The 144,179-nt window shown below is 39.6% G+C and overlaps 2 protein-coding genes across 4 annotated transcripts; one reads left to right on the plus strand and one right to left on the minus strand.

The window, feature by feature from the left end:
* Window positions 1-37,343: 37,343 nt before the first annotated feature.
* LOC133633883 (uncharacterized) lies at window positions 37,344-118,286 on the plus strand. Of its 3 annotated transcripts, XM_062026664.1 has the most exons (6): window positions 37,344-37,440; window positions 47,292-47,346; window positions 61,040-61,144; window positions 63,429-67,507; window positions 67,962-68,180; window positions 68,485-69,548. In XM_062026664.1, the coding sequence occupies exons 4-6, from the start codon at window positions 67,242-67,244 to the stop codon at window positions 68,636-68,638; spliced, it is 639 nt and encodes a 212-aa protein (XP_061882648.1). In that variant the 5' UTR covers window positions 37,344-37,440; window positions 47,292-47,346; window positions 61,040-61,144; window positions 63,429-67,241; the 3' UTR covers window positions 68,639-69,548. The 3 variants fall into 3 exon arrangements, 1 of the variants encoding a protein (XP_061882648.1); XR_009821850.1 differs by lacking the exons at window positions 67,962-68,180; window positions 68,485-69,548 and adding an exon at window positions 117,457-118,286 and having other exon boundaries at window positions 63,429-63,560; XR_009821851.1 differs by lacking the exons at window positions 67,962-68,180; window positions 68,485-69,548 and adding an exon at window positions 70,941-72,131 and having other exon boundaries at window positions 63,429-63,560.
* LOC133633880 (uncharacterized) lies at window positions 68,696-73,942 on the minus strand. Its single transcript, XM_062026659.1, has 10 exons — window positions 73,633-73,942; window positions 72,466-72,576; window positions 72,231-72,345; window positions 71,204-72,054; window positions 70,847-71,033; window positions 70,483-70,731; window positions 70,193-70,317; window positions 69,779-69,825; window positions 69,546-69,694; window positions 68,696-69,418 (listed from the first exon to the last, which is right to left on the minus strand). The coding sequence occupies exons 1-10, from the start codon at window positions 73,792-73,794 to the stop codon at window positions 69,231-69,233; spliced, it is 2,184 nt and encodes a 727-aa protein (XP_061882643.1). The 5' UTR covers window positions 73,795-73,942; the 3' UTR covers window positions 68,696-69,230.
* Window positions 118,287-144,179: the final 25,893 nt, after the last annotated feature.

Below are 144,179 nucleotides of genomic sequence, written 5' to 3' on the forward strand. Positions count from 1 at the left end.
CTGGACAGGACAAAAAAAATAAATGTATTTTTATTTTTATTTTTTTTATTTTATTTGTGGCGGACGTAATTCTTTCGTGGCGGGCCGCCACAAATAAATGAATGTGTGGGAAACACTGGTGTCTATATTAGCTATAATAGCCTACTATCAAAATGACTATGTGTCACAGGCTGAAGCAAATCTTCGTTGACAGAAATGTTGAAATGTAATATTTATTCCACACATTTTTACAACATTAGAAACTATTAGTAAATCAGAGGCTACTCAGAAGGTGAGATAACTCCTGGAAATTACTGGCTTTTAATGGCCAAAGGAAAAAAGGAACATTTCAGTGGATGGCCAGAGGACAGGATTACAGTGGAACCCTTCTGAACAACTAGAAGACCTTGATTTTGCTGACGACCTGGCTCTGATCTCAGGAACACACACACACACATTCAACGCAAGACCACCAGATTCCATGAACACAGTAAACAGATAGGCCTCAGGATAAACACTGGGAAGACCAAGGTCATGAGGCTCAACACCAAATCCTATCAACCTATCACAATCGAGGAGCACCCCCTGGAAGATGTGGTCGAGTTTGTCTACCTGGGAAGCAACATCAGCACAGATGGAGGAGCTGATAAAGATGTTGAGCTGCGCATCAGCAAAGCAAGACATGCCTTTGGAACTCTCCGACCTGTATGGCTCTCTTCCCAGCTCTCCAGAAACACCAAAATCAGAATCTTCAATACAAATGTCCTTCTTTATGGCTGTGAAACCTGGAAAACCACCAAATCAATCATTCATAAACTACAACTGTTTATTCAAAACTGTCTCAGATACATACTGAGGATTTGGTGGCCCAACAAGATATCAAATGTAGACCTGTGGAGATGCATGAACCAAGAGCAAATTCAAAATGAAATCAAAAGCAGAAAGTGGGGATGGATCGGCCATACACTTAGGAAGGATCCGAGAAACCTAGCAAGACAAGCCCTGGACTATAACCCTCAAGGCAAGAGGAAGCCAGGGAGACCAAAACTCAACTGGAGGCGGTCCACTCTTGATAAACTGACCCAGATGGGGATCTCCTGGCAAGAAGCGAAGACCATCGCGCAGAAGAGAGTGAGGTGGAGATCCATGGTAGACGCCCTATGCTCCCAAAGAGGCCAAGAGGATTAAAGTAAGTAAGTAATGGCCAAAGGTATAGATGTGTGTGTCCAAGTTAAAGAAAACGGCAGGCCGTCTTCTTTTAATAGATTTATTACAATCTTTGCAAGCTGGGTAACGTTTGCTGTGGTCTGGAACAACAGGGCACACAAACAACTATCTGAAATGCAGCCAATATTACATACAGATAATGTGTCATTAGACATGCAAAAGTAAATAATATACAAAGAGGATAAAAGTAAAGGATATTAAATGAGCTCAAATATACCTACAAATGAGGCATAATGATGCAAAATGTACTTATAGCTAGCCTAAATAGCATGTTAGCATTGATTAGCTTGCAGTCATGCACTGACCAAATATGCCTGATTAGCATTCCAAAAGTCAATAACATCAACAAAGAGCACATTTGTGCATTCACGCACAGCATAAAACGTTTGGTGGACAAGATGAGACAGAGGAGTGGAAGATTTTACATGTAAACAAACTGTTGCGTCACAGTCCACACTTTGGTGAGTTCAAGGAGCGCCGAAATTAGTAGGACAAAGCGATGTTCACCAAATACTCTCATCAGTGAAGCATACACACAAACATATTAAAAACAGTGGGCTTTCTAACAATTGGGAAGGTTTGTGTCATGTTTGTCCTCAAACAAAAAACTTACTAATGTTATGGTTTAACAGAGGCAGATGACGGCTCAGACACCAGGGGGAAGTAATGTTCAATAATTTATTATATATATATATAGTCAATATACAGTACCGTTCAAAAGTTTGGGGTCACCCAAACAATTTTGTGGAATAGCCTTCATTTCTAAGAACAAGAATAGACTGTCGAGTTTCAGATGAAAGTTCTCTTTTTCTGGCCATTTTGAGCGTTTAATTGACCCCACAAATGTGATGCTCCAGAAACTCAATCTGCTCAAAGGAAGGTCAGTTTTGTAGCTTCTGTAACGAGCTAAACTGTTTTCAGATGTGTGAACATGATTGCACAAGGGTTTTCTAATCATCAATTAGCCTTCTGAGCCAATGAGCAAACACATTGTACCATTAGAACACTGGAGTGATAGTTGCTGGAAATGGGCCTCTATACACCTATGTAGATATTGCACCAAAAAGCAGACATTTGCAGCTAGAATAGTCATTTACCACATTAGCAATGTATAGAGTGTATTTCTTTAAAGTTAAGACTAGTTTAAAGTTATCTTCATTGAAAAGCACAGTGCTTTTCCTTCAAAAATAAGGACATTTCAATGTGACCCCAAACTTTTGAACGGTAGTGTATATACTAATAAACAATACTAACTAATAAACTAAACTAAGGAAATGGAGAGTGTCAAAACCCAAGAGTGTGTAGTTAGCTGAAGTGTGTGTTACCAAGTGTTGAGAGCGAAGGAACGAGGCAGTCCGTGGGGCAGGCAGGTGGTCCAGGGCAGGAGAGAAGTGACAAGGTCCGTGTCCGGGCAAGGGTCAAGGATCGAGGAAGGCAGTCCGAAGTCCACATGGGGAAATCAACGGAAGAATCACCAAGGGCAAAACTCGGGAGGGCAGGTACACCATTGAGAAACTAAGTACCCGCATGGATCCTTGGGTCCACTGGTCCTTTATACAGCTCCCTCTCATCAGGTCCAGGTGCGCTGATTGCTGATCGCCCACAGCCTTGCCGGCATGTGGGCGTGACAACTAGGGCGCAAAGATGAGATGGCCGTGACAAGTAAAACAAAAAATATATTTTTCCCCCCATCTTTTTCCATTCCTTTTTTAAAAATGCTCCAAGGAGCCACTAGGGCGGCACTAAAGAGCCGCGGGTTGCTGACCCCCGGCCTAAGCTCATGTTTACTTTTGGCAGTGGCTGAGTGTGAGTTTTTTTGAATTTCGGAAAATGTTGGCTTTTTTTTTTTTTTCAAATGCTGATGTTTTTGATCGATATAAATCGGTTGAGAAATGTAATCGGAATATCAAATGTGTGAATATCAGCATTCGCACAATTAAACCATGTCGATTTTTTTTACAGCTGCTACAACATTGGTTGTGTTCCTGCTGTGTACTCAACACGCATGTGGTCAGGGAGAGCTACGTGGATGACAAGGGATCCCAAATGAATTGTTAATGGGGGGGGTCAGTCTAAGGGCCGCCCCCACAAAGCCACACGCTGCAGTAAATGAAGTCTGCGCTGAGGTCGCCTCTATTTCTGGAGCAGACAGCCTGACTCCTGCAGGAACCGAGCGAAGGAAATGACAGACTAACGCACACAGAGAGACGCACGCTTGGCTGCCAGCCGCTGTGCACTCGTGCACTACACACACACACACACACACACACACACACACATTTGCAGGGACATGGAAAAAAGTGGAAGGGAAGCGAAGCGGCGCGCGAGTCAAGAGTTTACGCCAAGTTCAAACCAAAGGAACGTCATGGAGGTTCAATATTGTTTTTGCAAGCGCACACATCATCCAATCCAACCATTTATTCAAAGCAGTAATTCAAGCCTCCAACAAAATATATCGGTTTAAAGTTTCATATTCTACTTTTCTTGTTTGTTTTTTTCGATGCAGGAATTTAGACATTTTAGAAGCGCTACACTGCAAAAACTCAGTGTTCAAAAACAAGGGGAATAAAACACAAAAATGAGGGGTATTTTACTTGAACTAAGCAAAATTATCTGCTAATAGAACAAGAAAATTTGGCTTGTCAAGACTTTCCAAAAGTAGTAAAATTAGCTAACCTCAATGAACCTCCAAAACGGTCTTTTGGGCTGAGTGATTGTGTGTGTTGATCAGGTGTTTGAATTGTATTGGCGTGTTCTATGGAGCTAGGAGCTAGCAGAGGAGCTAGGAGCTAGCATAACATACACGCAGGTGTTATTATGCAGGATTAATTTGTGGCATATTAAATATAAGCCTGGTTGTGTTGTGGCTAATAGAGTATATATATGTCTTGTGTTTATTTACTGTTGTAGTCATTCCCAGCTGAATATCAGGTACCGTGAGTATGCAGCCTTGGCTGCTAAACATTTGATAGCTTGACCGTATGTGTGCGTCACGTATGTAACTTTTTAAAAATATATAAGCTTTATGAACCTTGGGTTAGGTAAACGGTCTTTTGGGCTGAGTGATTGTGTGTGTTGATCAGGTGTTTGAATTGTATTGGCGTGTTCTATGGAGCTAGGAGCTAGCAGAGGAGCTAGGAGCTAGCATAACAAACACGCAGGTGTTTTTATGCAGGATTAATTTGTGGCATATTAAATATAAGCCTGGTTGTGTTGTGGCTAATAGAGTATATATATGTCTTGTGTTTATTTACTGTTGTAGTCATTCCCAGCTGAATATCAGGTCACCCCCGGCTCTCACAGCATCTTCCCTATCTGAATAGCTTCAACTCCCCACTAGTCCTTCACTTGCACTTTACTCATCCACAAATCTTTCATCCTCGCTCAAATTAATGGGGAAATTGTCGCTTTCTCGGTCCGAATCTCTCTCACTTCATGCGGCCATCATTGTAAACAATAGGGAACTTTGCGTATATGTTCAACTGACTACGTCACGCTACTTCCGGTAGGGGCAAGCCTTTTTTTTATCAGATACCAAAAGTTGCAATCTTTATCGTCGTTGTTCTATACTAAATCCTTTCAGCAAAAATATGGCAATATCGCGAAATGATCAAGTATGACACATAGAATAGATCTGCTATCCCCGTTTAAATAAAAAAAATTCATTTCAGTAGGCCTTTAAAATAAGTATATTCTCACTAATAACAAATGCACTTTTCTTGATAGAAAAAAAAAATACCTTTTTTCTCAATATGTTGAAAAATATTCTTAAATTAAAGGCCTACTGACATGAATTTTTTTTATTTAAACGGGGATAGCAGATCCATTCTATGTGTCATACTTGATCATTTCGCGATATTGCCATATTTTTGCTGAAAGGATTTAGTAGAGAACATCGACGATAAAGTTGGCAACTTTTGGTGGCTTATAAAAAAAGCCTTGCCTGTACAGGAAGTAGCGTGACGTCACAGGTTGAAAGGCTCCTCACATTTCCCCATTGTTTACACCAGCACGGAGAGCGATGCGGACCGAGAAAGCGACGATTACCCCATTAATTTGAGCGAAGATGAAAGATTTGTGGATGAGGATCGTCAGAGTGAAGGACTAGAGTGCAGTGCAGGACGTATCTTTTTTCACTCTGACCGTAACTTAGGTACAAGGGCTCATTGGATTCCACACTTTCTCCTTTTTCTATTGTGGATCACAGATTTGTATTCTAAACCACCTCGGATACTATATCCTCTTGAAAATGAGAGTGGAGAACGCGAAATGGAAATTCACAGTGACTTTTATCTCCACGACAATACATCGGCGAAACACTTTAGCTACGGAGCTAATGTGATAGCATCGGGCTTAACTGCAGACAGAAACAAAAGAAATAAACCCCTGACTGGAAGGATAGACAGAAAATCTACAATACTATTAAACCATGGACATGTAACTACACGGTTAATGCTTTCCAGCCTGGCGAAGCTTAACAATGCTGTTGCTAACGACGCCATTGAAGCTAACTTAGCTACGGGACCTCACAGAGCTATGCTAAAAACATTAGCTATCCACCTACGCCAGCCAGCCCTCATCTGCTCATCAACACCCGTGCTCACCTGCGTTCCAGCGATCGACGGAGAGACGAAGGACTTCACCCGATCATCGATGCGGTCGGCGGCTAGCGTTGGATAGCGAGTCTGCTATCCATCTCAAAGTCCTCCTGGTTGTGTTGCTGCAGCCAGCCGCTAATACACCAATCCCACCTACAGCTTTCTTCTTTGCAGTCTCCATTGTTCATTAAACAAATTGCAAAATATTCACCAACACAGATGTCCAGAATACTGTGGAATTTTGCGATGAAAACAGAGCTTTTTGTATTGGATACAATGTGTCCCGATACTTCCGTTTCAACCATTGACGTCACGCGCAAACGTCATCATACATAGACGTTTTCAACCGGAAGTTTCCCGGGAAATTAAAAATTGCACTTTATAAGTTAACCCGGCCGTATTGGCATGTGTTGCAATGTTAAGATTTCATCATTGATATATAAACTATCAGACTGCGTGGTCGGTAGTAGTGGCTTTCAGTAGGCCTTTAAGTAAATGCTAGTGCCATTATCTTGACATAATGATATGCTCTCGGCATTACATTTCTTGAAACCAGCAAATTTATACTAAAAACTAAAGATGTCCGATAATATCGGACTGCCAATATTATCGGCCGATAAATGCTTTAAAATGTAATATCGTAAATTATCGGTATCGGTTTCAAAAAGTAATTTTTAAAAATTGATTTCTTTGTTGTCCTGTCCAGCTTCTCGGGAAAATCATATAGTTGATGTAGATGCCCATATCGGCTGTTCAGATTGAGCCCAGTTTATAATTCCCTGTTATACAGTATACCAGGCAGTCTTGCACTAAACGAGGACTATGTTATTGTTATTTTATCACTCTAGTATACTCTGGACTGAAGCTGTGTGCCTTCATTGTTTTTGTAGCTGTTGTTTTGAGGCATGTTTTAAGAAAATAAAAAATAATGCACTTTGTGAAAGTCAAAGTATGGTATTTCCCATAGTTGTAGTGGGTATCAGGATTATCTCAGGGAGAGCAATGTCCCAAATTCCAAGCTGCTGTTTTGAGGCATGTTAAAAAAAATAATGCACTTTGTGACTTCAATAATAAATATGGCAGTGCCATGTTGGCATTTTTTTCCATAACTTGAGTTGATTTATTTTGGAAAACCTTGTTACATTGTTTAATGCATCCAGCGGGGCATCACAACAAAATTAGGCATAATAATGTGTTAATTCCACGACTGTATGTATCGGTATCGGTTGATATCGGAATCGGTAATTAAGAGTTGGACAATATCGGAATATCGGATATCGGCAAAAATGCCAACATGGCACTGCCATATTTATTATTGAAGTCACAAAGTGCATTATTTTTTTTTAACATGCCTCAAAACAGCAGCTTGGAATTTGGGACATGCTCTCTCTGAAAGAGCATGAGGAGGTTGAGGTGGGCGGGGTTGGTGGGGGCGGGGTTGAGGTGTGGGAGGGGTGGTAGGGGGTAGCGGAGGGGGGGGGCGGTATATTGTAGTCCCGGAAGAGTTATTGCTGCAAGGGGTTCTGGGTATTAGTTCTGTTGTGTTTATGTTGTGTTACGGTGCGGATGTTCTCCCGAAATGTGTTTGTCATTCTTGTTTGGTGTGGGTTCACAGTGTGGCGCATATTTGTAACAGTGTTAAAGTTGTTTACACGGCTACCCTCAGTGTGACCTGTATGGCTGTTGACCAAGTATGCCTTGCATTCACTTGTGTGTGATAGATATTATGTGATTGGGCCGGCACGCAAAGGCAGTGCCTTTAAGGTTTATTGGCGCTCTGTACTTCTCCCTACGTCCGTGTACACAGCGGCGTTTTAAAAAGTCATAAATTTTACTTTTTGAAACTGATACTGATAATTTCCGATATTACATTTTAAAGCATTTATCGGACTGCCGATATTATCAGACATCTCTACTTGCTACCCAAGAATTTACAACAATTCTTCTCAACATAGGGGGGGGGGAATATAACTTAAAACACTTGTGTGCACGTACAACACTTAAAACCTTCAGCTTATCAGTATCCATCCATTTTCTACCGCTTGTCCCTTACGGGGCCGCGGGGGGTGCTGGAGCCTATCAGTGTGTGGAATTAAATTATGGAATGGATTTCAGAAGGAAATCAAACAAAGCACCAATATGATTCAGTTTAAGAGACTGTTCAAACTACAAATGTTCACAAAGTACACAGAAGAACAATTATGATGAACATCTTGAACCCTTTGAAAAAAATAGATAATGATTATTTATGTATTTAATATTTGTTTACATACTTATGGTGTATTTATATATTTATTCGCTGTTCTGTTACAAAAAGAGAACAATGAAATGGGATAAAATTGCTACGGTACGAAAAAGCGGTAGGATTAAATAAGCTCTGCTTCTTCCCACTCCTTTTCGGACGTGCTGTCATGAAACAACTGGATATATGTGATGCATTACATCGTATCGCGTGCATTTTCCAAATAAACTGAAACTGAAACTGAAAGACCGGATGGCGAGTGATACTCTTCAGCCGAAATGATTGCCCCTGACACGGAAACTTCTAAAGTAGCCGACTGCTCAGGGTCCCTCGGTGCAAATGTGCGCCTCAGTCGGAGAAACCTCGGGGTCACGTTTAACCACAGAATGCTTTTTGAGGAGCGCATCAAAAAGTACTCTGCTCCTGCTTTTTCCACCTCTCTTTTCCATCTCTCAACTCAGAACCGTATCATCTCATCCTTGGCTCTTGTCAGGAAGTCATAGATTCAGTCATTTCATCCCCGTCTTTTGCACTGGTTACCTGTTCCTTTCAGGATTCAGTAGAAAATGCTGTGCATTACCTACAGCAGAGCTATTCAACGACATCTTAAGAGGGCCGCAGTTTCAAGAGCCCCAGGGGCCGCATATCGAAATGTGGATGTCAGAAAGTGCCTCCGCAGTTTTTTATTCCTTATTACTTCATTGCAGAGAAAAAAACATCGGCTTTCACACTGCAGTGTCAATACATTCATTATTCTGCCCTCGCTGCTCGTTTCCGGGCCAAGTTAACGGCATGAAGAAACAGAAGCTCCAGTTATTGTTGAGGATTGATGTTCCTTCTTTTGAATTGTTTTCCTTCCTTAATTTCATTTCTTTACACTTCTTCCTTCATTTAGGTTTGTAAGTCTGAAAATGTAAACATAAACATAACAAAAGTAAAAAACGTAGATTGTGTATTTTACATAAATAGTGTCCATTGTGTATGTGGAAGTCGCTGCCGAGCGGTCACACTGTCAGACACATGTATGCTACATGTTAACATTAAATTTCAACACTGTTGTGCTAGGTTAGCATGCTCGCCGGAGAAAATATAAATGATCAACAACATAATTTTGAGAAGTGGGCCAAGAGGGTGCAAACGTTAGCATCACTAGCATAGCTATGTATGCTACATGCTAACGTTAAATTTCAACATCGATGTGCTAGGTTAGCAGGCTCGCCGGAGAAAATCACAATCATTTTGAGGAGTGGGACAAGAGGACGCAAACGTTTGCAACACTAGCATAGCTATGTATGCTACATGCTAACGTTAAATTTCAACACTGTTGTGCTAGGTTAGCATGCTCGCTGGAGAAAATATAAATAATCAACAACATAATTTTGAGGAGTGGGCCAAGAGGGCGCAAACGTTAGCATCACTAGCATAGATATGTATGCTACATGCTAACGTTAAATTTCAACTTCGTTGTGCTAGGTTAGCAGGCTCGCCGGAGAAAATAAAAATTATCAACAACATTTTAAGGAGTGGGACAAGATGACGCAAACGTTTGCAACACTAGCATAGCTATGTATGCTACATGCTAACGTTAAATTTAAACACTGTTGTGCTAGGTTAGCATGCTCATCGGAGAAAATATAAATGATCAACAACATAATTTTGAGGAGTGGGCCAAGAGGGTGCAAACGTTAGCATCACTAGCATAGCTATGTATGCTACATGCTAACGTTAAATTTCAACATCGATGTGCTAGGTTAGCAGGCTCGCCGGAGAAAATCACAATTATCAACATCATTTTAAGGAGTGGGACAAGAGGACGCAAACGTTTGCATCACTAGCATAGCTATGTATGCTACATGCTAACGTTAAATTTCAACATCGTTGTGCTAGGTTAGCAGGCTCGCCGGAGAAAATAAAAATTATCAACAACATTTTAAGGAGTGGGACAAGATGACGCAAACGTTTGCAACACTAGCATAGCTATGTATGCTACATGCTAACGTTAAATTTCAACACTGTTGTGCTAGGTTAGCATGCTCGCCGGAGAAAATATAAATGATCAACAACATAATTTTGAGGAGTGGACCAAGAGGGCGCAAACGTTAGCATCATTAGCATAGCTATGTATGCTACATGCTAACGTTAAATTTCAATATCGTTGTGCTAGGTTAGCAGGCTCGCCGGAGAAAATCAAAATTATCAACATCATTTTAAGGAGTGGGACAAGAGGACGCAAACGTTTGCAACACTAGCATAGCTATGTATGCTACATGCTGACGTTAAATTTCAACACTGTTGTGCTAGGTTAGCATGCTCGCTGGAGAAAATATAAATGATCAACAACATAATTTTGAGGAGTAGGCCAAGAGGGCGCAAACGTTAGCATCACTAGCATAGATATGTATGCTACATGCTAACGTTAAATTTCAACATCGTTGTGCTAGGTTAGCAGGCTCGCCGGAGAAAATCACAATTATCAACATCATTTTAAGGAGTGGGACAAGAGGACGCAAACGTTTGCATCACTAGCATAGCTATGTATGCTACATGCTAACGTTAAATTTCAACATCGTTGTGCTAGGTTAGCAGGCTCGCCGGAGAAAATAAAAATTATCAACAACATTTTAAGGAGTGGGACAAGATGACGCAAACGTTTGCAACACTAGCATAGCTATGTATGCTACATGCTAACGTTAAATTTCAACACTGTTGTGCTGGGTTAGCATGCTCATCGGAGAAAATATAAATGATCAACAACATCATTTTGAGGAGTGGGCCAAGAGGGTGCAAACGTTAGCTTCACTAGCATAGCTATGTGTGCTACATGCTAACGTTAAATTTCAACATCGATGTGCTAGGTTAGCAGGCTCGCCGGAGAAAATCTAAATTATCAACATCATTTTTTAAGGAGTGGGCCAAGAGGGCGCAAACGTTAGCATCACTAGCATAGCTATGTATGCTACATGCTAACGTTAAATTTCAATATCGATGTGCTAGGTTAGCAGGCTCGCCGGAGAAAACCAAAATTATCAACATCATTTTAAGGAGTGGGACAAGAGGGCGCAAACGTTTGCAACACTAGCATAGCTATGTATGCTACATGCTAACGTTAAATTTCAACACTGTTGTGCTAGGTTAGCATGCTCGCCGGAAAAAATCTAAATGATCAACAACATATTTTTAATGAGCTAGACAAGAGGGTGCGAACGTTAGAAACACTAGCATAGCTATGTATGCTACATGCTAACATTAAATTTCAACACTGTTGTGCTAGGTTAGCATGCTCGCCGGAGAAAATATAAATGATCAACAACATAATTTTGAGGAGTGGGCCAAGAGGGCGCAAACGTTAGCATCACTAGCATAGTGTATGCTACATGCTAACGTTAAATTTCAACATCGTTGTGCTAGGTTAGCAGGCTCGCCGGAGAAAATCTAAATTATCAACAACATTTTAAGGAGTGGGACAAGAGGATGCAAACGTTTGCAACACTAGCATAGCTATGTATGCTACATGCTAACGTTAAATTTCAACACTGTTGTGCTAGGTTAGCATGCTCACCGGAGAAAATATAAGTGATCAACAACATAATTTTGAGGAGTGGGCCAAGAGGGTGCAAACGTTAGCATCACTAGCATAGCTATGTATGCTACATGCTAACGTTAAATTTCAACATCGATGTGCTAGGTTAGCAGGCTCGCCGGAGAAAATCAAAATTATCAACATCATTTTAAGGAGTGGGACAAGAGGGCGCAAACGTTTGCAACACTAGCATAGCTATGTATGCTACATGCTAACGTTAAATTTCAACACTGTTGTGCTAGGTTAGCATGCTCGCCGGAGAAAATATAAATGATCAACAACATAATTTTGAGGAGTGGGCCAAGAGGGTGCAAACGTTAGCATCACTAGCATAGCTATGTATGCTACATGCTAACGTTAAATTTCAACATCGATGTGCTAGGTTAGCAGGCTCGCCGGAGAAAATCAAAATTATCAACATCATTTTAAGGAGTGGGACAAGAGGGCGCAAACGTTTGCAACAATAGCATAGCTATGTATGCTACATGCTAAGGTTAAATTTCAACACTGTTGTGCTAGGTTAGCATGCTCGCCGGAGAAAATATAAATGATCAACAACATAATTTTGAGGAGTGGGCCAAGAGGGTGCAAACGTTAGCATCACTAGCATAGCTATGTATGCTACATGCTAACGTTAAATTTCAACATCGATGTGCTAGGTTAGCAGGCTCGCCGGAGAAAATCAAAATTATCAACATCATTTTAAGGAGTGGGACAAGAGGGCGCAAACGTTTGCAACACTAGCATAGCTATGTATGCTACATGCTAACGTTAAATTTCAACACTGTTGTGCTAGGTTAGCATGCTCGCCGGAAAAAATCTAAATGATCAACAACATATTTTTAAGGAGCTAGACAAGAGGGTGCAAACGTTAGAAACACTAGCATAGCTATGTATGCTACATGCTAACATTAAATTTCAACATTGTTATGCTAGGTTAGCATGCTTGCTGGAGATAATATAAATGATCAACAACATAATTTTGAGGAGTGGGCCAAGAGGGTGCAAACATTAGCAACACCGCATAGCTATGTATGCTACATGCTAATGTTAAATTTCAACATCGTTGTGCTAGGTTAGCAGGCTCGCCGGAGAAAATCAAAATTATCAACATCATTTTAAGGAGTGGGACAAGAGGGCGCAAACGTTTGCAACACTAGCATAGCTATGTATGCTACATGCTAACGTTAAATTTCAACACTGTTGTGCTAGGTTAGCGTGCTCGCCGGAAAAAATCTAAATGATCAACAACATATTTTTAAGGAGCTAGACAAGAGGGTGCAAACGTTAGAAACACTAGCATAGCTATGTATGCTACATGCTAACATTAAATTTCAACATTGTTATGCTAGGTTAGCATGCTTGCTGGTGAAAATATAAATGATCAACAACATAATTTTGAGGAGTGGGCCAAGAGGGCGCAAACATTAGCAACACCGCATAGCTATGTATGCTACATGCTAATGTTAAATTTCGACATCGTTGTGCTAGGTTAGCAGGCTCGCCGGAGAAAATCAAAATTATCAACATCATTTTAAGGAGTGGGACAAGAGGACGCAAACGTTTGCAACAATAGCATAGCTATGTATGCTACATGCTAACGTTACATTTCAACACTGTTGTACTAGGTTAGCATGCTCCCCGGAGAAAATATAAATGATCAACAACATAATTTTGAGGAGTGGGCCAAGAGGGGGCAAACGTTAGCATCACTAGCATAGCTTTGTATGCTACATGCTAACGTTAAATTTCAACATCGATGTGCTAGGTTAGCAGGCTCGCGGGAGAAAATCAAAATTATCAACATCATTTTAAGGAGTGGGACAAGAGGGCGCAAACGTTTGCAACACTAGCATAGCTATGTATGCTACATGCTAACGTTAAATTTCAACACTGTTGTGCTAGGTTAGCATGCTCGCCGGAGAAAATATAAATGATCAACAACATAATTTTGAGGAGTGGGCCAAGAGGGCGCAAACATTAGCATCACTAGCATAGCTATGTATGCTACATGCTAATGTTAAATTTCAACATCGTTGTGCTAGGTTAGCATGCTCGCCGGAGAAAATCTAAATGATCAACAACATATTTTTAAGGAGCTAGACAAGAGGGTGCAAACGTTAGAAACACTAGCATAGCTATGTATGCTACATGCTAACATTAAATTTCAACATTGTTATGCTAGGTTGGCATGCTTGCTGGAGAAAATATAAATGATCAACAACATAATTTTGAGGAGTGGGCCAAGAGGGTGCAAACGTTAGCATCACTAGCATAGCTATGTATGCTACATGCTAACGTTAAATTTCAACATCGTTGTGCTAGGTTAGCAGGCTCGCCGGAGAAAATCAAAATTATCAACAACATTTTAAGGAGTGGGACAAGATGACGCAAACGTTTGCAACATTAGCATAGCTATGCATCCTACATGCTAACGTTAAATTTCAACACTGTTGTGCTAGGTTAGCATGCTCGCCGGAGAAAATATAAATGATCAACAACATAATTTTGAGGAGTGGGCCAAGAGGGTGCAAACGTTAGCATCACTAGCATAGCTATGTATGCTACATGCTAACGTTAAATTTCAACATCGTTGTGCTAGGTTAGCATGCTCGCCGGAGAAAATCTAAATGATTAACAACATATTTTTAAGGAGCTAGACAAGAGGGCGCAAACGTTAGAAACACTAGCATAGCTATGTATGCTACATGCTAATGTTACATTTCAACACTGTTGTGCTAGGTTAGCATGCTCGCCGGAGAAAATATAAATGATCAACAACATAATTTTGAGGAGTGGGCCAAGAGGGCGCAAACATTAGCATCACTAGCATAGCTATGTATGCTACATGCTAACGTTAAATTTCAACATCGTTGTGCTAGGTTAGCATGCTCGCAGAGAAAATCAAAATGATCAACAACATCATTTTAAGGAATGGGACTAGTGGGCACAAACATTAGCAACATTAGCATAGCTATTTATGTTACATGCTAATGTTAAATTTCAAAATCGTTGTGCTAGGTTAGCATGCTCGCCGAAGGAAATAAAAATGATCAACAACTTAATTTTAAGGAGTGGGACAAGAGGGTGCAAACGTTAGCAACACCCGCATAGCTATGTATGCCACATGCTAACGTTAAATTTCAACATTGTTGTGCTACGTTAGCATGCTTGCCGGAGAAAATATAAATGATCAACAACATAATTTTGAGGAGTGGGCCAAGAGGGTGCAAACGTTAGCATCACTAGCATAGCTATGTATGCTACATGCTAACGTTAAATTTCAACATCGTTGTGCTAGGTTAGCAGGCTCGCCGGAGAAAATCAAAATTATCAACAACATTTTAAGGAGTGGGACAAGATGACGCAAACGTTTGCAACATTAGCATAGCTATGCATCCTACATGCTAACGTTAAATTTCAACACTGTTGTGCTAGGTTAGTATGCTCGCCGGAGAAAATATAAATGATCAACAACATAATTTTGAGGAGTGGGCCAAGAGGGTGCAAACGTTAGCATCACTAGCATAGCTATGTATGCTACATGCTAACGTTAAATTTCAACATCGTTGTGCTAGGTTAGCAGGCTCGCCGGAGAAAATCAAAATTATCAACAACATTTTAAGGAGTGGGACAAGATGACGCAAACGTTTGCAACACTAGCATAGCTATGTATCCTACATGCTAACGTTAAATTTCAACACTGTTGTGCTAGGTTAGCATGCTCGCCGGAGAAAATATAAATGATCAACAACATAATTTTGAGGAGTGGGCCAAGAGGGCGCAAACGTTAGCATCACTAGCATAGCTATGTATGCTACATGCTAATGTTAAATTTCAACATCGTTTTGCTAGGTTAGCATGCTCGCCGGAGAAAATCTAAATGATTAACAACATATTTTTAAGGAGCTAGACAAGAGGGCGCAAACGTTAGAAACACTAGCATAGCTATGTATGCTACATGCTAATGTTACATTTCAACACTGTTGTGCTAGGTTAGCATGCTCGCCGGAGAAAATATAAATGATCAACAACATAATTTTGAGGAGTGGGCCAAGAGGGCGCAAACATTAGCATCACTAGCATAGCTATGTATGCTACATGCTAATGTTAAATTTCAACATCGTTGTGCTAGGTTAGCATGCTCGCAGAGAAAATCAAAATGATCAACAACATCATTTTAAGGAATGGGACTAGTGGGCACAAACATTAGCAACATTAGCATAGCTATTTATGTTACATGCTAATGTTAAATTTCAAAATCGTTGTGCTAGGTTAGCATGCTCGCCGAAGGAAATAAAAATGACCAACAACTTAATTTTAAGGAGTGGGACAAGAGGGTGCAAACGTTAGCAACACCCGCATAGCTATGTATGCTACATGCTAACGTTAAATTTCAACATTGTTGTGCTAGGTTAGCATGCTTGCCGGAGAAAATCAAAATGATCAATCTTACATCTCCTACGTCTGTAGCTGTTTGGTGGATACTTGGCTGCATTTCAAGATGTGTAGTGAAGCCTGCTGCCCTGCTTCTCAGAATGTTTCCGTGGTTTATTTTAGAATTGTAATCTATTCCAGATTGTTTGAGACTAACGGGACAGAAAAGAGCTTTATTAGTGACATATTCCAAATAGGACACTTTGAGAATGAAAAAAATGAATCCTTTTCAAAAAGTTTATTCCTCTAAATTCCAATGGGCAGTTTAGAATGTTTACATTCCTCGAGCCTGACTGTGGAAGTTGCCTCCTAGAAGCTCCACTGTAGACACGGCACAAGAGCCAAGCGTGCAGTTTTAACAAAGTTTTTAATGTGCATATATTTGAGTCCCACTCTTTCTCCAGCAGAACGTGACTTTTCAGTCACGTCCGTATCCTCTCTCCCCTCCTGCTCCCGGCCGCTTACTGTTAAAGACAACAGATGATTAGATTGCCACGTACCACCTGTGAAATCCAATCACCTGCCGGCTGTGTCTCGCCGCCAGCACTGCCACGCCCCCGTCTGATGGCGCTCTGTCCTCAGCACCACGGACAGAGGCGGTGACTAGGGATGTCCGATAATGGCTTTTTGCCGATATTCCGATATTGTCCAACTCTTTAATTACAGATACCGATATCAACCGATACCGATATCAACCGATATATACAGTCGTGGAATGAACACATTATTATGTCTAATTTGGACAACCAGGTATGGTGAAGATAAGGTGCTTTTAAAAAAAAATTATAAAATAAAATAAGATAAATCAATTCAAAACATTTTCTTGAATAAAAAAGAAAGTAAAACAATATAAAAACAGTTACATAGAAACTAGTAATTAATGAAAATGAGTAACATTAACTGTTAAAGGTTAGTACTATTAGTGGACCAGCAGCACGCACAATCATGTGTGCTTACGGACTGTATCCCTGCAGACTGTATTGATATATATTGATATATAATGTAGGAACCAGAATATTAATAACAGAAAGAAACAACCCTTTTGTGTGAATGAGGAGGGAGGTTTTTTGGGTTGGTGCATTAATTGTAAGTGTATCTTGTGTTTTTTATGTTGATTTAATTAAAAAAAAACAAAAAAAAAACGATACCGATAATAAAAAAAAACGATACCGATAATTTCCGATATTACATTTTAACGCATTTATCGGCCGATAATATCGGCCACTAGCGGTGACCTTTGCTCCTGCAGGCAGCGCTGGCCACATCTCCCTCCACACTGACATTAACATTTCCATCAAGCCGCGTGGGATGCAATAAACATAATGAGCTTGATTAGTAAAGTGTTCTGGAGCTCTTTGGCTGTTAACAAGAATAACTCATTTCCTTCGACTTTAGCACATCAGTAGTAATTCCCCTATGTAGCTGGCAAAGTGAAAAAAAAGGAAAGGAAAAAAAAAACACTTTTAATGCCTGAAGTTAGAATTCTTCCGACACTTCCACTTACGTAAACGCTGACAACCTGCAGCGAAAAACAGGAGCTGATTAAAGCGGAAGTGATTCCGGGACGGTGTTTATAGATAGAATTATTTCCATAAAAATATTCCACTCTCGCCGCCGTCGCCCGTTTTGCAATTTAAATAAGTGTTATGTTTGCTGGCCTTGTCTTTTAACTGTCTTATACTGCATTTTTTTATGTTTTCCTTTTCTTTTTTTTTCATCCGGTGCTTGACAGCATTGTAATTTATGGGCAATACTGCCAGCAAAATAATGATTACTGGCAGTTTGTCTGTTTGGTTTGACACGAACCTCAGGAGGAAACATTTCACTTGAAAATGCTCATAGAATAAAGTGTGAATGCTTTAAAGTATGCTAAGTCTCTAGTGGTCACATGAGGGTTTCTACTTAGCGTCGGGTTAAAAAAACATCAATGTTAACAGCTGTGGCTGTAGGCAACATCCTAATGTTTGTTATTAACGTCACACGTTGTATTTGAATTAGTGGTCAGCATGCGTGTTACACTTATTGTTTACATACGACCCGCCATTGCCATTTATGCTGACTCAGCAGTTTACTTCTCACCTGCTGTGTCGTTCATAAACGAGCGTGTGGTCGAGAGAGCTTTTCCTTTCTATTTTTTTCCATGAAAATCATTATTTCAAATTGTACTTGTTATATGTCCTTTTGAGAACAAGCGTCCACTGCAGTGGACATTTGTTTTTGATCGATCCATTTCTTTTGTCAGTGTTTTTTTTTTCCCTCAAAAAATGTGTGCAAAAAGAAGGACCCAAAACAAAATGTCCACTTTCTCAGGAAAATACAGTATATAACAAGTATGTATTTTAACAATAACTAGGATTGCATGAGCAAGTGGACAGCCAGTGTCCACTGCAGTGGACATTTGTTTTTGGTCTATTTCTTTTGTCAGCGTTTTTTCTAAAAAAAAAAAAAAAATGTGTGAAAAAGAAAGACCCAAAACAAAATGTCCACTACAGAGGACACGTGTTCTCAGGAGAATACAGTATATTTCGGGGGTTTTTTTACAATAATTTGCAGCCAGTGTCCACTGCAGTGGACATTTGTTTTTGGTCTATTTCTTTTTTCAACATTTTTTTCAACAAAAAAATAAATAAAAGAAAATAGACCAAAAACTGCAGAAGACGCTTGTTCTTAGGAGAATGCAGTGTATACTTTATTTTTTTTAATAACAATTTGGATTGCTTGAGCAAGTGGACAGCCAGTGTCCACTGCAGTGGACATTTGTTTTCGGTATATTTCGTTTGTCAGTGTTTTTTTCTAAAAATAAAAAATAAAAAAAATAGACCAAAAACAAATGTCCACTGCAGAGGACGCTTGTTCTTAGGGGAATACAGGGTATACTTTTTTTTTTTTTAAATAACAATCTGGATTGCATGAGCAAGTGGACACCTAGTGTCCACTGCAGTGGACATTTGTTTTTGGTCTATTTCTTTTGTCAGCGTTTTTTCTAAAAAAAAAAAAAAAATGTGTGAAAAAGAAAGACCCAACACAAAATGTCCACTACAGAGGACACGTGTTCTCAGGAGAATACAGTATAGAACAAGTTTTTTCGGGGTTTTTTTACAATAATTTGCAGCCCGTGTCCACTGCAGTGGACATTTGTTTTTGGTCTATTTCTTTTTTCAACATTTTTTTCAACAAAAAAATAAATAAAAGAAAATAGACCAAAAACTGCAGAGGACGCTAGTTCTTAGGAGAATACAGTGTATACTTTATTTTTTTTTAATAACAATTTGGATTGCATGAGCAAGTGGACAGCCAGTGTCCACTGCAGTGGACATTTGTTTGATCGATCCATTTCTTTTGTCAGTGTTTTTTTCCCTCAAAAAATGTGTGCAAAAAGAAGGACCCAGAACAAAATGTCCACTACAGAGGACACGTGTTCTCAGGAGATTTTTTTTTTTTTTTACAATAATTTGGATGGCATTAACAAGTGGACAGCCAGTGTCCACTGCAGTGGACATTTGTTTTCGGTATATTTCGTTTGTCAGCGTTTTTTTCTAAAAACAAAAAATAAAAATTTAAAATTAAAAAAATAGACCAAAAACAAATGTCCACTGCAGAGCACGCTTGTTCTTAGGGGAATACCGTGTATACTTTTTTTTTTTAAAAATAACAATCTGGATTGCATGAGCAAGTGGACACCTAGTGTCCACTGCAGTGGACATTTGTTTTTGGTCTATTTCTTTTGTCAGCGTTTTTTCTAAAAAAAAAAAAAAAAATGTGTGAAAAAGAAAGACCCAAAACAAAATGTCCACTACAGAGGACACATGTTCTCAGGAGAATACAGTATAGAACAAGTTTTTCCTGGGTTTTTTTACAATAATTTGCAGCCAGTGTCCACTGCAGTGGACATTTGTTTTTGGGCTATTTCTTTTTTCAACGTTTTTTTCAACAAAAAAATAAATAAAAGAAAATAGACCAAAAACTGCAGAGGACGCTTGTTCTTAGGAGAATACAGTGTATACTTTATTTTTTTTTAATAACAATTTGGATTGCATGAGCAAGTGGACAGCCAGTGTCCACTGCAGTGGACATTTGTTTTATCGATCCATTTCTTTTGTCAGTGTTTTTTTTCCTCAAAAAATGTATGCAAAAAGAAGGACCCAGAACAAAATGTCCGCTACAGAGGACACGTGTTCTCAGGAGAATACAGTATAGAACAAGTTTTTTCGGGTTTTTTTTACAATAATTTGCAGCCAGTGTCCACTGCAGTGGACATTTGTTTTTGGTCTATTTCTTTTTTCAACGTTTTTTTCAACAAAAAAATAAATAAAAGAAAATAGACCAAAAACTGCAGAGGACGCTTGTTCTTAGGAGAATACAGTGTATACTTTATTTTTTTTAAATAACAATTTGGATTGCATGAGCAAGTGGACAGCCAGTGTCCACTGCAGTGGACATTTGTTTTATCGATCCATTTCTTTTGTCAGTGTTTTTTTTCCTCAAAAAATGTGTGCAAAAAGAAGGACCCAGAACAAAATGTCCACTACAGAGGACACGTGTTCTCAGGAGATTTTTTTTTTTTTTTTTACAATAATTTGGATAGCATTAACAAGTGGACAGCCAGTGTCCACTGCAGTGGACATTTGTTTTCGGTATATTTCGTTTGTCAGCGTTTTTTTCTAAAAAATAAAAAATAAAAATACAAAATAAAAAAAATAGACCAAAAACAAATGTCCACTGCAGAGGACGCTTGTTCTTAGGGGAATACAGTGTATACTTTTTTTTTAAAAATAAAACAATCTGGATTGCATGAGCAAGTGGGCACCTAGTGTCCACTGCAGTGGACATTTGTTTTTGGTCTATTTCTTTTTTCGACGTTTTTTTCAACAAAAAAATAAAAAAATAAATAAAAGAAAATAGACCAAAACAAATGTCCACTGCAGAGGACGCTTGTCTTAGGAGAATACAGTGTATACTTTTTTTTTTTTTTTTAACAACAATTTGGATTGCATGAACAAGTGGACAGCCAGTGTCCACTGCAGTGGACATTTGTTTGATCGATCCATTTCTTTTGTCAGTGTTTTTTTTCCTCAAAAAATGTGTGCAAAAAGAAGGACCCAAAACAAAATGTCCACTACAGAGGACACGTGTTCTCAGGAGAATACAGTACATAACAATTTTTTTTATTTTTTTTTTACAATAATCTGGATTGCATGAGCAAGTGAACAGCCAGTGTCCACTGCAGTGGACATTTGTTTTTAGTCTATTTCTTTTGTCAGCGTTTTTTTCTAAAAAAAATTAATAAATAAAATAGACCAAAAACAAATGTTTCTCTTTTTTTTTCAGTTACATTTTTTTTGTATCGCTAACAAAATAAATAAACCACAAAGAAATGTCCACTGCAGTGGACGCTGGCTCTCAGGAGAATATATTACAAGTATATGTGATAATAATGATTTGTAGTGCATGAGAAAGTTAACAGCCAGCATCCACTGCAGTGGACATCTGTTTTCGGTCTGCTTTTTTTATTGTGTCAGTTAAATTTTTATGTATCGATACCAAAATAAATCAATCAAAAACAAATGTCCACTGCAGTGGACACTGGCTCTCAGGAAGATAAAATTAGTTTTCACATTGTGCAAACCTCTCTCCAAATATCCCCTGCTTCCAATTAAATCTCTGTACTCTTTGTGCTTAAGATAACTAATCTCCCCGCTGTAATTTAAAGCATTTACGGTAATAATTAATAGTATTGTATTGGTAATATCACTTGTGACACGGTGATGTCTTACAAAACTGACATAAGGTCATTCTCCTGGCATGAAAAAAGGTTTTAAAGCGTGTCGTTAAAAGAGTTTCAATGCATTCTTAGCAGATTTGCTTGAGTAAGATTATTCAGTCCACAATATATTTGCTCCTCATTGCACAATGACTTGACTTCTAGTCCCGTGGACCAATCAGCTTCTAGCTGGCGACCACCACAGCGTGAACAGCTTTGTCGTTTCAGCCCATAGTCTGTGCGGATTATCGCCGAGCACAGAATTATGCGTCTGCATGGACGGTGTGTGAGACTACGTGTGAGTGGAGTCCATCAGCCTCTCACATCTGAGACTGGAGCTGTGGAAATGAATGCGAGGACATGAAGTCTCGTCGCCGCGGCGCACTTGACAGTCTCCGTGGACTCTGAGTGGACACTAATCATGTCAGCCGGCACAACGTGAGACTTGGTCGATTGTGTGCTTACTTGTGTACTTAAAGAGCCCTCAATCTCCTAGCCATTAATCCATTTCAACTATTTAGTATTTACTCTAATTACTTAAAGGCCTACTGAAATGAATTTTTTTTAGTTAAACGGGGATAGCAGATCTATTCTATGTGTCATACTTGATCATTTCGCGATATTGCCATATTTTTGCTGAAAGGATTTAGTATAGAACAACGACGATAAAGATTGCAACTTTTGGTATCTGATAAAAAAAAAGGCTTGCCCCTACCGGAAGTAGCGTGACGTAGTCAGTTGAACATATACGCAAAGTTCCCTATTGTTTACAATGATGGCCGCATGAAGAGAGAGAGATTCGGACCGAGAAAGCGACAATTTCCCCATTAATTTGAGCGAGGATGAAAGATTTGTGGATGAGTAAAGTGCAAGTGAAGGACTAGTGGGGAGTTGAAGCTATTCAGATAGGGAAGATGCTGTGAGAGCCGGGGGTGACCTGATATTCAGCTGGGAATGACTACAACAGTAAATAAACACAAGACATATATATACTCTATTAGCCACAACATAACCAGGCTTATATTTAATATGCCACAAATTAATCCTGCATAAAAACACCTGCGTGTTTGTTATGCTAGCTCCTAGCTCCTCTGCTAGCTCCTAGCTCCATAGAACACGCCAATACAATTCAAACACCTGATCAACACACACAATCACTCAGCCCAAAAGACCGTTCACCTAACCCAAGGTTCATAAAGCTTATATATTTTTAAAAAGTTACGTATGTGACGCGCACGTACGGTACGGTACGTGTTATGCTAGCTCCTAGCTCCTCTGCTAGCTCCTAGCTCCATAGAACACGCCAATACAATTCAAACACCTGATCAACACACACAATCACTCAGCCCAAAAGACCGTTCACCCAACCCAAGGTTCATAAAGCTTATATATTTTAAAAAAGTTACGTACATACGCAAAAAAAAGCCAAAGCTGCATACTCACAGTAGCACGTCTGCGTCTTTGTCATCCAAATCAAAGTAATCCTGGTAAGAGTCTGTGTTGTCCCAGTTCTCTACAGGCGTCTGTGTATCCAAGTCAAATGTCCTCCTGGTTAGAGTCTCTGTTATCCGAGTTCTTCCATCTTGACTGCATCTTTCGGGAATGTAAACAAAGAAGCGCCGGCTGTGTACTGTTGTGGCTGACTACGTTCGAAAAATACGTCCATTTCGCACCGACAACTTTCTTCTTTGCTTGCTCAGCTTCCTTCTCCATAATGCAATGAACATGATTGAAACAGATTCACGAACACAGATGTCCAGAATACTGTGGAATTATGAAATGAAAACAGAGCTTTTTCGTATTGGCTTCAATGTGGAAGGCATACCCGTGTTCGCCGGGCTACGTCACGCGCATACGTCATCCTCAGAGGCGTTTCGAACCGGAAGTTTAGCGGCAAATTTAAAATGTCACTTTATAAGTTAACCCGGCCGTATTGGCATGTGTTATAATGTTAAGATTTCATCATTGATATATAAACTATCAGACTGCGTGGTCGGTAGTAGTGGGTTTCAGTAGGCCTTTAAATGTGCTTCATTTCCTTAGATAACGGACCCATGGAATCTTGTAAAATATTTGGAATATATTATCTATATAATTAATAGTTAGTGTTTCCTGCTTCTCCTACTTAAGGTCGGTTTTATCCCAGAGGAGACTGAGGGCAGAAAGAAAAAATACAGTGCAGCAAAGTGAAGACTGAAGTGTGCAGCTAATGTTAGTATGCGTGTGTTGATTTTTTTGTAATATCTAGACTTGTCTAACACAACACATTTTATCCAAGCAGAGACTGAGGGATGCTACGGCAAAATGGAGACTGTGGAATGTTATGCTGCAGCATCCAGAGCTAGGGCGTCAGCTGCAGGTAGCATTAGCATATGTGTTAATTTTGGTCATTTAGTAAGTCATTTAATAAAAATTTAAAAAAACATGTGTTATCTTAGAGGAGACTGAGGGCAGACAGAAAACAATACAGTGCAGCAAAGTGAAGACTGAAGTGTGCAGCCAATGTTAGTATGCGTGTGTTGATTTTTTGTCATTTCTAGACGTGTCTTAGACAACACATTTTATCCAAGCAGAGACTGAGGGATGCTACGGCAAAGTGGAGACTGTGGAATGTTATGCTGCAGCATCCAGAGCTAGGGCGTCAGCTGCAGGTAGCATTAGCATATGTGTTAATTTTGGTCATTTAGTAAGTCATTTAATAAAAATGTTAAAAAAAACAAGTGTTATCTTAGAGGAGACTGAGGGCAGAAAGAAAACAGTGCAGTGCAGCAAAGTGGTAACTTCAATGTAAAGAAATGAGACACAGCAACAGCAAATGTTAGCATTTCTGCCTAATTTTCTCGTTTCTATCTGTGTCTTAGAATTTTTCTTTTTTACTCCAAGCTGAGACTGAGGGCAGAAAGAAAAAAATACGGTGCTGAAATGTAAAGACCTCAGTGTGCGGCTAAAGTTGTGTATGTGTGTGTTGATTTTTGTCATTGCTAACGTGTCCTAGGAAAATGTATTTTATCCAAGCAGAGACTGAGGGATGCTACGGCAAAGTGCAGACTGTGGAATGTTATGCTGCAGCATCCAGAGCTAGGGCGTCAGCTGCAGTTAGCATTAGCATATGTGTTAATTTTGGTAATTTAGTAAGTCTTTTTTTTTTTTTTTTAACTCATTTTATCTTAGAGGAGACTGAGGGCAGAAAGAAAACAGTGCAGTGCAGCAAAGTGGAAACTTCAATGTAAAGAAATGGGACACAGCAAAATCAAATGTTAGCATGTCTGCCTAATTTTCTCGTTTCTAGCTGTGTCTTAGAATTTTTCTTTTTTACTCCAAGCTGAAACTGGGGGCAGAAAGAAAACAATACGGTGCTGAAAAGTAGAGACCTCAGTGTGCGGCTAAAGTTTTGTATGTGTGGGTTGATTTTTGTTGTGTCGTGTCTTAGAAAACTAATTTTATCCAAGCAGAGACTGAGGGCAGCAAAAAAAATGGAGCGCTGCAGTAAAGTGGAGACTGTGGAGTATAATACCGCAGCATTCAGACCTAAAACAACAGATTACAGGTAACATTAGCACGAGTGTTTATTTTTGTTATTTCCGGTGAGACTGAGGGCAGCAAGACAAGCCAACTGCACTTTTTTTTAAATTTTGCAGGCAAAAATAGGCAACGATTTGGTTTTCTAAAATCATTGAAAAACTGTTCAATAACAGATTAGAAAGTTTCATAAATAAAAATAGAATACTCCAAGAGAACCAATATGGATACAGAGCTAATGTTTCAACTTCAATGGCTTTAATTGAAATTACAGAAGAAATTACCAATGCAATAGATAGTAAAAAATGTGCAGCAGCGGTTTTTATGGATCTAACTAAAGCATTTGACACAATTAATCACAATATTTTAATCAAAAAACTAGAACGATATGGCATCAGAGGGTTAGTCTTAAAGGCCTACTGAAATGAATTTTTTTTATTTAAACGGGGATAGCAGATCTATTCTATGTGTCATACTTGATCATTTCGCGATATTGCCATATTTTTGCTGAAAGGATTTAGTATAGAACAACGACGATAAAGATTGCAACTTTTGGTATCTGATAAAAAAAAGGCTTGCACCTACCGGAAGTAGCGTGACGTAGTCAGTTGAACATATACGCAAAGTTCCCTATTGTTTACAATGATGGCCGCATGAAGTGAGAGAGATTCGGACCGAGAAAGCGACAATTTCCCCATTAATTTGAGCGAGGATGAAAGATTTGTGGATGAGTAAAGTGCAAGTGAAGGACTAGTGGGGAGTTGAAGCTATTCAGATAGGGAAGATGCTGTGAGAGCCGAGGGTGACCTGATATTCAGCTGGGAATGACTACAACAGTAAATAAACACAAGACATATATATACTCTATTAGCCACAACACAACCAGGCTTATATTTAATATGCCACAAATTAATCCTGCATAAAAACACCTGCGTGTTTGTTATGCTAGCTCCTAGCTCCTCTGCTAGCTCCTAGCTCCATAGAACACGCCAATACAATTCAAACACCTGATCAACACACACAATCACTCAGCCCAAAAGACCGTTTACCTAACCCAAGGTTCATAAAGCTTATATATTTTTAAAAAGTTACGTACGTGACGCGCACATACGGTCAAGTTATCGAATGTTTAGCAGCCAAGGCTGCATACTCACGGTACCTGATATTCAGCTGGGAATGACTACAACAGTAAATAAACACAAGACATATATATACTCTATTAGCCACAACACAACCAGTTTTATATTTAATATGCCACAAATTAATCCTGCATAATAACACCTGCGTGTTTGTTATGCTAGCTCCTAGCTCCTCTGCTAGCTCCTAGCTCCATAGAACACGCCAATACAATTCAAACACCTGATCAACACACACAATCACTCAGCCCAAAAGACCGTTCACCTAACCCAAGGTTCATAAAGCTTATATATTTTTAAAAAGTTAGTACGTGACGCGCACGTACGGTACGGTACGTGTTATGCTAGCTCCTAGCTCCTCTGCTAGCTCCTAGCTCCATAGAACACGCCAATACAATTCAAACACATGATCAACACACACAATCACTCAGCCCAAAAGACCGTTCACCTAACCCAAGGTTCATAAAGCTTATATATTTTAAAAAAGTTACGTACATACGCAAAAAAAAGCCAAAGCTGCATACTCACAGTAGCACGTCTGCGTCTTTGTCATCCAAATCAAAGTAATCCTGGTAAGAGTCTGTGTTGTCCCAGTTCTCTACAGGCGTCTGTGTATCCAAATCAAAAGTCCTCCTGGTTAGAGTCTCTGTTATCCGAGTTCTTCCATCTTGACTGCATCTTCCGGGAATGTAAACAAAGAAGCGCCGGCTGTGTACTGTTGTGGCTGACTACGTTCGAAAAATACGTCCATTTCGCACCGACAACTTTCTTCTTTGCTTGCTTGGCTTCCTTCTCCATAATGCAATGAACATGATTGAAACAGATTCACGAACACAGATGTCCAGAATACTGTGGAATTATGAAATGAAAAGAGAGCTTTTTCGTATCGGCTTCAATGTGGAAGGCATACCCGTGTTCGCCGGGCTACGTCACACGCATACGTCATCCGCAGAGGCGTTTCGAACCGGAAGTTTAGCGGCAAATTTAAAATGTCACTTTATAAGTTAACCCGGCCGTATTGGCATGTGTTATAATGTTAAGATTTCATCATTGATATATAAACTATCAGACTGCGTGGTCGGTAGTAGTGGGTTTCAGTAGGCCTTTAAACTGGATAAGAAGTTATCTAACAAACAGGAAACAATACGTGAAGCTAGGCGAACACACGTCTACAACGCTAAATATATCCTGTGGTGTACCTCAGGGATCAATACTAGGACCTAAATTATTCAATCTCTATATAAATGACATTTGTAAAGTTACAAAATATTTAAAGTTAGTATTATTTGCGGATGATACAACAGCGTTTTGTTCAGGAGAGAACACACAGGAGATAATACAAATAATAACAGAAGAAATTAACAAATTAAAAAGATGGTTTGACAAAAACAGACTATCGTTGAATCTCAGTAAAACTAAAATAATGCTATTTGGTAACAGTAGAAGAGAAAGTCAAACACAAATACAAATAGACGGAATAGAAATTGAAAGAGTAAACGAAACCAAATTTCTAGGTATAATGATTGATGATAAATTGAACTGGAAATCTCACGTAAAAAATATACAACATAAAGTTGCAAGAAACACGTCAATAATGAATAAAGCAAAACATGTTCTAGACCAAAAATCCCTTCATATTCTCTACTGCTCACTAGTGTTACCATATCTGAGCTACTGTGTAGAAATATGGGGAAATAATTACAAAAGTACACTTCATTCATTAACGGTGTTACAGAAAAGATCAGTTAGAATAATACATAATGTTGGATATAGAGAACATACAAACCCTTTATTTATTGAATCAAAAATACTGAAATTCCACGACATAGTGAATTTGCAAACAGCTAAAATTATGCACAAAGCAAACTATAACCTGCTACCCAAGAATATACAACAATTCTTCTCAAAAAAAGAGGAGAAATATAATCTTAGAGAAAAACGTAATTTAAAACATTTGTTTGCACGTACAACACTTAAGACCTTCAGTATATCAGTATGTGGAATTAAATTATGGAATGGATTAAGCAAAGCAATCAAACAATGTACTAATATGATACACTTCAAGAAACTCTTCAAACTTAAAGTGTTTACAAAGTACAAAGAAGAAGAACCATGACAAACATTCTCAATTTATTTCATCCATCCATTCATTCATTCTTAAAGTAATCTTACTTATCTCATCATATGAAATATGACTTACTTCACCAATTATTATTATTAAATTCTTACTATTATTTATTTATTTATTTTTATTGTAATTACTTATGGAGTTTATTGTGAAAAAATTGTGAACAGGAAGTGAACAAAAAGTTTTGCAACTGTTATGTAAAGAAAAGGGGTAGGATTAAATAAGCTCTGCTTCTTCCTACTCCTTTTCGAACATGTTGAAAAGAAACTGGAAATTGTGATGTATCATGTTGTATGCTTGCATGTTCGAAATAAACTCAAACTCAAACTCAAACTCAAACGATAGTCAAAAATTCCCCCTAAAAAAGTGCAGTTCCCCTTGAAGACAAGTCCTATGGTTGATGTTAGCATGTTTACTTGTGTCATTTCTAGCTGTGTATCAGCAGGCACATTTTAGTCAAGAGGAGACTAAGGGCCACCGCAGCAAAATTGAGACTGTGGAGTATAATACCGCAGCATTCAGAGCTAAAACATCAGATTACAGGTAACATTAGCACGAGTGTTTATTTTTGTTATTTCCGGTAAGACTGAGGGCAGCAAGACAATGGAGCGTTGCAGCAAAGTTGAGACTCTGGAGTCGAATACTGCAGCATCCAGAGATCAGGCGAGAGCAGACAGCATGCTATTTTGGTCATTACCAGCAGCAACAAGGAAGCAATCAGCAAGCCGTACTTTTCCTAGCACCTTTTTTTTTTTCAGTTACATTTTTTTTTGTATCGCATGTCTGCCTAATTTTCTCGTTTCTAGCTGTGTCTTAGAATTTTTCTTTTTTACTCCAAGCTGAAACTGATGCAAAGAAATGTTTGTTTTCAGCAGCACGAGACATCTTTGGCTCCGCCTCTCTTCTTGACATTTCCATGTGGAGTGCAAGGGAAACCACTCATGTGCTCGTATATTGCCCTTAATATATGTTTTCTATTTCTTTCATCAATTAAAATGTCAAGACGTCTTTCCCCCCTGAGTTAGGAGACAATTGCCAGCCTTGGCTTCCCTTCCAAATTCCCGACAGAGGCATAAAAAAAAAGGCGGGCCTACAATTTTTTTTTTTTTTTTTTTTTTTTACGACATCCCTTCCTCATTGTAATTCACAGTTGTCACGTATTCACCAAAGCCGTAAAGTCGTCATCGTGGCTCCCGTACGCTTCACTACCGCCGCCAGGCAGCGCTTGCAACGCTGCTCCCGTCTGCGCCTCTGCCACGGTGGAAGCGCACATTAGAGAGTGCGGTTAAGCGGAACACGGCAACGCTCGCCTGGAACGCAGCCTCACAGGATGCGGTCGCCAGACGACTTCTGGAAAAAACCCGCCCGCGCCAAAGAAAAGCGTCGACCTCCAATTAGGCTGCTAATTTGAGGCATGTCGTTGAAAGATATACGCAGTTGAAATACTGTACGGGCTGTTTATATGTAACAGTGGTCATTTTCCCTGCTCCACCACGACTCCCCGCTGAATGAACGCTAAGTCCGGCGACGCCAAGCAACACGCTCAAAACCCCGAGCTGGCAGCCTCATTGTTCGGCGCAGCTCTTAAGGTACATCCACACTTGCTGTAACATTAACAGATCTCCTGCAGCAAAGGGGAGACCTCAGTGTACAGAACTGAGACACAGCAACAGCTAATGTGAGCATGGCTGTGTGTTGCCTGTGCTATTATTGACCCCCAGAAGTCGTGTTGACTTGAAATTTCTCACACAGCTCATTCGGGTTTTTCATCGCATCGCCAAGAAATTTGGCGCATGCCTCCAGGGGACTGACGAGAACATGTGCGTCAAATGTCAGCAAGATTGGTAGAAAATCATCAATCAATCAATCAATGTTTATTTATATAGCCCTAAAACACAAGTGTCTCAAAGGGCTGCACAAGCCACTACGACATCCTCGGTTCAGATCCCACATCAGGGCAAGGAAAAACTAAACCCAGTGGGATGACAATGAGAAACCTTGGAGAGGACCGCCCTCTAGGGCGACCGGTGCAATGGAGGTCGAGTGGGTCTACCACAATAGTGTGAGAGTCCAGTCCATAGTGGATCTAACATAATAGTGTGAGAATCCAGTCCATAGTGGATCTAACATAATAGTGTGAGAGTCCAGTCCATAGTGGATCTAACATAATAGTGAGAGTCCAGTCCATAGTGGATCTAACATAATAGTGTGAGAATCCAGTCCATAGTGGATCTAACATAATATTGTGAGAGTCCAGTCCATAGTGGATCTAACATAATAGTGTGAGAGTCCAGTCCATAGTGGATCTAACATAATATTGTGAGAGTCCAGTCCATAGTGGATCTAACATAGTAGTGTGAGAATCCAGTCCATAGTGGATCTAACATAATAGTATGAGAGTCCAGTCCATAGTGGATCTAACATAATAGTGTGAGAGTCCAGTCCATAGTGGATCTAACATAATATTGTGAGAGTCCAGTCCATAGTGGATCTAACATAGTAGTGTGAGAATCCAGTCCATAGTGGATCTAACATAATAGTGTGAGAGTCCAGTCCATAGTGGATCTAACATAATATTGTAAGAGTCCAGTCCATAGTGGATCTAACATAGTAGTGTGAGAATCCAGTCCATAGTGGATCTAACATAATATTGTGAGAGTCCAGTCCATAGTGGATCTAACATAGTGTGAGAGTCCAGTCTATAGTGGATCCAACATAATATTGTGAAAGTCCAGTCCATAGTGGATCTAACATAATATTGTGAGAGTCCAGTCCATAGTGGATCTAACATAGTAGTGTGAGAATCCAGTCCATAGTGGATCTAACATAATAGTGTGAGAGTCCAGTCCATAGTGGATCTAACATAATATTGTAAGAGTCCAGTCCATAGTGGATCTAACATAGTAGTGTGAGAATCCAGTCCATAGTGGATCTAACATAATATTGTGAGAGTCCAGTCCATAGTGGATCTAACATAATAGTGTGAGAGTCCAGTCCATAGTGGATCTAACATAGTGTGAGAGTCCAGTCTATAGTGGATCCAACATAATATTGTGAAAGTCCAGTCCATAGTGGATCTAACATAATAGTGTGAGAATTCAGTCCATAGTGGATCTAACATAATAGTGTGAGAATTCAGTCCATAGTGGATCTAACATAATATTGTGATAGTCCAGTCCATAGTGGATCTAACATAATAGTGTGAGAGTCCAGTCCATAGTGGATCTAACATAATAGTGTGAGAGTCCAGTCCATAGTGGATCTAACATAATATTGTGAGAGTCCAGTCCATAGTGGATCTAACATAGTAGTGTGAGAATCCAGTCCATAGTGGATCTAACATAATATTGTGAGAGTCCAGTCCATAGTGGATCTAACATAGTGTGAGAGTCCAGTCTATAGTGGATCCAACATAATATTGTGAGAGTCCAGTCCATAGTGGATCTAACATAATAGTGTGAGAATCCAGTCCATAGTGGATCTAACATAATAGTGTGAGAGTCCAGTCCATAGTGGATCTAACATAATAGTGTGAGAGTCCAGTCCATAGTGGATCCAACATAATATTGTGAGAGTCCAGTCCATAGTGGATCTAACATAATATTGTGAGAGTCCAGTCCATAGTGGATCTAACATAATATTGTGAGAGTCCAGTCCATAGTGGATCTAACATAATATTGTGAGAGTCCAGTCCATAGTGGATCTAACATAATATTGTGAGAGTCCAGTCCATAGTGGATCTAACATAGTGTGAGAGTCCAGTCTATAGTGGATCCAACATAATATTGTGAGAGTCCAGTCCATAGTGGATCTAACATAATAGTGTGAGAGTCCAGTCCATAGTGGATCTAACATAATAGTGTGAGAGTCCAGTCCATAGTGGATCTAACATAATATTGTGAGAGTCCAGTCCATAGTGGATCTAACATAATAGTGTGAGAGTCCAGTCCATAGTGGATCTAACATAATAGTGTGAGAGTCCAGTCCATAGTGGATCTAACATAATATTGTGAGAGTCCAGTCCATAGTGGATCTAACATAGTAGTGTGAGAATCCAGTCCATAGTGGATCTAACATAATATTGTGAGAGTCCAGTCCATAGTGGATCTAACATAGTGTGAGAGTCCAGTCTATAGTGGATCCAACATAATATTGTGAGAGTCCAGTCCATAGTGGATCTAACATAATAGTGTGAGAATTCAGTCCATAGTGGATCTAACATAATATTGTGAGAGTCCAGTCCATAGTGGATCTAACATAATAGTGTGAGAGTCCAGTCCATAGTGGATCTAACATAATATTGTGAGAGTCCAGTCCATAGTGGATCTAACATAGTGTGAGAGTCCAGTCTATAGTGGATCCAACATAATATTGTGAGAGTCCAGTCCATAGTGGATCTAACATAATAGTGTGAGAATTCAGTCCATAGTGGATCTAACATAATATTGTGAGAGTCCAGTCCATAGTGGATCTAACATAATAGTGTGAGAGTCCAGTCCATAGTGGATCTAACATAATAGGGTGAGAGTCCAGTCCATAGTGGATCTAACATAATAGTGAGAGTCCAGTCCATAGTGGATCTAACATAATAGTGTGAGAGTCCAGTCCATAGTGGATCTAACATAATAGTGAGAGTCCAGTCCATAGTGGATCTAACATAATAGTGTGAGAGTCCAGTCCATAGTGGATCTAACATAATAGTGAGAGTCCAGTCCATAGTGGATCTAACATAATATTGTGAGAGTCCAGTCCATAGTGGATCTAACATAATAGTGTGAGAGTCCAGTCCATAGTGGATCTAACATAATAGTGAGAGTCCAGTCCATAGTGGATCTAACATAATAGTGAGAGTCCAGTCCATAGTGGATCTAACATAATAGTGTGAGAGTCCAGTCCATAGTGGATCTAACATAATAGTGAGAGTCCAGTCCATAGTGGATCTAACATAATATTGTGAGAGTCCAGTCCATAGTGGATCTAACATAATAGTGTGAGAGTCCAGTCCATAGTGGATCTAACATAATAGTGAGAGTCCAGTCCATAGTGGATCTAACATAATAGTGTGAGAATTCAGTCCATAGTGGATCTAACATAATATTGTGAGAGTCCAGTCCATAGTGGATCTAACATAATAGTGTGAGAGTCCAGTCCATAGTGGATCTAACATAATAGTGTGAGAGTCCAGTCCATAGTGGATCTAACATAATATTGTGAGAGTCCAGTCCATAGTGGATCTAACATAATATTGTGAGAGTCCAGTCCATAGTGGATCTAACATAATAGTGTGAGAATTCAGTCCATAGTGGATCTAACATAATATTGTGAGAGTCCAGTCCATAGTGGATCTAACATAATAGTGTGAGAGTCCAGTCCATAGTGGATCTAACATAATAGTGTGAGAGTCCAGTCCATAGTGGATCTAACATAATAGTGTGAGAGTCCAGTCCATAGTGGATCTAACATAATAGTGTGAGAGTCCAGTCCATAGTGGATCTAACATAATAGTGAGAGTCCAGTCCATAGTAGGGCCAGCAGGAGACCATCCCGAGCGGAGACAGGTCAGCAGCGCAGAGACGTCCCCAACCGATGCACAGGCAAGCGGTCCACCCCCGGTCCCGACTCTGGACAGCCAGCACTTCATCCATGGCCACTGAACTTGTGCCCCCCCCTCCACGAGGGAGAGGGGGGGAGCAGAAAAGAAAAGAAACGGCAGATCAACTGGTCTAAAAAGGGGGGTCTATTTAAAGGCTAGAGTATACAAATGAGTTTTAAGATGGGACTTAAATGCTTCTACTGAGGTAGCATCTCTATTTGTTACCGGGAGGGCATTTCATAGTACTGGAGCCCGACTAGAAAACGCTCTATAGCCCGCAGACATGGCCGCCATCAAGCAAAATGTCTTCAGAGAGGGGTTGTGCAATAGATTTAGCAACTGATCAGATTAGTCTGATGACTATAGAACTTGCTAGAATGTTTACAAAGCGTTTTGACCACAACCCATGGGGGGGCGCCACCAATGTTATTTACAGCCACAGGTATACAAAACAATAGAAAATGGCGAGCAGTGTAAAAAAAAAAAAATGGCTGCGGAGATCCCCCTCATGCAAGTTGGTGGCACATGGCATCTGTAAAGCCAGAGTTTACGGGGATTTCAAGGAGAAAGTGCAGCTACAAAAATTAGGGACTGGAAAATAAAATACATTAAAAAAAAAAACATTCCAGTTTTTATTTTATCCAAGAGGAAACTGAGGGCAGCAACAACACGTTGCAGCAAAGTGGAGACTGTGGAGTCAAAATACTGCGGCATTCCAAAAATAAAACAAAACAACAAATTAATTGAAAAATATTGATTTAATGGAACAAAAAGTGTGAGGAAAAAAAAGAGTAGTTGGCTCAATAGCGAGAATTAGCATGGCTGCTGCTCTCTGCAGTTGAGTAAATAAATGCTGTACAGTAATGAGGAAATATGCTAATCACCTTAGTTACATATATTTAGAGATGTCTGATAATATCGGACTGCTGATATTATCGGCCGATAAATGCTTTAAAATGTAATATCGGAAATTATCGGTATCGGTTTCAAAAAGTATTTATTTATTTTCCATCCATCCATCCATTTTTCTACCGCTTAATCCCTTCGGGGTCGCGGGGGGCGCTGGAGCCCATCTCAGCTACAATCGGCGGAAGGCGGGGTACACCCCGGACAAGTCGCCACCTCATCACAGAGCTAACACAGATAGACAGACAACACCCACACTCACATTCACACACTAAGGTCAATTTAGTGTTGCCAATCAACCTAATTTATTTATTTTATTTTATTTATTTATTTATTTATTTATTTATTTTTTTGTCCTGCCCAGCTTCTCAGGCAAATCATATAGTTGATGTAGATGCCCATATCGGCTGTTCAGATTGAGCCCAGTTTATAATTCCCTGTTATACAGTATGCCAGGCAGTCTTGCACTGAAGGAGGACTATGTTATTGTTGACTTTATTACTCCAGTATACTCTGGACTGAAGCTGTGTGCCTTCATTGTTTTTGTAGCTGTTGTTTTGAGACATGTTTAAAAACAATAATGCCCTTTGTGAAAGTCAAAGTATAGTACTTCCCATAGTTGTAGTGGGTATCAGGATTATCTCAGGGAGAGCATGTCCCAAATTCCAAGCTGCTGTTTTGAGGCATGTTAAAAAAAATAATGCACTTTGTGACTTCAATAATAAATATGGCAGTGCCATGTTGGCATTTTTTTCCAGAACTTGAGTTGATTTATTTTGGAAAACCTTGTTACATTGTTTAATGCATCCAGCGGGGCATCACAACAAAATTAGGCATAATAATGTGTTAATTCCACGACTGTATATATCGGTATCGGTTGATATCGGAATCTGTAATTAAGAGTTGGACAATATCACAATATTGGATATCGGCAAAAAAGCTATTATCGGACATCTCTACATATATTAGCTACTCACGCCAATGGACTATTTCCAAGGTCAAGATTTAGGTCTTTATGTAAGCGTTTAGGAACAGTGTGTGTGTGTGTGGGGGGGGGGGGGGGGGGGGTCCATATTGTTAGCCAGCCTCCCTTGAAAGATCAATTTACATTAGAATTGTAAAACGCTGTTGTGCTTGTGATTGATCATTCTGCCACCAAAGGCGTCAGTGTCGCAACTGCAGCAATAAATTGCTATTTTTTCCCCCATCAGTATTGTTATTCAACTAGCAACCCGCAAGTCTGAACTTGGCCCGGGAATAATGTGAGACCCGGCGAGTTCAGTTCCGAACTTGTGAGCCGCTAACATTTTTTTTTTACAGCATATTCCTAAAAACGGCTGTTTCCTAACCCTAGAGCCATTGTGAGGTCGTCTATATATCACAAGAGCACTCTGATATTTTTGGGGGACCAAATGCCAAACATGCTCGTCAAAGATCATCTATATCGGTGTTTATTAACCATTATCGGGCGGTGAGCGCCCCCTAGAGGGCCGCCCAAAAAAATGTTTCTCAGCTGTCGTCCGTATGGGCCGCAGCAGTACTCAGTTGTAATACACTTTTCCACCGCTTGTGGCAGTAAAGACAATCTCAAACCAGAGTCGTGCATAAAGGGAGCAAGGCCAACTAAGCAACAGGCACCATGATCGCTACCAAGGATGTGTGCGGGCTGCATGCAATTGCTGTCGTTTTGGCGTTGGATTTTATGACAAAATAAACCCAAATAACACGTTTTGTGTTGTCCTGAAGTCAATTGTTAATATTCTTTACATAATTATTTGATAATACTTTTATATTGTTTATACAATGTGCAAAGACATATATAGTGACTGCAATGCTTTAAATTGGAGCTAAAGTTGTTTTTATTTCCACCACTTGTGGCAGTAAAGACAAACTCAAACCAGAGTCGTGCATAAAGGGAGCAAGGCCAACTAAGCAACAGGCGCGATGATCGCTACCAAGGACGTGTGCGGCTGCATGCCATTGCTGTCGTTTTGGCGTTGGATTTTATGACAAAATAAACCCAAATAACACATCTTGTGTTGTCCTGAAGTCAATTGTTAATATTATTTACATAATTATTTGATAATACTTTTGCATTGTTTATACAATGTGCAAAGACAAATATAGTGACTGCAAAGCTTTATTTTGGAGCTAAAGTTGTTTTTATTTCTTGTATGCTATAATCGGTAAACAGCAGTTGCATGATGTCACTTCCGCTAAATTACTTCCTGTTGGTTGACTTCCGGTGTTCGTCCGAAAGCAAGTCGTACATGTTGCTGTCTTCTGTCATCAGCTCTGTTGCTATCCTACACAAAGCAGCGTAGAAGCAATGCCGTAAGTTGTCTTTAACAAGTTAAGAACATGTCAGACATGTTAAAAAAAAAAAAAGTTTAATAGTGCCGATATGTTGAATAGAATTGTCGAATTAGAGACGTGTTCAAGTCATTCAGGCAGACGGGGGGGTCTCCCTCTGCTGGACGTTTTGGGACATTACAGTTACATTTTCTATGTAATAGTAGACAAATATGTACAGAGGCAACAATTAGGGGTGTGGGAAAAAATCGATTCGAATTCAAATCGCGATTCTCACGTTGTACGATTCAGTATCGATTCTCATTTTTCAAAAATCGATTTTTATTTTTATTTTTTTATTAATCAATCCAACAAAAAAATACACAGCAATACCATAACAATGCAATCCAATTCCAAAACCAAACCCGACCCAGCAACACCCAGAACAGCAATAAACAGAGCAATTGAGAGGAGACACAAACATGACACAGAACAATCCAAAAGTAGTGAAACAAAAATGAATATTATCAACAACAGTATCAATATTAGTAACAATTTCAACATAGCAGTGATTAAAAATCCCTCATTGACATTATCATTAGACATTTATTTAAAAAAAACAATAGTGTCAGAGTGGCTTACACTTGCATCGCATCTCATAAGCTTGACAACACACTGTGTCCAATATTTTCACAAAGATAAAATAAGTCATATTTTTGGTTCATTTAATAGTTAAAACAAATTTACATTATTGCAATCAGTTGATAAAACATTGTCCTTTACAATTATAAAAGCTTTTTACAAAAATCTACTACTCTGCTTGCATGTCAGCAGACTGGGGTAGATCCTGCTGAAATCCTATGTATTGAATGAATAGAGAATCCTTTTGAATCAGAAAAATATCGTTTTTGAATCGAGAATCGCGTTGAATCGAAAAAAAATCTATTTATAATCGAATCGTGACCCCAAGAATCGATATTGAATCGAATCGTGGGACACCCAAAGATTTGCAGCCCTAATAAGTATGTTTGCATCTCTTTATTTTTTCAGTTTTTCACCGTCATGTCTATGAAGAAATGCCACACGCTTACAACAACGTTCTCTTCATTGACTCCGGTTTGGCTTGATATTGAGTCGGCGTTTCTACTACGTCCTATGAGAACGCTAAACGTCTATATATACTTCGACACATACTCCAGCTCACAAACGTACAATAAGACATGCTTTACTTGTGAAAGTACAATTTTGCGGCCGTGTTTGACGCATTCTGCTGCTATATTGCAAACGGTGCGATAAATGTTAAAATTGAGGAGATTTCCAGACTCTCCTTATCCACGACTCTGGTTTGATATTGTCATTACTGCCACAAGTGGTGGAAAAGTGTGTTACAACTGAGTACCGCTGTGGCCCCTATTTTTGGGCGGCCCTCTAGGGGGCGCTCTTGGAAAATAAACACCGATATAGATGATCTTTGACTAGCATGTTTGGCATTTGGTCCGCCAAACAACATCAGAGTGCTCCTGTGTTTTTCAACCTTTTTTGAGCCGAGGCACATTTTTTTCATTGAAAAAATCCAAAGGCACACCACCAGCAGAAATCATTGATATATTAAACTCGATATTGACAATAAAAAGTCGTCGGATATGACTTTAAACCATAACTAAGCATGCAACACTATAGCTCTTGTCTCAAAGTAGGTGTACTGTCACCACCTGCTACATCACCCCCTGACTTATTTAGAGTTTTTTGCTGTTTTCCTGTGTGTCGTGTTTTAGTTCTTGTCTTGCGCTCCTATTTTGGTGGCTTTTCCTGTTTTGTTGGTATTTTCCTGTAGCAGTTTCATGTCTTCCTTTAAGCGCTATCCCCCCCACCTGCTTTGTTTTAGCAAACAAGACTATTTAAGTTGTTTTTATCCTTCTTTGTGGGGACATTGTTGATCGTCATGTCATGTTCGGATGCACTTTGTGGACGCCGTCTGCTCCACACGCTGTAAGTCTTTGCTGTCGTCCAGCATTCTGTTTTTCTTCACTTTGTCACCAGTTCAGTTGTAGTTTCGTTCTGCATAGCCTTCCCTAAGCTTCAATGCCTTTTTTTTAGGGGCACTCACCTTTTGTTTATTTTTCAGTATAAGCATTAGATACCTTTTTACCTGCACACTGCCTGCCGCTGTCGTCTGCATGTTGTGATCACAACAAAGCAATTAGCTACCTGCTGCCACCTACTGATATGGAAGAGTATTACATAGGGGTGTAGCGGTACGTGTATTTGTATTGAACCGTTTCGGTACGGGGGTTTCGGTTCGGTTCGGAGGTGTACCGAACGAGTTTCCACACGGACATATAAAGTAGCGTACCGCACGTTGTGTAAACAATGCACACCGAGGCACAACACACGGCATGCTAGCAGCTAACGGGCTACGATAGACTGACCATACGTCCTCTTTTCACCGGACATGTCCTCTTTTGCGGAGCTGTCAGGGCGGAGTTTCTTAAATGCCTCAAATGTCCGGCATTTTGAGTTAGGGTTGTGTGTATTTTCAATGTACGTTCAGGGTTAAGAAGGGGTTAAAAACAAAACAAATTGTGCGCGCAGCAGCATTCGTGAGGGAGGGGCAGAGACAGAGAGAGCGAGAGAGTTATGATAAACGCGCATGCGTCGCCAGGCTCTGCTTTTTATCCATAGATTTATCAGATTTAATTTTTTATTATCTATATCAGGGTTGTCAAAAGTGTGCCCCGGAGGCCATTTGCGGCCCACAGCTAATGTTTTAAAGGCCCACGACACATTCTAAAAATACTATTAAAATAAACAAAAACATAACAAAAGTGAAATAAAAAAGCTTAAAGGTTAAATGTAACTTAGAAAAAGTTGCAATGTTGACTAATAAAACAAAGCTGTTTTTATTTCTTTCAAACTGTCATTGCTCAAAACATAATATTGAATCAAAATCAATGTTATTATGAATTATTGACCTATCCATGGTTCCGATTATTTCACATCAAATATTCCACTAAGAAAAATATTTTTGGTGGAAGATTTTGCAAATTTGGTAAATAAATAACCCAAAAATTTATATTTTGTTGTTTTCTTACTGTACCGAAAATGAACCAAACCGTGACCTCTAAACCGAGGTACGTACCGAACCGAAATTTTTGTGTACCGTTCCACCCCTAGTATTACATGGTTACTCTGCCGAGCACAGACACTCAACAACAACACATCATTTGCAGACTATAATTACTGGTTTGCTAAAAATATTTTTTACCCCAAATAGGTGGAATTAGATAATCTCCCACGGCACACCAGACTGTATCTCACGGCACACTAATGTGCCGCGGCACAGTGGTTGAAAAACACTGATATAGACGATCTCTGAGTAGCGTATGTTTTTCAAGTATATCACCTCCCAAAATGAAAATGTGTCCCAGTTGAATAACCAAGCACTTCAGTCTTAAAATTATCAAATATTGTTGCTTTAATTGCTGGATTGGGTCATTAATCATTCATTCTGTATTACTTTTATGCAATGTCAGCACTTTAGCGCCTTGTTTTTAATCTAAAATCCATCCAAACACTCTCGGGCTCCGCCGTACGCAGAAAAAAATCATGTGTAAAAGCGCAGTTCCTTTGTTTATTAATTTATATTCTCAGTAATTGTTTTCACGCCAGTCCCCTGCAGGCGTGGACAAGGACAGCGCTGTGCTAAATTCCCCCCACTTTTCCCTCAATAAGAGCAAAAGACAGATGGAGTGCTTTCATCCAGTCAGCAAATCATTTGGGCTCAGATTGATGTTCTCTCACTTTGCCTCACACACACATCAAACAGTGTGTGTGTGTTTGTGTGTGCGTGTGTGTGTGTGTGGTCCTCGAAGGCACCAAATTGACAATTCTCTTGGCGCCGGCGTCCAATCGTCCTCCTGAAATAAGTCTTTGCTCAGACACAAACCTCAATATTGACAGAATAAAAGAGGAGCGCGTGAGATGGTGTGTTCGAGGAAAAACGGAATCGTGAAACGCTTCACAAAAACGCAGCGTTGACATTGCAATTGAAAGAACAAGGAGGACAAAGAAAGGGAGACGTGCTTTACAAAGACAAGTAACTTCCCCCCCGAAGGAGCCTCGCTGAATATTATTAGCTCGTTGCTGGTAATTGCTGTAAAACTTTCACGCTCCCTTAGGGATCCTGCGACAGCTTGGCGGTGATCATCTGGGATATGTGAGGTCCCTCAGCGGCACGGGACATTAACGAGGTCCAAAATCTTCATCTGGCACTCCGACTAAACAGAAAAGTGTCCATAAAACATACAAACCCCGTTTCCATATGAGTTGGGAAATTGTGTTGGATGTAAATATAAACGGAATACAATGATTTGCAAATCCTTTTCAACCCATATTCAATTGAATGCACTACAAAGACAACATATTTGATGTTCAAACTCTTAAACTTTATTTATTTTTTTGCAAATAATAATTAACTTAGAATTTCATGGCTGCAACACGTGCCAAAGTAGTTGGGAAAGGGCATGTTCACCACTGTGTTACATCACCTTTTCTTTTAACAACACTCAATAAACGATTGGGAACTGAGGAAACTAATTGTTGAAGCTTTGAAAGTGGAATTCTTTCCCATTCTTGTTTTATGTAGAGCTTCAGTCGTTCAACAGTCCGAGGTCTCCGCTGTGGTATTTTACGCTTCATAACGCGCCACACATTTTCGATGGGAGACAAGTCTGGACTGCAGGCGGCCCAGGAAAGTACCCGCACTCTTTTTTTACGAAGCCACGCTGTTGTAACACGTGCTGAATGTGGCTTGGCATTGTCTTGCTGAAATAAGCAGGGGCGTCCATGAAAAAGACGGCGCTTAGATGGCAGCATATGTTGTTCCAAAACCTGTATGTACCTTTCAGCATTAATGGTGCCTTCACAGATGTGTAAGTTACACATGCCTTGGGCACTAATGCACCCCCATACCATCACAGATGCTGGCTTTTGAACTTTGCGTCGATAACAGTCTGGATGGTTCGCTTCCCCTTTGGTCCGGATGACACGATGTCGAATATTTCCAAAAACAATTTGAAATGTGGACTCGTCAGACCACAGAACACTTTTCCACTTTGCATGAGTTTATCTTAGATGATCTCGGGCCCTTAGAAGCCGGCGGTGTTTCTGGGTGTTGTTGATAAATGGCTTTCGCTTTGCATAGTAGAGCTTTAACTTGCACTTACAGATGTAGCGACCAACTGTATTTAGTGACAGTGGTTTTCTGAAGTGTTCCTGAGCCCATGTGGTGATATCCTTTAGAGATTGATGTCGGTTTTTGATACAGTGCCGTCTGAGGGATCGAAGGTCACGGTTATTCAATGTTGGTTTCCGGCCATGCCGCTTACGTGCAGCGATTTCTCCAGATTCTCTGAACCTTTTGATGATATTATGGACCGTAGATGTTGAAATCCCTAATTTTTTTGCAATTGCACTTTGAGAAACGTTGTTCTTAAACTGTTTGAGTATTTGCTCACGCATTTGTGGACAAAGGGGTGTACCTCGCCCCATCCTTTCTTGTGAAAGACTGAGCATTTTTTGGGAAGCTGTTTTTATACCCAATCATGGCACCCACCTGTTCCCAATTAGCCTGCACACCTGTGGGATGTTCCAAATAAGTGTTTGATGAGCATTCCTCAACTTTATCAGTATTTATTGCCACCTTTCCCAACTTCTTTGTCACGTGTTGCTGGCATCAAATTCTAAAGTTAATGATTATTATCAGTTTGAACATCAAATATGTTGTCTTTGTAGCATATTCAACCTAATATTGAGTTTGAGTTTCAGTTTATTTCGAACATGCAAGCACACAACATGATACATCACAATTTCCAGTTTCTCTTTTCAACATGTTCGAAAAGGAGTAGGAAGAAGCAGAGCTTATTTAATCCTACCCCTTTTCTTTACATAACAGTTGCAAAACTTTTTGTTCACTTCCTGTTCACAATTTTTTCACAATAAACTCCATAAGTAATCACAATAAAAATAAATAAATAAATAATAGTAAGAATTTAATAATAATAATTGGTGAAGTAAGTCATATTTTATATGATGAGATAAGTAAGATTACTTTAAGAATGAATGAATGGATGGATGAAATAAATTGAGAATGTTTGTCATGGTTTGTCATATGGGTTGAAAATGATTTGCAAATCATTGTATTCCATTTATATTTATATTTAACACAATTTCCCAACTCATATGGAAACGGGGTTTGTATAATGGAAGCTCTAAAGTCTAACACACTGGTTCCAACAGGAGGTAACACCAGGTGAAATGGTCTGTTCCAGGGTCAAACTGTGAAACCTGAAGTCTTTAAAGTCACATTTTAAGAATTGTAAAGCAAAGTTGACTGTTGTGTAGCTAAACTAAATTAAAGCAAAACTGAAAGACAAGAAAGATGTTTGCAGAGCGATAATGTCCCCAAGTGGCCTTTTTAAGTACAAACCCCAAAACCAGTGAAGTTGGCACGTTGTCTAAATCGTAAATAAAAACAAAATACAAGGATTTGCAAATCCTTTTCAACCTATATTCAATTGAATAGACTGCAAAACAAGATATTTAACGTTTGAACTGGAAAATTTTATTTTTTGCAAATATTAGCTCATTTGGAATTTGATGCCTGCAACATGTTTAAAAAAAGCTGGCACAAGTAGCAAAAAATTTGAGGAATGCTCATCAAACACTTATTCGGAACATCCCACAGCTGAACAGGCTAATTGGGAACAGGTGGGTGCCATGATTGGGTATAAAAGCAGCTTCCATGAAATGCTCAGTCATTCACAAACAAGGATGGGGCGAGGGTCACCACTTTGTGAACAAATGCCTGAGCAAATTGTCCAACAGTTTAAGATCAACATTTCTCAACAAGCTATTGCAAGGAATTTAGGAATTTCACCATCTACGGTCCGTAATATCATCAAAAGGTTTAGAGAATCTGGAGAAATCACTGCACCTAAGCGATGATATTACGCACCTTCGATCCCTCAGGCGGTACTGCATCAAAAAGCGACATCAGTGTGTAAAGGATATCACCACATGGGCTTAGGAAAACTTCAGAAAACCACTGTCAGTAACTAATGTTTGTCTGTAAGTGCAAGTTAAAACTCTACTATGCAACGTCAAAGCCATTTATCAACAACACCCAGAGACGCTGCCAGCATATATATATATATATATATATATATATATATATATATATATAAAACACTTAAACACTTGGTTAAAATATGTGATGAAGTGAAGTTGTTCAGTACTCCAATGGTCATCATTTCCAGTAATGCATTAACTGTTAAAGGAAAAGCTCAGCAATTCTCCTCCCGTGCTTATTTGCAGCGTCTGGCAGCCGCCAAGCACGTCCTCAGAAGAAGCATTTGACTAATGAAACATAAATCACATTATTACCTTGGAATAACGTTACCTTTTATTTAAATAATGGAGCAACATGAGAAGTACTTTGCTTAAAGCTTCTTCATCCTGATGAGTGTTCAGAAGTAGTCGTGTATTGTCCCCACCAAGCCTGCAAAAGTGCATCTCCATCTCACGCCACAAAGATTACTGCCAGGTCACCAGATGGCAGCCGGTCGAGCGTCCATTAACGTCTAAACCAGGGGTGTCAAATATTTTCCATTGAGTGGCATACAATAAATAAAAAAAACAACGCATGCAAGGGCCATTTTAACATTTCTAATTTTCAGAACCAGTACAATATATATATATTTATTTATTTATTAATTGTTTTAAAATTTTTAGGGTTTCCCTCAAGTTTAGTCCCAGGAAGGATCTCACTCATTAAAATGTTACAAATAAGTCATGTTGTTTGGATTTTTTTCTTTTTTAGCGCTTAAATCTATAGACCAACTTCAGGTATGTCGATATAAAGTTTTTTTGTTTAGGTTTTATGCCATTTTTGTCAATACCCTGTTTTCATGGCAAAAAAAACAATGCACTTTTTGTGTTTTTTGTCAAAGTGAAATATTTGATGTGAAGTAATTGGAGCCTTAAATAGTTAAATAATTCATAACAACTTTGATTCATTCATTATTATTTTTGAGCAATGACCGTTTAAAAAAAATGATCCCACAAAAATTCTCACTTAAAAGTGTTGATATAAGTCATACTTTTTTTTTACTTTCAATGCTTATGTTTTTATATTAATTTCTGATCTAGCCATTGGTAATAAGTTGTTGTTGTTATTTTATAGTTTGTATCATGCCCTTTTTGTCAATTAAAGTTTTTTTATATATGGCTTGTTTTATGCCACAATCCGAAGATATTACTTTTTTTTTTTTTAAAGCCAGGCATTAACTGTGGCTGTAGGAAACCTCCTGATTAATTAAAAAAAAAAAAAAAAAACTAAAATCTTCATCACCTTGGATAGTCGCCAGGTACCTGGTCTACAAAAAGCAAATAACCGTTGGGGTATCTAATTAGCTTGAGGCAATAACAACTGTGGCTGTAGGCAACTTCCTAAAGATGTTTCACAAAAATGCATGAATAAAAGAGTCTTCATTGCCCTTATAGTTGTCGTGTACGTGGTAAAAAAAAAAAGACAAATCATCGCCGGGGTCTCTAATTAGCACCAGGCATTAACAATTGTGGCTGTTGGCAACCTCCTAAATTTGTATATTTTTTAATGTATGAATAAAAAGGTCTATCACTTCAGGTCGTTTCTGGGTGCATAATCTAAAATAGCAAATAACTGCCAGGGTCTCTAATTAGCAGCAGGCATTAATTGTGGCTGTAGGCAACCTTCTGAATAAGTTTTTAAAAAAGTAAATAATACAAAAAACTTCATCACCTTCGATAGTCGCCAGGTACCTGGTCTACAAAAAGCAAATAACCGTTGGGGTCTCTAAGAGCAGCATGCCTTAACTGTGGCTGTAGGCAACCTCCTGATTAAGTTGAAAAAAAAGTAAATAATACAAAAATCTTCATCACCTTTGATAGTCGCCAGCTGCCTCGTCTACAAAAAGTCACGCTTGCTACAAACACACAAAATATGCAATATTTTCCCAAAAAACATTTCAAAGTGGAATATTTGATGTGAATTAATTGGAGCCTTAAATATGTCAATAATTCATAGTAACATTGATTTTGATTAATTGTTGTTTAAGCAATGACAGTTTTAAAGAAAAAAACAGCCTGCATGGCAGCTTTGTGTTTTCTCAACATTGCAACACTTTTTTTATGTTTAAACAAAAAAGTTTTGTGTTTTTAGAATGTGCCACGGGCCGTTAAAAACTGAGTTGCTGACCGCAAATGGCCCCCCGGCCACACTTTGGACACCACTGATCCAAACCTAGTATGTAAAATATTTTTATTAGCATCCGAATACATTTTGTTTAATGTTTGGCTTTAAAATGGTCAAAATATGTTGCTGTGATTGTTCCCTGTGGGAAGTAATTAGCAGGTGCACAGGCCTGCTTTTCATATGCGGAGACTTCTCGGGCTTGTTTTATGTCACAATCCGAAGATATTAAGACATTTTTTAAAAAGCCAGAGTTTCTTCAAGGTCACCTGTGGGTTTTAGAAGAGAAAGTCGCGATCACGCCGAGTGGAATCCCAGTGGGAGATGCAGCAGGGGGCCCGCTTTTAAAAAAACTAAACAAAAAGAAAAACTGACAGCACTCAGACAAAAGAGAATGAAGATGTAGATGTCGGAGAGCCTGAAAGCCTCGACTAATAACTCACATTTTACGCTACAGTTTGACTTTTTAACTGTCAAACTCCAAGCATTAGGCTTTGAAAGGACGATTGCAGGATATCTTACAATTACTGCAGTACTTTGCATTAAACACAAAAAAAAATGCTGCAATCCTTCAATCCTAATTAAAAAATCAACTTTGTTCTAGATCCTTCCTGAAACACGAGGCATTGAAGACCAGAGGAAAGATCATCTCCTAACTGGTAAGAGAAGTGCTTTTTTTTATGTCTTTTAAATGTCGAGCAAGTGGAAACATTTTTTTTTACAATCAACTCATAATGCTGGCTCAGCAGTTTATTTATTTATTTATTTTAAAAATAAGTATTTATTTTTTTAAATTTTCATATTTTTTTAATGTTACTCTTTTTATTGTTTTTATAATTGTAATATTTCTAAGGCTCTTAACATTAACCACTAAAGGGTGAAAACTCGATTTACCACTGTTGTTGCTGTTATTATTATTATTATTATTTATTATCCATCCATTTTCTAACCGCTTGTCCCGTTCGGGGTCGCGGGGGATGCTGGAGCCTATCTCAGTTGCATTCGGGCGATAGGCGGGGTACACCCTGGACAAGTCGCCACTTTATTTTTTTTTTTATTTTTTTTTAGTGTTGTGTTTGTGTGTCTTCTCACTTGCTCTGTGGATTGTTATCCAAAATAAAATAATTCTTAAAATGTGTCATTTAGGAAGTATCATTTTAATTAAATACATAACTGTGTCATTAATGTACTAATGTAAAATTACAATAAATTATTTCATGATTTATTTAATTATTGATTTCATTATTTCATGGTATACAGTATTTAATCATATAATTTCATTAATTAATGACACATGTAAGTAATTATTTGTTTATTTAATGTTGTCACATTTGGTCCTCCAGGAGTAGTCAGTGTGCAGCTTGGCTAACAGTGAAAATTTACCCCCCCACCCCCCCCCACCCTCCTCCCCTTAAAATAATTCAGAACACAACCAAGCATGTCTAAAACGGCCTAGCAACTAAAGTGAGTACTGATAGTGTTTCTTCACCTGGCTCCTCCGTACACAGCCATACTTTCTACTGTGTGTGCGTGTGTGTGATTGATGATGGGGGAGGTGGGTCATGGAGGCATTCTTTGTGTTGCCTTTCTGAAAAGTGCTTTATAAATAAAGTTTGATTTCATTCGACCTCTAAGTGAAAGCTGTACATGTATATTTTTTTATAAACAGCCGATATGTAACAGTACTTAGTAGAAAAATTACGTTTTGTCTAAAATTCTACATAATCTCTCAGCTGTGAACTTCACATGTTCTTTGTTATTCTTAATTTGTGTACGGGAAGAATTAATTAAGTCATTCAAGACAAAGTGCATTGGGAGCAAACACAAGCTAACTAGCTAAATAAACACTTTTTAGTGCGGACAAAGTTTTTCGACACAAGCCAACACCGAGCGAGCGTTTGGCGTGAACGCAGTGGGGAAAAAAAACTTCCCTCTGGCTGAAGGACCTCCGACTGAAGCCCGCTCTCGGTGGGTGGCCATCTGCCACGAGCGCCTGGGTGGAGAGTAGACGTAAACCTTGGCTTTTAAGTCATTACCCTTAGTTTGGACTTAGGAAAACAAAGCACTGACACACGCTGCGTTCGAGACCGCCAGCCAGTAGGAAATATCCCACTCTAAGCTAACCATGTCTGACCTCAAAGCGCCCCGTTGGAAGAAAAAAAAAAAAAAGTTACATTTCATTCAAAGCGGTTTGAAAGATGGCTTCCTTTAGCTAATAAATATAGTTATTATATTGCCATTATCTGATGTATAATGTGTATCATTTCAGTGTTTAACTGCTGCAGCAAAAATATTGTTTTATAGTAGTTATTTTACAATACTGTACTCTTTATTTACAGATAAAACCATATTTAGCACTGGAAATGTCAATCACCTCATACTGTATAGTCGCCGAATGCGTGGTCTACAAAAACAAATATAACTGTGGCTGTAGGCAACCTCCTGAATATTTGTTATGATTATATGAGAAAAAACATCTCCATCCTTTCTTATAGTCACCGGTTGCATTGTCTACAAAAACCAAGTAACCGCCAGTGTCTCGAATTGGCACCAGGTGTTAAAAAACTGTGGCTGTAGGTAACCTCCTAAAGATTTTTCACAAAAGTACATGACTAAAAGTCTTTATTGCCCTTATAGTTGTCGGGTAAGTGGTCTGAAAAAAACAAATAATCGCAGGGGTCTCTAATTAGCACTGGGCATTAACAACTATGGCTGTAGGCAACCTGCTAAATATGTATATTTTTAAATGAAATGTATGATTAAACATGTCTTACACCTCGGGTAGTTGCTGGGTGCAAAGGAGCAAATAACTGCCAGGGTCTCTAATTAGCAGCAGCCATTAACTGTGGCTGTAGGCAACCTCCTTATTAAGTTTTTAAAAAAGTAAATAATACAAAAATCTTCATCACCTTTGATAGTCGCCGGGTACCTGGTCTACAAAAAGCAAATAACCGTTGGGGTATCTAATTAGCTTGAGGCTATAAAAACTGTGGCTGTAGGCAACCTATTAAAGATTTTTCACAAAAATGTATGACTAAAAGAGTCTTCATTTCCCTCATAGTTGTCGTTTACGTGGTCTAAAAAAATAAATAGTCGCAAGGGTCTCTAATTAGCACTGGGCATTAACAACTGTGGCTGTAGGCAACCTTCTAAATATGTATATTTTTAAATGTATGAATAAAAATGTCTACCACCTCAGGTAGTTGCTGGGTGCATAATCTAAAAGAGCAAAACCCCGCTGGGGTCTCTAATTAGCAGCAGCATTAACTGTGGCTGTAGGCAACCTTCTGATTTTTTTATTTTTTTTTTAAAGTAAATAATACAAAAATCTCCATCACCTTCGATAGTCACCGGGTAGCTTGTCTACAAAAAGCAAATTACCGTTGGGGTATCTAATTAGCTTGAGGCATTAACAACTGGGGCTGTAGGAAACCTCCTAAAAAATGTTCACAAAAATGCATGAATAAAAGAGTCTTCATTGCCCTTATAGTTGTCGGGTACGTGGTCTAAAAAAACTATTTATCACTGGGGTCTCTAATTAGCACAGTTGGGTGCATAATCTAAAAGAGCAAATAACTGCAGGGGTCTCTAATTAGCAGCAGGCCTTAACTGTGGCTGTAGGCAACCTCCTGATTTAAGAAGTAAATAATACAAAAATATTCTCCACCATTGATAGTCGCCGTGGGCCTGGTCTACAAAAAGCAAAAAAACCTTGGGGTCTCTAATTAGCACCAACCATTAACACCTGTGGCTGTAGGCAACCTCCTGATTAAGTTTTTAAAAAGTAAATATTGCAAAAATCTTCATGACCTTCGCCTGGTCTAGAAAACGCAAATAATCCTTGGAGTATCCAATTAGCTTGGGGCATTAACAACTGTGGCCGTAGGCAACCTGAATTTTTAACCCCTCTTGATAATTTTTAGAAAAGGAATAAATACAAAATCTCCTATAGTTGACTGTTACATGGTCTAAAAAATCAACAAACCACTGGTGTCTCCAACTAGCACAGAGAATTAACAACTGTGGCTGTAGGCAACCTTCTGGTTATATATATTGTTTAGGATTTTTATGAAGAAAAATCTTAATCACTTCATGTAGTCGTCGGATGCATAGTCTACGAGTGGCTGTAGGCAACTTCATAGTATTTTAAAAAATTTTAATTGTCGTTGCTAGAAGCACAGTCTACAAAAACAAATAACTGTTATTGCCCAACATTACTAGTTGTGGCTGTAGGCAACCTCCTGGGGATTTTTATTTATTTTTTATTTAATTTTTTTTTTCCTCATTTTAATTACTGAATTGAAAAAATATTAATCACTTCATTTAGTCGCCGGGTGCATGGTCTACCAAAGCAAATAACTGTTATTATCTCCCAGCATTACCAGTCGTGGCTGTAGGCAACCTCCTGATGATTTGGGGGGGGGGGAAACATAAATAAAATTGTTGTCACTTCATGCAGTTGCCGGTTTACAAAGGCAAAACACCACCAGGGTCTCTAATTAGCAGCAGGTATTCACAACTGTGGCTGTAGGCAGCCTCCTGACATGTTGATTAAAAAATAATAAAAAACATATTTATCTCTTTCTGTAGTCATGTAGACATGGTCTACAAAATGTAAAAAAAAAAATAGCGCTCGACATTACCAATTGTGGCTGTAAGCAACCTCCTGGCTCCATCCAGCACATTTATCTAGCAATCTAACTAATTAACTCATCAGCACTTTTAATGCTGACTCAGCAGTTTGCTCCTTACCGCTATTGCAACATTGGTTCTGTTGCTGCTGAGCTAAGTTTTACTTAACACTTTCTCATGCACTCCACATTATTATCAGTCATAAGTTATAAAATATATAATGAGATTTCACATTTAGGAAATAACAGCTTCTAATGTAAAATAAACCTGCTCTAAGCCTTTCAAGGAAGATCTTTTGACTTTGTCGACAATTCCACCGAACATTCTGACAGCTTTGAGATGTCGTTTCGCCGACTGGGCGGAAACACGCTGGAGACTTTGCTGCTAAAGTTGGGGAATTTGAAAAAAAAAAAAGCTTTACTGGTGGCGGTCGAGTGTTTCTTCCCGTGGGCGAAAACGAGGCGCAACATCAGCACTAAGCTAGCTAGCCGGCTGTGCGCGCTCACATGATTTAACGAGCGCGGTCGTGGATTAATAGAGCTTGACACAAAGCCTTTTCACTGGCTTTATCTGCTGCTCCCAAGCTTGGAGGAGGCGGCGAGGGGATTGAACACACAGGCTTTTCCCAGCCTGGCACAATGTGTCTTATTTACGGTGTTTCACATTGCTTGTACATTCACACAACTTTTATGCTCCACAAACTGTCCACAAGAGTCGAATTCCAATTCCTTGTTATCAACATTTAGGGGCCTTCAATTAAAATGCATGAAAAAGTGAAACCATAACATAACATTCAGTTACATTTTCATTTTTATTTTTATTTTTTTTAATTTTCTATTGTTTTCATTTATTTTTCATTTTCAATTTTCATTTAAATTGTATTTGTATTATTTGTGTTTTTGGTTTCTTTTTTTTTTATTTTATTGTATTGTTTTTTTGGGGTTTTTTTTGTTTAATTTTTTTTTTTTTTTTCTATTCTTATTTCCATTTTTTTCCTTTTAATTTTCATATGTTTATTTTATGTTCCACAAATTGTCCATAAGAGCCAAATTCTAACTCCTTGTCATCAACATCAGGGGCCTTCCATTAAAATGCATGAAAAAGTGAAACCATACCTGTCAACATAGTTTCTTCAGTTACATTTTCATTTTGAATCAGAATCAGAATGGACTTTATTGTTATTATATTTGCATACAACGAGATTAAGGACTCAAGCTTAAGCTGCGGTAGTGGAAACAAATATGGAATAAAAATAAATCACACAAGTAGTGATAAAGATAAAAAATAAGAATTGAAATAAACAGATTACTATATTTTTATAATTTAAAAAAAAAAAGTTTTGTTTTGATTTATTTTTCATTTTCATTTTCACTTTGATTGTATTATTTGTGTTTTTGGTTTCATTTATTTTTTATTGGAATTGTATTGGTATTTTTGTTCAAATGTTTATTTGTTTATTTGTTTTTTGTTTGGTTTTATTTAATTTTATATTTTATATTTCTATTCTTATCTCCATTTTTTTCCATTTAATTTTCATATGTTTATTTTATGCTCCACAAATTATCCATAAGAGTCTAATTCTAAGCCTTCAATTAAAATGCATGAAAAAGTGAAACCATACCTGTCAACATAGTTTCTTCATTTACATTTTCATTTTTATTTTATTTTTTCAAATTTTCTATTGGTTTCATTTATTTTTTTATTTACATTTTATTGGTATTTGTATTCTTTTTTATTTTATTTTGTTTGTCTTAATTTGTTTTGTTTTATTTAATTTTAGTTTTTCTATTTATTTTCTTATTTCCATTTTTTTTCCCATTTAATTTTCATATGTTTATTTTATGCTCCACAAATTGAGTCAAATTCCAACTCCTTGTCATCAACATTTAGGGGCCTTCAATTAAAATGCATGAAAAAGTTAAACCATACCTGTCAACATAGTTTCTTCAGTTACATTTTAATTTTAATTTTTTAATTTTTTATTTTCTATCGCTTTCATTTATTTTTTATTTTCCATTTTCATTTATTTGTTTGTGTTATTTTTGTTTTTGGTTGCATTTATTTTATATTTGAATTGTATTGGTATTTTAATTTGTGTTTTTTTTTTCTTTTTTTTTTTAAAATTATTAAATTTTTTTAATTTTATTTTTATTTATGGCTTTATTTAAAATTTGTTTAATCTTAATTTGTTATTTTCATCCCCATCATGAATTTTATATTATTTTAATACTATTTATTTGTGAGCAAGTGCTGTATATTGCACAACACAGCAGCAACCGAACCAATGTTGTAATGGCGGTAAGGAGCAAACTGCTGAGTCAGCATTATGAGTTAACTGTAAACAACAGTACAACAAAATTTACACACATGACTTTCACACCAGCAGCAACATTTTAAAGCGCATACAGAGCTGGATAAGCTGCTGGGCACTGACACTGATACTTAGTTCATTAATAAAACACATCAGGAGGTTGCCTACAGCCACGGCTGTTAATGCCATTGTGTCTTGCCCTCTGCTAATTACAGACTTGGTGACTAAAGGAGCTATATACTGTATATAGCTGTATTTATTAGATGTATACGCTCCTAAAGAAAATATTTGTATGCAAAGCCAAAACACTTTCCACTCATTTTGTACCTTGGTAACAAACGCGCCCAAAAATCAACACAAAAAATCCTCTAAAAGTTGCCCTATGAATGTATTCATGTGCGAGTAAAAAAGCAAACTCACATTAGGAGATAAATGCGTGGGCATTCTAGTCGGTTGAGAATAGGAATTTTCCTTTCATGTATCGAATAAAAAGCCAAGATGAATAATTCATGGCTTCAACAATAAGAAATATGGGCCCGGTCCACAATGTGCTACCTCCAAGAATGCTACATTGTATGGAAAAGTAATATAATTCGATTAAAAGTAGTAAACATCGTGCGTCATCCTTATCACTGCGGAGCTGTCACAGGCGCGCGGATGCACAAAAGAAAACAGCTGCGAGTCGACTGATAATAAAGCATCACAATTTATGTTGGGGTTTTTTAAATTCTTTTGTGAAAGAGAAATGAGTGTAATTTTAGCTGAGTGGGAACTTGCGAGAAATACGAGTTAGTCCTTACACCCCGCCGCTTTCAGTCAGGCTGACCCAGCTGTCGGGTCATGCTTGTTGCTGGGAATCATCCCGCCTGCCACAGCCATGAAACATGTTTTCATTGCCAGATTAGCTACACTCTAATTATGCAAAAGAGGACTTTCTGATTAATTTCTAACAGTAATATGTGACCATACTAGGAAGGGGTCCAGAATTCAGTACTTTTATAGGCACCGACCGAATTCCCTCGGTATTATCAATCAATGCAATCAATCAATGTTTATTTATATAGCCCCAAATCACAAGTGTCTCAAAGGGCTGCACAAGCCACAACGACATCCTCGGTTCAGAGCCCACATCAGGGCAAGGAAAAACTCAACCCAGTGGGATGACAATGAGAAACCTTGGAGAGGACCGCAGATGTGGGTGACCCACCTCCCCTCTAGGGCAACCGGTGCAATGGACGTCGAGTGGATCTAGCATAATATTGTGAAAGTCCAATCCATAGTGGATCTAACATAATAGTGATAGTCCAGTCCATAGTGGGACCAGCAGGGCACCATCCCGAGCGGATACAGGTCAGCAGTGCAGAGATGTCCCCAACCGATACAAAGGCGAGCGGTCCACCCCATCGATACCCATTACTGGGTATCAATTCACGTAAAGTCAATTGGTGCCATATTTGTTGCAGGTGACGTTACGTCCGGCTGCAGACTAAACACCGGCTCACGTAAACAATCACTCTAAGTATTGTTGCCATTTTCAACACCCACAAAGCAAATATGCTTGGTAAAAAAAAAAAAATGCTTGAACGTAAAGTAAGGCTCCACTCTTCCAAAATGTGCTACCTTGATCCTAATTTACATTGGATTAGCCATAGAGGGACTACAGTGAGCATTAGCGATTTTACATGGCGATTTCAATGCTTCCAAATTTGGTAAAGAAGTCTACAAATCACCAAATGATTCCCGGGCGCGGCCACCACTGCTGCTCACTGCTCCCCTGCGGGGATAGTCAAAGGCAGACGGTAATTTCACCGCACCTGTGTGCGTAACAATCATTGGCACTTTTAACTAGAGATGTCCGATAATATCGGACTGCCGATATTATCGGCCGATAAATGCTTTAAAATGTAATATTGGAAATTATCGGTATTGGTTTCAAAAATTAAAATTTATGACTTTTTAAAATGCTGCTGTACGGAGTGGTACACGGACGTAGGGAGAAGTACAGAGCGCCAATAAACCTTAAAGGCACTGCCTTTGCGTGCCGGCCCAATCACATAATATCTACGGCTTTTCAGACACACAAGTGAATGCAACGCATACTTGGTCAACAGCTATACAGGTCACACTGAGGGTGACCGTATAAACAACTTTAACACTGTTACAAATATGCGCCACACTGTGAACCCAAACCAAACAAGAATGACAAACACATTTCGGGAGAACATCCGCACCGTAACACAACATAAACACAACAGAACAAATACCCAGAACCCCTTGCAGCACTAACTCTTCCGGGACGCTACAATATACACCCCCCGCTAGCCCCCCACCTCAACCCCGCCCACCTCAACCTCCTCATGCTCTCTCAGGGAGAGCATGTCCCAAATTCCAAGCTGCTGCTTTGAGGCATGTTAAAAAAATAATGCACTTTGTGACTTCAATAATAAATATGGCAGTGCCATGTTGGCATTTTTTTCCATAACTTGAGTTGATTTATTTTGGAAAACCTTGTTACATTGTTTAATGCATCCAGCGGGACATCACAACAAAATTAGGCATAATAATGTGTTAATTCCACGACTGTATATATCGGTATCGGTTGATATCGGAATCGGTAATTAAGAGTTGGGGAATATCGGATATCGGCAAAAAAGCCATTATCGGACATCTCTACTTTTAACTTTAACTTTACAACTAAGATGCATTTCATAGTCAAACAGCTGGTGGGTAATAAGCACAATACTTACAGTATAAACACTTTGTAAGCCGCAGGCGCAACACAACACATTCATCTTCATGGAAAAAAAAGCAACTTCCTAGTTAGGCAACATACCATAGATATCCTATACCAGGGGTCACCAACCTTTTTGAAACCAAGAGCTACTTCTTGGGTACTGATTAATGCGAAGGGCTACCAGTTTGATACACACTTAAATAAATTGCCAGAAATAGCCAATTTGCTCAATTTACCTTTAACTCTATGTTTATTATTAATTAATGATATTTACACTTAATTAAACGGTTTAAAAGAGGAGAAAACACGAAAAAAAAGACAATTAAATTTTGAAACATAGTTTATCTTCAATTTCGAGTCTTTAAAATTCAAAATTCAACCGAAAAAAAGAAGAGAAACACTAGCTAATTCGAATCTTTTTGAAAAAAAATTTAAAAAATAATTTATGGAACATCATTAGTAATTTTTCCTGATTAAGATTAATTTTAGAATTTTGATGACATGTTTTAAATAGGTTAAAATACAATCTGCACTTTGTTAGAATATATAACAAATTAGACCAAGCAATATTTCTAACAAAGACAAATCATTATTTCTTCTAGATTTTCCAGAACAACATTTTTAAAAGAAATTCAAAAGACTTTGAAATAAGATTTAAATTTGATTCTACAGATTTTCTATATTTGCCAGAATATTTTTTTTGAATTTTAATCATGATAAGTTTGAAGAAACATTGATTGATTGATTGATTGAAGAAATATTTCACAAATATTCTTCGTCGAAAAAACAGAAGCTAAAATGAAGAATTAAATTAAAATGTATTTATTATTCTTCACAATAAAAACAATTAAAAAATGTACTTGAACATTGATTTAAATTGTCAGGAAAGAAGAGGAAGGAATTTAAAAGGTAAAAAGGTATATGTGTTTAAAAATCCTAAAATCATTTTTAAGGTTGTATTTTTTTCTCTAAAATTGTCTTTCTGAAAGTTATAAGAAGCAAAGTAAAAAAATTCATGAATTTATTTAAACAAGTGAAGACCAAGTCTTTAAAATATTTTCTTGGATTTTCAAATTCTATTTGAGTTTTGTCTCTCTTAGAATTAAAAATGTCGAGCAAAGCGAGACCAGCTTGCTAGTAAATAAATACAATTAAAAAAATAGAGGCAGCTCACTGGTAAGTGCTGCTATTTGAGCTATTTTTAGAACAGGCCAGCGGGCTACTCATCTGGTCCTTACGGGCTACCTGGTGCCCGCGGGCACCGCGTTGGTGACCCCTGTCCTATACAGTACTGCCATCTAATGTCTTGGAAGTGAAACTGCATTGAATATAAAACAATACTATACTGCTTCTGAAAAATACCGGTTCCCTTTTTTTTCTTTTTTTTTTTGGGACATTGCTGGTTTTACGAACAGAGGAGCATGTTCGGCAACGCACATGCACAGATTACTTACAAGCAGACACGGTGTGTAGACAGAAAAGGGAGAATGGACGCATTCTGGCTTAGAAATCAACGATAAAGGTGAAGTTATAACACTGAAACGCCCTCAGGAAGAGGTGCTTTAAGACATGGCTATCTAGCTAGCGGCTAACGTCCATCCGCAGTGTTTTAGCTACTTCTAAATCACTAATCCTCATCTCCCTGATGACAAATAAAGTACGTTTCTTACAAGTATCATCCCTGCAGGACGAGGAATAGCTAAACATGCTTCACTACACACCGTAGCTCACCGGCGTCAAAATGTAAACAAACGCCATTGGTGGATCTACACCTGACATCCACTGTAATGATACCAAGTACAGTAGCATATCTAGTCGATACTACTATGATTACGTCAATATTTTTGGGCATCACAACAACATCTTTCTTTTTTTTTTAAATGTATATTATGTTTATAAACTCAGGAAATAGCACTCCCCAATGTAAACAAATGCCATGGGTGGATCTACACCTGACATCCACTGTAATGATACCAAGTACAAGAGCCGTATCTAGTCGATACTACAATGATTACATCGATATTTTTTATCATCACAAAATCATTTTCTTTTTGTTTTTTCCATTATGTTTATAAACTCAGGAAATACATTCTTGGACACATGAGGACTTTGAATATGACCAATGTATGATCCTGTAACGACTTGGTATCGGATTGATACCCAAATGTGTGGTATCATCCAAAACTAATGTAAAGTATCATAACAACAGAAGAATAAGTGATTGTTACATTTTAACAGGAGTGTAGATATATGTTGAAAAAGAAAATAAGCAGATATTAACAGTAAATGAACAAGTAGATTAATATTTAATTTTCTACCACTTGTCCTTAAAGGCCTACTGAAACCCACTACTACCGACCACGCAGTCCAATAGTTCATATATCAATGATGAAATCTTAACATTGCAACACATGCCAATACGGCCAGGTTAACTTATAAAGTGCAATTTTAAATTTCCCGGGAAACTTCCGCTTGAAAACGTCTATGTATGATGACGTATGCGCGTGACGTCACGACGGCAATGGAAGTATTCGGACCCAATGTGTCACCATACAAACTGCTCTGTTTTCATCGAAAAATTCCACAGTATTCTGGACATCTGTTTTGGTGAATCTTTTGCAATTTGTTAAATGGACAATGGAGACTGCAAAGAAGAAAGTTGTAGGTGCGATCGGTGTATTAGCAGCTGGCTGTAGCAACACCAACACCAGGATGTTGTGTTGTGTTTGAGCTGGATAGCAGACGTGCTACCGTGAGTACAGCTTTGGCTTCCAAACATTTGATCGCTTGCCCGTACGTGCGTGTCGCTATGTGCATGTCACGTACGTAACTTTGGGGAAATATATGTTTCTTGCCGACTCTGATGGCGGCCGGGGTGTCGTCGAAAGCTACAACGCCCGTAGCTAAGTTAGCTTCAATTGTTAAGCTTCGCCAAGCTGGAAATTATTAACCGTGTGTTTACATGTTCATGGTTTAATAGTATTGTTGATCTTTTGTCTATCCTTCCAGTCAGGGTTTTTTTAAATTTTGTTTCTATCTGCATTTGAGCCTGATGCTATCACGTTAGCTCTGTAGCTAAAGAGCTTCACCGATGTATTGTCGTGGAGATAAAAGTCACTGTGAATGTCCATTTCGCGTTCTTGACTCTCATTTTCAAGAGGATATAGTATCCGAGGTGGTTTAAAATACAAATCCGTGATCCACAATAGAAAAAGGAGAAAGTGTGGAATCCAATGAGACCTTGTACCTAAGTTACGGTCAGAGCGAAAAAAGATACACCCTGCACTACACTCTAGTCCTTCACTCTAACGTTCCTCATCCACGAAACTTTCATCCTCGCTCAAATTAATGGGGTAATCGTCGCTTTCTCGGTCCGAATCTCTCTCGCTCCATTGTAAACAACGGGGAATTGTGAGGAATCCTTCCTCCTGTGACGTCACGCTACTTCCGGTATAGGCAAGGCTTTTTTTTATCAGCGACCAAAAGTTGCGAACTTTATCGTCGTTGTTCTATACTAAATCCTTTCAGCAAAAATATGGCAATATCGCGAAATGATCAAGTATGACACATAGAATGGATCTGCTATTCCCGTTTATTTAAAAAAAAATTCATTTCAGTAGGCCTTTAATAATTTTGACAAAATAATAGAGTGATAAATGACACAATATGTTACTGCATACGTCAGCAGACTAAATTAGGAGCCTTTGTTTGCTTACTTACTACTAAAAGACAAGTTGTCTTGTATGTTCACTATTTTATTTAAGGCCAACATTGTTCTTCGATCACAATAAGAAACATATAATTAATGTACCGTAATATTTTTTGTTAAAATAAAGCCTTTTTTTTTGTGGTCCCTTTTATTTAGAAAAGTATCGAAATACATTTTGGTATTGGTACCAAAATATTGGTATCAGGATAACCCTAATTGCAAATTAGACTTAAATGTAATAATAAAACAAAATATTGAACAGCACAGTTATCATAATCAGCTCATTTTTTTAATGTTTCATTATAAATAATATTTTATTAGGAAACAACTAACATTTGTCAACACACACAAAAGTACCAAAATTGGGTACCGGTTACTGGGAATTGGTACTGTATAGGTCCAAATGGGGGAATCTTCCATCTCCCTCCACTTTAGGGAGACAAGGTGCCTCATGTTACAGCCACCACTTTTTTTTAATTTTTTTTTTTAAGTAGGCTTCACTACAAATAATTTGCGCCTTTTGAGACAATTTCAATCCAAACTGCACCACCACAGGGGCCAACTTCAGTGGCTCTACTAATAAAACAAGCAAAATGTAAATCATAAAGAAACGATCCCAAAGGACATCGACGGACTTCCTTGAACGTCCCACGGGAAACGTCATTAATGCATGACAATTTCACAAACCCCACCTGGCCCTCGAGCTGCAAATTGTTTTTGATCAAATTCCGGATGTTTGGCTTCCTCTCACTCATCCAGCCCGTGGCGATGTAATGGCTTATGAAAGCAGCAGATTCCACAGCCAAGAGCTCGTATCATTTATTTAATATACACTTCTGAGTACCTCCTTTTACATTTGAATCAAAGATAAACAAGCCAGGAGAGAGACGTGTTGATGGCAGCGGCGTGGACATACTTTCCCGTCGTATTTGACACTAATGGATTGTTTATGACTTTGCAATGCAGGAGAATGAGCTGCCAATCAAACAGGCCAGGAGGCGTCATTACTGCCAGTCTACAGATAAAGATGTTGACCTTGTTTTTGAGGATACACCGCTGGCACAGGTCCAGGTAGGTCAGGGGTGACAGACTCATTTCAGATCGGGGGCCACCCGGGCAAAAATCTACTCCCAATTGGTAAAATCACGGCACGATAACTTAAAAATAAAGACAACTTCAGATTGTTTGTCTTTGTTTAAAAATAGAGCAAGCACATTCTGAAAAATCAAATCATAATGTTGTTGGGGTTTTTTTATACTTCCATGTTGCGGTTAATAGTAGTCTATCTTTATTTGTCGTTATTTAAACTTTCTGGATAAATGATGTGATAATGTTCATCAGTCAACTCATTGGTGTTCATTTTCAATCTATCAAGATAAAAAAAATAATATCAAAATCAAATTACAGGATGTTATTTATGTAGCCCTTTGAGACTTTTGTGATTTAGGGCTATATAAATAAAGATTGATTGATTGATAGTTTGATAATTTTCCTCGACTGATGTACTAACATCATGTAGTTCATTTTTTGTACATATGTAGCATCATCTACAAAGATACAAACAAACACATTGTGTATGTGAAAGGATACAGATAAGGTTTTAAAAATTATCTTGAAATATTTTTTTTTTACAGATGTGCATTTTGTATGTGTGTGTGAACTGAAATATGTTGTATTATGTGAAAGAATCTACAAGTGTTAACATGATGTGTATGTGAAAGGATGCCGATGCATGCATTTTTATTTTTATTTTTAAATTCTATTGAATTATTTCTTGTATGTACAAACCCCAAAACCAGCAAAGTTGGCACGTTGTGTAAATCGTAAATAAAAACAGAATATAATGATTTGCAAATCCTTTTCAACCTATATTCAATGGAATAGACTGCAAAGACAAGATATTTAACCTTCGAACTGGAAAACTTTGGGTTTTTTTTGCAAATAATAGCTCATTTGGAATTTGATGCCTGCAACATGTTTCAAAAAAGCTGGCACAAGTGGCAAAAAACAATGAGAAAGTTAAGGAATGCTCATCAAACACTTATTTGGAACATCCCACAGGTGAACAGGCTAATTGGGAACAGGTGGGTGCCATGATTGGGTATAAAAGCAGCTTCCATGATGGGATGAGGGTCACCACTTTGTGAACAAATGCGTGAGCAAATTGTCCAACAGTTTAAGAACAACATTTCTCAATGAGGTATTTGTAAGGAATTTAGGGATTTCACCATCTACGGTCCGTAATGTCATCAAAAGGTTCAGAGAATCTGGAGAAATCCCTGCACGTAACATTGAATGCTCGTGACCTTGGATCCCTCAGGCGGTACTGCATCAAAAAGCGACATCAGTGTGTAAAGGATATCACCACATGGGCTCATGAACACTTCAGAAAACCACTGTCAGTAACTACAGTTTGTCGCTACATCTGTAAGTGCAAGTTACAGATGTAGTAAAAGAGTGCGGGTACTAGACTGGCTTGCCTGTGGTCCAGACCTGTCCCCCATTGAAAATGTGTGGCGCATTATGAAGCCTAAAATACCACAACGGAGACTCCGGACTGTTGAACAACTTAAGCTGTACATCAAGCAAGAATGGGAAAGAATTCCACCTGAAAAGCTTCAAAAATTGATCTCCTCAGTTTTCAAATGTTTACTGAGTGTTGTTAAAAGGAAAGGCCATGTAACACAGAGGTAAAAATGCCCCTGTGCCAACTTTTTTGCAATGTGTTGCTGCCATTAAATTCAAAGTTAATGATTGTTTTGAAGAAAAAAAAAAAGAAAAAAAAATTCTCAGTTTGAACATTAAATATCTTGTCTTTGCAGTGTATTCAATTCAATATAAGTTGAAAAGGATTTGCAAATCATTGTATTCTGTTTTTATTTACGAATTACACAACGTGCCAACTTCACTGGTTTTGGGTTTTATATATTGTTTAAATTATTTTGAAATACAATTTTAAAATCACATTGTATTTATTCAACCAATAGGGGCATTGTGTATGTGTGTGTGATTGGACTGACATATGTTTGTGTTTTAATTGAACAGACAGACAATACCAAGCGAGTGTGAAACTTAAGCCTCAATGCCAGTAAACTGCAACTGCGAGAAACGTAAAAAGTTTGTTGCATTTCCACTTTTATTCAGATTCTCCTCAGAACAATACATAGCAAGAATATTCATATGTTGTGGTGCTTCCTGGAAGTGTGAGGTGTCGCGTTAGTGTGATTGTGCTAACAGTCAACACGTCTGCGAGCGCAAGTATTAAAAATAGCAGCATCATTAGGCGACAGGAAGGCGACGCGATGTTCTCACTAGGCCTGCTGGAGAGATAACAGTCTTCTTGCCTCTCTCCCAGGAGTGAGAGCGGCAACCACCACCAGGAGATGAAGCCGGCTGATGGAGTGGGTGTGGGGGGGGAAGCAGCAGGAAGCCCCTCTACACCAATAATTCAAGTTTAATCTGAGCTCCGCAGGTGTGCACCGAACAAGTGAGCAGATTTACTCGCCCCAAGTCTAATGTTATCACACACGCACACACACACACCGATCTCTGGGAGTGAAGTCTGGTTACAACCGGAATTACACTGATTGCCCAAAGAGGTCACCCTTGATAAGAAGGGAATTGCTACAAAATTGTGTTTACGTGCCGCGGGTTGATGCGGGGATAGGAATCGTGCCGAGGCAGCCGCAGGCCTAAAGCCTCTAGACACGCCCCAGAAAAGTGTTGAATGGCGGCTTTCACGCTCAATGTGGAAACACATTAGACTGACATCTTGTGCCTGAGATTGACTTTACAAGATGATTATAACTTAGTGATAAAATGTATTCCAATATGAAGGATGTTTATGTGTGTATGTGAAGGGACTGACAGATGTTTAGACAACACTAAACAGCGCAGGAAATTGTGTGTACAATTAGTGGGCTTGTTGCGGGTGATCCACTAACACTGCGTATATAATTGATAACTGGTCCAGACCGCCCTGTTTATATGAGGATTATGCGTGTACTACGCGGCTTTCACCATGGAGACACTCATTTACTGGATTCAGGATTCAGGATGCTTTATTATTGTCCATTCTTTAACATGTACAAGACATATAAGAACTGAAATTACATTTTCGGCGCAGTCCCACTAGGACAGGGGTCGGCAACCCAAAATGTTGAAAGAGCCATATTGGACCAAAAATACAAAAACAAATCTGTCTGGAGCTGCAAAAAATTAAAAGCCATATTACATACAGATAGTGTGTCATGAGATATACATTTAATTAAGAGGACTTAAAGGAAACTAAATGACCTCAAATATACCTACAAATGAGGCATAATGATGCAATATGTACATACAGCTAGCCTAAATAGCATGTTAGCATCGATTAGCTTGCAGTCATGCAGTGACCAAATATGCCTGATTAGCACTCCACGCAAGTCAATAACATCAACAAAACTCACCTTTGTGCATTCATGCACAACGTTAAAAGTTTGGTGAACAAAATGAGACAGAAAAAGAAGTGGCATAAAACACGTCCTAGAAAGTCGGAGAAAGTTATACCTGTATATATGTAAACAAACTACGGTGAGTTCAAGGACTGCCAAAATTAGTAGGACAAAACTGCGCTCGCCAAATACTCGAATCAGTGAAGCATGTTTAATATAAACAGTGTGCTTTATAACAATTAGGGAGGTTTGTGTCATGTTTGTCCTCCTACAGAAACCATGTTAACACACAAAAAAAAAAATTCCCTCATCTTTTTCCATTTTTCATAAATTTTTGAAAAATCTCCAGAGAACCACTAGGGCGGCGCTAAAGAGGCTCTAGAGCCGCGGGTTGCCGACCCCCGCACTAGGAGCAGACATACGTTACAGGGAGACAAGAACAGGACCCTCAACGGATCAGCCACTTACGGCGCTCCTTAAAAAAGGTGGGGAAAAGGTGATATTGGGAAAGGGGGGAAGAGTAAAAAATATCAGTCAAAGGCTGGACCCTGGGAGGGGGTCCAGACTGAGTCCAAGGGAAAAAATCTAATTTGCCATAGCACACATAAACAAGTTGAAGTGAAGTGAAGTGAATTATATTTATATAGCGCTTTTTCTCTAGTGACTCAAAGCGCTTTACATAGTGAAAACCCAATATCTAAGTTACATTTAAACCAGTGTGGGTGGCACTGGGAGCAGGTGGGTAAAGTGTCTTGCCCAAGGACACAACGGCAGTGACTAGGATGGCGGAAGCGGGGATCGAACCTGCAACCCTCAGGTTGATGGCACGGCCACTCTACCAACCGAGCTATACCGCCCAGTTACATATAATCACAACAACTCGCAACTGCGAGGGGAGTTGGGGCCTTGGAGGCCGGCCTGCTGCTATAAAGCGCTACTCAGCCGTCCATCACCCCGAAGGGGAATCAAGCGGTGGTGAAGGCGTTGGGTGGGGGTGCGGTGTGCGTTTGTGTATATGCCCATTTTCTTTGGGTGTAGTGGTGTTGTGTCCATAGGCCCGGGGCCGTTCTGCATGCAATGCAAGCAAAGTTCGACTTCCACACTCATGTTATTATGCTCCTCCTATCAATCAATCAATCAATGAAAGTGTATTTATATAGCCCTTAATCACGAGTGTCTCAAAGGGCTGCACAAGCCACAACGAGATCCTCGGCTCAGATCCCACATCAGGGCAAGGAAAAAACTCAACCCAATGGGATAACAATGAGAAACTTTTGAGGGGACCGCAGATGTGGGGGACCCCCCCCCGACCCCCCACCTGGGCGACCAATGCAATGGACGTCGAGTGGATCTAGTTTATAGTGTGAGAGTCCAGTCCATAGTGGGGCCAGCAGGGGATCTTCTTGAGTGGAGACAAGTCAGCAGCGCAGAGACGTCCCCAACTGATGCACAGAGGAGTGGTCCACCCCGGGTCCCGACTTTGAACAGCTAGCGCGTCATCTGTGGTCACCTAATAACCTCTCCACGCAGGAGAGGGGGGTAGATCAGAAAAGAGACGGCAGATCAACTGGTCTAAAAGGGGGTCTATTTAAAGGCTAGCATATACAAATGAGCAGGAATTATGTGTGTATATAAATGGACAAACAGAAGTGTGCATTATGTAAATGGTCATACATACATACATGATGTGTGAATGGAAAAAATAGTGTGTACTGTATTAGAAATGAAAAACAAGTGTGTGTTATGTAAATAGACAGACACATTTTTATTTACGTGGGGGATGTGAATGAACAAACAGATGTGTGCATCGTGTCTATATGAACAGACTTGTGGATTATGTGAATGATGTGTGTATGTAAATGGAAAAAATGGTGAATTGTGTGTGTATACGAACTGACAAATAGAAGTGTGCATTATTTAAATGGACAAACATATTTACATGATACGTGAATGGACAAACAGATGTGTGCATCACGTGTATATATTTACGTGCGTGTATGTGAATGAACAAACAGATGTGTGCATCGTGTCTATATGAACAGACTTGTGGATTGTGTGAATGGACAGACACACATTTAAATGATGTGTGAATGTACACAAGTAAATGCAAAAACAGATGCAATGTGTGTGTATGTGTACAGTCTAAGGCTGCAGCTAACGATTATTTTTCTATCGATTAATCTATAGATTTATTTATTTTTTCGATTATTCGGTTAATCTATAGATTTTTTTCGATTAATCTATAGATTATTTTTCCTTTTACCGATTATTTTTTTATTCAAAATGAAGATGAAAAAATAAATGTAGGCCCGTTTTTTCAAAAGGCACGGCTTTTATTTACAAAAAAAAAGAAGTATGGCCACTCAGTCAACATTGACAACAACATGACTAAATATTCTGTAACAATGTAAACATTTAAAACTTTTAACATTTAACAAAATTAAAAGTAGTTTATTTGCTTTTTAATGTGCAAATATAAAAGTCAACATCCAGTGCAAATCTTAAAGGCCTACTGAAATGAAATTTTTTTATTTAAACGGGGATAGCAGATCTATTCTATGTGTCATACTTGATCATTTCGCGATATTGCCATATTTTTGCTGAAAGGATTTAGAATAGAAAAACGACGATAAAGATAGCAACTTTTGGTATCTGACAAAAAAAAGCCTTGCCCCTACCGGAAGTAGCGTGACGTGGACAATTGAACATATCCGCAAAGCTCCCTATTGTTTGCAATGATGGCCGCCAGATCTGAGAGCGATTCTGACCGAGATAGCGACGATTTCTCCATTAATTTGAGCGAGGATGAAAGATTTGTGGATGAGGAAAGTGCAAGTGAAGGACTAGTGGGGAGTGGAAGCGATTCAGATAGGGAAGAAGCTGTGAGAGGGATAGAGCCATATCGCTTTGAACCCGACGCTGATGAAGACGGTCAGGAGGACGCTGCTGCTATTGATGCTGGAGGAGCACACGACATAGATCGCCTTGAGAATACAGAATGGTAATATGTTATTTATTTATAGACTAGTTTTAGTTTGTGGCCTAGTCTTGCACTGTTACTGTTAGTGTTACAACTTACACCCCAGGCCTATCTATACACTAAGTATCTATCATTGACACAATGTGTTACTGTTAGTGTTACAACTTACACCCCAGGCCTATCTATACACTAAGTATCTATCATTGACACAATGTGTTACTGTTAGTGTTACAACTTACACCCCAGGCCTATCTATACACTAAGTATCTATCATTGACACAATGTCAAACCTAATTAATTACCCATTATTTCTATGGGCCACAGCTCCATATACCGGCAATACTAAAAATATGCATGCAGATTAATAAGATCCACAACAAGACAATGATAATATTAATTATTCCACATGTTTGCAGATTGCAGGTGTCAATAATATGAATTGATTTACAAATATTATGAACATTTCTATTTCCAGGTGTACATGTCAAAACTGTGTGAACATGGAGACAGTGGCTGAGTGTGTCTGCTGTAGTGAAATAGAGGCAGTGACCAGAACGATGGAGGAGGAGGGGGTGAAGACGTGCATCATAGACCACCATGGCTTTCCATCTGTGTGTCTGGATGAATGGGTGCTGCAGACAGCGTATAACGCCTACAAACAGCAATATGGCATGCTGCAGCAACAGCAAAATGAGTGAGGCACTAATAAGTTTAAATAATTCTTTATTCTATCAACCTTTGGAAGATAAGTCAGAATGAGCACTTTCTTATCTTATTCTTATTCTGTGAAATGTACTGTGCTACAATGCACATGACATTATATATCATAGAAGTATTACATAGATGGACCGTAGATGTCAACAATATTTACAATTTACTGCAACAGTAAATGAGAAATGAATAGAATGCATGACAATGTCTTTTGAATCTCAGAGAACAGTGAGTCACTGTGTATCCATGTCCGGATAATAACAGCTGCCATCATTTGCTACTTGCAGGCGGAGACGACACACAGCCTATCGACAGTTTGTCCGCTTCTGCTGGGGATATCTGGGAAAGGACATAAGGGTGGTACTACCAGCTTGTGTAGTACATAAGATTAGGACAACATTCCCATCGATGGACTACACGGGGTTCCAAGACGTGCAGTGACTGCAACAGAATCTACATGGCCACTGTACTTAATCAATAAAATCAATCAATCAATCAATCAGTCAATCAATCAATGTTTATTTATATAGCACTAAATCACAAATGTCTCAAAGGGCTGTACAAGCCACAACGACATCCTCGGTACAGAGCCCACACACGGGCAAGGAAAACTCACCCCAGTAGGACGTCGATGTGAATGACTATGAGAAACCTTGGAGAGGACCGCATATGTGGGTAACCCCCCCCCTCTAGGGGAGACCGAAAGCAATGGATGTCGAGTGGGTCTAACATATTAGTGAGGGTCCAGTGGAGCCAGCAGGAGGCCACCCCGAGCGGAGACGGGTCAGCAGCGCAGATGTCCCCAACCGATGCACAGGCGAGCGGTATACCCCGGGTCCCAACTCTGGACAGCCAGCACTTTATCCATGGTCACCGGAATAACCCCTCCACGTGGGGGGGGGGGGGCAGAGGAGAAAAGAAAAGAAACGGCAGATCAACTGGTCTAAAAAGGGGGTCTATTTAAAGGCTAGAGTATACAAATGAGTTTTAAGATGGGACTTAAATGCTTCTACTGAGGTAGCATCTCTAACTGTTACCGGGAGGGCATTTCACACTTACCGAAGCGACTCCTGTGCTTGGCGATGGCTTCCTCCTTGTCTGGCTTCTCCAGTTCATCGCAGAGGAAGGGAGGCACATCCACAGTGACGCTGAGTGGTGTTCTCTCGTCAGGGGTCTGTCTGCAGCCAGCAACAACCTCCCTGATCAAGTCATCTACGTAGCCTGCAAAATACAATTGTACATGTTCCTGCTCACAACATAATATACTCATGGAGAGTGAAACTTGACAGTATTATTATCATGATACAAAGTGTCAAGTGTTTACATGTTTTGTGTCCTCTACACTTACGGTATGTTGGCTCTGTCGCGATTTTCTTGACCACATGGCCCCCTGCTTTATACTTCGGGTAGCGTACTGCATAGCGCTCAGCACCCGCTTGTGTAGTGGCTATAGGGCGGCTCGAATTTTCGTTCCAGTGCAGCCCAGCAAGCAGGTTCCTAGGTGTGGTAACAGAATAATGTAATAATTAGTACTAAAGTATGGCACACACTAGTGACACTTAGATTAGTGTGGAAACATACCTGCACAGCATTCCGATGTATGAGAAGACATACATTTTCGGTGCGAACTGTATAAGATAAAAGACACTTTATTCAGTCATGCGTCCATACAATGTGTGTGTAAATTTATAAATTGTTTGTAAATTTGAATACAAATGTTTGTGTATTAAACTGTTAATAGTCAGCTATTAAAGCTTGATCTCCTGCAGTAATGAAGCTGTTTTGTTTTCAATGTTAACACCACGCCAGAATTGTTTGCAATCTTTCTCACCAAGATGCCAGCCACTATGTTGGACCTCCAACATTCTCTTGCTTACACTGACTGTATCAAGGCTTCATTTAGTATGCTCTAGTATTTTGCTCCCTGGCCACCAAAGTCCTAGTGGCAGGTGGTAACCACCGACACCACCTACAGGCGATCAGTCTAATTCTCACCTGTATGATAAGGCTATGGAACGCCTCCACCTTGGAAGTCTGGTGTTCACCCGACAGCATGGCGATATCTTTTAGCAGGGACTTGTTGTTGACCACCTCCTCCAGTTTCACTGCTGAGCGTGAACCTAAACATAAATTTAAAATAGAACAACGTTTCTACAAAAATGTTCCAGTCAACTTAAACTGGTTATTTACTTACAAGTTTATCTGAATTTTTTGACTTTCAAAAGATGTGCAGGAAAATACTGCTAGTCCCTCACTGCTTTCGGGCAACTTATTTGCCTACTCACTTTGTTTGAGCCATTTCTTTTGCCGTTGCAGTTGTCCATGAGTACAAATTGGGAAGAGGTCGCCATGGTCCTTGTGGATGTTCTGAATGTGTCGCTCCACAGACTTCCACTTGGCAACCAGAAGTTCCCCCTCTCCAGGCGGTGTAGACACTGCTGCCCAGTAGAGGTGGTTGATTATACTTTGCACCCAGGGCTTCAGGTCTTCACAGTCCTTATGCTTGGCGATGGCCTTCAGTTTCTTTCCGATGGCTACAAACAGAAAAAAACAGAAATTTGTGGATTAAATACAATATCGCATTCATCTGATCACTGATATGTACACACTACTTCACAACTTGTCATGCATACAAATAATCCAACTAACATTTTGCAACATGCCAGATGTCATAGCAGTGCCGTGTATTGGGCATGTTTTCACGAATCCATTTAGCGATCTGTCTGTGTCTGTCTGTCACCAGCACCCCGACATCCAGGTCCCAGCTGATCAGCAGTTCCACCATCCTCTTCAGTCCTTCCATCTCCATATGGTAGCTGCCAAGACATTCGTTGCTCTGAAATATATATAACAGAAAAGGAATGAGCAAAGAAAAAAATGAAAAAGGGGCTTAGTATACATTGAAATGGTTAATGTTATTAGACAAATTTACTAGGATAATTCTGGAAAATCCCTTATCTGCTTATTGTGTTTTACTAGTGTTTTAGTGAGATTATATGGTCGTACCTGTACAACCTGAAGGTCGAGAACCACATTGGCCACAAGCTCCATTGTGGTGTAGGTACCGAACTTGGCGCTGTGTCCCGGACTGTCTGCTCGCCCATCACCACCAAGGACGAGGGGTCGGCCTTCCACCTGCAGCATGGTGAGGTGCGTCCGTTGCTGTTCCTCCCACACCTTTTTGATGGCTGGCTGCAGGATGAGCTCCTGGTGGTTGAAAAATGTCCTCTTCACATACGTGACCACTCCGATGCTGTTCAGCACTTGCAACACCTTGCCAGAAGATGCCCCAGCGAAGAGGATGCCAGCAGACAGCAGGATGTTGCCCGCGGCATAAGGGCCAATGTTTGGCTGGCTGCTCCAACTACTCCTCTGGTCACATGATGCACATTGAAGAGTCATGGTCAGCTGTGTACCGTTCGAATCCCAAGAAGGGCTTATGTCCTGGCTGCCACAGACTGGACAGTGACACCACTTGACGAGACTCTGGAGGCACGACTCAAAGATGATGTACTTCGGTTCCTTGTGGCAGCCCTCTTCATGCATCTGGTGAGTACATGGGCGATCTGGCGACCCGTCAGATTGACACGGATCCGATGTCGTTGACTCACTCGGCACATAGCTGTCATCGGAAGAACCACCAACAAAAGGCGCAGTGGGACTTGATGCTGGTCCTTCATCAAACAATGCAGGAGGTGGTCGTAGCTTGGCTTGCATTCCAGACACACCTGGAGCTGCTATGTTAGTCTGCATCTCGGGGCTGTCAGATGGAGCTGCTACACTTGACAATGGGACTTCACTAACCCTGGCCGGCCGAGCTCTAACCCTCTCGAGGATATCTGGGGTCACCTGGTGTCCTAGCAATAAAATCAAGCACAAGTTGTTTTATATAATCTGTTAAAATTAAACTAGAATCACATAATAATTATTGTCTTTGAATCACCTAATTTATCTGTCTACTCTACTCTGCACAGGCAGCGTGCAATGTGTACTGTGATGTGCAGAATCATGTTCGTCACCGAAATAGACATACCCTTTGATCTATGATGTATTTTCCCTGTTTGGGTGCTCTTGCTACTGGTCATTGATGTTGGTGCTGTCCCAATCGGTACCCAGTCCGTCTGGCATCCTTGTTCTCTTGTATTTCCCTGGAAATGGAGAAACAGCTACATGTAATATGGATACCTCATTTACATTAATTATGAATACTTTTGGATTGGGCTTGAACTGTAATCCATTTGAACATTGATTAGGAAAACAAATCGAACCTGATCTTGATCGCCCTCCTCATCAGGCAAATCTAGTGCCATTGCCATTGGTTCATCCACCGCATCCGCCACTGATGCCGTAGTCGTACTGTCCATGATCTGATCTATTGTCTGTAAATGTACAAATGTACAATACTTTATATTATTGTCTATTGTAATCTATTGACAGTATTGACACTATTGACAGTAATGTCAGTAAATGTACGATACTTTATACTGCAGAAGAACTTGACTAGAACTTGAAGCAATAATTATATGTAGACTATTTTATTGTTAATTTATTTCATTGTTCATGGAGTAGTCCAGTGGTTCTCAAATGGGGGTACGCATACCCTTGGGGATACTTGAAGGTATGCCAAGGGGTACGAGAGATTTTTTTTTAAATATTATAAAAATAGCAACAATTCAAAAATCCTTTATAAATATATTTATTGAATAATACTTCAACAAAATAAATGTTTAGAATTAAGTTCATTAATCCAGATGGATCTCTATTACAATCCCCAAAGAGGGCACTTTAAGTTGATGATTACTTCTATGTGTACAAAATATTATTTATAATTGAATCACTTGTTTATTTTTCAACAAGTTTTTAGTTATTTTTATATCTTTTTTTCCAAATAGTTCAAGAAAGACCACTACAAATTAGCAATATCTTGCACTGTTATACAATTTAATAAATCAGAAACTGATGACATAGTGCTGTATTTTACTTCTTTTTTTCAACCAAAAATGCTTTGCTCTGATTAGGGGGTACTTGAATTAAAAAAATGTTCACAGGGGAAAATCACTGAAAAAAGGTTGAGAACCACTGGAGTAGTCTATGACTGTGTGTGTTAGTTTTGGTTGATTGATTGAGACTTTTATTAGTAGGTTGCACAGTGAAGTACATATTCCGTACAATTGACCACTAAATGGTACCACCCCAATAAGTTTTTCAACTTGTTTAAGTCGGGGTCCACTTAAATTGATTCATGATACAGATATATACTATCATATATATACTATCATCATAATACAGTCATCACACAAGATAATCACATTGAATTATTTACATTATTTACAATCCGGGGTGTGGAGGTGGGGGGGTTTCAACAATTGAGAACAAAGAAATGGATATTGGAACAGTGTAGTCTGACTATGAAAACTGGATATCAAGATTCTTACCCTCTTCCTTTCCCTTTTGGCAAATGCAGACCTCATGTGCCCAGTCTGTCCGCTTGTGGAGGGGGTCGGGTGCTCCGGACTTGTCCGTGGTCTATCGAAAATAGTTGGCTTCGCACCTTTCTTCAGCACGAGTCGACGAGTGCTGATTCCCATTTCTGCCATTCGCAAGGGACCCTCTTCGAAACATGATCTTTCGAAATGTTCGCTGCATAATACACTGTACTTCGTATGTGTCGTCCAATCCAACCGTGTTCGCTTGACTTCTTTGTTCCATAGTAAAGCTTGGCCGCCATCTTTTGGGAAAAGAAACAATGAAACACCGGTTGTGTTTTGGTTTGTGTTGCTACATCCAGCAGCAACACACCGCTTCCCTACAACTCTCTTTTTTGCAGTCTCCATTGTTAATTGAACAAATTTCCAAAAGATTCACCAACACAGATGTCCTGAATACTGTGGAAATTAGCGATTAAAACAGAGCTGTTTAAATTGGGAGGGACCTATTCCAAGATGACGCGTTCAACTGCCTTCGTCACGCGCATACGTCATCATACCGCGACGTTTCAGCCGGATATTTCCCGGGAAATTTTAAATGTCACTTTATAAGTTAACCCGGCCGTATTGGCATGTGTTGCAATGTTAAGATTTCATCATTGATATATAAACTATCAGACTGCGTGGTCGGTAGTAGTGGGTTTCAGTAGGCCTTTAATATTCTGCAATAGTATAAGCATTTCAAAAGTAAAAGTATTGCTTATTTTGCTTTAAAATGTGCAAAAATAAAGATAAACATCCAATACAAAAAAGTGCAAAACGAAATAATCTGTAACAACAGTGTAAACATTTCAACAAAAGTGAAAGTATTGCTTATTTGCTAAAATGTGCAAAAATAAAAATAAACATCCAATACAAAAAAGTGCCAATCTAAATATTCTGGAGCACTGTAAACAAGTATTGCTTTTAAAATGTGAAAAATAAACATCCAGTCCAACACAGTACACAATAACCAATTCTACTCATTCCAGTGAGTGACTAACAGTTGTAATGAAGAAAGGTTAGCATGTGTACATGTTTGGTTCTTTTCTTGTTTACAATATTCCCAGCAGCTGAAAATAGGCGCTCAGAAGGGGTCGATGTGGCTGGAACTGAGAGCTAATTAGCCTTCACCTCAAGCCAGGACTGCGAGTGAGCTGAGCTGCAGTTTATATTTCTAGAAGGTCAACGGGCTCATAGTGATGTTACTAGTAGTTGACTGGGAGGTGTTTATTATCATTTGGGGAGAGTCCGCTGCCTGATGCTCACCTGCTAAACACCTATCTGCTCCACGCTGAAGCGCTGACTACATGCGCTCTGAATACACACTGCTGATTGGCTGATAATGCTTTGTGTGTACCAATCAGATGGTTGTGTGGGTGGGACAATGCTGCGTGTGTACCAATCAGATGGTTGTGTGGGTGGGACAATGCTGCGTGTGTACCAATCAGATGGTTGTGTGGGTGGGACAATGCTGCGTGTGTACCAATCAGATGGTTGTGTGGGTGGGACAATGCTGCGTGCTGAGACAGAGACAGAGGAGCGAAGCAGCTTGTTAAGACTTTAGCAGCTAAAGTTAGCTTTAGCTTAGAAACTCGTTCGGTACACCCCCGTGCCGAACCGAAAGCCCCGTACCGAAACGGTTCAATACAAAACACGTACCGTTACACCCCTAGCAGATACAAATGACACATTCATGTTTTTGTGTAATGATGACAACGTATGCTCGCGCGGACGATTGACTAGTTGATGGTTTTCTTTTCAAATGTTTGTTCATAGCCGTTGTGCTGCTATGATAGGCCATTTCCGCTCGACACAGTGTGCATACAACAACATTATTAGGCCGCTTATGGAAATACTCCCACACTTTTGACCACTTTTGGCATGCTTTTCCCCCCTCGCTCGCACCGCTCGCATCGTCTGCTTTGCGGTCCGCCATGACGGTAGTGTGACGTAAATATGCGACGCGTCGACGCACAAAAACGGCGTCGACGTATTTACGTAACCGATGACGTCGACGACGTCGACTACGTCGACAACGTCGACGCGTCGTTTCAAACAGAAGTGTGCATTATGTGAATGGACAACATGATGTATGAATATAAATGGATAAACAGGTGCGTTGTGTGTGTATATAAACTGACAAATAGAAGTGTACATTATGTAAATGGCCGGACATATTTACATGATATGTAAAAGTGAACAGACAAACGGATGTGTGCATCGTGTGTATATATGAACAAACAAACAGAAGTGTGGATTATGTGAATGGACAGACACATATTTACATGATGTATGAATGTAAATGGAAAACAGGTGTGTGTATATGAACTGACAAGTGCATTATGGAAATGGACAGACATATTTACTTGATGTGTGAATGTGAATGGACAAACACATGTGTGCATTATGTGAATGAACTGAGACCTATTTACATGGTGTGTGAATGGACAATCAGGTGTGTGCATTGTGTGTATATGAACTAACAAACAGAAGTATGCATTATGTGAATGGACAGACATATTTACATGATGTATGAATGTAAAGGGAAAAACAGGTGCATTGTGTGTATATGAACTGACAAATAAACATGTGCATTATGTAAATTAATATTTACATGATGTGAGAATGTGAATGGACAAACGTGTGCATTACGCGAATGAACTGAGACCTATTCACATGGTGTGTGAATGGACAATCAGGTGTGTGCATTGTGTGTATATGAACTAAAACAGAAGTATGCATTATGTGAATGGACAGACACATATTTACATGATGTATGAATGGAAAAACAGGTGCATTGTGTGTATATGAACTGACAAATAAACATGTGCATTATGGAAATTAATATTTACATGATGTGTGAATGTGAATGGACAAACGTGTGCATTACGTGAATGAACTGAGACCTATTCACATGGTGTGTGAATGGACAATCAGGTGTGTGCATTGTGTGTATATGAACTAACAAACAGAAGTATGCATTATGTGAATGGACAGACATATTTACATGATGTATGAATGTAAAGGGAAAAACAGGTGCATTGTGTGTGTATATGAACTGACAAATAGACGTGTGCATTATGGAAATTAATATTTACATGATGCGTGAATGTGAATGGACAAACGTGTGCATTACGTGAATGAACTGAGACCTATTCACATGGTGTGTGAATGGACAATCAGGTGTGTGCATTGTGTGTATATGAACTAACAAACAGAAGTATGCATTATGTGAATGGACAGACACATATTTACATGATGTATGAATGTAAATGGAAAAACAGGTGCATTGTGTGTGTATGAACTGACAAATAGACGTGTGCATTATGGAAATTAATATTTACATGATGCGTGAATGTGAATGGACAAACGTGTGCATTAGGTGAATGAACTGAGACCTATTCACATGGTGTGTGAATGGACAATCAGGTGTGTGCATTGTGTGTATATGAACTAACAAACAGAAGTATGCATTATGTGAATGGACAGACACATATTTACATGATGTATGAATGTAAATGGAAAAACAGGTGCATTGTGTGTGTATATGAACTGACAAATAGACGTGTGCATTATGGAAATTAATATTTACATGTTGCGTGAATGTGAATGGACAAACGTGTGCATTACGTGAATGAACTGAGACCTATTCACATGGTGTGTGAATGGACAATCAGGTGTGTGCATTGTGTGTATATGAACTAACAAACAGAAGTATGCATTATGTGAATGGACAGACATATTTACATGATGTATGAATGTAAAGGGAAAAACAGGTGCATTGTGTGTATATGAACTGACAAATAAACATGTGCATTATGTAAATTAATATTTACATGATGTGTGAATGTGAATGGACAAACGTGTGCATTACGCGAATGAAGTGAGACCTATTCACATGGTGTGTGAATGGACAATCAGGTGTGTGCATTGTGTGTATATGAACTAAAACAGAAGTATGCATTATGTGAATGGACAGACACATATTTACATGATGTATGAATGGAAAAACAGGTGCATTGTGTGTATATGAACTGACAAATAAACATGTGCATTATGGAAATTAATATTTACATGATGTGTGAATGTGAATGGACAAACGTGTGCATTACGTGAATGAACTGAGACCTATTCACATGGTGTGTGAATGGACAATCAGGTGTGTGCATTGTGTGTATATGAACTAACAAACAGAAGTATGCATTATGTGAATGGACAGACATATTTACATGATGTATGAATGTAAAGGGAAAAACAGGTGCATTGTGTGTGTATATGAACTGACAAATAGACGTGTGCATTATGGAAATTAATATTTACATGATGCGTGAATGTGAATGGACAAACCTGTGCATTAGGTGAATGAACTGAGACCTATTCACATGGTGTGTGAATGGACAATCAGGTGTGTGCATTGTGTGTATATGAACTAACAAACAGAAGTATACATTATGTGAATGGACAGACACATATTTACATGATGTATGAATGTAAATGGAAAAACAGGTGCATTGTGTGTGTATATGAACTGACAAATAGACGTGTGCATTATGGAAATTAATATTTACATGATGCGTGAATGTGAATGGACAAACGTGTGCATTAGGTGAATGAACTGAGACCTATTCACATGGTGTGTGAATGGACAATCAGGTGTGTGCATTGTGTGTATATGAACTAACAAACAGAAGTATGCATTATGTGAATGGACAGACATATTTACATGATGTATGAATGTAAAGGGAAAAACAGGTGCATTGTGTGTGTATATGAACTGACAAATAGACGTGTGCATTATGGAAATTAATATTTACATGATGCGTGAATGTGAATGGACAAACCTGTGCATTAGGTGAATGAACTGAGACCTATTCACATGGTGTGTGAATGGACAATCAGGTGTGTGCATTGTGTGTATATGAACTAACAAACAGAAGTATGCATTATGTGAATGGACAGACATATTTACATGATGTATGAATGTAAATGGAAAAACAGGTGCATTGTGTGTGTATATGAACTGACAAATAGACGTGTGCATTATGGAAATTAATATTTACATGATGCGTGAATGTGAATGGACAAACCTGTGCATTAGGTGAATGAACTGAGACCTATTCACATGGTGTGTGAATGGACAAACAGGTGTGTGCATTGTGTGTATATGAACTAACTAATAGAAGTGTGCATTGTGTAAATAGACAAACCCTTACATAATGCATGAACCCTTTTGTATGGTGAGTTTACATTATGTTAATGTTACTAAACATGTTTACAGTCTGTGTGTACGTAAATGGACAGACACTTTAAAATGACGCGTGTCTGTGAGTGTCTTGTAACTGGCGCCGCACTAACGATCAGGTGCGTGTCGTTAAAATGAGATCCGATGCGATGAAAACTTCCATAATGAAGCTTTCTTACGTTTCTTCCCCGAGTAATGGAATTACTGGCAGAGACGAGTAATCACACGTCTCGCCGTCCCTCGGCTCCAAAGAGATTTTCTGCTCCTTTGAGCTCATTGTTTTCATTTTCCAGGGCCGCGACTTGGGTTGCCTCTCCGTGGTCTTCATCAGCGGGCTTTTTTCGGCGCGGTCGCTCAAGATTTCCCTGCGGACCCCGAGGGCAAAACACAAGCGCGAGGCGTATTTGCGTTTTTACAGGAGGACAGAAGGCCGACTCTGAATAAATGCCGGTCGCTGCTTTTCGCTAATGTGCCAGACTTGTGAAGGATACTTTTCTAACTCTGCCGCAGTGCCTTAGGGCAAGTCTGGCTAATATACATCAAAGCAGGACATACAAACCATACCACAAACAACAGAAACTCAACAAAATGTGCATATTGTATGTCGCAGTCTTCTACAAAACAATAAAACATGGTCATGGATTGGTTCATACGTGAACCGATACTGTACCAATTCCCGGTACCAGGGAATCCATACCGGTACTCAACAGTACCAATTTTCGGCATTAAATATTAATTGTTTTTGATAATAAAATCAATATTTTATTGCAACTAGGGATATCCGATAAATGCTTTAAAATGTAATATGGGAAATTATCGGTATCGGTTTCGAAATTATCGGTATCGGTTTCAAAAAGTAAAATTGATGACTTTTTAAAATGTCGCCGTGTACACGGACGTAGGGAGAAGTACAGAGCGCCAATAAACCTTAAAGGCACTTCCTTTGCTTGCCGGCCCAGTCACATAATACCTACGGCTTTTCACTTACACAAGTTAATGCAAGGCATACTTGGTCAACAGCCATACAGGTCACACTGAGGGTGTCCGTATAAACAACATTAACACTGTTACAAATATGCGCCACACTGTGAACCCACACCAAACAAGAACGACAAACACATTTCGGGAGAACATCCGCACCGTAACACAACATAAACACCACAGAACAAACACCCAGAACCCCTTGCAGCACTAACTCTTCCGGGACGCTACAATATACACCACCCGCAAGCCCCTGTCCCCCCAACCCCGCCCACCTCAACCTCCCATGTCCCAAATTCCAAGCTGCTGTTTTGAGGCATGTTAAAGAAAAAAAATGCACTTTGTGACTTCAATAATAAATATGGCAGTGCCATGTTGGCATTTTTTTCCATAACTTGAGTTGATTTATTTTGGAAAACTTTGTTGTATTGTTTAATGCATCCAGCGGGGCATCACAACAAAATTAGGCATAATAATGTGTTAATTCCACGACTATATATATATCGGTATCCGTTGATATCGAAATCGGTAATTAAGAGTTGGACAATATCGGAATATCGGATATCGGCAAAAAAGCCATTATCGGATATCTCTAATTGCAACATTTAAAAATGAACTGATTACGATAACTGCTGTCCAGTAGTGTATAGTTTATAGTGTGTTGGCGCGTCAGTTCAGTCCTTGCTAAAGCTAGTCTTTAGTTGCGCCCTAAAAAGTGTTTATACTGTAAGTATTTAACTTATTTTTATTTTTTATTTTTTGTCCTGTCCAGCTACTCAGGCAAATCATATAGTTGATGTAGATGCACTTTACAAAAGAGAAGTGTGGGATACTTCTCTTGTTGCCTTATTTGTATTTGACTTTATGGATTTATATTATCATTTGGTGCAGCCGGGCCGGAGAAGGAGGGGATAGAAAGAGAAAAAAAGGAAGACAGAGGGGGAAATTGCGGGGACAAGAGGGGGATCAGACAGAGAGACAACAACAACAACAACGGAACCACATCAGCAAATACAATATGTACAAATATGATGGTAAAAGTGATAGCAAAGAAGCAGTTAGTGAAATAAATATTAATAATACAGAAATGACTATGAGAATTATTGCACTACAAATGTAGCATTAAAAATAGTACTATTGTTAATGAATAATAACAATAATTACCTCTATTATCAACAATACAATTGTTTCAAATGCAACAATACATATATGTGATAATAACTTGAAATACAAAAGAAAGCAGATAAAGGGAGGGGAAGAAAGAGAAGCCAACTATATTAACCTTGTAGATTGTTATAGTAACAATAGGTTAAGCTTTGTCAGTGTGCCATGTGTTACCCAGTTTCCCCTAAGTATTGTACTTATTATGCACCAGCTGTTTGATTGTAACGTGCCTCTTGGTTGTAGGTTTCATTACAAATTTTGAAAATTAAAATTTTCATTAAAATTGCCATGTAAACTCGCTAATGCTACCCAGTAGCATGTCAATAGCAAACCTAATATACAATAGCATCAAACCAGCACATTTTTGGAAAAGTGGAGCCTTACTTTACTTACGTTGGAGTGTTTTTTTTTTTAGTCAATTTCTTTGTCGGCATTGAAAATTGCAACATTACCCAGAGGTAGTTTGGCTGAGTCTGCTCTCAGTGCTGCTGGAGTGTGGCGAAGTTAGCAACTGGATGTGATGTCACGCAAAATGTAGGTACGATAACATGGCACTGTTGGATTTTACGTTAATCGGTGTGCAGGGATGTAACAGTATCAAAATGTCACGGTACGATATTGTACAAAAAGAAACTACACTCACCAAGTTTTCGTTTGATACTGTCATTATTGTGAAGATTATATAACAGCAATATATCGGCGCATGTACAATACCGTTACATCCCTAGTGCCTGGTAGGACTGGCGAGGTTCGGTCGGTGCCAAAAAAGTACTGGATTCGGTACCTATCTCTAGTTGCATGTGCTATTATTTTTCTGACAAAACCCAAAGTTTCACCTCTTGCGGCTTGAAATTTCTCACACAGCTCAATGCTGTTTCCAGAATACACCCTCTGTGGCAGGGGTGTCCAAACTTTTTGACTTGAGATCCGCATTTGGCTAAAAAAAATTGTCCAGGGCCAAATGCATGTACGTATTATATTAATATAATGGGTATATAATTAATTATAATATTATAGTATGTGAAAGTTGGACTCCTGCCTTGTTTACTTCCGTGACAACCTTTTTAAAATTTTGTAATCAATCAGAAATATTAGCAGCTAAAATGCGCCAAACATGGATAAGTGTGGAGAGAGTGTTTTGCATTTTTCCCATCATGCACTGTAATGGATTTAAATTGGTGTAATTGTGATCTGTTGTTTGGACGTTTTTCATAATCTCCACAATGTTCAGTGAGCAGTTTGTGTTATGTGTGACCATGTGTGTTGACCTTTATGTTAGTTGCTTTTTTTCTTCTTTGCACCATGACTAGGGAAGGTTGTTTGAATTTTGTCATACAGTGTAAGTAAACGCTGTGCAATTGTTTCAAAGTACTTTCAAAGGTCATTGATCTGATTTACTCACATTGTCCACTAGATCAGTGGTCCCCAAACTTTTTGTAGCTTGAATTTTTTGTTTTTATATATACAGTATATATATATATATTTTGTTTTTTTCATTAAGAAATACAATCAGTTGTGCTTATGGACTGTATCCCTGCAGACTGTATTGATCTGTATTGATATATAATGTATATATTGTGTTTTTTATGTTGATTTAATAAAAAATAATATACTTTTTTTTTCTTTTTTTTTTTAATTTCTTGTGCGGCCCGGTACCAATCGGTCCGCGGACTGGTACCGGGCCACGGCCCGGTGGTTGGGGACCACTGCACTAGATGGCAGGATTTATGTAGCATCCGCAGACCGCCTAGTATTTAAGATTAGTTTCAAAGCTTTCTGCGGGACGATGCTTTGTTGAACTCATGACGTCTCGCGGGCCAAATTGATGACACTGGCGGGCCGGGCCGCCCATGGCCCACGGGCTGTAGTTTGGACACCCTTGATATAGAACAGGAGTCGGCAACCCAAAATGTTGGGCCAAAAATACAAAAAAAGCTGCAAAAAATGTAAAGCCTTATATAAGTGTTATAATGAAGGCAACACATGATGTAAGTGTCTATATTAGCCTACTATCAAAGGCTGACAAAAATCTTCATTGACAGAAATGTTGTATTTTAATTTTTATTCTACATATTTTTGCAACATTGGAAATCATTAGTAAAATGGAGGCTTCTCACAGGATGAGATAACTTCGGGAAATTACTGGGTCAGAATGGCCAAAGGAATAGATGTGTGGGTTCAAGTTTAAGGAAACAGCAGGCTGTCTTCTTTTAATGGATTCATTACAATCTTTGCAAGCTGGGTAACGTTTTGCTGTGGTCTGGAACAACATGGCACACAAACCACCATGAGAAATACAGCCAATATTACATACAGATAATGTGTCTTGAGACATGCAAATATCAATTAAATACACAGAGGACATAAGTAAAGGAAATTAAATTAGCTCAAATATAGCTACAAACGAGGCATAATGATGCAATATGTACATACAGATAGCCTAAATAGCATGTTAGCATCGATTAGCTTGCAATCATGGATTGACCAAATATGCCTGATAAGCACTCCAGCAAATCAATAAAATCAACAAAGCTCACCTTTGTGCATTCACGCACAGCATAAAACGTTTGGTGGACAAAATTAGACAAAAAAGGAGTGCTATAAAACACGTCTCTCTGTGGCAGCGTCGTACATGTAAACAAACTATGATGAGTTCATGAATCGCTGAAATTAGTAGGACAAAACGGTGCTTGCCAAATACTCTCATCAGTGAACACTGGGATTTCTAGCAATTAGGAAGGTTTGTGTCATGTGTCATTTTCTTCATCTTTTTCCATTTTCACACATCTCTGAAAGAGGTCCAGGGAGCCACTAGGGCGGCGCTGAAGAGCCGCGGGTTGCTGACTCCCGGTAGAGACATTTTGGGGACAGACAAGAACGTGTGTAACATTTGTGCATGACTGGTTAAAAAAAAATTGCATAAACATAACATAACCTAAAGCAAAACATCGTATTATTTAGCAACTAATTGTCAATACGTCATTGACTATTTGTCTAGTGATTGCTATATTTAAGGATATCTGTATTACATGTATGACAGCATGCCTTCCAAAGCATTTTGACTAGAGATGTCTGATAATGGCTTTTTTGCTGATATCCGATATTCCGATATTGTCCAACTCTTAATTACCGATACCGATATCAACCGATACCGATATATACAGTCGTGGAATTAACACATTATTATGCCTAATTTTGTTGTGATGCCCCGCTGAATGCATTAAACAATGTAACAAGGTTTTCCAAAATAAATCAACTCAAGTTATGGAAAAAAAAATGCCAACATGGCACTGCCATTTTTATTATTGAAGTCACAAAGTGCATTATTTTTTTTAACATGCCTCAAAACAGTTGGAATTTGGGACATGGTCTCCCTAAGAGAGCATGAGGAGGTTGAGGTGGAGGGGGGGCGGGGGGTGTACATTGTAGCGTCCCGGAAGAGTTAGTGCTGCAAGGGGTTCTGGGTATTTGTTCTGTTTTGTTTATGTTGTGTTACGGTTCGGATGTTCTCCCGAAATGTGTTTGTCATTCTTGTTTGGTGTGGGTTCACAGTGTGGCGCATATTTGTAACAGTGTTTAAGTTGTTTATACGGTCACCTGTATGGCTGTTGACCAAGTATGCATTGCATTCACTTGTGTGTGTGAAAAGCCGTAGATATTATGTGACTGGGCCGGCACGCAAAGGCAGTGCCTTTAAGGTTTATTGGCGCTCGGTACTTCTCCCTACGTCCGTGTACACAGCGGCGTTTTAAAAAGTCATACATTTTACTTTTTGAAACCGATACCGATAATTTTGAAATCAATACCGATAATTTCCGCCATTACATTTTAAATCGTATCGGCAGTCCGATATTATCTGACATCTCTTTATTTATTTATTTATTTATTTTTTTAATGTCCTGCCCAGCTTCTCGGGCAAATCATATAGCAGATGTAGATGCTCATATCGGCTGTTCAGATTTACTTTACAAAAGAGAAGTGTAGGATACTTCTCTTGTTGCCTTACTTGTATTTTGACTTTATTAAATGTATTTATATTATCATTTGGTGCAGCCGGGCCGGAGCAGGTGGGGATAGAAAGAGAGAAAAAGGAAGACAGAGGGGGGAATTGTGGGGACAAGAGGGGGATTAGACAGAAAGACAAAAACAACAACAGCAAACACAACAACAACAACAGAGCAACATCAGCAAATATGACATGTACAAATATGATGGTAAAAGTAATAGCAAATAAGCAGTTAGCGAAATTAAAAAAAAAAATACAGAAATGACAATGAGCATTATTACACTAAAAATGGAGCAATATGAATACCAATAGAAATAGTGCTATTGATAATAAACAATACCAATACTTTACCTTTATTATCAACAATACAATTGTTCAAATGCAACAATACATATACGTAATGATAACTTGAGATACGAAAGAATGCAGAAAAATGGAGGGGAAGAAAGAGAAGCAACCTACATTAACCTTGTAGATTGTTATAGTAACAATAGGTTAAGCTTTGTCAGTGTGCCATGTGTTATACCCAGTTTACCCTAGGGCAACAACGTTAATATATGTTTGATGAAACGTGATTATGTGCATGAGTGTATGTGTGCATATGTACTTGTATATGTACAGTATGTGTATATGTGTGCTTGTACAGTGAGTGTATATGTGCAGAATGTGTATATGTGTGTACAGTGAATGTATATGTACAGTATGTGTATACAGTATGTGTGTTTGAACAGTGAATGTATATGTACAGTATATGTATGTGTGTGTTTGTACAGTGAATGTATATGTGTAGTATGTGTATGTGTGTGTTTGTACAGTGAGTGTATATGTACAGTATGTGTATATGTGTGTTTGTACAGTGAATGTATATGTACAGTATATGTATGTGTGTGTTTGTACAGTGAATGTATATGTGTAGTATGTGTATGTGTGTGTTTGTACAGTGAGTGTATATGTACAGTATGTGTATATGTATGTTTTTACAGTGAATGTATATGTACAGTATGTGTATACAGTATGTTTGATGTACGAACTTTGAGTGTGTAAATATGTACTGTATTTATTTGTATATGTATGTGGGAGCGTAGGTACCTATGTATGTCTGTATGTATGTGTGTGAGTATATGTGAATTTGCATGTACAATACATTTGACTCCCAGTGTGTGCGGGAGCCAGAGTACGGCCCAGCCTCCCCGAGAGCCCATCCCACAAACAGTAGGTGTGGTGCCCAGGGAACCAGGGGCCACCGCCCCCACGCAGCCAAGCCGGACAGCGACAGGAACCCCAGAGCCTGGCCCACCGCGCCGCCCACAAGGGCCAGCAGCAGGCCGCAGACAGACGCACCCGGCAGAGGACAAGGCACGAGAAAAGCAGGGGGCAGCCAGACCCAAAGCCAGCGAGAGACCACACCCCACACGGACAGAAAGGCGAGACGCCCCGCCCGAGGGGCCCGGAGACCCCCGCAATCGGACGGGAAGACCGCCCCCGCCCCACCGGCAACAGGGCCCCCACGAGCCCCCCCCCCCACCCCCGGAGAGCGCGGCGAGGCCAGCCCACGGCCACCCCACCCAAGCCGGCCGCCACAGGACCACCCAGCACGGGCCACAGGAACCACCCACCCCACCCGCAGGGACCCCAACGATGGAGATGGAACAACCAGCAACCGCCCCGCCGAGTCCCCCCCCGAGGGGGATAAATAAATAAAATAAATAAATACATAATAATAATAATAATAATAATATTAATAAAATATATTTAAAAAAATAAGAATAAATAAATAATTAAATCTATTTATAAAAAAAAAAAGAATTAAAAGAAGATCACAGACATGCTGACACACAAGGTCGCTACCCCTACAACTGGCCGACTCACAGCACCTCGGAATACCCTGCAGCACCAAGCTACCACAGTAGACGCAGGGATCAGACCCAGCAGGCCCCAACCAAGACGGGCACCCGGAAGGGATGGACGGTGGGACCCAGGAGCTCCAGACACGCAGTCCGGATGCAGTAGCCTGAGGCGCCGACCCCCACCCGACAGGCAGGCCCAGAACGTACCCCCAGAAATATACATACATATATATATACATACACATAAACATACACATGTACACATACACATGCATACACATACACATATGTATACATACATACATACATACATACACACACACACACATACACATACATATACACAGTTTGTCAGCCCCGACAACCACCACGCGCGCACGCTGCCACCAGTCACAACATCAGCCACCCCCCTGCACCAGACCCAGCAGCCACGGGCGCCCACACCACAAACAAACGGCAGCAGAAACAGCAGCCACAACACCCCCAGACAGCCAGCACCACCCAATCAGATCAAAGCGATCAAAAAAAAAACGCGACCGGCAACCACACGCCAACAGGATCACAGAGACCAGCCAGAGCCAGCCCGCCAGCAAGCCCAAACGCCAAAACGCAAACAAGAGACACCAACACCCCCCCCCACCAAAAGACCCCACCACCCCAACCCAAACCCGCACAAACACACCACCGCCCAAACAACCGAGACACAGTATCCAGACCAGACACGGGCGCCGCGCCGCCACCACATCAAGTCGCCAACAGAGACCCCACAGCGCAAGGTCGGGCCACACGGGCACGGACCCCACCCAACAGGAAGCGAGACCCGCGCGACGCCACACACAAATAAATAATAAGATTAAACAAAAATAATAATAAATTTAAAAAAATATATAATAATAATAAAATGAAATACAAATTAAATTAAATTAAAAATAACAAATACAAATAATTAAATAAAATAAAGTAAGTAAATAATAAAAAAAATTTTTTTTTTAAAAATAATAAAATAATAAAAATAAACATATATATATATACATACACATACATACATACACACATATATATATATATATATATATATATATATATATATATATATATATATATATATATATATATATATATATATATACATACACATATATACATATAAAAAATAATAATAATAAATTAATAAAAGCCTGGGAGGCCACCAGAACGCAGTCCCCGGAATCCGCGCCGGCCGACGAGGCAATGAGGGGTGCGCCGAACCCCAACCCCCCCACATGCATGTGTACAAGGCCCCCAGAGTGTCTACTGTGTAGTTAAAATTAGGAGGTCAGCCATTACAGCCGACCTCCAGTCCCTATTGATGCGTGTACTGTAGCGTGAGTGAGATATGTATGCTTGTGGGAACTAATAATGCGATTAAAATTGGGGGACATCAAGGTCTTGGTGGGTCCCAACCAAGCCGAGCCCTCCAAATCCTAAGTGTCTAATATGCAGCTAAGATTGAGGGATGGACGAGCAGGGGACAAGACAGGAGGACTGGAGCCCCATAGGAGGCATCCTCAACCCCCCGCCATGCCTCCCCGCAGGACAATCCCCCAAAGTCCTATATTTGTGTGACTGTGTGTGCTATAAGTAGGAGGAGTAGAGGGCCCAGACATCCCCCCCAGTCCATGCGGCCGACAACCAGGAACTACGGCCAGGAAGCCGCCCCCCCCCCCCCCCCCCCCCACGGCCTGTGACCCACACCAGACCACTTTAGCGTGATGCCACGCGAGCCCACCCCCCCGCCAAACAAAGCCATCCCCCGTCCGCCCCAACCCAACCCCGCAGAGCCCATACCAGCAACCAAACGCAGAAAAACTGCACAGCCCCATGCCCAATGCAAACACCGCATCCCGGCCATCCACACAGCAACATACCCATACGAGTTCCAGCCAGGGGATGGCGCCCCCCAACTGGGGAAGAAGTCAATACACCCCGTCCGCACGCCAGCCCCCAAACCAGCCGGCAAGCCAACGCCAGCCAGCCCCCACAACCCCACAAGCGCACAGATACCAGCCACAGTCCCCCAACCACTCCAACCCAACACAGCGACGCCAACTGCCGGCAGTACCACAGCAACCATCACCACCACCGCCCGTCCGCAGTACAAACACCCGCGGCCACCGAAACCGAAACAAAAAAAAAGCGACCTACCCCGTAAACCATAACAACGCACACCCCCAGCTACCACAGAGGCCACCAACCCACCTACCCCAACTCATCCACATACAGGCCGATCGATCCACCGGACATCCACACCCATACACACACCTACACATTCATACACACATACATACACACATATACATATATGTATATACACATACATACACTTACACACATGCATGCATATACATATACACATATACACACACACACACATATATATACACCTACATACATATACATATGCACACATATACACACACATACATACACTAAAACAAAACAAAAACAAAACAAAAAAAATAAAAATAATAATAACAATAAATAAAATAAAATAAACCCTTTAAATAAAAAAATATTATATCTGACATCTCTAATTTTGACTACACCCATGGAGGGCTACGTAAATATTTGTAAAAAAAATAAAAAAAATTAGAAGTGTCATGTTTTTTCATGTCAATATATATATTACAGTAATGCAATGTTAGTTCATGTAAAATGTTTTCACAAACCTTGCTTTAACATCCGCTAAAATCCTAGTCTAATGGCCAATTTAGCCAACTGTGTTAAGGCTGGTGTTGACGGTTGCCATCTGGCTAATGAAGGTGTGAACCCAAACATAAATTATTTTGACGTTTCCCTTCTAGAGGAACCCCTCAGAGGGCCGCTTTCAGCTCGCCGTCACGTCTTAATGGGCTGACGTGTTAAGAAGCTCCAGGAGTGGATGCTTGTCTGTTTGCCCTTCGTTAATGTCCGTCCCCTTGGTCAACAGCCAGTGATGCACTTTGAATGCACGAGCGTCACATTCCTTCAGATGAACGGTCGAGGCGATTGTCGTCCTCTTCTTGGTCATCCGTCTTGTCCAGTGAGACAAGAGTGTCAGCGAGAGAAGAAAAAAAAACATTCCAATCAATAGGTTGTATAACAATATGGGGACTATTTTACCTTACTTTACCTGGACACTCGCCAGCCACTTCATTAGGGACACATGCTCAAATAAAGAGATCTAATATTTGTGAATGGACAGACAGATACCATATTTATATTGTGTGTGTTTGAAGAGACCAAAATATGTTTATGTGCAAACTCCAAAAGCAGTGAAGTTGGCACGCTGTGTAATTCGTAAATAAAAACAGAATACAATGATTTGCCAATCCTTTTCAATTTATATTCAATTGAATAGACTGCAAAGACAAGATATTTGATATTTTTTTGCAAATAATCATTAACTTAGAATTGAATGGCTGCAACACATTGCAAACAAGTTGGCACAGGGCCATTTTTACTACTGTGTTACATGGCCTTTCCTTTTAACAACACTCAGTAAACATGTGAGAACTGAGGAGATCAATATTTGAAGCTTTTCAGGTGGAATTATTTCCCCTTTCTTGCTAGATGTACAGCTTAAGTTGTTCAACAGTCCGGGGTCTTTGTGGTCGTATTTTGCGCTTCATAATGTGTCACACATTTTCAATGGGAGACAAGTCTGGACCACTGGCAGGCCAGTCTAGTACCCGCACCCTTTTACCATGAAGCCACGCTGTTGTAACACGTGGCTTGGCATTGTCTTGCTGAAATAAGCAGGGGCGTCCATGATAACGTTGCTTGGATGGCAACATATGTTGCTCCAAAACCTGTATGTACCTTTCAGCATTAATGGTGCCTTCACAGATGTGTAAGTTACCCATGCCTTGGGCACTAATACACCCCCATACCATCACAGATGCTGGCTTTTGAATTTGCGCCTAGAACAATCCGGATGGTTCTTTTCCTCTTTGTTCCGGAGGACATGACGTCCACAGTTTCCAAAAACAATTTGAAATGTGGACTCGTCAGACCACAGAACACTTTTCCACTTTGCATCAGTCCATCTTAGATGAGCTTGGGCCTAGCAAAGCCGGTGGCGTTTCTGGGTGTTGTTGATAAATGGCTTTCGCTTTGCCTAGTAGAGTTTTAACTTGCACTTACAGATGTAGCGACGAACTGTAGTTACTGACAGTGGGTTTCTGAAGTGTTCCTGAGCCCCTTTAGTGATATCCTTTACACACTGATGTCGCTTTTTGATGCAGTACCGCCTGAGGGATCCAAGGTCACAGGCATTCAATGTTACGTGCAGGGATTTCTCCAGATTCTCTGAACCTTTTGATGATATTACAGACCTCAGATGGTGAAATCCCTAAATTCCTTGCAATAGCTCATTGAGAAATGTTGTTCTTAAACTGTTGGACAATTTGCTCACGCATTTGTTCACAAAGTGGTGACCCTCGCCCCATCCTTGTTTGTTAATGACTGAGCATTTCATGGAAGCTGCTTTTATACCCAATCATGGCACCCACCTGTTCCCAATTAGCCTGTTCACCTGTGGGATGTTCCAAATAAGTGTTTGATGAGCATTCCTCAAATTTCTCAGGAAAATAGTTAACAAGTGGTCCTAATGGAGACATATGGAGGTAATGAGTGGTTATTATATCTATATCCCAAAACGTATGGGCGAAGGAGAGCGAGTCAACATGGAGTACTGTTGATGCGGAAGGAAAAGCCGCTCCACTGCAATTTCAACCGTTTACTCAATGTGTGTATGTGAATGGACGGACGGAGGTTTGTGTGGATGCATGCGAATTCACAGACGGATGTTTTTGCGTGGGTGCATGTGAACGGACAGCCAGGTGTGCATTATGTTATCCATCTGAATGTTTGCTTTGCCTGTGTATCTGATGTGCGAATGGACAAATGATTACATAATGTGTGTGTGTGTGTGAATAGACGAACATATTACCACCTTATGTGTATGTCAATGGACGAATATTTGTGTTCATGTGAATGGACAGACACATGATGATGACATAATTTTGTGATAACTAGGGCAGTCCGATAATATCGGACTGCCGATATTAACGGCAGATAAATGCTTTAAAATGTGATATCGGAAATTATCGGTATCGGTTTCAAAATTATCGGTATCGGTTTCAAAAAGTTACATTTATGACTTTTTAAAATGCCGCTGTGTACACAGACGTAGGGAGAGGTACAGAGCGCCAATAAACCTTAAAGGCACTTCCTTTGCGTGCCGGCCCAGTCACATAATATCTACGGCTTTTCACACACACAAGTGAACGCAAGGCATACTTGGTCAACAGCCATACAGGTCACACTGAGGGTGACCGTATAAACAACTTTAACACTGTTACAAATATGCGCCACACTGTGAACCCACACCAAACAAGAATGACAAACACATTTCGGGAGAACATCCGCACCGTAACACAACAGAACAAATACCCAGAACCCCTTGCAGCATTAACTCTTCCGGGACGCTACAATATACACCCCCCATAACCCATTACCCCCCCCCCCCCACCTCAACCCCGCCCCCCCAACCCCGCCCACCTCAACCTCCTCATGCTCTCTCCGGGAGAGCATGTCCCAAATTCCAAGCTGCTGTTTTGAGGCATGTTAAAAAAAATTATGCACATTGTGACTTCAATAATAAATATGGCAGTGCCATGTTGGCATTTTTTTCCATAACTTGAGTTGATTTATTTTGGAAAACCTTGTTACATTGTTTAATGCATCCAGCGGGGCATCACAACAAAATTAGGCATAATTATGTGTTAATTCCACGACTGTATATATCGGTGTCGGTTGATATCAGAATCGGTAATTAAGAGTTGGACAATATCGGGATATAGGCAAAAACGCCATTATCGGACATCTCTAGTGATAACTCAATATGAATAAACAGACATTAAGATTACATTGTTCGTGTGTGAATGGACAAACTCGATTTGTGCAGGAAAACAGTTAATAAGTGGTCCTCATGGAGACATATGGAGGTAATGAGTGGTTATTATATCTATATCCCAAAACGTATGGGCGAAGGAGAGCGAGTCAACATGGAGTACTGTTGATGCGGAAGAAAAAGCCGCTCCACTGCAATTTCAACCGCGATGGCGCCTGATCTCGCTTCATGAGCGCCAGGAAAAGGACGACTTGTAGTGTCTGATCCGCCTCATTTGTGTCCCCTATTAAACTCACTTCATGCAGAATTGGATGTCCCTCCTCCGCCTCCCTGCTTTGTGGAACTCGTAGAACAAATTCCTTGACTTGCTGCCTTCTGTAGCAGCCTCAGATCAATGTGGCTGAGATGTTTACCCGCACTGACAACCTGTCCCCTATAAGAGGATCCTCCATCATAAGGTGACACAGGTTGTTTCTTCTTTCTGTCATTTTTTTTTTTTTTTTTTACCTTGCAATCCTAACACCGGCAGGCATTGAACGCCTCTGCATTAATTAGAATTTGTCACACGTGTATGGCTATAAGTTGCTGCAGACAGCCGAGTGGATTTCCGCGTTTCCTCCGGGAAATCAGGCTGGCAGAGGAGCGCTTTAACATACATTAGACAGGTCGTGTAATCCTGAGAATAAGCATGTTTGGCAACCCACACCGGGGGGGGGGGGGGGCTTTCCAAAATACTCTGCGTCGAGGAAAAAGTGGCTAAAAGTAGGAAACAAGGGGAGTCGTCGGGTGATAATGAGTTTTTAAACGAGGTCATTATGTAAGGATATCCCGCTTGGCAGGGAATACAGAGTATTAGTCGGAGTCTTCTTAAATCCAACGCAGTCAGCTTTAGGCGCGCTCCCCTCAAGAGGCTTATTTCACAGAAATGTCACACTTCCTTCCTTCCAAAGTGCTGATGATCACGTCTCAGCTCAGCCAAAGAAAAGACACCCCAAAAAAAATAAGTGACTGCGCTTTAGAGAAGGGATCTTTGAATACATTTACATCGACGTTGACATTGAGTGTCAAACTGGATTCAATCCACATAACCTCTTTGCTGTCGCATCTGCTAGTCAGTCACTACTAGGGATATGTACCTTTCACATTTCAACTGAAAAGGTTCCAATAGCGGTACTCAAGGTACCAATTTTCAGTACTTTTGTGTATGTTGATGAATATTAATTGCTTTTAATAATAAAATCACATTTTCTATTGAAACATTTAAAATGAGTTGATTATGATAAACCCTGTCCAGTTGTGTATATATATACAAATATATATGTGTATATACACTACCGTTCAAAAGTTTGGGGTCACCCAAACAATTTTGTGGAATAGCCTTCATTTCTAAGACCAAGAATAGACTGTCGAGTTTCAGATTAAAGTTCTCTTTTTCTGGCCATTTTGAGCGTTTAATTGACCCCACAAATGTGATGCTCCAGAAACTCAATCTGCTCAAAGGAAGGTCAGTTTTGTAGCTTCTGTAACGAGCTAAACTGTTTTCAGATGTGTGAACATGATTGCACAAAGGTTTTCTAATCATCAATTAGCCTTCTGAGCCAATGAGCAAACACATTGTACCATTAGAACACTGGAGTGATAGTTGCTGGAAATGGGCCTCTATACACCTATGTAGAAATTGAACCAAAAACCAGACATTTGCAGCTAGAATAGTCATTTACCAAATTAGCAATGTATAGAGCAGGGGTCACCAACGCGGTGCCCGCGGGCACCAGGTCGCCCGTAAGGACCAGATGAGTCGCCCGCGGGCCTGTTCTAAAAAAAAAAAATACAAAAAAATTAAAAAACATTTTTTTTTTTTTTTTTTTTTTTTTTTTTTTAAATTAAATCTACATAGAAAAAACACAAGATACACTTTCAATCAGTGCATCAACCCAAACAACCTCCCCCATGCACACTCATCCACACCCACTCACACAAAAGGGGTTATTTCTTTCTGCTACCAATATTCTGGTTCCCACAACATAGACAACACATCTGCAAGGGACACAGTCCCTGAAGCACATATGATTGTATAGGCTGCTGGTCCACTAACATTTTCATTAATTACTATTTTTTATGTAATTATTTTTATATTGTTTTACTTTCTTTTTTATCCAAGAAAATGTTTTTTATTGATTTATCTTATTTTATTTTATTCTTTAAAAAAGGGCCTTATCTTCAACAGACCAGGTTGTCAATCAAATTAGATTTGTTTAAAGGGTTTTTTAAACCAGGCCCAGTCCAGATAATGTCCAAGTCGGACTCAGCAACACACACCTTCATTCATGTACACAGAAAAAAATTAGGGAACACAACAGATTGCATATAATTTATAAACAAAATTACATTTTCAAAATAAGCATTTATGTACAGTCCAGATTATGTCCAGGTCACTCAAATTAGGGAACACAACAACAGATATCATATAATCTATAAACATAATTATACTTTCAAAATAAGCCTTTGAGGACTTCTCATCTTTGTTTTAATGTTTTTTGGCATCATTATCGTTTTCAACCATGTAACTTTCTAAAGTTAGAAAATACTGAATAAATGTTTTAAAGAAAGTAATACTAAGTGAATATCTGTTTTTGGCCTTAAAAATAAACATTTTACCGAGTACTATAATTAAATTGACTAAATCATGATTGTCAATGAACTCTCCTAAAATAACAGAAACCACATTAAGCTTCATAAACAAACCAATCCTTAAACACATTTTTTCAACTTCCACCCAAAACAAAGACACAATATGACAATACCAAAACAAATGCAGGGTGGATTCAGGCTCCTGACAACAAAATCGGCAATCATCTGACTCTGTCATATTCCATAATTTTAACATTTTCCCTGTGGGTAAGAAGTTATAAATTATTTTAATTTGAAAATAACCATTTTGCACATCGATAGTGGTTTTATAGATTAGTTTGAATATGGCATCCCATGGCAACGGGCAGTCAAAAAAGTCCTCCCATTTTCCATTTGTGTTGTATGAGGCAGCCTTCAAAGATTTCTTTATTAAATAAAAATTATATATTTTTCTATTTATTTTAGTTCCTTTTTGCCAACTAGAATTTCTTATTAGAGGTTTACAAACTAATAATTTAGTAGTTCCATAATTAATTATTTGTTTCCATCTTTTCCCAATTACTCCAGTTAGTTGATAAAATGAAAAGCTTGAACAAGCATCACCATACATAGCTCTAAATTCATCATACTTCATAATTTTACCATTGTCATTGATAATATCATTGACAAAAATGATTCCTCTTTCAAACATATTTTTCCAAAAGAAAGGCTTTCCATCTATTACAATATTAGAGTTCATCCATATTAACTGCTGCAAAATATCGTCTCTTTTTTCTGGCACATAAAATTGAAAACACCACTGTGAGTGGATTGTTTCCTTTTATATAAAGGAAACATGTTTCCAGCAGACTCTCTGGGAGGGGATCACTTGTAAAAAAGGATACAATTTCTTTTGATACAGTACATGTTTTTTGTCCAACAGGACATTTGTCCTGACTCAATGTTTAAATACATCTTTGGAACAATTGATGCTTTTAAAGACAGACACATAGCTTCAAGGTTGAGAAGTTTCAGGCCCCCATATTCATACTCTTTGTACAAAACCTTTCTTTTAATCTTTTCTGGTTTGCCGTTCCAGACAAAATCGAAGACCCTCCGCTCATAAATCTTAAAAAAGTTTTGTGATGGAGCTGGTAATGACAAAAACAAATAAATAAATTGAGGAATAATTAACGAGTTGGCAATAGACATTTTACCATTCAAGGTTAGGGATTTCCCTTTCCATAATTGCATAATTTTGTCCAGCTTTCTTAGTCGATTATCATAATTTACTGAGCCTAGATCTTCCAGATTTTCTGGGACAACAACACCAAGTATGTTAACTGGTCCATCTGTCCACAAAACAGGCACTTTGCATTCCATTCGAAAGGACGTTCCCTTTAGATTTCCGATCCTTAACATTTTACATTTATCATAATTAAGCTTAAGGCCAGATTGCTGTGAAAATATGTCCAAAAGATTAAGAAGATTCCGCAAACAATGAAGAAAAATCTTATCTTTGTGAATCAGCCTTTTCTGACATGAACTTCATCAAGAACAAACACAGAACACGCCTCAGTGATGCACATCTGCAAGACTCACTCAGAGTTGCAGTGTCAAGTTACACACCAGAGTACAACACACTAGTTAACAGCATGCAATGCCAGGCTTCCCACTAACTGACAAAGCAACAGATGACAGATTTAGTGTCCAGTTCAAAGTGTGACATGATTTAAAAATTTGAGAGTTTACTTTTGTATTTTACATGAGTTATTATTTCTACAAACATGTATTTGTTAAAAAATGTTAGTGGCTAGCTAGTTAAAATGGGATATTGTGATTTGACAAGACTGTCTTAGAAGTGATCATTTGAAAATGTTCAATTTGAAAAATGTGCACTTAGAGAAAATATAAAAATAAAGTGTTGCATATTGATATTTATCAGTTTCTATATATATATTTATTGTGAGAAATCATTAAGATGATCAGTGTTTCCACAAAGATAAATATCATTAATTATTAATAATAACAGAGTTAAAGGTAAATTGAGCAAATTGGCTACTTCTGGCAATTTATTTAAGTGTGTATCTAACTGGTAGCCCTTCGCATTAATCAGTACCCAAGAAGTAGCCCTTGGTTTCAAAAAGGTTGGTGACCCCTGGTATAGAGTGTATTTCTTTAAAGTTAAGACTAGTTTAAAGTTATCTTCATTGAAAAGTACAGTGCTTTTCCTTCAAAAATAAGGACATTTCAATGTGACCCCAAACTTTTGAACGGTAGTATATATATATATATATATATATATATATATATATATATATATATATATATATATATATATATATATATATATATATATATATATGTATATGTATATATATATATATATATATATATATATATATATATATATATATATATATATATATATATATATATATATATATATATATATATATATATATGTGTATATATAAATATATATGTATATTGTGTATGTATATTGTGTATATATATGTGTATATATATTAGGGCTGTCAAATGATTAAAATTTTTAATCAGATTAATCACAGCTTAAAAATTAATTAATCATGATTAATCACCATTCGAACTATGTCCAAAATATGCCATTAACTGTATATTTTTGTGGGAATTGAAAGATAAATGACAGAAGACATGTGCATTTAACATATGTATGCATGTTTATTTTAATAACATCCTGTTTTTTACAATGACATTTCCTCGTCAAAATAGGAAGACAAAATAGGATGGCGTCTCTTATTTAAATGAAACTGAAATAGTAAAACAAAATAGGATGGTGTCTCCTTCTGTAACACACTAGCCATCTTGGCCATTTCTCTTCAACAAAGGAAAAACAAAGAGATTTCTCTTTTTTATCAAACCAAAAGAACATGGCCTACACAATTACATGTGGCCCGCTTCTCTATTCATCCTTTAGCCAGTTACTGAGGCAAACCAATTTGTCCACATTTTCTGAGAGTAAAGCTGACCGCTTCTTTTGCACAATGTGACCGGCAAGTGAGAAGAGTCTTTCACAGGGAACTGAGGATGCAGGAGTGGCTAGATATTTCCGAGCCAACGGAGCCAGCTTGTCATGGGCTCCTGCATGAGATGACCACCACTGCAAGGGACAGTCCGTCATTTCAATGGTGGGCTCTGCTCTGTACCTGTGTAAGGCTCTGTCAGGCTGTACCTCTTCATCTGATTCTGAATCTGAGCCCAGCTGTAGAAGAAGGTTCATTTTCTTCTTGGGTGGCCCATCTTCAGTAGTGTGTGAAGGTCTTCCAGGTGATTCACGCAGAAGGCCTCCAAGTTTGGTCCACACCTCCTCTCTGTCTGCCTTGGGCACACTTTTCAAGTCCTTAAAACGTGGGTCCAGTGCGGTTGCAATCTTGAGCCATGCATTGTTGGTGTGTTCTTGGCGGGAGCCTAGGTCGTCTTTGAATTTGGTCTTAAATCTAATCATGTATGCAGGGTCCTCATCAGAAGTTTCCATTACACGGTGTAAGTGGCAGAGGGCAGGTAGTACCACTGAGCAGGAGACGTAGGCCTCCCCACCCAGGATCTGAGTCACATACCTGCAGTGGAAAACACACACACACACACACACACAGAGAGAGAGACACAGAGACAGATACACACACACACACACACACACACACACACACACACACAGACACAGAGACAGATACACACACACACACACACACACACACACACACACACACAGAGACAGACAGACACACACACACACACACACACAGACAGACAGATACACACACACACACACACACACAGCCACAGACAGACACACACACACACACACAGACAGATACACACACACACACACACAGACAGACAGACACAGACAGACAGACACACACACACACACACACAGACAGACACACACAGACAGACACACACACACACAGAGACAGACACACACAGACACACACACACACACACACACACACACACAGAGAGAGAGAGAGAGAGAGAGAGAGAAGGAGAAAGACTCAAGTAAATTACTTGAATGCAAGTTGTTACATTTAATAGTAGATTAACGTTTGGTTTAATAATTTAATTTCAGCCTACAATGAATTTCCACATTATATGATGGAAGGCTTACCGGCAGGGCTCTAGAAGGGTCTCCAGTCTCTGGAGTTTATCCCATTCTGCTGGCGTCAGCATGACGAGATTATGCTGCTGTTGATCCAGGGTTGCTTTTATTGCTGCTTGATTGGGGATGATGCGTTTGACCATTTCAAGTGTGGAATTCCACCGCGTTGGAACGTCTTGGATCAGTGGCTCCTGCTGCTGTCCGAGTTTCACCTGCTCTGCATTCAGCTCCGTTAAGTTTGCCGGGCTGTGTTTAAAATGTCCCACAATCTTGCGACACTTGGCTAATGCAGGAACAAATCCGCTGTCAGCGAGACTCACAGTGATGCTTCTCTGTATGACGTGCGCGATACAGGGCATATGCTCGTATGGTAGAATACGAGCCGCAGCAATCATATTGCGTGCACTGTCAGTCCCAATGGTTGTAACTTTTCTTTCAATTTCCCACTTGCATGCCACAGTTTGAAACTGTTCTGCACATGCCTCTGCAAAGTGGCGTTCTTCCGTTTTCATTATAGTTAGCGCAAAGGACTGCAATTCCCATGCTTTAGTTATTAAATGTGCAGTTACTCCCAAGTAATTTGTGTTACTCACTGACGTCCAGTGGTCTCCTGTCAGGGCGACATATTCCGCTTGAGCTAAAGCCGCCTCTTTTTTCCCCTTTTCTGTTTCATAGAGTGCGTGGATACTTTTCATTATTGTGCCTCTGCATGGTGGCTTGTAGGATGTATCGAGGGACGCCACTTTCAAAACATCAGCGAAGCCCTTATCTTCAACAATGCAAATCGGTCTACAGTCCTTTGCGACCCATTTGGCAATTGTGTTAGTTAATTTATCCGAGTTGGACTTGCTTACTGGTCTGCGTTCACTCAGGGTTGTCTGACGCAAGCCAGGTGTAGCACTGGAAGCCCCCACAAATGCATGTTTAGCGTTGAGATGGTATTTAAGGCTTGAACAGGTTCGGTGAAACTGAAACTCTCTGTTGCAGTGCGTACAAATGACTGTCTGTTTATTTATTGTTCCATCTTTGTTCTTCTTAAACTTAAATCCCTCCAGAGGGCCAACCTGTTCGTCTTGCTCCATGTTGCTGCTCCGTTCAGTGTCGGGAGGAATTATGGGAAGTATGGGTGGAGGGATTCTGCGCATGCGTTAATTACGTTAAAAAATTTAACGTAATTAATTCCAAAAATTAATTAACGCCGTTAACGCGATAATTTTGACAGCCCTAATATATATATATATAAATGTGTGTATATATATGTGTATATATATATATTTGTGTATATATGTATATATGTGTATATATAAATATATATGTATATATATATATTTGTGTATATAAGTGTATATACAGTATATGTATATATATATGTGTGTGTGTGTGTGTGTGTGTGTGTGTGTGTGTGTGTGTGTGTGTGTGTGTGTGTGTGTGTGTGTGTGTGTGTGTGTGTGTGTGTGTGTGTGTGTGTGTGTGTGTAGTTTTCTTATTACAGGTCTAAGTCAATTTCTTTGTTGCCGTTGAAAATTGCAGCATTACCTAAAGGCAGTTCGGCTGAGTCCGCTCTCAGTGCTGCTGGAGTGATGGCCAAGTGTTTATGTGAGGGATGGAACGATATGAAAGTTTCATGTCACGGTTATTGTGACCAAAATTAGCACTGGTATGATAATCACACTATTGATGAATGTGCTCACAAAGTACTTATAGACACACTGAAATATTTGTATTTTTTTAAATAATTAAAATAAATAGACACACTGTTAGAAAAGCCACTATTTTGCATGTTTTGTGTTTCGTATGCTTCACTGAAAGTGTTTTAGTCTTAGTATTTGATCTATTTTAATGACTATACTTGTATTGTTTTAAATATTGGTTTGTACTGGAGTACTTTAAGAGTTATTTAAATGAAAAGTGTGTTGCAAATAAAATCTATTATTATTATCATTTATGTATTCTGGTGGGCGTGGTACTCTTTGGTTGTCCTACTCTTTTAAGCAGTCTTTGAACTCACCGTAAAACCACCTCTGTCTCGAATTTCTCGGATCGATTATTTTGTGCCATGACAGCACAGCTTTTAAGTTCAATGTACACACTTGAATAGTTTAGTGGCTCAGACATGTAGGTTTAGATTGAGGTATCTAATTTCTTAATAGGGAAAGACGTTAAAGTCTCTTGGATTCATGTTCGGGTTTAAGCGAGAAAACAGTTATCCATCACGGTTTTTTGATCATTTTAATTTAAAACGTTAAGTCTGTAACTGGGCGTGACGTCGCATGACCTATGTACCGTTGGATGTGGATTGAATTGGTGCCCGGTAGGACTGGTGGGATTAGGTTGGTACCAAAAATGTACCAGATCCGATGCCCATGCCTGATCACTACATCACTCCGTTACTAAGTTGGTTTGTTATTACTTAGTACTTTTGTTAGTCAGTTGGGAAATTAGGTAGTCAGTTTGTTACTTAATTAGGTTAGTTCATCCATTCCTAAACTGGTTAAGTATTAGTTAGTCTGTTAATCCTTTCGTACATTAGTAGTGTTTTTCAGCCAGTCAGTGTGGAGGTTTTCCTCCAGTGGGTTCTTCGGACCACCAGGCATTGACATGAGAGTCCAGTTTAGATTCACAATGACGTTTTATTTTTCCAAATATAGTCTTTTTGTGGCTTTTCAGCAATTGTCTTTTTCTCTCGTTCTCGTTCCGACTCTCCTTCAGCTCTAACTCCCACTCCAACCCCTCTCTCCTCCCGGCTGCTGCCTTTTAACAGAGCGAAAGGTGATTAGATAACCAGGCCCAGGTGGGCCATATACGCACCTGTCGCTGATTTCGAAGCCGGTCCTGGCACACCCCGCTTCGCTGCAGGCCCGCAGGCCACGCCCCCCTCCACAGTCAGTTTGCAAGTTAGAACATTAGTCCGTCAGCTTGGTAGTCAGTCAGTTTGTTTGTCAATCTGTGCAGGAATTAGTTAGTCTATTACTAAGTCATTTGGTTGGTTGGTTGGTTGGTTAGTTTAACATTTAGTAAGTCAGTCTGTCTATTTCTTTTCCATTAGTAATTTAGTCATTTAGGTGGGTACTTAGATTGTTAGTCAGTCAATCTCTAATTAGCTCACAGCCCAGAAGACTTCCAGTCTGTTCTTACTGCTGCGGCCACATCATAAAGCGGGGTGGGATTGTCTGTAAATAACATCAAAACAGAGGTGGTATGCCAATGGAGTAATACCATCCGATCTACACCACCCACCTTTACGGCTGCAGGTGAGCAACTGTCCGTTGTCCCATCCTTCAAATACCAAAAGAAGCATTCTCTCTAAAGACAACAGTACTGGTTGTGAAGTACATAACTGAATCAAACAGGCATGAGCTGCTTTTAGGAGACTCCGGTGTTGGATTTTTCAGGAAAGAAACCTTCATCTGGGCAAAATAAATGCGGTCTCTTGAGCCACCTGCATCACCACTTTTCTTTCAATAGCTGTAAAGGTGGGTAACTTACTAGATACTAGAGTAGTTTCACATACGCTGCCTTCAGCGCATCCTGGGAATTACCTGGCAGGATCCTGCGCCTCATTCTAATATATTTGCAAAGACCAACTGCAGGACTTTTTAGGCAACAATCCCTGAGCACCACCTACCATGGCTGAGCCAGGCGGTAGGGATGCCTTCAAACCGGCTACCTCGCAGAGTGCTATTTGGCCAACCACACTTTGGTAGACCCCCTGCCGCAGGCATTGGGGGGTGGGTCCCTTTAAAGAGGTCATATTATGATTAGTTTTCTACATTTAAAACACTTCTTTGTGGTCTACATAACACGTAAAGGTGGTTCTTTGGTCAACATTTTGCATAGATTATGTTTTACAGACCATCTACAAATCGTCTTGTCAGGATGCACCGTTTTGTGGGCGGTCTTATTTACGTGCTAGCCATGTTGTCGTTTTTAACGCTTCTATATGGAGTTTACGGAGAGATTAAGTTCAAACTATACACTACTTTGTATTAGAGATGGCAACAGCGGAGGATGCATGTGCATGTACGAGCCAGTACGCCCCACAACAAAAGGATAGCGAAAAAGAAGGAGCTTATTGACTAAAACGTGGCGGACTTGCGCAAAGCACTTTGGGTAAACCAATACCATATATGGAGATATACGTCACAAATTGGGCAAATTCCAAACGCATCGTTTGGAGAAAGTATGAATGAAGGCAAGATTGTTTTATAAATATCACCACCATACCTCCATGGTTTCATTTCACATTTTCGGGACTTACGCAGATACACAAAAACAGGTACCAAATACCATCAAGTAAAAACAGTTGGTTTTGTATAAAAGGTTTCCTTCAAACTGGATTACTGCCACCTCGCTCACCATGTAAAGACCTTGGTAGAGGTCATTTGCGCTTTAATTACGTGCCATTCATGTGTCATAGACGTGCTGTGGTGAGTTTTCCTTTTGCCTAACAAACCTCAACAGAAAACCGTTTCCCTAGTGTGCCATTACCACTGGTATTGGACATCAAAGCTAAATCCAATTAACAAGTGTGGTATGGATTAAATACCATCACGTTCCCTATGTTACCTCTTGACTCTGCTCCGTAATTCCTGATTAACTGACTTGTATGCACAGGAAGTAGGACACCTGTGACATGATAAGCTCTGTACGCAAATGCATGCGTGCAGGCTTTTTCACGTTTTTTTATCGGATGCGTTTGGTTGTTGCTGCACGTTTGCCCTGATGACCATCGTAGAGTTGGATCACTTGAAGAACTAGAAACGCACTCGGAGAGCCCACGACTTTCCAGGCCCTAGCTCCCAAGAGTAAAAAAGTCCAGAAGGTGAATCGGATCAGCCCCAAAATTGAATCACTTGTTCCTCATCCCAGTTCTGACATTTCCTGAAAATGTAATCATAATGTTTCCATTTGAGCTATCTATAGCGGAATGAAAACATTTGGATTGAAGCCCCTTGTCAGTCATCCACTGTCTTTGTCTAGCATACACACACAAGTTGAAACCCGTAACGTAAACGTAAGTTAAATGTACCCTATTTTTCGGACTATAAGGCAGACTTAAAATCCTTTCATTTTCTCAAAAATCAACAGTTCGCCTTATAACCCGGTGCGCCTAATGTACGGAATAATTCTGGTTTTGCTTGCCGACCTCAAAGCAATTTTATTTGGTACATGGTGTAATGATATGTGTGAACAGTAGATGGTAGTCACTAGGGGTGTGGGAAAAAATCGATTCAAATTCGAATCGCGATTCTCACGTTGTGCGATTCAGAATCGATTCTCATTTTTAAAAAATCGATTTGATTTTTTTAAATGTTTTAATTGTAAATTTAAAAAAAAAAAAAATTTAATTAATCAATCCAACAAAACAATACACAGCAATACCATAACAATGCAATCCAATTCCAAAACCAAACCTGACCCAGCAACACTCAGAACAGCAATAAACAGACCAATTGAGAGGAGACACAAACACGACACAGAACAATCCAAAAGTAGTGGAACAAAAATTAATATTATCAACAACAGTATCAGTAAAAAATTCCAATTTCAACATAGCAGTGATTAAAAATCCCTCATTGACATTATCAATAGACATTTATAAAAAATGAACAATAGTTCCACAGTGGCTTACTCTTGCATCGCATCTCATAAGCTTGACAACACACTGTCATATTTTTGGTTCATTTAATAGTTAAAACAAATTTACATTATTGCAATCAGTTGATAAAACATTGTCCTTTACAATTATAAAAGCTTTTTACAAAAATCTACTACTCTGCTTGCATGTCAGCAGACTGGGGTAGATCCTGCTGAAATCCTATGTATTGAATGAACAGAGAATCCTTTTGAATCGTGAAAAAATCGTTTTTGAATCGAGAATCGTGTTGAATTGAAAAAAAAATTGATTTTGAATCGAATCGTGTCCCCAAGAATCGATATTGAATCGAATCGTGGGACACCCAAAGATTCACAGCCCTGGTAGTCACACATAAGAGATACGTGTAGACTGCAATAGGATGCCAGTAAACAACACCAAAACTTTAAATGTTCCATTGAAAATAAAGAACATGACATACGGCACTCAAAAATCTGTCAACATGTTTTAGTATGTCTTGGAAGCCGCACCGCTTGATGGATTGTCGGCCCATTACAGCTACCGTAGTCAGAGATACATGTATTACTATTGGGTGTGTATAACTGCAGTCACACCGGCATTGCTCATCTCCAGGAGCAGACCACTGAGAGTAGAAATCATCAACGTATACAGCGACATCAGGAGCCCCCCTCTCAAGCGTGGACTACATCTGCCCCACATGTGGCAAACCATGCGGGTCGGGCATTGGCCTGCACAGCCACATGCAATGGCATGTACGAAACCCCCCTCAATAACCAATTACTGGAGCAACGTCGTCATCGTAATCGATGGACAGCCACAAGCAAGCATAAGGACTGCAAAATTAGCATTAGCAGACATATTATCTGGTGTTTTGTTTCACAATATTATACAAAACCAACTTTTCTTACCCTCTGGTACCTGCTGATGTGTATTTGAGATTTGCATAAGTCCTTAAAATTTGCGCACGTCCGCCACTGTAGTCCGTGCTGAGTTCTTCTCTTTCTCTATCTGCTTGATAAGGGACATTCACCCTCTGCTGTTGCCATTTCTAATATAAAGAAGCGTAAAGTTCTAATTTATATCTCGCTACTGAAGCGCTAAGAACTACCAGTGTAGTGGGTTTACATAATTCACCCACGGAACTTTAGTTATTAGAGAGTTCCGGTCGGACGGTTTTTCACGATACACATTTACGGCGTTGTTACCATACCATACCATATCAACTTTATTTATAAAGCCCTTTAAAAACAACCACAGTTGAAGAACAAAGGGCTGTACACCACAAAGAAATAAAGGACAGACTAAAAAATAACATTTAAAACAGAGGTAAAATACAAATGATCTTAAGAACAATTTGTTAGATAAAAAGCAGTTAAAAAGTTGAAAACAGTTTAAAGTCTCATAAAAATGGGTTTTAAGAAGGGTCTTAAAAGTAGCCAAAGAAGGGGCCTGTCTTACATGGATTGATTGATTGATTGAAACTTTTATTAGTAGATTGCACAGTACAGTACATATTCCGTACAATTGACCACTAAATGGTAACACCCGAATAAGTTTTTCAACTTGTTTAAGACGGGGTCCACGTTAATCAATTCATGGTAAGGGAGATCGTTCCAGAGTTTTAGTTGTTGCACTAGTGAGCCACGGATGAGAAGATGCTGCTTCGTTATTGATTTAAGTAAAGTCTGAATGTCATTAAAACAGTTAGCTCCATCTTTTGACACTTCTTCCACTCATTAAATGCTAATTCTAACAAATATATATTTTATTATCAAACACATGAACACACACAAACGAAAATTGGTACCGTTATTGATTCCTAGGCACCAGGAATTAGTACCGTATTGGTTCAAATGTGAGAATATTGCAGAAAGTCCACTCTGTTAATATCGCGGCTGCACTTTGGACTGAAGACGAAAGCCCCTCACCGGTCTGCACCAGTCCCCCCGGGAATCTCCTGCATATATTGGAGACTATTACACCATTGGGTAGGCTTTCGTCATTATGATGCAAATGAGAGCGGCGGGACGGTAAATAAGGTATGAATGGGAGAATGGATAAGAGAAGCCACTTGAATACCCCTTGTATAATGTTCATATTGTTGTTACTCAGCCAGTATTTGTGGGTCTGATGGACCCGTTGCATTTTGTGGCTTTTAATGCCTCACAATCAAACACCTTTATGTTAAAATACTGAACAGATGTGTACCTTATCCCAATAAACATCTGTTCAGTATTTTAACATAAAAGTGTTTGATTGTGAGGCATTAAAAGCCACAAAATGCAACGGGTCCATCAGACCCACAAACGCTGGCTGAGTAACAACAATATGAACGTTGCACGGAAAAATTTCCCTGCCAGTTTCTGCATCCCACAGGGATTCTTCTTTTGTGTTTCTGCACCTGCAATTCCCACACAAGGTTGCAACATTGTTTGTCAACACTGTCTGCTCTCATTTTCTCGCACATTTGACCCTCTGATGTTCTGTGTACCTACACTCTGTTCTCCTCCTGTGTAGGCCTGTGTGTGTGTGTGTGCGTGCGTGCGTACGTGCGGGCGGGCGTGCGTGCGGGTGTGTGCGTGCGGGTGTGTGCGTGCGTGCGGGCGGGCGTGCGTGCGGGTGTGTGCGTGCGTACGTGCGGGCGGGCGTGCGTGCGGGTGCGTGCGGGCAGGCGTGCGGGCGGGCGTGCAGGCGGGCGTGCGTGCGGGTGCGTGCGGGCAGGCGTGCGTGCATGCGGGTTTGTGTGTTGTACACAGAACATCAATTTCCACACTTCTATTAGCCCCGGGTCCAGTGGACCCGGACATCTTACATGTAATAGAAATGTGTAGGGGGGGTGTATGGTGTGTGGTCATTAAATATGTATTCTGATATATGTTCTTCACAGAAAATGAGCTAAAGTCAGTGAGTCTCAGTTTGAAAAATGTATTAATTGTATCATTTTTCTTTTAATAAAAAATGAAAACGGGTCCCACAGACCCGAACACCACACAAGGGATACACACCCCGGTGCAGGAAAATCCGTCTGGATGCCGTCACTCTTTGCCGTTTTGTTCCGTGCCGTCATAAAGAGAAAGCAAAAAATGTGTGATTTCCTATAGAGAACGTAATTTACCTGTCTGCGCTTTTTGCTTTGTCACCTAGCAGGTTGCCAAGACGCTCTTCGCGCCACATTAGCGCGCGTGAAGGCTGTCAACAGCCGACGGCTGTGGGAGAGCAGCAACATGCAATTAAAGATCGGAGGTGACTCATCTAGAAATGTGGTAAAGCGCAAAGATGACACCTGCACATCCTCATAAAGCCCTGAGGGGTGGTGTTGGCGGGGGGTGGAAGTGGGGCGTCGGGGGCTCCCGGCTGCCAACCATCAAACTTTGAGAGGAAGAGGAACTTTCGAGCAAATGATCCCGTCAGATCTCACTCTGTGGATGCTGCAGTGCGGCGTAGCTTGAATGATACGCCGGGCCGGCTTTTATGGATGCACTGTATATGCTAATAAATGTAGACTTACAGCCCAATAAAGCTGGCAGGTAAACAAGTCAGCCATGCGAAATATGGCGCGAGTCAGCCAAAAGAGATATCTCTGCTTTAGCGGGCGGCACAAATGCTATCGTCATTACCAACAATGGAGCTGTCTCTAATGAGAGTAGTCGGTCTCATCCTTTAAGCTCGTCAGTCGTTAGCTGTACAGCGGGAGCCCTTACAGCGTCGCGCTCCATTTCTTGCCGTAAATGCCACTTGACCACGTCTGCCTCTGGTTTAGGAGACGCAAAAGTCAAATTTGCCGGAGCGTTGATTTTGCTAAAGCACAGGGTGGGTATTGGACACAGGTGATCATTGGAGAAAAGGCTGTTGTTTCCAAAATGTTAGAGGTGTAAAGAAATAATCAGTGCAAACTAGAGATGTCCGATATTCCGATATTGTCCAACTCTTAATTACCGGTTCCGATATCAACCGATACCGATATATACAGTCATGGAATTAACACATTATTATGCCTAATTTTGTTGTGATGCCCTGCTGGATGCATTAAACAATGTAACAAGGTTTTCCAAAATAAATCAACTCAAGTTATGGAAAAAAAATGCCAACATGGTACTGCCATATTTATTATTGAAGTCACAAAGTGCATAATTTTTTTTAACGTGCCTCAAAACAGCAGCTTGGAATTTGGGACATGCTCTCCCTGAGAGAGCATGAGGAGGTTGAGGTGGGCGGGGTTGAGGTGTGTGTGTGTGAGGGGGAGTAGCGGGGGGTGTATATTGTAGCGTCCCGGAAGAGAACGTTTGTCATTCTTGTTTGGTGTGGGTTCACAGTGTGGCGCATATTTGTAACAGTGTTAAAGTTGTTTATACGTCCACCCTCAGTGTGACCTGTATGGCTGTTGACCAAGTATGCGTTGCATTCACTTGTGTGTGGGAAAAGCCGTAGGTATTATGTAGGGCTGCAACTAACGATTAATATGATAATCGATTAATCTGTCGATTGTTACTTCGATTAATCGATTAATAATCGGATAAAAGAGACAAACTACATTTCTATCCTTTGCAGTATTTTATTGGAAAAAAAACAGCCATACTGGCACCATACTTAGTTTGATTATTGTTTCTCAGCTGTTTGTACATGTTACAGTTTATAAATAAAGGTTTATAAAAAATAAAATAAAATAAAATAAAAAATTAATTAATTTAGTCATAGATCCAACGAATCGATGACTAAATTAATCCCCAACTATTTTTATAATTGATTTTAATCGATTTAATCGATTAGTTGTTGCAGCCCTAGTATTATGTGATTGGGCCGGCACGCAAAGGCAGTGTCTTTAAGGTTTATTGGCGCTCTGTACTTCTCCCTACATCCGTGTACCACTCTGTACAGCGGCGTTTTAAAAAGTCATACATTTTAGTTTTTGAAACCGATACCAATAATTTCCGATATTACATTTTAAAGCATTTATCGGCCGATAATATCGGTCTGCCGATATCATCGGACATCTCTAGTGCAAACCGATAACCGATTTTAACCTTAGAGATATGAATACATGTTTTGGCGAGCCCCTGGATCGATCTACAGTCGTGGTCAAAAGTTTACATACACTTGTAAAGAACATAATGTCATGGCTGTCTTGAGTTTCCAATCATTTGTACAACTCTTATTTTTTTTGTGATAGAGTGATTGGAGCACATACTTGTTGGTCACAAAAAACATTCATGAAGTTTGGTTGTTTTATGAATTTATTATGGGTCTACTGAAAATGTGACCAAATCTGCTGGGTCAAAAGTATACACACAGCAATGTACAGCTCAATTTTTGTTTCATCTGACCACAGAAGGTCTTATCTTTGTCCATGTGATGTCAGATAAAACAAAAATTGAGCTGTTTGGCCAAAATACCCAGCAATATGTTTGGAGGAGAAAAGGTGAGGCCTTTAATCCCAGGAACACCATTCCTACCGTCAACCGTGCTGGTGGTAGTATTAAGCTCTGGGCCTGTTTTGCTGCCAATGGAAGTGGTGCTGAACAGAGAGTAAATTATCATCTTCTGACAGTCGCTTCCAGATGCAACGTTTTGTGGCCGGTCTTTTTTACGTGGCTCACCTTCGGCAGCGTCTTCTCCCCGTCATCTTTGTTGTAGCGGTGTAGCGTGCAAGGACGGGAGTAGAAGAAGTGTCAAAAGATGGAGCTAACTGTTTTAATGACATTCAGGACATTCAGCATCTCCTCATCCGTGGCTCACTAGTGCAACAACAACACAGGAAATGTGTCCCATGAAAAAGCGTCCGACGGGAACTCTCTAATAAATAAAGTTCCTTGGGTGAATAATGTAAACTCACTACACCGGTATGTTTTAGCGCTTTCATGGCGAGTTTACTGACAGATATAAGTAAGAACTTTACACTACTTTATATTAGAAATGGCAACAGCGGAGGATGAATGTCCATAAAGAAGATAGAGTGAAAAAAAGAAGCTTATCGATTACGGCTTTGGCACGGACTACAAAGGCGGACGCGCGCTATTTTTCAGGATGTAAGCAGATCAGCAGGTACCAGAAGGTAAGAAAAGTTTCTTTTGCATAATATTGCGAAACAAGACGCCAGATAATGTTTTACCTTATACACACCATAATAATACTCCTATGTCGAAGCACACCAAGCGGTGCTGCTTCATAGCTTACCAATGTCATACTAAAAACATTTTGATTGATTTTTGAGCGCTGTGTCTAACGTTCTGTATTTTCAATGGAACATATAAAATGTTGGTGTTGTTTACTTGGGTCATATTGCCATCATAGTGCAGTCTACACGTGTATCTTATGTTTGACTGCCATCTACTGGTCACACTTATCATTACACCATGTACCAAATCAAATTGCTTCGAGGTCGGTAAGGAAAACCGGAATTAATCTATACAGGGTTATAAGGCGCACTGTCGAGTTTTGACGGGGGAAAAAGGATTTTAAATAGTCCGGAAAATACGGTATTCAAAAAAAAAAATACCCCCATATTTTGACACAAATGGAATTTCATTGTCAGAATGTCTTTCAGGGGGAAAAAAATGTAAGTTTTGTTTAAATTAACCACATTTGTTTGTTTAAAACTTGCATCACGTATTGATCGCCATTTGTTTGTTGCTTGGTTAGCTAGCAGTTATGCAAAAACGACATAACCTTGTCCGAGTCCATGGATCTCGCCCGGAAAAGGGTGGAGTGCCATCTCCGGGTTGGGGAGGAGACCCTGCCCCAAGTGGAGGAGTTCAAGTACCTCTGAGTCTTGTTCACGAGTGAGGGAAGAGTGGATCGTGAGATCGACAGGCGGATCGGTGCGGCGTCTTCAGTAATGCGGACGCTGTGTTGATCCGTTGTGGTGAAGAAGGAGCTGAGCCGGAAGGCAAAGCTCTCAATTTACCGGACGATCTACGTTCCCATCCTCACCTAAGGTCATGAGCTTTGGGTTATGACCGAAAGGACAAGATCACTGGCACAAGCGGCCGACATGAGTTTCCCCCGCCGGGTGGCGTGGCTCTCCCTTAGAGATAGGGTGAGAAGCTCTGTCATCCAGGGGGAGCTCAAAGTAAAGCCGCTGCTCCTCCACATCGAGAGGAGCCAGATGAGGTGGTTCGGGCATCTGCTCAGGATGCCACCCGAACACCTCCATAGGGAGGTGTTTCGGGCGTGTCCGACCGGTAGGAGGCCACGGGGAAGACCCAGGACACATTGGGAAGACTATGTCTCCCGGCTGGCCTGGGAACGCCTCGGGATCCCCCGGGAAGAGCTGGACAAAGTAGTTTGGGAGAGGGAAGTCTGGACATCCCTGCTTAGGCTGTTGCCCCCGCGACCCGACCTCTGATAAGCGGAAAAAGATGGATGGAAGGATGGATAATAACCTTGTCATTGCCCATCTATCACATCATCCTCCATGAGCCTGCATTAACCAGCGAGCTAGCAAACAATAACGCAAACAAAACGCAAAGCATGTTTCTCAGAAAAGTGTTGTAATAAAGTTCTAAGATGCGATCCTTCATGTTAAAAACGTTTCATTGACTATTTTCTTGGCTCTAATTTCATCATAAATGTGTTTTAAATTGAGGATTTCGGCTTAAGCAGTTTGAATCGTTTTAATTTGTTTTAGCAGTTGTTGTTTTTTTGAGGTCAAGAATCTCACGTAAAAAATATACAACATAACGTAGCAAGAAACACGTCAATAATGAATAAAGCAAAACATGTAGCTGAGATAGGCTCCAGCGCCCCCTGCGACCCCGAAGGGAATAAGCGGTAGGAAATGGATGGATGGATGTTCTTGACAAAAAATCACTTCATATTCTCTACTGCTCACTAGTGTTACCATATCTGAGCTACTGTGTAGAAATATGGGGAAATAATTACACAAGTACAGTTCATTCATTAACGGTGTTACAAAAAAGATCAGTTAGAATTATACATAATGTTGGATATAAAGAACATACAAATCCTTTATTTATTGAATCAAAGATACTGAAATTCCACGACATAGTGAATTTGCAAACAGCTAAAATTATACACAAAGCAAACTATAACCTGCTACCCAAGAATATACAACAATTCTTCTCAAAAAAAGAGGACAAATATAATCTTAGAGAAAAATGTAATTTAAAACATTTGTACGCACGTACAACACTTAAGACCTTCAGTATATCAGTATGTGGAATTAAATTATGGAATGGATTAAGCAAAGCAATCAAACAATGTACTAATATGATCCACTTCAAGAAACTCTTCAAACTTAAAGTGTTTACAAAGTACAAAGAAGAAGAACCATGATAAACATTCTCAATTTATTTATTTAATCCATTCTTTCACTCTCAAAATAATCTTACTTATCTCATCATATGAAATGTAATTTACTTCACCAATTATTATTTATTTTTATTTTTTTTTTGTGATTACTTATGGAGTATATTGTGAATAAATTGAGAACAAGAAGTGAATAAAAGTTTTAGCAACTGTTATGTAAAAGAAAAGGGGTAGGATTAAATAAGCTCTGCTTCTTCCTACTCCTTTTCGAACATGTTGAAAAGAGAAACTGGAAATTGTGATGTATCATGTTGTATGCTTGCATGTTCCAAATAAACTCAAACTCAAACTCAGTTTGTTAGGTTAGAGTTGTCTGAGCGTCGCAGCGTTCAATGGCGCCGTCTCCGAGCGTGATGGCTCCGCATAAAAGATTCCTGCAACCTACACGCTCTCTTCTCTCTGATGTCACCCACAACATAACGCTGTCGCGGCTTATTTGCCAGCTGCGTACTCTCCTTTTGAGCTTCTCTCTTTTTTTGTTTTTTGTTTGTTTGTTTTTTTCCCAAACACCCGGGAGGAAATAAGAAAGCGAGGGTTTGTTTTGTCGGGAGTCAAAAGCGGTTGCGTTTTGATACGCGCAGAGTCGCATTAAAGAGCGGCGTGCAAAAGTGACGGTGAAGCGCCCATGGCGGGGCATTTCTCGCGCTCTTGGAGGAGCACTCATAATGGAGTACGTGTAATGTTCCGTGTACCTGCAATGCTTTGTTGTCTCTCCATGGCGGTGGAGGGCGCCTAAGTGCCCGTGTGGGAGGAAGTCATTTGAAATCACCTTAGCGTTGGCTGAAAGGATGCGGCTGCATCCACAAGATCAAAAGTCAACATTTTGGGATATGTAGTGGTTAGATGGTGCAGGTGTGCTCATGAATGTGCTTGGTAGAAAATAGGAGGCAAATTGAATAGTTTAAATTTGAATTTAGCTGGTAAAAAAAGGGACATACTTTTACTTATTAAAGGTTTAAATGCACTAAAACACGTGCAAACCTGATAGCACACGCAAAGCTGAGTGGATGGCGTCTGTAAGCAGAATAAGGCGTGCAATCCATTGTTGCGTTTTTTTTGTCCTCGTTAACATGCAAAATATATGCTTATCATCAAAACTCCCATCGTCGTTTGGCCAGCACTATTTTGTGTTTTATTTAGCACGTGTCAGAAAGGATGTGCAAAGTGAGCGTTCTACACGCGGCTGCAGGATCGGTGCTATGAAGGACGGACGAGAATCCTTAGACTTAGACAAACTTTACTGATCCACAAGGGAAATTGTTCCACACATTAGCTCAATTACAAAGGATGGAAAGGATAATGCACACAAGGACACAAAAAGAGGGCGAAAACAAAAGGTATAAAGTAGACTAAAAATGTACCATAGTAGCAATGTAAAATATAACATGTAATATTTACATATTATATATACAATTTATAATATATATACTGATATATTTATTATATGTGTATATAATTAGGGATGTCCGATAATATCGGACTGCCGATATTATCGGCCGATAAATGCTTTAAAATGTAATATCGGAAATGATCGGTATCGGTTTCAACATTATCGGTATCGGTTTCGAAAAGTCAAATTTATGACTTTTTAAAACACCGCTGTGTACACGGACGTAGGAAGAAGCACAGAGCGCCAATGAACCTTGAAGGCACTGCCTTTGCGTGCCGGCCAAGTCACATACTATATACGGCTTTTGGCACACTCACAAGTGAATGCAAGGCATACTTGATCAACAGCCATACAGGTCACACTGAGGGTGACCGTATAAACAACTTTAACACTGTCACAAATATGCGCCACACTGTGAACCCACACCAAACAAGAATGACAAACACATTTCGGGAGAACATCCGCACCGTAACACAACATAAACACCACAGAACAAATACCCAGAACCCCTTGCAGCACTAACTCTTCCGGGACGCTACAATATACACCCCCCGCTACCCCTACCCCAAACCCCCCCCCCCCAACCCCGCCTACCTCAACCTCCTCTGGATTATCTCAGGGAGAGCATGTCCCAGATTCCAAGCTGCTGTTTTGAGGCATGTTAAAAAAAAATGCACTTTGTGACTTCAATAATAAATATGGCAGTGCCATGTTAGCATTTTTTTTCCATAACTTGAGTTGAAGTTGTTCTCTTAATTTGGAAAACCTTGTTACATTGTTTAATGCTTCCAGCGGGGCATCACAACAAAATTAAGCATAATAATGTGTTAATTCCACGACTGTATATATCGGTATCGGTTGATATCGGTACCGGTAATTAAGAGTTGGACAATATCGGAATATCGGATATCGGCAAAAAAGCCATTATCGGACATCGCTATATACAATATATACAATATATAACAAATCCCAATTACCAAGTACAATATTACAGTACATGTAACAGCTGCAGCAAAAAAAAAAAAGGGCAGCATAAAATGTACATTATAAACAAAGAGAGGTAGCTAACATAGAAGGTGTCAGGTAATAGACAGATATCATCCATTCCTGGATGGCGAGTGATTATACAGCTGGATGGAGTGCGGAGTGAAGGAGTTACAATTTACAGTTTTATTTATTTGCGTGCGTGTGTGTGTGTGTGTGTGTGTGTGTGTGTGTGTGTGTGTGTGTGTGTGTGTGTGTGTGTGTGTGTGTGTGTGTGTGTGTGTGTGTGTGTGTGTGTGTGTGTGTGTGTGTGTAAACATTTTTGGATTCGCAGGAAGAAGAAAAAATTAGACGCATTATCTATTCAGCAACATCATTTCATAATTGTGTACATACTAGAGGACATAAAGGGCTGACTAAAACGACTTAAATTGATGTATTTTGGTGTTATTGAATACTTTTTAATGATGTTTTTTTCCTTCACATATAATATATTGTCATCGCTTGCTGCCACCCTGTGGTTTATATTTTAGTTCCCCTCTTTTTGCGCAGTTTATCATTTGATTTCTGACTGCATTCCTCCTCTGTCTGCGTTGTGAGACGTGCCCAGCTGCTTCCAATTTGCCCTGGCCCTACTCAAGCAGCATCGTGCCAGCTGGATGGCACTCGGCGATTCCCCCCCTTGGCTCTCCATGCCTGGTGACGTCTCCTAGTACCTGGTTAATGCTATATTGGCCAGTCCCAGTGCCATCCAGCTTGGTGTTGTTTGTAGTCGGCACATCTTGCAACTCCTACCCAAGTTTAGTTTATTTTTTGTATCTAGCACTTGTTTTTTTCCTACAGTGCCCATTTGTTTTCTCCTGTTTGCACCGTCGCCTTTTGTTACCTCCTGTGAAGAGTGCCTCTGTGAGTACACTTGTCAAGTAAAGACCTGTTTTACTCACAGCTGTCTGCATCATTGGATTCCTCTCCAATGTGCTGCACAGCATAAATGTTAAGTATTTTCATATGAAAAAACTTCTTTAAGTATGCATTTTTTTGCAGCTTGAGCCGCTGTAAGTGCAGCTTCTCTCCAATGATTGCACCTTCAGCAGTTAATACAAAAAAAAACATTAAAAGTGCCTCTAAAAGGCCCATAAAAATTGGTACATGTCTCCCGCTTGTTTGAAAACATAACAATGTGCAGTAAATGAGCGTTTCCATGGCGATGCCCTGTTTAGTACACATAAAATTCTCATTTACATAAGGCGGTCTGTGCCACCGTTACAACTGCACACACAGTGTTAGTAAATCACACGCCCACTAATAGTACACGCTAGTTTATAGATTGCAATTGCTGTTTACCGCGTGGTATTTGGATCTTAGTAAATCTGGCTGTCAGAATAATTGTATCTAAGTTATCACGATACTTTTGTGTTGAAATGAGTTCCCGGCGAGAAGACAAAAGCTGTCTTTTAACCTACCAAAAAGAAGGCTTGTAAAACTCCACTGTGTAGGATGGAAAGCAACAAGAAGGTGTTCTGTTTCTTTCATGTTTTGTAATCAACAGAAAGATATTGTCTTGACCCAAGAACTACAAAAGCAGGGCCTGACTCCCCTCAAGGCGACCTTTTCTGTGAACTGTTTACGACCTCTTCTTTGAACTGTTTTACGACCTTTTCTTTTGAACTGTTCTGTAACCAAAGGCAGCACCTTTTTACGACGCACGGCCCTTAGAAACAGCTGTTGCCATGTAATCAGGGAAAGTCCAAATAAAAGAGAAGGCGTACAGTCTTTCGCCAGAGCATGCTGAGAAACTGTTCAAGGGTACAGTGTCCAGGCGTCTCTCCTCAAATTGAGCCAAATGTAATTATGTCTCTGTTTAATTCTTTGCTTCTTGTCTTGATTAATAGATGTCATCTGTGTTTGAACCTGACACTGGCCCTTAATGTGTTTACAGAATATTGAGACATCTGGTAAGTTACATCAATGAAAAGATGAAATTAATGATTGGCTGATAAAACAGCAGCTCCTCTGAAATTTGGACTTTAACCACTTTTGCACGCCTAGAACACACTGTGCATGCTTACCTTTTTTTGTCAAAATTGGAAGAGGTAGGCTACGGCCCGGCCAGCAGTCACAGAATGTCTTGGATGTGGCCCGAGTGGAGATTCTTACTGAAAACCAGTGTTCAGAAAATTACTTTTGAAAAGTAGGTAACTACTGTTACTTCAACTAAATTGTAATTGAACTACTAACGGAATTTGTCTTTAATAAATGTAATTAATTTCTCGGGAAAGTAAACAAATTAAAAACTTCAAATATCTGGCATCTGCAGTCGAGAGATGTTTCATGAGAGCAGAGTGTGTGTGTATTTGTGTTGTGAGCATATCTCAAACTTGGGGTGGCATATATATATATATATATATATATATATATATATATATATATATATATATATATATATATATATATATATATATATATATATATATGCACAACGAATCGATTTTTTTCCCACACCTCTAATTATATATACATATATATATATATATATATATATATATATATATATATATATATATATATATATATATATATATATATATATATATATATATATATATATATATATATATATATATATATATATATATATATGTATATATAATTAGAGGTGTGTATATATATATATATATATATATATATATATATATATATATATATATATATATATATATATATATATATATATGTATATATAATTAGAGGTGTGGGAAAAAAATCGATTCGTTGTGCGATACAGAATCGATTCTCATTTTTTTTAAATCGATTTTTTTATTTTTTTATTTAAAAAACTTTTTTTTTTTTTTTTAATTAATCAATCCAACAAAACAATACACAACAATACCATAACAATGCAATCCAATTCCAAAACCAAACCTGACCCAGCAACACTCAGAACTGCAAAAACAGAGCAACTGAGAGGAGACACAAACACGACACAGAACAAACCAAAAGTAGTGAAACAAAAATGAATATTATCAACAACAGTATCAATATTAGTAACAATTTCAACATAGCAGTGATTAAAAATCCCTCATTGACATTATCATTAGACATTTATAAAAATAAAAAAAGAACAATAGTGTCACAGTGGCTTACACTTGCATCGCATCTCATAAGCTTGACAACACACTGTGTCCAATATTTTCACAAAGATAAAATAAGTCATATTTTTGGTTCATTTAATAGTTAAAACAAATTTACATTATTGCAATCAGTTGATAAAACATTGTCCTTTACAATTATAAAAGCTTTTTACAAAAATCTACTACTCTGCTTGCATGTCAGCAGACTGGGGTAGATCCTGCTGAAATCCTATGTATTGAATGAATAGAGAATTGTTTTGAATCGGGAAAAAATCGTTTTTGAATCGAGAATCGTGTTGAATTGAAAATAAATCGATTTTGAATCGAATCGTGACCCCAAGAATCGATATTGAATCGAATCGTGGGACACCCAAATATTCACAGCCCTAATATATATATATATATATATATATATATATATATATATATATATATATATATATATATATATATATATATATATATAGTTTTCGGCCCCCGGACAAATTTTCTAAGCCCAATTCGGCCCCCCAGTCAAAAAGTTTGGACATCCCTGGCCCATACACTGTGAATGTAACAAGGATGTATATTAGAGTAGTCAGTGTACATCTTGTATAGCAGTCACTTAATGACTTCTGTCAAGCAGCATAGCAACCAATCTTGTTGCCATGTTAGTAAGTCAGTCATGATTCATACACCTGTGTCTTCTGGAGACGAAACGCTCCAAATAATGCAAACATTCCCATCAAAGTCATTCTTTTGACTCTCTCATGCTCACCCCCCTTTCCTGTCCTCTGTCCTCTCCTGCCGCTGCCCTGCATCTCCTACATCTCTGTCCTCTTTAATTACCCTCTGTGTCACTGTGCCCACCTCCTCTTAATTCCGTCTCTCAGCCACTTTGCGTCCGTCTAATTGGATGCCAGTCAGACGGGAGGCAGGAGGGACGGAGGCAAGGCCGCCAGAGACCCGAGACGGAAAGTTCCAGTTATGGTCGGCAACTATTAAAGGCCTACTGAAAGCCACTACTACCGACCACGCAGTCTGATAGTTTATATATCAATGATGAAATCTTAACATTGCAACACATGCCAATACGGCCGGGTTAACTTATAAAGTGACATTTTAAAATTCCCGGGAAATATCCGGCTGAAACATCGCGGTATGATGACGTATGCGTGTGACGAAGTCCGAGTAACGGAAGTTATGGTACCCCGTAGAATCCTATACAAAAAGCTCTGTTTTCATTTCATAATTCCACAGTATTCTGGACATCTTTTGCAATTTTTTTAATGAACAATGAAGGCTGCAAAGAAGACAGTTGTAGGTGGGATCAGTGTATTAGCAGCGGACTACAGCAACACAACCAGGAGGACTTTGTTGCCGCGCTAGCCGCCGACTTCACCTTGACTTCCTACGTCTCCGGGCCGCCAAACGCATCGGGTGAAGTCCTTCGTCCTTCTGCCGATCGCTGGAACGCAGCTGAGTACGGGTGTTGATGAGCAAATGAGGGCTGGCTGGCGTAGGTGGAGAGCTAATGTTTTTAGCATAGCTCTGTGCAGTCCGGTTGCTAAGTTAGCTTCAATGGCGTCGTTAGCACAGCATTGTTAACCTTCGCCAGCCTGGAAAGCATTAACCGTGTATTTACATGTCCACGGTTTAATAGTATTGTTGATTTTCTATCTATACTTGCAGTCAGGGGTTTATTTCTTTTGTTTCTATATGCAGTTAAAGCAAGATGCTATCACGTTAGCTCGTAGCTAAAGCATTTCGCCGATGTATTGTCGTGGAGATAAAAGGCACTGAATGTCCATTTCGCGTTCTCGACTCTCATTTTCAAGAGCATATAGTATCCGAGGTGGTTTAAAATACAAATCTGTGATCTACAATAGAAAAAGGAGAGTGTGGAATCCAATGAGCCAGCTTGTACCTAAGTTACGGTCAGAGCGAAAAAAGATACGTCCATCACTGCCTCTCAAGTCCTTCACTGTAACGTTCCTCATCTACGAATCTTTCATCCTGGCTCAAATTAATGGGGTAATCATCACTTTCTCGGTCCGAATCTCTCTCGCTCCATTGTAAACAACGGGGAATTGTGAGGAATACTAGCTCCTGTGACGTCACGCTACTTCCGGTACAGGCAAGGCTTTTTTTTATCAGCGAGCAAAAGTTGCGAACTTTATCGTCGATTTTCTCTACTAAATCCTTTCAGCAAAAATATGGCAATATCGCGAAATGATCAAGTATGACACATAGAATGGATCTGCTATTCCCGTTTAAATAATAAAAAAATCATTTCAGTAGGCCTTTAAGTGGAAGTACGGTAAATATCTGAAATGCAGCAGGCTTCAACCTGTGGCACCTTGTCACGCCTCGGCTCTCTCCTCGGAGGATGCTGATGAAAAATACGCCCTGCATCATAATCACCGGCGACCCTAGCGCTGACACGTGATTGGCTCCTCTGTGTGTCCTCAGGGCGAGGTCCTGACATGTGACCGGCGTGGACGTGACGGGAATATTCACCTTTGTGTGTGTGCATCAATGGCGACAGGCTCGCATTGATTCGCACAGGATAACTCAAGGTGCTGCCAGAGGCGGGGCAACCGGGGACCGGGGTGGCTGATGAATGGAGCGCGGAGCGTCGTCTTTAAACGACCATGAGTGTCGTCTCAAAGTCGTCGTTATCAATCTGCCTCTCGTTCAACCTGCAAGCGCTTTAACTCACGTTGAAGGGCAAACACGTCGGATTTGATGGTGGAAAGGTTGTAGTCAACATAGGGCCGGGGCGCTATGGCTGAAAACTGTATCGCCATGTAAGTGTTTTATGTCGATATTTTTTACGACCGATAAAATAAAGACCTGGAAAAAAGTGCAATATATTTATCTGTACAGTAATGTATTTATATCTGCACCTTCTTTTGTAAATGCAAACACTCTGCACCTTATTGCTCTTTATCTGTTATGGGTGTACAGGAGGAAGGAGACGGCACGGACATGTGGGACTAGCTCTATTTATCTATATATATGTCATAATCCGTGGTCCGGATCATGTTTTTGTTATGTTCTATTAGTTTTAGACTCTGTAGTTCCTGTTTTTGTGCACCCTTGTTTGTTTTAGTTACCACGGCGACTTATTAGTTTCACCTGCCTCTGGTGTTCGGGACACGCACCTGCTCTAATTAAGAGACCATCATTTAGCCCTGTCTTTGCCAGTCAGTCGTCAATGGCGTCATTGCTTGTTTCATGAGATACCATTGGTTCATGCTGCTCGTTTTCATGTCCGATTCCAAGTTTATGCTAGTTGTTCGATTCATGCCGTGTCCACGTAAGTGTTAGTTGTTTCATGCCACAGTAAGTCTTGTTTGTTCCATGCCATAGTCCATGTTAAGTGTTTAGCTTCTATGTTTCCTGCGTTAAGTTTTTTTTGTTCGTTAGCTTCTCGTGTGAACGGCACGCTTTTCTTTTGTTTGGTTCCGGTCTTTGTGATGTGTAGGATTAATTGAGAAAATAAATATGTTCTTACCTGCAAGTCTTGTCCGGAATAGTCCGTTTGCATCCCGGGAGAACAAACCTCGCAGTAAGCCCCGTTATGACAATATATTGACAATATATATATATAAATAAGAAATAATAATATTAATAAACAAGGGAAATGGAGTGTGACGAATCCAAAAGTATGTGTGTGGTGTGCGACTATGTGTGGGAATTAACTGTAGTGTGTTACCCGTAGTGTTGAGCGAGAGGCGGATGTCAAAGTGGGGCAGGGCTGACGCGGAGGTCCGTGAGCAGACGTGAGGTCGAGGGGAGGAGAGAGGCGTCAAAGTCCGTGTCCAAGCGGGAGGTCGAGATCCAAGATGCAGTCAGGGAACCAAAGGGAACACGGGGAGACGAGACACACTGCTCGTGACGTGGGAACGAAGGCAGGCTGCAGAGAGGCGACAAGGAGGACACGAGACAATGAACATGCCGGGGGAGAAAACAGAGAGCAAAGAGTGCGCATAGAGCTTGACGTATCAGCTTACTGTACTGAACAGGAAACTATGTTCTGGCGTGGGATAACAGGTTGTGCCGGCTTATGAAAGCAGGTCTCATCATCAGCTTCAGGCGATTGATTGCAGCTGATTGCTGCAGCCGGACTGGCACGCGCACTGACGTGTGCCCGGGCCGTGACATTATCCTGCACTACAACGAGCTAATGCAACAAAATGTCGTTCTTATCTGTACTGTAAAGTACAAATTTGAGTGACAATAATAGGAAGTCTAAGTCTCTAACCTTCCTCTGATTATAATCCCCTCAGCTATCAAGGTAGAAAGGAAAAGACATGTCAACACAAGCATGGAAAACAACGCAAACAATTTTAATATCACATGGAACACTTAATAACTTCTTAGAATGAAGGTGCAAAAATAAGGAATATGTAAGAAACGCTTAATAAAGTGTAACAAAATAGTACAAAGTGTGAAAATGTAAACATAGAGAAACCCAAGAAGAACTGTTTTCTGCAGGTTTAGTGCCAGGAAGTTAAGTTAGCTTCGATGGCGTCGCTAGCAACAGCATTGTTAAGCTTCGCCAAGCTGGAAATGATTAACCGTGTAACATGTCCATGGTTTAATAGTATTGTTGATCTTCTGTCTATCCTTCCAGTCAGGGGTTTATTTATTTTGTTTCTATCTGCATTTGAGCCCGATGCTATCACGTTAGCTCAGTAGCTAAAGAGCTTCGCCGATGTATTGTCGTGGAGATAAAAGTCACTGTGAATGTCCATTTCGCGTTCTTGACTCTCATTTTCAAGAGGATATAGTATCCGAGGTGGTTTAAAATACAAATCCGGGATCCACAATAGAAAAAGGAGAAAGTGTGGAATCCAATGAACCCTTGTACCTAAGTTACGGTCAGAGCGAAAAAAAAGATACGTCCTGCACTGCACGCTAGTCCTTCACTCTCACTTTCCTCATCCTCGCTCAAATTAATGGGGTAATCGTCGCTTTCTCGGTCCGAATCTCTCTCGCTGCATTGTAAACAATGGGAAAATGTGAGGAGTCCTTCCTCCTGTGACGTCACGCTACTTCCGGTACAGGCAAGGCTTTTTTTCATCAGCGACCAAAAGTTGCAAACTTTATCGTCGATGTTCTCTACTAAATCCTTTCAGCAAAAATATGGCAATCTCGCGAAATGATCAAGTATGACACATAGAATGGATCCGCTATCCCCGTTTAAATAAATAAAAATTCATTTCAGTAGGCCTTTAAGTAGGAGAAATTTCAGTCGTTTATAAATTACTTCATGTTTCTCTGCGGCCCCTGGCAAATGGTCAAGAAACACCGCCCTGGATGGTTGTGTCACGTGACAAACTTTGACTCCCTCTCGTATCACTTACACAGGTTTCCTGCAGTTTGCCAAAACTTCTCTTCCCCCGCAAAGCTCAAGATGAACGGCAACTGAAATTAATTGTATTGGCACCGGTCCAACTCTTGTTTAATAAGCCGGTAATTATTTCCCCTATTGTTTAATTCTGGCAACATGACGGAGTCGTGCTGCAGGACAACAGGCCAACACTCAAAAGCTCATTTTCAGTCCTTTGGCGCCAACATCCCACTGATATTGTTCTCAAGACAACGTATATTCTTTATCTCATATGTGATATGTCTTGTTGCTATTATCTGTAGTTTGAATATAAAAAAGCACATAGAACATTTTCAAAGACTTCAAAGATTCTTTGTTGTCAATTCCTCCATATACTCTGGAGTAAATGAAGAGTACAGAATACATATACAGAACAATTGAAGGATGCATGGGGAGAACTTTGATCCTTTTTGTTCATTAAAGATGCTAAATTCAATCCAATATTTTTTTTTATTTTTTATTTTATAAACCTTTATTTATAAACCGCAACATTTACAAACAATCGAGAAATAATAGTAATCAAAATAAGTACAAAAACAGTACCAGGGGGTTGTAAACTCAATAAAGTAACTATTAGTAACTACTATATATATATATATATATATATATATATATATATATATATATATATATATATATATATATATATATATATATATATATATATATATATATATATATATAAAACAAAGTGTAAAGCCATAGTCTCACACAAGTTCAGTAAATAATTAAATTTGGAACACAGCATCGTCGTTTTCACAGCTTTTTGGTTGTTAGAGGTAGAGAGTGTTTTAACGTGGAATTCTAATTATTTTTTAAAGGCACAAAAAACAGGTCGCGTATTGAGAAACTTACATTTATGAATATAAAACTGAGCCAATATTCAATCCAATATGTACTAGGCTCGCTGAAAAAACACATCGCAATTGCAGCTTTGTGTTTTGTAATTGTCAATTTTGCATAATTAGCCGTATTTGCAAAAAGCGATTAAAAAAAAAACAGAAAAGCAAAGAAAACATTTTAATTAGGGGTGTCGTGATCTGACGTTGGTATCAGATATCTGTTCGATACCAGCAAAAGTATCGGATTGTATCGGCTTGTATCAAAAATCCCTGATAGAAGCGCTTCGGTCTTTTCTTGTGTTTTCTTCAAGTCATTTACAAAAGGTAAACGTGGTAGTCTGTAGGCTGCTAGGAGCTAGCTGCGTATTACTTACACATTCAAAGTCTCCAATAACAAACGTGTCCGCATCATTAAACATACTGCGTCTTTAGCTACGCTTAATGAATTCAACTTGCTCAGTGGCCTAGTGGTTAGAGCGTCCGCCCTGAGATCGGTAGGTCGTGAGTTCAAACCCCGGCTGAGTCATACCAAAGACTATAAAAATGGGACCCACTACCTTGGCACTCAGGATCAAGGGTTGGAATTGGGGGTTAAATCACCAAAATGATTCCCGAGCGTGGCCACCGCTGCTGCTCACTGCTCCCCTCACCTCCCAGGGGGTGGAACAAGGGGATGGGTCAAATGCAGAGGGTAATTTCACCACACCTAGTGTGTGTGTGACTATCAGTGATACTTCAATTTCAGACAGTTAATAAAAAATAGTTTACTGTTTTTCACGCCTACCATGTGAATCGTGTGGCGGCCAAAGATTACACAGCACTACTGACTCCTCACTGCTATTACATCATTGGTTGTGTTGCTGCTGCGGTGTTGTTCATAAATGACACGCCTTGTTTTCCTTTTCACTTTCTCGTGCATCAATGGTGAAAATGAACCACTTTTCTAAAGACTACTGAACTGTGTTTAAATTATAAAGATGACATAGGCAATGATTACAAAAAGGAAAATGCTGGTGGTTGGGGGTCAGAAGGTGACAATTCTGCACTCGTCCCCCACTTGAACCGTGTCAGGGTATCTGATTATGCATGCGGCAAATCATTGCCAACATCCAGCAGCTTTCATTGGACTGACTTCAACAGCTTCTTGCCCATTGTTAGTCCCGCTGTGGACTGAAGTCACCGTGATGGTAATGGTGGGAGGGTGTAGAACGTGATGGATAGATAAGCAGGTCATACAGTGCCAACAAGAAAACATCCAGTACTAGGTCACACTGAGCTAGTTGTGTTTACCGTGCCTCAGCTCAATTACTTCCCTCCCTCGGCTCGCACTCACACTCTGCTCCACCGCCCCCGCCGCGCCATCGCTTCATAATACAACATTGTATCACCGCAACTTTCCTGACTTCGTGGATGATCTTATTGTCTATGTATTTCTAACAGAAGCCCGCCCATGAGAGACAAAGCTGAGCTTCCATGACTTTTAATATGGCATTTATAAATCCTTTTGAAATAACACGAGAACATGGTGTTCTTTAATCAAAATGATATCCCGGTTAATAGAGGAGTCTTTGAGAAACTCACAATTCGATTATAAATTAGTTATTTATACATCTTTATTATGATATTGTATATTATTATTACATTATATATTGTTAGTATATCACACATTAGTATGATGTTTTCTGATTGTATTCCATTTAATTATTGATCATATGTGTACAAGGCCCCTCTTTGGGCCACTGACGTATGAAGTATTGCATCATTTTCGGTTTTTGGAAGTAGTGCGCACAGCATAGAGATATATATATATATATATTTATATATAAACAAATTTTTATGCAAATGTATATATATATATATATATATATATGTGTGTGTGTGCATATATACAGTATATATGTATATATATACAGTATATAATATATATACGTAAGGTCAGGAAAAAAACACAGGGGCTATTTCATCCCTACAAGCCTGTTTCGCAGGTTTCCCTGCTCTTCAGGGGATATAAATATAAACATAAAATCCCCCGAAGAGCAGGGAAACCTGCGAAACAGACTTGTAGGGATTAAAAAAAGCCTCTGTGTTTTTTCCTTCTTCCTATTTCATCCCTACAAGCCTGTTTCTCAGGTTTCCCTGCGCTTCAGGGGATTTAAATATAAACATAAAATCCCCCGAAGAGCAGGGAAACCTGCGAAACAGACTTGTAGGGATTAAAAAAAGCCTCTGTGTTTTTTCCTTCTTCCTATTTCATCCCTACAAGCCTGTTTCGCAGGTTTCCCTGCTCTTCGGGGGATTTAAACATAAACATAAAATCCCCTGAAGAGCAGTGAAACCTGAGAAACCGGCTTGTAGGGATGAAATAGCCTCTGTGTTTTTTCCTGACCCAACGTATATTCCGCTCTTCCCCTGTATTGAGCACTGTATAACGGATAAACCAGAGTAACCAGAAATATATATATATGTATATATATATATATATATACATATATATATATATATATGGAAGACTATATACGTAGCTGCACTGTAAAAGACAATCTGCACAATTTACGGTAAAATACCGGCAGCTGTGGTTGCCAGGAATTCACCGTAAAAAAATACATTTTTTTTACAGTTGATAACCGTTTTTGCCCACAGTAAATTACAGGGGGAAAAAAATGATATATTGTTAACCTGTTTATGAAAAAAAAACTATTGAATTCACAGTAAAATACTGGCAGCTGTGGTCGCCTGGAATTCGCCGTAAAACAAATTAGAGTCAATTTTAGACCTACCCGGAGAGCACCAGCTCAGTCACGGGGAGAACATGCAAACTCCACACAGTCAGACCCCGGGTCCATAATCGCACCCAGGACCTTTTTACTGTGACGCACGAGCGCTAGCCACTGCACCACTGTATCTAGTACTGCAAAATGCCCGCGTTTCCGAGACATGTAAGCTTTACATGAGGATTTTAACTTAAAAGTATTTGTACAACCTTTTACTGGTTAACTCACAATATGGCCTTCTGCAACATGTTCCTTCAAATGAGCTATTAAAAATTAGCCTTGAATGCTGCTTATCTGTTAAATAGCTGCTTGCAAGCAGTTCCAACACACTTAAATACACAGCGTGGTTCATTTCCATGCTGTTTGCAATCAAGCACGTAGAGTTAACCCCTCAATGTCTGAAACCACTTGCCACGAAAAAACAAGAAAACATTTTGTGAGCCAAAAGGCTAATGCTTTAACACAGGGGTGTCAAAGTCAAGGCCAGATCCGGCCCGCGAATGAATTATCTATGGAACCCGGGATGATATTTGATTAGTATTAAAACCGGCCCGCAGGCCACAGCCGCCTGCTGCTGTTTTGCAAGCACCAATACTCCATCAATGTTGGCGCTAGGAATTTTCAGAATGGGGTCCCCAGTAAAAATGGGGTCCCACAGTAAATTTTTGGGATCCCACTTATATATAACCGTTTTGAAAACAAATGATAAATGTATGCATTATCCTGTTATATCTCACATTCTTTTCTTTTTTTTCTTCTTTCTTTTAGTTTATTTCGAACATGAACACATTTACATCATAATACATCACACAATTTCATATCATTTCATTTACATCATGCCCGAAAAGGAGTAGGAAGAAGCAAAGCTTATTTAATCCTACCCCTTTCCCACTTCAAAGCGTTTACAATTATATAAAATCATTTACTGACCTTTTTATATAATAAAATAACATCTATGAATTAGTATATACAACAGTTTGTAATATGTAATTAATTAATTCAGTCATTATTAACATACTGAGATGAAGAAGATTTTCAATAAGGTTGGAAGTTTTTCTCATAATTCTTCTTCTTTGTACTTTGTAAGCACTATTAATTTAAACAACCTCTTAAACTGGATCATGTCAGTACAATTTTTAACTTCTTTACTTAATCCATTCCATAATTTCATTCCACATACTGTTATGCTAAAAGTTTTAAGTGTTGTACGTGCATATAAATGTTTTAAAAAAAAATTTCCTCTAAGGTTATATTTCTCCTCTTTAGTTGAGAAGAAATGTTGTACATTCTTTGGTAGCAGGTTATAGATTGCTTTGTACATCATTTTAGCTGTTTGCAATTTTACCAAATCACCAAACTTTAATATTTTTGACTTAATAAATAAAGGGTTTGTATGTTCTCTATATCCAACATTATGTATTATTCTAACTGATCTTTTTTGTAACATGGTTAACGAATGTAGCTAACTAGTTATTTCCCCATATTTCTGCACAATAACTCAGATATGGTAACACTAGTGAGCAGTAGAGAATATGAAGTGATTTTTGGCCCAGGACGTGTTTTGTTTTATTCATTATTGAAATGTTTTTTGATACCTTATGTTGTATGTTTTGTATATGAGATTTCCAGTTCATTTTATCATCTATTATTACTCCCAAAAATCTGGTTTCTTTTACCCTTTCGATGTCTACTCCGTCTATTTGTATTTGCGTATGATGCTCTTTCCTACTATTACCAAATAGCATTATTTTAGTTTTACTGAGATTCAAAGATAGTCTGTTTTTGTCAAACCATCTTTTTAATTTGTTCATTTCTTCTGTTATTATTTGTATTATCTTCTGTGTGTTCTCTCCTGAACAGAAAGCAGTTGTATCATCTGCAAATAAAACTAACTTTAAGTCCTTTGTAACTTTACAAATGTCGTTTATATAAAGATTAAACAATTTTGGTCCCAGTATTGATCCCTGCGGCACACCACAGGATATATCTAGCCGTGTTGACATATTTTCACCCATCTTCACATATTGCTTCCTGTTGGTTAAAGGGAAACTTCGGTTTTTTTCAACCTGGGCCCTGTTTTCATAATTTTTTCTGTATATGTGAGTGCTGGATAAAACATTTTTTGAGGTCGCGCCAGTATTGAGCAGGGCAGGCAGCCTCCAGCCCAGCTAACGCTCGTACGCAGGGCAACTGGCTCTCGTCAAAATTCGGCCTATAAACATGCATTTTTTTCACACTGACAGGCTCAGATAGTTACAATGAGTGTCCGACAACATACTAGAAAGGAGAAATTAACGTATGTCTCTACCTTTAGCTGGAGATCGCTGTTTGTTGTGAGCTGTGTCCAAATCTCACCACGCTACAAATCTCGTTCCGAAATCTCGCGATAACTCGCGACAAAACACCGGTGGAAAAACAGTTACCTGACTGAGGTGAAGAGAGATGACTGAAGTGATTTTCTGTTGGATTACCGAAGACTGTTATTTTAGTTTTATAGAAAAGTTTGTTTGTTTGTCTGTCATGGCTGAATTTTTGCCTGATGTGGACGATTTGATTTGTCGCGAGTTATCGCGAGATTTCGGAACGAGATTTGTAGCGTGGTGAGATTTGGACACAGCTCACAACAAACAGCGATCTCCAGCTAAAGGTAGAGACATACGTTAATTTCTCCTTTCTAGTATGTTGTCGGACACTCATTGTAACTATCTGAGCCTGTCAGTGTGAAAAAAATGCATGTTTATAGGCCGAATTTTGACGAGAGCCAGTTGCCCTGTGTACGAGCGTTAGCTGGGCTGGAGGCTGCCTGCCCTGCTCAATACTGGCGCGACCTCAAAAAATGTTTTATCCAGCACTCACATATACAGAAAAAATTATGAAAACAGGGCCCAGGTTGAAAAAAACCGAAGTTTCCCTTTAAATAGCTTCTTACCCAGTTCAATACCAAACCTCTGATGCCATATCGTTCTAATTTTTGTATTAAAATATCATGATTAATTGTATCAAATGCTTTTGTTAAGTCCATGAAAACTGCTGCCGCACATTCTTTACCATCTATTGCATTGGTAATTTCCTCTGTTATTTTAATTAATGCTATTGATGTTGAGATATTTGCTCGAAATCCATATTGGTTCTCCACGAGCGTCGCACTTTTGGTAATAAATAAATCTAATCAACTATTGAATAATTTTTCCATGATTTTGGAGAATTGTGGAAGTAATGAAACTGGTCTGTAGTTAGTAAACTGGTGTACGTCTCCATTCTTATAGATTGGTACGACTTTTGCAATTTTCATTTTGTCTGGGAATTTTCCGGTTAAAAATGATACATTGGTGATATATGTCAGAGGTTCTGAAATGTCTTCTATAACCTTTTTTATCGTTACCATATCTATTCCATGACAGTCAGTTGAAGTCTTGGATTTACAATTTTATACAATTTTGATTATTTCTTCTTTTGTTACACTTTTAAGAAACATGGAATTGGGATTTCTGTCTATGAGCTCACTCAAGTCCTCAACTGACCCATCATCTGCATTTGGAATTCTTTGATCCAGATTTGTTCCGATATTAACAAAATAATCATTGAAACGTTCAGCTATTTGGTTCATATTGTCATTTTTTGTATGTCCATCTAGAAAGTACTGGGGGTAATCTTTCTTAGCACCATTTTTAATGATGCTATTTAGGATGCCCCATGTTGCTCTCATGTTGTTTTTGTTCTTGTTTAATAATTGACTGTAGTATTCCTTCTTACATGTTCGTAGTATACCAATTAGCTTGTTTTTATATTTCTTATACTTATTTTCTGCCTCTATAGATCTTTGTGTTATAAATATTCGATACAATGTGTTTTTTTTGTGACAAGCATTTTTCAGTCCTTTTGTCATCCACGGTTGGTTGTTTTTCTTTTGCTTCTTACTACGTTCTTTCCATGGGCAATGTTTATCATAGAGTGTTAGAAAGGTGTTGACAAAATTCCCATATGCATCATCTACATCATCTTCATTATATACATTGTCCCAAATTTGTTTCCTCAGATCCTTATTGAAGAAAATCATTCCTTCCTCTGTACATAGTCTTTGAAATGTCTTTTGTCAATGTTCTTCTTCCTGTAGTTCCCATCATAAATAGTAAAGACTGGCAGATGGTCGCTGATGTCGGTTGTTAACAGTCCACTTGTTATATTATTATCAAAGACATTAGTGAATATATTGTCAATAAGTGTAGCACTGTGACTTGCAATTCTGGTTGGCCTTGTGATTTGAGGATACAAACTCATACTATACATTGTATCTGTGAAATCATTAATGGACTTTTGCTTGTTGGGGTTCAAGAGATCAATGTTGAAGTCTCCACATAAAAAGAGTACTTTTTGACTGATTCCATTGAAAGTTCCCTTAATCCAGTCTTCAAATCCTTCAATACTTGAGTTGGGTGCCCTATATATACAACTGATCAATACATTTCTATTTCTTTCATGACATATCTCAATGGTTATACACTCTAAAACACATATGTCAGAGTCAAGGCCCGCGGGCCATATCCGGCCCGCGAGAAGGTTTTTTACGGCCCTTGGGATGATCTTGATTTATTATTAGAACCGGCCCGCAGACCGCAGATCTTTTACACGCACCAAGCGGATGCCGGTCCAAGGTTCCGAAAGGGGGCGAGCGGCCCGCCGGGACGCGCCTGCCGGCCGAAGGGCTGCAGCCCGGCCGTCAGTCGCGGAGCCCGCGGAGCCCGCCGTGCCACGCGCGCCAAGGGGGCGGGCCGAAACCCGGCCCCGAGGCCCTGAGACTTCTGCTTTGTTTCCCCAAACCGCGCGTCACCGCCGGGCCCGCACCACCGTCGGGCTGCAGCCCGAGCGTCGGTGGCGGAACCCGTCATGTGCCGCGCGCGCCAAGCGGAGCGGGGGGGTCAAGCGGGCCGAAACCCGCAGGCCACCCCCTCACCACGAGGCCCTGAGACTTCTGCGTTTGACCCCTACGCGCGGCCCGTCGGGACGCGCCCGCCGTCAAGCCACGAGGGCCAGCCGTCGGGTCGCGGAGCCCGCCGTGCCACGCGCGCCAAGGGGCGGGCCGAAACCAGCGGGGGGTTTCGGGCACCCAACTCGCCTCCCTCCCACGGAGGGAGGAGGGGGGTTTAATGTGAACATTACTGTGCAATCACATATTTAGAGTTTTTACTCAATTCAAGTTTAAAAGTTAAAGTTTAATATTTGTTTTCACTGCATGTTACTTCTCCTTAAACAAAGTGTTGTTTTTGATTTATAGATTTTTGCACTTTATTTTATTGTATTTCAATTTAATTATATTTTAAAAATATTTCAGTTGAGTGGATGATAGAAAATTGCTATTGTTTTTTTCTTTGAAGTAAATTTAGCCCACTTTTGCTAAAATAGAAAATATAGGCTACTGATGGTGCCTTGAATACCGGTTTCTTTCATTTAATGTTCATGTTATGGGGATTTTTATATAAAGGAAATTTGTCTTTTGTGTCTGTTGAAAATTAAAGATTACTGACAGAGCCATAAGAAAATATTGCTTTATTTATCTGATCATATTGGAATATATTTGTTAGGTTTTCAGTAGGTTCAATTAGGTTCACTAGACTATATGCGTCATTTAAAAATTTTTCAATGAACATTCGAACAGTCCGGCCCTCGGCTTGTAGCTAAATTTTTTATTTGGCCCTCCGTCCATTTGACTTTGACACCCCTGCTCTAAAACATTGTCAATAGCCAGTGACATGTCTTTTACCACCTTGTAATGGAAGTCCTTCATCACATATACAGCAACTCCGCCTCCATTCTTATTTACTCTATTAATATAATTGAGTTCATATCCTTCTAGTCCAAAGTCCATTCCTTTTTTTGGATCCATCCATGTCTCTGATACAGCGATAATTTTGAAAGGTTCTTTAAATTGTTCCAAAAATAATTTCATATTGTTAAAATTGGCATACAAGCTTCTGCAGTTAATATGAATAATTGACAGTTTGTTATTGGAATTAATGTTGGTGTTGTACTGTACTTCTGTATAATATAAACAATTATTGTCCATGTGAGAAAAAAAATGTATGTCTGGATCTATAGCACTGTCCAATTCCGTCCTGTTATAGTCGGTGCTGGAAAAGGTTATAAATTCTCTGTTTGATTGATTATTGTTTGTTTGTGTCGTGGTTGTGTTTAATTTTTTTATCGTTATTGATATTTATCCAGCTCTGCTATTTTCCTTATGACTATTACTCTTGCTTCCTCTGGTGTTCCATTTAGTTTAATAAATATTTTACAGTTTGCTGTCCATGTTTGTTGTATTTTTCCTTGTTTTCTTAAGCTACGTGCTTTTCTGGCTATGTCTGCGTTTTTCTTTGTTAAATGTTCATTTATGTACACGTCTGTTCCTTTCAGCTTCCTCCCTTGTTTTAGTAATGCGGTTTTATGTTTCCTATTGACAAATCTCATTATTATTACTGGTGCCGAATTATCTTTCTTCTTATGGAGTGGGTGGCAAGCTTCCACATTTGCCATGTCCATGAATATGCCTTTTGACTCCATGAATGTTGCCACTTGCCTCTCTGTGGAGATGTCCAAATTCCCGGGCTCTTCTCCACCATTGGCGGTCACCGCCCGAGCATATGAACGGGGCTTAATATTAAGCCCGGTCAAAATAACGTCATTTATTCTTGTGTATTGTTCCAGTTCATCCACTCGGTCTGTTAATTGTTCTATTTGTAAAGTTTTTGCATCATTCTCGACTCGTAGAAGTTTTACCTCCTCCACCAGCTGCATATTTGTCTGTTGGTACTGCTTAATGGCTGATACCTCTGCTGTTAAAAATTCAAGTGATCGCCTTATCTCCTCACCTTCATCAGGAGAGAGCACCTTCTTTGGCCCCATGTTGATTTTGGCTGTTGCGGGTGTTTACCGCCTTCAGCCAAGGCTGTCCCCGGTCCCGTCGTCGCGAGGTGGTCCCGCTTCTGCTAGCTGCTGCTAGCTGCTGCTAGCTGCTGCTAGCTGCTGCTAGCTGCTGCTAGCTGCTGCTAGCTGCTCCTAGCTGCTGCTAGCTGCTGCTAGCTGCTGCTAGCTGCTGCTAGCTGCTGCTAGCCGCTGCTAGCTGCTGCTAGCCGCTAGCCGGGCCTCTCCCTCGCCGCTCTGCTGCTGTCACACGCCGACGCGCGAAAGCTGTCGCTCTCGCCGCCGTGAGGTGGTGGCTGCTAGCCGGGCCTCTCCCTCGCCGCCCCGCTGCCGTCACTCGCCGCCGCCGTCACCTGCCGGTTCCGTCGTCGCGAGGTGGTCCCGCTTCTGCTAGCCGCTAGCCGGGCCTCTCCCTCGCCGCTCTGCTGCTGTCACCAACTTGATCAATTGAAAAGTAGCTCGCCTGAAAATGAAGTAAAAATCACATAAACGCCTTCTCTGTGACTCCTTGTGCCGCTCTGCTTCCTCGAAGTGATTCTATATTGTGTTTTGGAGAAAGGTTGTCATAAACGCTACTTAATTCATTCAAAAAATAATACAAAAGTAACCAATTTTTTATGCATATGTGAATGTATTCAGTTATAAACATTCTTTCACTTTCTTCTTTCCTCCATGGATCTAAACTTCACCGCTGCCGGTATTTTTTTTCATTTTTCTTCTTGTAATATTTTCAGAATTTCTGGCCAAAGTAAGACAAAGAAAACAATCTGAAGTTGTCTTTATTTTTTAGTTTTAATGCCACAATTTTGATAGACCAGCCCGCGTGTGCAAAGATTTTCCTCCATGCGGCCCCTGAGCTAAAATTAGTTTTACACCCCTGCTTTAATACAACCCCTTAAAACTGTTAGAATAGTTGTATCTAAGTTATCACAAAAACTTTGTGTTTCAATGTGTTCCCAGTGAAAAGCAAAAACATGTCTTTGAACCTACCAAGAAGAAGGCTTGTAAAACTCCACTGTGTAGGGGGGGAGCAACATGAAGGTGTTCTATTTTCTTTTATGTATTGTAATCAACAGAAAGATATTGTTTTAACCCAAGGACTACAACTCGAGGGCAGGATCTGCCCAAGTTCCAGACACCGCTTTTTTTAACTCTTTTACGAACCTCTTTTTTTAAGTCTTTTACGAACCTTTCTTTGAACTGTTTTACGACCTTTTCTGTGAAGTGTTTACGACCTTTTCTTTTGAACTGTTCTGTAACCAAAGGCAACGCTGTTTACGACCCAGGTCCCTTTGGAAGCAGCTGTTGCCATGTGGTCAGGGGAAGTCCAAATAAAGGAGGAGGCGTACAATCTTTCGCCAGAGCGTGCTGAGACACTGTGCAAGGGTACAGTGTCCAGACGTCTCTCCTCAAATTGAGCCAAATGTAATTCTGTCTCTGTTTAATTATTTGCTTCTTGTCTTGTTTAATAGATGTCATCAGTGTTTGAACCTGACAAAAACAGTTCAGGTATGCTGTAAATTTAAATGTACAATCTGCAAAATCTTAAATTTAAACAAAATAATAATACCGTAAATACAGAGTATTTGCATGCTTGTAACATCACAGTATTTGCAAATGAATTGCACAATGTTTCATTATTTCCACAGTAAAATCATGTGTTTTCTACGTATTACAAGCATAGTCATTTAGGTTATCTACAGTTTCTAGGTTTGTAGGAGTCCACTGCATGCACTACTGTGATAAACTATTTGGGATTTTACTGTTGCTATTTAACAATTGCTTGCAGCAGCATTTGCGGTCAATGTTTACAGTGCACCTGGTAAGTGAAAAAATAAATAAAGGTCTCTACTCGTGCCTTTTAAGACACTTTGGCTCCAGCCACCATAAACCTACAGCTCTGAGACGGTGTCGTCTATCTAGTCATTGACATCTCTGGCTGACAGACTTATAGATAGTATTGTCTCATCTGACTTACTAATATACCTTTTTTGTTTTGATTGATTGAAACTTTTATTAGTAGATTGCACTGTACAGTACATATTCCGTACAATTGACCACTAAATGGTAACACCCCAATAAGTTTTTCAACTTGTTTAAGTCGGGGTCCACGTTAATCAATTCATGGTAAAACCTACTAATTACCTCTTCTTAGCTGGTTACTCTCTGCTGTGACACAGTTCCTAATAGCCTTCTGTTGAAATCTACAAAGCATTTATTATTTTCTTGTTTCACTACTCCGCATTCAAACTAGCTTAGCGCCACAGCTAGCATAGCTTGTCCGCGCTAGCCCAGCTAACACATAACGTTAAAAGGATGTTAGCCAATGGTCCTCCTATGGTTAGTTCGAACCATATAACTAATGTTTAGAGAACGTTAGCATTAATGCCGCATTTTATAACCGTCTTTATAACACGTAAATAATCAATGTTTGGACATTTGTGTTGTGTGTCCAGGAGGAAGGAGACGGCACAGACAGGGGGGATGTTGTTTAGCACTAGATTTATTTATATATACACATATATATACTGTATATATATACAATATATATAAATAATAATATGAAGTGTGTAATTAATCCAACAGTGTGTGGTGTGTGACTATCTGTGGGAATTAACTGCTGAGTGTTACCGTGAGTGTTGAGCGAGAGAGACAAAAGTCCAGTGGGGGCAAAGCAGGCTCGTAGATCCGTGAGACAGGCAGGAAGTTGGGGCGATAGAGAGGCGTCGAAGGTTCGTGTCCAAGCGGGAGGTCGAGATCTGAGAGGAAGCCATGGAAGCAAAGGGAACGCGGGAAGACGAGACACACAGCTCGTGACGTGGGAACGAGGGCAGGCTGCAGGGAGGACGATAAGGAGGACACGAGACAATCAACACGACGGGGGAGACACACAGAGAGAGAATGCATAGAGCTAGATGATCGCTTACTGAACAGGAACAGATGACTACGTTCCGGCACAGGATAGCAGGTTGTGCTGGTATAAAAAGGCAGGAAAGTGTGTAGATTGCTGATTGATTGCAGCCGCCGGCTGCAGCAGGAGATGAGCGTACGTGTCCCAAGGCGTGCTCCGCGGAGCTCATTGAGGAACGCGCAGCGGCATGCGCTTGTGCCGTGACAATTTGTCCGCCAATTCAGAAGTCGCCCACGTTCTAATCTAATCTTACAAAAAGCATCATTTTTATTAAATTTTTTGCAACAAATAAAAGGAAAAGTTATCCAATCTAAAGCTAGCCAGCCACTAGTAGTGAATTACAAAGGACATAGGATCAGTCTTTGCGGAACTCCACAAATGTACAGAAGTGGCAGAAAAGTTCCAGGACTGGGGTCGCTAAGATGTATTGCAAATTTAACTCAGGCTTTTCGTAGTCAAATCTTATTTGTTAGATTTTGCATATTGTTGACGATCAGCTCACTCCAAGGAGTCTATTTTTTTTCAGGTAGCACAGCTAATGATCCCCACAAACAGACAGATCGGGATGATGTGTAATACAAGACACTGGTCACTAGGTGTCAATAACGTCACATGGATGCAGAATAAAGACAATAACTATGAACTCGATGATCATGTGACTCTCAAAATGAATAGAATAAACGTATAAATGAAATACTCTTTCAGATCTCATTTGCAACTTTTTTCCACCTATTATGCAAAACCAACTTTTCTTACCCATTGGTACTGGCTGTTGTGCATTTGGGATCTGCATAAGTCCAACCATGGAGGCATGGCTGTTATGTACGTGAGGGGTGGAAGGAGACGGCACCACGAAGAAACTCAGGTTACCAGGTTTATTGTAACCTTTGATGATTGTGTGGGAGGTGTATGCTACTCTACGTGTTGGTTGCAGGACTAAGTGTGTTATTAACCGTGTAAATAATACCAGAGGATGTTGTACGTGCGTGATGGATGAATTCTTCGTCAGTCCAAGAGGGTGAGACACAAAGGAAGTCCGGGGACAGGCAGGAGGTCGAGGGCAGGGGAGAAGCGACAAGGTCCATGTCCAGGCAAGGGTCGAAGATCGAGGGAGACCGTCCAAAATCCGGATGGAGGTCGAAGCACAGAGTTAACGACGTTCCGGCGTAGGTGACTGGTCTTTATGCTGTCCTCCTGATTGCTGCCAGGTGCGCTGATCGCTGACAATCTGCAGCTGCGGCGAAGCATTTGGCGCGTGCGGGGGCGTGTCCTGGCATGCTTCCAGACAGAGTGTTGGAGGATCTTGCTGTGGGATAATTGAGGGTTCGAGACCGCGCCGTGACAATGGCAGAGATATTTATAAAGCAATCTTGCCTTCCTTCATAGTTCCAAGAAACGCACTGTTTGGAATTTTCCCCTTTGGTGGCCATTGGTGACGTCAGCGCATTATCTATATATGGTGGAAATTTACCCAAAGAGCTTTGCGCGAATCCGCCATAGTAGTCCGACGCTGTAGTAAATAAGCTCCTTTTTTCCCTATCCTCTTGTTGTGGGGCAGACTGGCTTGTACATGCACATGCATCCTCCACTGTTGCCATTTCTAATACATAGCAGAAGGGATTTCCGATAATGGCTTTTTTGCCGATATTCCGATATTGTCCAACTCTTAATTACCGATACCGATATCAACCGATACCGATATCAACCGATACCGATATATACAGTCGTGGAATTAACACATTATTATGCCTAATTTGGACAACCAGGTATGGTGAAGATAAGGTCCTTTTTTTAAAAATTAATAAAATAAGATAAATAAATTAAAAACATTTTCTTGAATAAAAAAGAAAGTAAAACAATATCAACTGGTAATTAATGAAAATGAGTAAAATTAACTGTTAAAGGTTAGTACTATTAGTGGACCAGCAGCACGCACAATCATGTGTGCTTACGGACTGTATCCCTTGCAGACTGTATTGATATATATTGATATATAATGTAGGAACCAGAATATTAATAACAGAAAGAAACAACCCTTTTGTGTGAATGAGTGTAAATGGGGGAGGGAGGTTTTTTGGGTTGGTGCACTAATTGTAAGTGTATCTTGTGTTTTTTATGTTGATTTAAAAAAATAATAATAATAATAAAAATTAAAAAAACGATACCGATAATAAAAAAAACCATACCGATAATTTCCGATATTACATTTTAAAGCATTTATCGGCCGATAATATCGGCAGGCCGATATTATCGGACATCTCTACATAGCAGCGTATTTTTATTACTTATATCTGTCAGTGGTCTCCATATGGAAGCGTATAAAACTACAACATGGATGACTGGTAGAAGACCGAGCAATGTAAACAAGGCCGCCCACAAAACTGTGCATCGTGAAGAGACGTTTAGAAACATCATCTATGCAAATTTGTGACCAAAGAACCAACATTTAAATGTTATGTAGACCACAAGGAAGTGCTTGAAATGTAGAAAATGTTTCTATTATGACTCTTTTGAATGAAAAAAAATCATGACTAAAGTGGTGCCAAGGCTTAATTTTATGCTAATGTGTTTTTCATCTGTTTTTTATGAGTCCCTTCATTGGTATTTATTTTTGTAATCAGCCTTGTTCGGCGTGTTAATGTATGTGCTGCTTTATGCGTTAAATAAAAAATACTCTTTGTGAACAACACATGGTTTCATATTATTTTACACCTGCTAAACTGTAAGTAGGATAGATATTATGACTGAATACGAGTAAAATAAATAATAGGATTACCAATTTAGCGTTCATATTTTAGCGGGTTACTGGGGCTGGAGGTCAAAAACAGCACCTTGTACACTTCAAATAAGTCAGTGGCTCTAGAGGACATAAATATATTTTACAACTAGTCGATTTTTGATTATGTTTATGTTAGTCATTTGCCATCAGGCTTTCAGCTGCACGCTATTTACTTTTATCAACGCAAACCCAGCAAGCACAAGGCATTGATACAACGTAGGGTTGTACGGTATACCGGTATTAGTATAGTACCGCGATACTATTGAATCATATTTGGTACTATACCTCTTCTAAAAAGTACCGTCGTTGTCACGTCGTGTCATTGCTGGTTTACGAGCAGACGAGCATGTTCGGCAGTGCACAATCACAGAGTACTTAGAAGCAGACAGAGTGTGTAGACAGAAAAGGGAGAACGGACGCATTTTGGCTTAAAAACTAAAGATAAAAGTGAAGTTATTACACTGAAACAGCTTCAAGGCAGTGTTTTAGCTACTTCTAAATCACTAATCCTCGCCTCCATGGCGACAAATAAAGTAAGTTTCTTACAAGTATCATCCCTGCAGGATGAGGAATAGCTAAACATGCTTCACTACACACCATAGGAGGATACAAAAGATAGCGCTCCTGAATGTAAACAAACTCCATGGGTGGATCTACACCTAACATCCACCGTAATGATACCAAGTACAGGAGCGTATCTCTTCGATACTACTATGATTACATCAATATTTTTTGCATCACAAAATTTTCTTTCGTTTAAAAAAAATATGTATGATGTTTATAAACTCAGGAAATATGTCCCTGGACACATGAGGACTTTGAATATGACCAATGTATGATCCTGGAACTACTTGGTATCGGATTGATACCGAAATTTGTGGTATCATCCAAAACTAATGTAAAGTATCAAACAACAGAAGAATAAGTGATTATTAAATTTTAACAGAAGTGTAGATAGAACATTTTAAAAGAAAAAGTAAGCAGATATTAACAGTAAATGAACTAGTAGATTAATAATTTATTTTCTACCGCTTGTCCTTAATAATGTTGACAAAATAATAGAATGGAAAATAACACAATATGTTACTGCATATGTCAGCAGCTAATTTAGGAGTCTTTGTTTGCTTACTTACTACTAAAAGACAAGTTGTCTTGTATGTTCAATATTTTATTTAAGGACAAACTTGCAATAAGAAACATATTTTTAATGTACCATAAGATTTTTTTGTTAAAATAAAGCCAATAATGCCATTTTTTGTGGTCCCCTTTATTTAAAAAAGTATCGAAATACATTTTGGTACCGGTACCGATACCAATATTTTGGTATCGGTACAACACTAATACAATGTTGATTATACATACTGTATATGTCCTTTAAAACTGTCTTTGAAACAACATTGTTTCAAAGTTGTTGTAGTTGTTTATTTGAGACAACGTTGATGTGCAACGTTGGATACACGTTGTTGGTTGGGAAATGACCAAATTTTCAATGTTGTAAAAATGTGTAGAATAAATATTACGGTAAATTTCAACATTTCTGCAACGCATAGTCATTTTGATAGTAGGCTAAAATAGCTAATATAGACATTTAAATCATTTGTTGCCTTCATTAATAATAATAATAATAATAATATATTTTATTTGTAAGCACTTTACATTGAGTAAACAACCTCAAAGTGCTACATTGTATTAAAAAATAAAAAGATAATACAAAATAAATAAAAAATAAAAACTACAACAGCCAAATAGCTAGAACTAGTATGCATACATCTAAAAAAAAAAGGCTTTTTTTAAAAGAAGGGTTTTTAAGCCTTTTTTAAAAGCATCCACAGTCTGTGGTGCCCTCAGGTGGTCAGGGAGAGCGTTCCACAGACTGAGTGGAACAGGAAGCCAGTGAAGAGATTTGAGAATTGGTGTGATATGGTCATATTTTTGCACTCTCGCAGTATTCTGTATGCATTGCAGCTTCTGGATGTTCTTGCTGGGGATCCCGACAAGAAGTGCGTTGCAGTAGTCTAGCCATTATAACACTTGTATAAGGCCTTTCATTTTTTGTGGCTCCAGACAGATTTGTTGTCTTGTATTTTTGGTTCGGTATGGCTCCGTCAACATTTTGGGTTGCCGACCCCTGACCTAATTCAGCAAGTTGTTTCAACGTCCTGTGCCTGCTGGGAAGAAAGCCCAACATTCGGGAAGGATGTCTGCTGGTCTAAAAATGTCCCTTTTTCGGGTTAAATATCCCACGTGATGATCTTGACGGTGCTTTTAAACGGAGGACTTCCTTGCTATGAATCAAACAAGTGACAAACAGGAAGTGATTTGTGCTTACAAAGCGAGCGCGTGTCAGTACAGCTAATGTGTTTGCAGGCCGCGATTCCCCCCCCGACTCCCCGCTGCCGCTAAAAGCCCACAGAGATGTGCGCGCACGATGAAAGATTAACAAGCGTGTCAGTGTCACAGGGATTGGAGTGTCTCTGCATTATGAATGTAAGAATGAGTTTAAAAATACGCTGCCTTTTTTTTTGAATTATTCAGTCTCTCCCAGGCGCCCGGAGAGGCTTTTTGACATGATGCCGCAGTAATGTGGCAAATAAGTGACATGCATATGCAGCACTCGTGTACTTACTACAAAATCTCAGTTTCTCTCCCGCTAAGAATGCGTTTATAGTACAATTGAAACTCAGACGCAAACTTCCCCTCATGCATGCATTTATGTAAAAAAAAAAAAAAAAAAAAACAGTCTTCATTTATTGCTGCTTTAACATTCCAATGCTGTGATGACCAAAAGGGAGCTGCCTCAGTCTGCACGCAGTATGTGTGCACACTGCCACCTGGTGGCAGCGTGTAGCACTGCCGGATTGAGCTGTCAGGCCATCAGGGAGCCAAGTGGTCTCTTGTAGTCTCTTTTAACTTGTGGGCAGGACTTGTCGTGGTTTGTGAGGAGGAGGAGGAAGATGGGGTTGAAAGGTCTGAAGACGAGGAAAAGAAGGGTGATGGAGGTATGGAAGGTTTCCGGGAAATGTAACAGAACCACACAATATTAGGATCCGATACCAAGTAAATACAGGGCTATGGTATTGCTGATACTGATACCAATACTGATGCTTTTTAATTGAATTGATTTGAATTTGAATTTAATAAATTCGGGAGATGGGGCAGGGTGGGTGTATATATTTTCACTACACCGGTATGTTTTAGCGCTTTCATGGCAAGTTTACTGACATATATAAGTAAGAACTTTACACTACTTTTATATTAGAAATGGCAACAGCGGAGGATGGATGTCACATAACAAGAAGGTAGAGAAAAAGAAGAAGCTTATAGACCAGGGGTGTCAAACATACGGCCCGCGGGCCGGAACCGGCCCCCAAGGAGGTTCGATCAGGCCCGCAGGATAATTTGAAAGTGGAAAAAATGCATAAAAGACATGGAATTAATATTTTAAATTCGCTGCAATTCATGGATTATCCGCTAAGGGGCGCACTCTTTCCATCAGAGTAGAAGACAAGCCGCATCACTGAGACAGACTGAAAACAGCAGACG

This window comes from Entelurus aequoreus, linkage group LG18 (genome assembly GCF_033978785.1).
Source record: "Entelurus aequoreus isolate RoL-2023_Sb linkage group LG18, RoL_Eaeq_v1.1, whole genome shotgun sequence".
Classification (NCBI taxonomy): Eukaryota; Metazoa; Chordata; class Actinopteri; order Syngnathiformes; family Syngnathidae; genus Entelurus; species Entelurus aequoreus.

Coding starts and splice junctions, on each gene's coding strand:
- LOC133633883 (XM_062026664.1), top strand. CDS start 67,242: ATGATGGCCGCCAGATCTGAGAGCGATTCTGACCGAGATAGCGACGAT. Junction 67,508..67,961: donor CGCCTTGAGAATACAGAATG/GTAATATGTTAT, acceptor TTCTATTTCCAG/GTGTACATGTCAAAACTGTG. Junction 68,181..68,484: donor CTGCAGCAACAGCAAAATGA/GTGAGGCACTAA, acceptor TGCTACTTGCAG/GCGGAGACGACACACAGCCT.
- LOC133633880 (XM_062026659.1), bottom strand. CDS start 73,794: ATGGCAGAAATGGGAATCAGCACTCGTCGACTCGTGCTGAAGAAAGGT. Junction 72,346..72,465: donor AGGAGGGCGATCAAGATCAG/GTTCGATTTGTT, acceptor CTCCATTTCCAG/GGAAATACAAGAGAACAAGG. Junction 72,055..72,230: donor AATACATCATAGATCAAAGG/GTATGTCTATTT, acceptor TTTTATTGCTAG/GACACCAGGTGACCCCAGAT.